This window comes from Bufo gargarizans, chromosome 1 (assembly GCF_014858855.1).
Source record: "Bufo gargarizans isolate SCDJY-AF-19 chromosome 1, ASM1485885v1, whole genome shotgun sequence".
In the NCBI taxonomy this organism is placed as follows: Eukaryota; Metazoa; Chordata; class Amphibia; order Anura; family Bufonidae; genus Bufo; species Bufo gargarizans.
Genome location: NC_058080.1, coordinates 56252191 through 56396369, shown reverse-complemented (window position 1 = coordinate 56396369; position 144179 = coordinate 56252191). Strand labels below are relative to the sequence as shown.

Genomic DNA, 144179 nt, shown 5'->3' with positions numbered 1-144179 from the left:
ATTATTTTCCCTTATAACATGGTTATAAGGGAAAATAATAGCATTCTTTAATCCAGAATGCTTAGTAGGAGGTTAATTGAGGGTTAAAAAAAAATAATAATAATGAACTCACCTCCTCCAATTGATTGCGTAGCTGCTGGTCTCCTGTTCTTTCTTCAGGACCTGTCAAAGGACCTGTGGTTGCATCACTGTGCTCATCACATGATACATCACCATGGTGATGGACCATATGATGAGCTCAGTGACGTCACTACAGGTCCTTTGACAGGTCCTGAAAGAAAGAACAGGAGACCAGCAGCTACGCAATCAATTGGAGGAGGTAAGTTTTGGTACCAAACATGCCAATTTTTCTCACGCGCGTGCAAAACGCTTTGCACTCGCGGGGAAAAATCGCACATGTTCCCACAACGCACACGCATCTTTTTCTGCAACGAACCCGCAACCCCCGTGTGAACCCCGCCTTAGGGCTGTAAGTTTTGATAGCAGTGACTAGTCAGGTGCTTGCTCCCCAGTCCTCAGTGCAGAAGATCACCCACCTGACAATTCACTGCTACCGGGTGCCAAAACTGACAACACTGATAGCAACAGAATGGGGGAGGCTATAAATAAAGGGAGAAAAAAACACAGTTGGAGTCACAGAAGATAAGGGTAGGTTCACACCTCCTTTTATCTGGCCAAAACCCAGCCATATGCCCTTATAGTCAATGGGGTCCAGCGGTAAACAGGAGTATCCAGCTAGGCCAGATCCAGTGAACTCCAGCAGGCTATTCTCTGCCGCAACAGCCGACAGAACAGTTAAAATGGAGGTGTGAACCAGGGTCGGACCGGCCATAGACCCTACAGGGAAACCTCCAGATGGGTAGATGCTCAGGGGGCTGCCTAAACCCTCCTCATGACAGTCAGCCATGGTAATTAATGATCTGATGCTCCCCACCTGACTCCTGAAGGTAACTATAGTGCCATCCTAAGAAAACTGGAGTAGAAGGACAGAACAGTTCAGGTGGTGCTGGCCACCACAGAGGGGCAATTTTTGGGGAGGTGTTTTGTGCTGCTGGGGCAATATTTTGTGATACACTGCGGTATTTAGCTCTGCTTGGGGTGGTAAAATGTATCTGTATAGCGCCACCTGCTGTATTTTTTTTTTTCTTATTTCTCTGTCCTGCTTACTGAGATGGCCGCACATGCTCAGTTTCATCCTTCAACTGTGTCCTGTGCTGTAATAGGGAGAGCATAGACACGCCTCCTGAGCTGTCATAGGGAGAGCATGGACACGCCCCCTTAGCTCCAGCAGAAAAGACACTCCCATTAAGCTTCCAGCTTGATATAAATCTAGCAGCCAATGGATATGGAGATCTCTGAATCCATGTGAGGTACAGGGCTGGTTCTAGCTCAGTTAGAAAGAGATTTTCATTTTTTACATTAATTATGGGATAACCCCTTTAAGTCCTAGCACCAGCAGAGTACCAAGACCAAACCAAAATTCTGGGAGGAGGGAGGTCACACAAGTGAAACTTGCAAACTCTTTTCTGGGATTTTCATATTGATGGCCTATACTTTTCCGACTCCTGGCACATCCATCGATAAGCTGTTTTAGGAAGCCGTGATGCCAACTGGAGCTTTGGTGAGTGCCGCTGCCTCCTTGCAGGTTACCAAGAACAGCGCCATCCATTGTATAGTGGCTGTGCTTGGTATTGCAGCCTATGCCTATTCACTTGCATGGGACTGAGCTGTTCCTAGGTCATGTGATTGATGAACATGACATCACAGGGCACAGGAAGAGGCCTAAGAGCTCAAGAGCACCATGGCCTCTTCATACAGCTAATTGACGAGTGTGCCGGGATGCAGACTGCCTTTGATCTGATATTGATGACCTATCCTGACGATAGGCTATCCTTATGAAAATCCTGGAAAATCAGATGCCCTACAGTTCCCTTTCACTGCAGATAAGACAAGAAAAAGAACAGCAGAGAAGGGTGAGAGAAGACAATAGTATGGGGATGAGGAGAACATGTAGACAATCAAAGAGCATAAGAGAAATTGTGATGTCCCGAACTATTCGCCGGCGAATAGTTCCCGGTGAACATAGCTTGTTCGCGATCGCCGCTGCGGGCGAACATATGCGATGTTCGGTCCGCCCCCTATACATCATCATTGAGCAAACTTTGACCCTGTACCTCACAGTCAGCAGACACATTCCAGCCAATCAGCAGCAGACCCTCCCCCCCAGACCCTCCCACCTCCAGGATAGCATCCATTTTAGATTCATTCGGAATCTGCATTCTCAGAGAGAGGAGGGACAGTGCTGCTGCTGCTGATTCAATAGGGAAAGCGTTAGCTAGGGCATTGTTCTGTGTCCACAGACTCATCTGCTGTAAGGACAGCGTCCTGACAGCACCCCAAAAAGCCCTTTTCAGGGCTGGTACATCAGTCTGCTTTTTTTTTTTTATATATATATATATATATATATATATATATTGCAGTTGCCTGGCTGCCCGTGTGTGAGAGGCTGCAGGCTCAGTCATAGACAGCACTGTGTGCACACCATTCATACAGGGTGTGACAGAAAATACCTTGCAGATAAAAAAAAAAATTCCATTTAATATTTTTCTGTGATATAATCACATTTGCAAGCCCGTGTGTGTCAGGCCCACACAGACTGTTTTGTGGCTAGTGGCTAGGCCTCCACTCATACCGTTACAGGGTGTCACTCACTCAAATACCTTGCAGATAAAAAAAATTCTATTGAAAAATTTTCTGTGATCTAATCACATTTGCAAGCCCGTGTGTGTAAGGCCAACACATACTGTATTGTGCCCACTGGCTAGTGGCTAGGCCTGCACTCATACCGTTACAGGGTGTCATTCACTGAAATAACTTGCAGGAAAAAAAAATTATATTTAACATTTTTCTGTGATATAATCACATTTGCAATCCCGTGTGTGTCAGGCCCCCACACAGACTGTATTGTGGCCACTGGCTAGTGGCTAGGCCTCCACTCATACCGTACAGGGTGTCACTCACTCAAATACCTTGCAAATAAAATTCTATTTAACATTTTTCAGTGATCTAATCACATTTGCAAGCCCGTGTGTGTCAGGCCCACACAGACTGTACTGTGCCTACTGCCTATCACTTATATAGGGTGGCACAGTACCTTCCAAGCATAGTACCACTTGTCTAAAAAAAAAATGACAGGCAAAGGCAGGCCACCCCGCAGGGGCCGTCGTGGTCGTGGTGCTGTGATTTCCACTGGCCCTGGAATAATGCCCAATGTTCAGAGGCCACGTACCCTGAACCCTAAAAATTCGGAGAAAATAGTTGACTGGCTTACACAGGACACCCAATCTTCAACAGCTTCAACTAAGAACCTTGACGCACCATCCTCCTCCAGCTCAGCTTTGGTCACCTGCTCTCAAGTTACCACTATCCCGCCCGCCGCCGCCACCACCACCACTAGCACCACAGCCACCACAGCCGCTTCACTTGATCCCTCAGAGGAGTTATTTACACATCAGTTGGATGAAATTAGTGATGCGCAACCATTATTGCCAGAGGATGTAGATAACAGGGATATGTCTCAGTCAGGCAGCATTACACATATGGACGTACAGTGTGATGATGATGATGATGATGATGTTGTACCCGCTGCTGCTTCCTTTGCTGAGGTGTCAGATACAAGTGAAGTGGTTGATGATGACGATGTGTCCGTGGATGCCACGTGGGTGCCAGCTCGAAGAGAAGAACAGGGGGAAAGTTCAGAAGGGGAGACAGAGAGAAGGAGGAGACGAGTTGGAAGCAGGGGAAGGTCGTCGCAAGGAGCTAGTAGCACAGTCAGACAGCATGTATCGGCACCCGGGGTCAGCCAGACAGCACGCCAATCAACGCATGCTGTTGCCACCACCAGAATGGCGTCGTTGCAAAGCTCAGCAGTGTGGCTTTTTTTTGTGTGTCTGCCTCTGACAACAGCGATGCCATTTGCAACCTGTGCCAAAAGAAACTGAGTCGTGGGAAATCCAACACCCACCTAGGTACAACTGCTTTGCGAAGGCACATGATCGGACATCACAAACGCCTATGGGATCAACACATGATGACGAGTAGAAGCAGCACACAAGCTCAAAGCCACCATCCTCCTCCTGGTCCAGCATCTTCAGCCACATCAACCACTGCTGTCCTCCTTGCCCCCTCTCAACCACCCGCCACTCCGCCTCTCACCTTCAGCAGTTCCATCTCATCTGCCCACAGTCAGGTGTCTGTCAAGGACATGTTTGAGTGTAAGAAGCCAATGTCACAGTCACCCCCTTGCCCGGCGTCTGACAGCTGGCTTGACGGAACTCTTAGCCCGCCAGCTTTTACCATACCAGCTGGTGGAGTCTGAGGCCTTCAAAATATTTGTCGCTATTGGGACACCACCGTTTTTTCAAAAAAGGCAATCCCAAACCTCTACTCAGTGATTGAAAAGGAAGTCATGGCATCTCTGGCATACAGTGTTGGGGCAAGGGTCCATCTGACCACTGATATCTGGTCTGCAAAGCACGGTCAGGGCAGGTATATCACCTACACTGCGCATTGGGTCAACCTGCTGACGGCTGCCAAGCATGGAATGCGTGGCTCTGCAGCGGAGTTGGTGACACCGCCACGACTTGCAGGCAGGCCTGCTGCCACCTCCTCTATTCCTCCTACTCCATCCTCTTCCATAACCTCCTCAGCTGAGTCCTCTTCTGCTGCGGCGTATGGCTGCACATCAACTGCACCCCCCCAGCTCCCCAGGGGCTATTCCACATCCCGGATGCGACAGTGTCACACTGTCTTGGGGTTGACTTGCCTGAAAGCAGAGAGCCACACCGGACCAGCACTCCTGTCCGCCCTGAACGCACAGGTGGATCAGTGGCTGACCCCGCACCAACTGGAGATCGGCAAAGTGGTGTGTGACAATGGAAGCAATTTGTTGGCGGCATTGAATTTGGGCAAGTTGTCACATGTGCCGTGCATGGCACATGTGTTGAATCTCATCGTACAACGCTTTGTATCTAAGTACCCAGGCTTACAGGACGTCCTCAAGCAGGCCAGGAAGGTTAGTCCAGGTGTTAGTCCCCTTGAAATAACTTTTCCATCACTACTGTGGCTAGAAAGAGTCCCTGTGGGTTTTAAAATTTTCCTGCTTATTGAAGTCAATGGTGGTTCGCCCGTTCGCGAACATTTGAAGAAATTTGCGTTCGCCATTCGCGAACGGAAAATTTTATGTTCGCGACATCTCTAAAGAGAAATAGTCGAGCCTGGCCAGATTAAGATTGACGAAAGGCCCCTGGAAAAAATTTGGTGGTGGACCCCGATCCAGCCCCTGGGAACCCTAACACATCCATATACAGGAGGTGGCTATGCATGTGTCCACTGTAATGTATGGAAGTTATGGAGCCAACAACTCACATAGACTCCCATGAAGATGCCAATAACCACATGACAACCAGCTCTCCTGATTTGGTTGTGATTTTCAGAATAGAAATGGAAGAACCAACCCGGGAGGGTGAGTGATGTAAGGCATGAGCCACCTATGCCCTCCATATAATCTTGCCTTGTCTCGTACATTATACACGGATTAGCCCACCTTCCTACAGCGGAGAATGAACCTTTCTGTCAGCCGGCATCGCACATTACTATTCTGACAGCAGATCATTCTGCGCAGTGTACAGATAATAGCATTCATAGTTCTCCGTCCTGCTGTGAGCCTGCTAAAAATGTGAACGCTACATAAATAGAGCGCCAACGCAAGAGGCTGTTGCGAAGCACTTTACTGCAAGGTCACATCCATTGTTGATGGTGTCACCGCTCTTCTGTGTAATTGGGGTCAGGCACAGAGTGTGCCGAACGGCATCAGTTTTGCAGATTACACATATTATATCCTCAGGTCAGTATATAACATGATAAATGTCAGTCAAATGAGACCCTGGGGCAGCACTGGAGGACCAGGATTAAATACATGGCTTCAGTCAGCAGCGGTGATAGCAGAGGGTCTCGGTATACAGGTTTGGGGGGGGGGGGGGGGGGTTTACATTTGCAACTTGGTTTTAATGTATCCTAAAATATTCTGCATATTACCTGGGGCTTGTTATGTTCTCATCTGCTGAGGTGCATCCACTAAGCTACTAAAGCAGACCTTGAAGCAGTACAGATAGGGGGCACTGGTGCATCAAAGCAGGAGGAGCGGTGTAGAAGAGCTAGAGAGACAAAGTAGAAGAGCTGAAGAACCAATGTAGCAGTGCGGTGTAGCAGTGCTGTAGGCTCAGTGCAGGAAAGTTGAACTGAGGACCAATGTTGCAGAGCTGAACTGAAAGCCACAATGTCAGAACACTGAAGAAGCAGAGTTGCTAAGGAAATTTTCAAAAGATTCCTGACAACTCAACTCTAGTTGTTAGGCAGTGTATCTCTAGAAACCAATCCCAAACATGACTTAGAAGTTCAAGTAAAAGCAGGACTGGGGCTGGACTTACAGAAGAAGAGATAATAAAAAACTGCCATGTGTCACCCCCATCACCAGGCTCAGGGCAAGCAAATATTGCAGGGTTCCTGATGCATTTGAGAAGGCACCATGTAATACCACATTTCTCCAGCAGATGTCTCTGGAGTCCAGCTGATGGACATGTGGCTTATTGCTAGGAGGTCTTCATTTACAGAAGTGGTTCTTAAAGGGATATTTTTATCAGAACTTTCTATCATATATTATCCGCCGGTATGTGACTATTTTATGTAATATTTTGTTAATAAAACACGGGTAGATGGTTTTCTGGATATCATTTTTTTTAAGCTACTCCATGTATTGTACTTTCTGTCCTCGCTCTTTAACGTTGAATTTGTTTGGACTTTTAGCACAGCAAACAGTCTCGCTTAAAGGGGTTTTCCAGGTTCCCGATATTGAGGACCTATCCTCAGGAAAGAATTTTTGAGTCAGACCATCAGTGACTCAATCATATCACACATTACACTAATGAATCCAATAGTTTTAGGCCTATCAGGAGTACAATAGACACACACAGTCATCCCAATTCTACACCTATTATCACAAGGATTACTCTCTTCAGATAACATCCTTCCCTCACAGCAGATGTAAACTGACAATGGGTTCCCAATTTATATAGGAGGTCTTATCATTTGACGGCTACAGAAGGACATTATTTTGTATTTAATTTTCAATGGCAGAAAACTGGTGTAGAAAATGATAAATGAGACGGACTTGCCATCTTGCCCCCTTTCCCCGCCCACGCTACGCCCCTTTTTTTTTTTTTTTAGAACCGGTGTACGTGGTGTAGCAGGGGAAGAAGTCGTCGATATTGGCGCAAAACAGCTTTGCAACAAAATCTGCGTGAAATATATGCCAAAAGTGGCGTATATTTGGTCATAAATGACCCCCATTGAGTTTTAGAAAATAGCCCTTTTTGATGGAAGTGTCCTTGTAAAAGATGAATTACATGTGTACAGTTATTTTTATTCCATTCCATAGAGACAGAGATAGAGAGGATAGATAGATAGAGAGTTTGAGAAACATCGACATTCAAATTCTTCTAGAAACATGGACTAAGGCAGAGAGCGAGTCCCTGGCGCCCACTGGATACAGGGAAATCTCTGTCCCTGCCCTGAAAAATAAAACCACCAAACGTGGCCGCTGTTCGGAAGGACTACTAGTGTGGTATAAAGTGGAGCTCCATGAGCAGATCAGACCAGTGAAACGGGGAAACAGTCATATCTGGATCAGAATAGACCGCTCCATCCTCACCTCCCAGTCTGGCATCTACCTCTGTGCGGCCTACATACCACCACCTGGGTCCCCCTACTACAACCCAGAATGCTATGAGATCCTGCAAAGGGAAGCCGCCAACTATCAAACCCTGGGCAAAGTCCTTATCATGGGAGACCTCAATGACAGAACAGGCAGGGAAAGAGACTACCTGACCACAGATGGAAACATCTATATATATGGAGCACAGAACAACAGTGACAGCTGAGTACATACAGACAGGAACAGTTACGACAGCACGGTAAATAAAAGTGGCAAAAAATTGTTGAATCTTCACCAAAGCCTAGGACTCCACATTCTCAACTACTCCATCACAGACATGGACCCCGCAAACATTGGGGCCTTCATAGTCAGCCCACAATCGCACTTGTCTGATCACAACCAAACATCCCTATATATTAAGTCCACGAACAAACCACCAGGACAAATACCTCAGCAGGCCGGGCTCTTCACACTACCTCCATCTTATAAGTGTTCCAAGACATCAGCTCAGAAATATAAAGAGGTGCTCAATAAATCAGAAAACCAAGAGATGCTCTACTACTTCAACAACAAGGTGTTTGAGATAAACCCAGAAGGAGTCAACCAAGCTGTAAGAGATCTTAATAATATATTTTACACAATGGCAGAAATGGCTGACCTGAAAAAGTATAGCTACCTGAAGCAAAAAGAAGATAACCCAGCACTTGGTTTGATGAGGAGTGCAGAGCTGTATGGAAGACCTTGAGATCGGCCTCAAATAAAAAGCATAGAGATCCCAACAACACCAACCTGCGGGAAGTCTACAACACAACGCAGAGGCAATACAAAACCCTCCTCAGAAGGAAAAAGCAGGAATCTACCTCAACCAAACTTACAGAGCTTCAAGATGCCCAGGGCCGTCTTTAATATTGATTGGACCCTGGGCAAAAATTTACTTGGGCCCCCTGGATCCCGCCTTCCCACACCTTAGCATGCAATCACGCCCTCCACCACAACACACACACAAAAAATCCACACATCTAGTAGAGTACAGTGAATGACTGTAAATACTTCCAGTTCTGAAGACTCCAGCGGCTCAGGATCAGTGCTTTGGGCTGGAAGTGGGCACCGCTCTGCAGGAAGGAGACCAGGGCTCGGCTCACCCTAGTGTTACAGTGCACCCCAGCACCCCACAGTATGCAGTATAGCACCCTATAGTATACAGAACCCCACAGTATGCAGTATAGCACCCCACACTATACAGTACCCCACAGTATATAGTAGAGCAGTATAGCAGCCCACAGTATACAGAACCTCACGGTATACAACACCTCACTGTATACAGCACCCCAAGCTATACACGATACAGCCCCCCACACTATAAAGTACAGCAGTATAGCACTCCCCCCCCCCCCCCACTATACAGGCCCCCGACACTATACAGGCCTCCCACACTATACAGCCCACCACACAGTATACAGGCCACCCCCCCCCCCCCACAGTATACAGCCCACCACACTATATACAGCCCATTACACAATATATAGCCCACCACACAATATACAGCCCACCACACAGTATACAGCCCACCACACAGTATACAGCACCCCACTATACAGTAGTTTACAGTATATTAACATAACAGCCCCTGTCACCTTTTTCTGATGTAATCTTTACACATAAAAGCTCCACAGTTAACTTCTGCAACACTCAGTAGGACCTGTGATGACCTCATAGCCATGTGACCAGTAATTGCTAGGTTACTGGTCACATGGTAATTATGTCATTAAGGTCCTAGAGCAAAACTCATTAAGGTCCTAGAATTAAGATCATTAACACAGTACGATCATGATTAGTGATGGGAAGTTTGGATCTTTCGGATGAATCGGTTCATTTGAATCAGCTCATTCAAATGAACCGATTCATGAATCGGATCTTCGGTTCACTTCCTGAGCCGGAAGAAGCAAGTGAACTGAAGATCAATGCGCATGCTCAGCTCATCGAATCTTCGGTTCACTTGCTGAGTCGGCTCTCAAGTGAACCGAAGGTCTGGAAGGACTGGCTCCTGGCAAACACAGCTCTGCTGCAGTGAAGCAGACTGTGATGTAGTGGCTATAGTTATTGCAGGGACTCAGATAATTGTCTGAGAGTTTTAGTTAAAAGAATCGTGTCACCGAGTCCCTACCAGACTTCCTGCTCTGCTACAGCATGTAGCAGAGCTGTGTGTGTACAGGGTGCATGTAGCAGTGTAGCATGATGCTACACTGCTGCATGCACCCTGTACACATGCAACACGCCAGACCTGCAGGGTATGACGAAGTGAGGTCACAGTTATGGGCAATCGAGGGTACTCACTATATTGGAAGAACCCTGGGCAGGCGCGTGGCAGTGAAGGAGAGGTGGACACAGTTCCTCTGGGGCACGCTCTGTAGATAGGGACCAGGCCTGATGGTAGTTGAGGTGCCCTGGATGTTACAGGTATTTTGTGTGCCTGGGGCAAGGTCCCTGTGGTATTCGTGACGCCAGTGCCTTTGGACGGTGGCATGCCAGTTGGTGGTTGGAATGATGAAGGTACACAAGTATATAGTGAACCAAAACGTAACTTTACTGAACAATCCAACTTTGTACAGCAGGTGTAGCACAGTCTTTATATTACAGTTCCACAAAGGGGCTTATTCACAATATGGCAGGCAATAGTCATGCAAGATACACTGAGGGTAAATTCCACAAGCACTCAGCAGCAGGTTGTACCTTTCCTCAGAATCAATGTACAGTGTCCTTTCTAGAACTCCTGCTCTGGCTTTATATCTCCCAAGGCCCGGATGCCTAAAGGGTGGCTTAAATCCTTGGTTACTTCCTTCCTCAGGTATTATACTGCTTGCTATGATTTCTCTACGGTCCTCTGCCCATCAGGGTCAACTTTGCTTACCCTGGGTCGCCTCCTCCTTTCAGGTGGATAACTGTAGGTTTCTCCCAGGAGGTTGGTTCCTGCAACTGGGGTGTCTCTACTGAGCTAATCCTAGCCTCAGGAGCTTCAGGTGGACGAGGTGACTCCTCTAGTCCCCTGGAATGAACTAACACTTCCCTGTCTGGGCCTTCCTATATGTAACTAGGGCTCTCCAGCTCCCTCTAACGTCTGGGAGGCTAAACTACACCCTGACAGGCCTGACACCCAGATAATACAGGGAAAAACATGCACATGACATTTAATGCAATGCAACACATTAACCTGTGCAGTGCCCACCTTTACCTGGTGGGACACTACATACCCCCACGCTATAACGTTGCCCGTCCTCGGCGCAACATGGAGGGTCCGCCCATCTGGAACGGCAACCTGAAAGATAGCATAGAGCATACATATGCAATATTCACCACATTTAACAACACAACAGTGGGCAATATGGATCACTGGAAGGAGTGGTGACAAGGGGCGTCGTTCTCTTCTCTCAGGATAATGTGAGGGAACAGGGGCGCTGACCTGGCACAGCGTATCAATAAACCAGGATAGTCCATATAAAATGTAGGTAAACATAAGTCCTTGGAGGCTCAAAGGATCACATGAGTCCATACCCAGGCTTGCAAAAGTTAAACAGGGGTTACCCGTGAGGAGCTACCTGGTCCCATAATGTAGTCCACAAACCTCACAGGACGATTCCCCCTGGTAGAACGGGTAGACCTCCTTACTGGCAGGGATTCTTCCTGCCTGGCTTCAGGAATGTCAGAGGAGCCCATTGCCTCTGGAGCTTCTTCAGGAGGCTGAGGGCTAACAGGAACAGGAGCAGGAACCAATAGATTCAACCAAGGCGTGAGGGCCCAGTGGAGCGGCTCTTTATCATGGATTAAGTTCTCCACAGCCTGCATAGGGTCCATAGGTGGAGCCGGCAACTCTTCTTCAGTAGGCTCCGGTTCCATCTCCTCCGCCGCTGGTTCTCCTTCTATACAGGGCTTGAGGCGGTTCCTGTGAACAACTTGGGGACTTCTTCCTTCCCTGGAGATCTGGTAAATGTGGGCCGCAGCATTAGGTATGGCAGTGATAAGGTAGGGAATCCTTTCCCATTTGCTGTCCAACTTGCTGGTCCGATGGTTGTTTTTCAACCATACCTTGTCTCCCAGAGCCAGGGGTCCCGCATGGGCAGTCTGGTCAAAGTCTTTCTGCTGCCTTTCTCGGACAATCTCCATCCGTTCCTGGACAATCTCCTTAGCATTAAGAAGACGCCTTTGGTGCTCCACTACCCAGTCAGTCTTGGGCAGTGGGTTGATCTCATCCGGCACTTGTACCCCTATGGAGTGGTCCGCAGGCAATCTCCCTTGTCGGCCGAACATCAAATAGAACGGGGTGTAACCGGTGGAACAGTGGATGGTGTTGTTGTAAGTGTACATAAGCTGCGGCAACAAAGTAGGCCAATCTCCCCTCGTCTCAGGGGGTACTGCTCTCAGCATTTCAATGAGAGTCTTATTCATTTTCTCACAGAGTCCGTTACCTTGCGGATGATAGGCGGTGGTCCGGACCTTCTGGCAGTTGTGTAGCAGGCACATCTCATGGAACAGCTGTGACTCAAATGCGGACCCTTGATCGGTGAGGATCCTTTCTGGGCAACCGTAGGGCAGCAGGAAATGCTTCCAGAACGCCTCCGCTGTGGTCTTTGCTGTCAGGTCTTTCACAGGCACTGCTACGACAAACTTAGTGAAGTGATCAATTATAGTCATGGCATATGTATACCCTCGGCTCTAACTTTACATGATCAATGGCAACAAGTTCTAAAGGAGCCTTACTTACGATGGGATGGAGAGGCGCCCTCTGGTCATGGCGTTCAGTTCGCCCCACAGCACAGGCAGTGCATTCTCGGCACCAATTCTCGATATCTTCTCTCATCCCGATCCAATAGAATCTTCTGCGAATGGTGGCCTCAGTCTTTTGCACACCGAAGTGTCCGGACTGGTTGTGGTACATATCCAGCACCAGGCTGGCATCCCGACGTGGCAGGAGAATTTGATACACTCTATCATAGGACACTGGATCCAGACTCCTTCTGAGCAACAGGCCCTTTTGAAGGAATAGTTGATGGCGATGTCTCCACAGTCTCACTAGCTCTGGGTCTGCACTCTTCCTGCGGATCCTCTCAGGGACTTTTCCACTAGTAAGGAAGTCGAGCAGTTCACCGAGGACTCTACTTTCGGACTGGAGCTTAATCCATCTGATGAGGAAGGATCAGCAGCAGGGGAATCTTCAGTACGTATATTATCCTGCTGGGTAAATTTGTTATAAAACGCTGGCATCTCCACTTCTTCCCAGGCATCTTTCGGTTCATCTGGGGCTTCTGTAGTGGGGAGTCGTGACAGAGCATCAGCGTTATCATTGGAGCGGCCTGCCCGGTACTTCACAGTGAAATCATAGTTGGCCAGGCGGGAGGCCCATCTTTGCTCCAGTGCCCCTAATTTGGCCGTATTCAGATGTGCCAGGGGATTATTATCTGTGAAGGCAACAAACGGTGTGGCAGCGAGATAGTCCTTAAACTTTTCGGTCACAGCCCAAACTAAGGCAAGAAACTCCGGCTTGAAAGAACTGTAATTCTGATCGTTCTTCTCAGCTCCCTTCAGGGATCTGCTGGCATAGGCAATCACCCTTTCTTTGTTATCTTGCACTTGAGCCAACACGGCCCCCAGGCCTCTTTTACTGGCATCTGTGTAGAGGTGGAATGGCTTCTGATAATCTGGGTAACCCAGAACAGGAGGTTCAGTCAACTTCTTCTTTAGGAGTTGGAAGGCAATCTCCCGCTCTTCATTCCATTCAACAGGAATAGGAGTCTTTGGGCTCTTTTTTGGATGCCCCCTCAAGAGTTCCTGGATGGGATCCGCAATTTGTGCGAAATGCGGGATGAATCGCCTATAGTACCCTGCAAAACTGAGAAAGCTTCTCACCTCTTTCACGGTCGTAGGAGTAGACCAGTTACGGACAGCAGCAAGTTTGTCAGGGTCAGGCTGTACTCCTTCGGCACTGACAATGTGCCCGAGATATCTGACGGCTGGTTTCAACAGGTGGCACTTGGATGGCTTGATTTTGAGGCCATATTTAGAAAGAACTTGAAACACCTCACCCAGGTGCTTTAGATGGTCCTCATACGTCTTGGAGTATATAATGACGTCATCCAGGTATAATAGCACCGTCTCGAAATTCCTATGGCCTAAACAACGTTCCATCAGCCTCTGGAACATTCCTGGAGCATTACACAGTCCAAATGGCATATAATTAAATTCAAACAGGCCCATAGGTGTAGTGAAAGCAGTCTTTTCTCGATCTTCTGGGGCCATGGGTACCTGCCAGTACCCACTGGTTAAGTCCAAGGTGGAGAAATAGGCTGATGACCCCAGGGCAGTCAAGGACTCCTCAATGCGTGGCAATGGATATGCATCTTTGTGGGTGATTTGATTAATTTTCCTGTAATCCACGCAGAACCCTATGCCGCCATCTTTTTTTCGAACAAGTACTAGGGGCGCAGCCCAGGGACTATGGCTGTCCCGGATTATATTAGAGTCTTTCATCTCTTGTATCATCTCTTTCACAGACTGATAGGTAGTAGGTGGTATGGGTCTGTGCCTCTCCTTAATAGGAGGGTGAGAGCCAGTGGGTATGGTATGTTTGATCACACTGACCTCTCCATAGTCTGTGGAGTGTTTGCTGAAAGCCTGGTGGTGCTCCTTCACCAGCTTCAGGACCCCCTCTATTTGCTCCTTTGGGGTGGATTCGTTCCCCACATGTAGTTCTTCCCACCAGGATACCGTAGGAGTGCTGCTGTTCTGCACGGTCTGGAACGCCTCCGCGGCAGGCAGACGGATCACATCCTGGAAAGACACCTGTAAAAGCTGAGCAACGGGGCAGTGTTTAAAAAGGGTAACGGGATGATCACCAAAGTTGATTAAACGAACAGGCACTTTACCTTGGGACATGGTCACCATGCTCTTGGCTGTCCGTACGAAAGGATGATCCTTAATAGGAATAGGTTCCACTAGGGCTTGATAATCCTGGCCCTGGATCCCTAATACAGCACGGCACCACAGGATGATCTGGGAATTTGGAGGCAAAACCACCGGCCGGTTATCCCGGATCCGGACAGTGCAAATTTCTCCTTTCTTGTTGGCGAACCTTTGTTGAGCGCACAGCACGCTAATAGTTTTCTGAATAACTCTTCTGGAAGCAGGTGAGGCGGATGATATGGTTTGGTTCAATGCTTCAAGCACTTCGGAGTAACAATTTTTAAGAACATTAGTCCCTAAGATTACGGGGTGTCCTCCTTTACCTCCGGCTTGAACCACAATCACGCCTTGCTGTGGCAGGGTGGCTTCTCCCACCTGAAGAGTAGGTTCCCAATACCCATGCACTTTCACTGGCTTACCGTTGCTAGCGATAATATCTAGCCAGGACTCTGGTGGCTGGGTGAGGAGACTTGGATCCCAGAACTTGTCAAAGGCAGGCTGTTGAATGGTGGTGACCTGTGACCCGGTGTCCAACAGGGCTTCAAAGGATATCCCGTTGATACATATATTAATTTTCGGACGGGATCCTACATACTTAGGCATCCAGTTTGGATCCTTTGGACCTTCTGTTCTACCTCCCGAGGGGCGGTCCTCTGCCTCAGGGGTTACTCGTTTAACTGCCAGCACATGGATTCGGTATGTCCATATTTCTTGCAATGATGGCAGACAGGCTGTTTTCTACTTCTGGGCCGGTACTTCAGTCGCCCATCAGGCTCTTTTGGATACACATCTCCATATGCAGGTGGGAGCCTGGGAGGAAAAGGATCCTTATCTTCTAGTAACAATGGTCTCTCCCACTCCTCTATCTTCTTGCACACCTTCTCTAGACTTAGAGTAAGATGGTTCACTTGCTCCATTAGTGCTGCCACTACATCTGTGACTGGAGCTTGGGTGGCTTGACCGACTCCTGCAGACCCCACATTAATAGTCTTTGGCTGACAAGCCTGGGGTTCAGGGAAGGTTGCTGGCCCTGGAGCAGGGTTCTGGCCTAGTATGCTGATGGCCAATTCTTTAAAATCCAAGAATGTACAGTGAGGGTGTTGAGCTGACCACATCCGTAGCTGGCCCTTTAAATGTTCAGTACTTATGCCTGCAATGAATTGCTCTCTAAGAGTCCGGTCCTGGTCCTCAGCTTCTTTAGGATCCACTTGGACTACCGCTCTCAGCGTCTCCTGTAACGACAGGGCAAACTCACGGAGCGACTCTCCAGGCTGCTGCTTTCTGCTGAAGAAACGCATTTTAACTTCTGACACTGTTCTGACTTCAAATGTGGTGCCCAAACGTTCAAAGATCTGTTCCAGGCTATTTTTCTCAGAACGGGGCCATGACATTACTTCCCTGCGGGCGGCCCCTTCTAACTGAGCTAAGAGGATCTCCATTTGCTGCTCAGCATTGATGGGATAAAGCCGGAACAGAGCCAGTATCTGTTCCCTAAAGTCTTTTAACTTGTGGGCTTCCCCTGAATAACATGGGAACCAGGGGGCCCCGAAATAGTACGGCATGGTTAGCGGCATCAGGCTTGGCGGTGCCGCGGCGGCAGGGGGCCCAGAGTCGGCTGCGGGTACTTCAGCAGGCACGACTGGGGCTGCCTGTGCGATTTCCTCGACCGCGGACATGGCGTTGCTAGGTGGGTATGGCCCTTTAAATGTAGCGGAGCGGCTATGGCCGTAACTTTAACTTTTTTTTTCAGACAAGTCTTTCACGACTAGCGGGGATCCCTCCGGTGCCTTGGCAGGGGTCGGGGAGCGTCTGGACAGGTAAGCGGAGAGGCCGGTAAAAGTTTTTAAAGTTGGTACTCACTCCGGTGGTGCTCGCTCCAAGTCTCGCGAGATGCGCAGCTCCGGGTGTCGGGACGTCCTGTGTACCGCGTCAGCAGGTGGGCGCGGCCTCTCGTAGCTCCGGGACTCAGGTAGGCGGGGTTCTTCTTCCTGGTTGGTTGGGCGATGGCTCCGCCTGATTCTTTTCGCGCCAAAGTCCTCTTTTTCGCGCCAAACAGCTCCACGAGGCGCACTTGTAATCCAATCAGGTTAAATGGGCAATATGGCTGTCTATTCACTGACAGCAAGCGGTGACTCAAATAAGCAGAAAACAGTCCATATAGCACAATCTTCACACCGCAATTATTACAGTTCACTTTGGCCCAGCAATTTTCAATAAAACAATTGGGGCATGTCACTTTAAGATAATTTTCAGCACACAGTTTTTGTATCCGCAATGGCGCAGGAATATTCGGATCCTGTTCGTGACGCCAATTTATGCAACACGCCAGACCTGCAGGGTATGACGAAGTGAGGTCACAGTTATGGGCAATCGAGGGTACTCACTATATTGGAAGAACCCTGGGCAGGCGCGTGGCAGTGAAGGAGAGGTAGACACAGTTCCTCTGGGGCACGCTCTGTAGATAGGGACCAGGCCTGATGGTAGTTGAGGTGCCCTGGATGTTACAGGTATTTTGTGTGCCTGGGGCAAGGTCCCTGTGGTATTCGTGACGCCAGTGCCTTTGGACGGTGGCACGCCGGTTGGTGGTTGGAATGATGAAGGTACACAAGTATATAGTGAACCAAAACGTAACTTTACTGAACAATCCAACTTTGTACAGCAGGTGTAGCACAGTCTTCAGATTACAGTTCCACAAAGGGGCTTATTCACAATATGGCAGGCAATAGTCATGCAAGATACGCAGAGGGTAAATTCCACAAGCACTCAGCAGCAGGTTGTACCTTTCCTCAGAATCAATGTACAGTGTCCTTTCTAGAACTCCTGCTCTGGCTTTATATCTCCCAAGGCCCGGATGCCTAAAGGGTGGCTTAAATCCTTGGTTACTTCCTTCCTCAGGTATTATACTGCTTGCTATGATTTCTCTACGGTCCTCTGCCCATCAGGGTCAACTTTGCTTACCCTGGGTCGCCTCCTCCTTTCAGGTAAATAACTGTAAGTTTCTCCCAGGAGGTTGGTTCCTGCAACTGGGGTGTCTCTACTGAGCTGATCCTAGCCTCAGGAGCTTCAGGTGGACGAGGTGACTCCTCTAGTCCCCTGGAATGAACTAACACTTCCCTGTCTGGGCCTTCCTATATGTAACTAGGGCTCTCCAGCTCCCTCTAACGTCTGGGAGGCTAAACTACACCCTGACAGGCCTGACACCCAGATAATACAGGGAAAAACATGCACATGACATTTAATGCAATGCAACACATTAACCTGTGCAGTGCCCACCTTTACCTGGTGGGACACTACACACACACAGCTCTGCTACATGCTAGATTAATGCCCCCCCCCTTCCCCCCGGACGGACTTACAGGGAGCCTGGCAGGGACTCGGTGACTCACGGTTCTTTTAACTCAAAGAATCAAATGAGTCTCTGACTCATTCGATTCTTTTAACTAATAGACTCAGACGATTCTCTGAGTCCCTGCGACTCCCCCTGTGCTGTGCCTCTGATTGGTTGGAGGGCGGGGAGGGGCGGGGCTAGCGTCCCCTGGAGGCTCCTATTACACTGCCTGCTGCTGCCTCTATGCTGATCTGACTGAGCCGTTTCATTCGGATCAGCTCAGTCAGAGGAACCGACTCTTCCGGATCAGTGAACTGAATCGGTTCAAAAGAACGATTCGTTCATGATCCGGACATCACTAATCATGATGCCTGTGTAGCCGACAGACTGACACCCGGGGCAGTAGCTAGCAGGGCTCAAGAGGCAGCTGCAGCTGCCCCTTTTGCCCCTTGGTAAAGACGGCCCTGAAGATGCCCTCCAAGATAACTCCTTCTGGGAACTATGGAACCACCTGGGCACAAATGAGAAGAAAAACAACCTCCATATTCAGAACAGCAACATCTGGCTCCAGTATTTCAGAGACCTCTACAGAGACATCCCAAAAGAAGAACGTAACCCAGACCAAGAACCAATGAGGTCAAAACTGAAGAGCATGGAACAGATACTTGAAGATTTACAAAAACCCACTAGACTCACCCATGTCCTATCCTTGTCCGCATCTTTTGTGGCCCCATTGAAGTGAATGGGCCCGCATCTGACCTGCAGAAGATGTGGATCGGATGCGGACCTACACCACTGTCATGTGCATGAGGCCTTACGTTGTGTTTTTTCTTTTTTTTTTTTTGGGGGGGGGGGGGGGGGATAAAGACACTGTGCAGCATTTTTGAAGCGTTTTTGTCCATATACTGTTTTAACAAATGTGTCATCATAAAATGACCTATGGGTTATTTCAGGTGTTTCAATTAACCCCTTCACTACCGAGCCACCTTTCGCCTTAAGCCCCAGGCCGATTTTTGCAAATCTGACATGTGTCACTTTATGTGGTAATAACGTTTAAACGCTTTTACTTATCCAGGCCATTCTGAGTTTGTTTTCTCGTCATATATTGTACTTCATGACAATATGAGGAAAAAAATAAAAAATTTGCCCAAAATTTTTTTAAATTATAAAATTTCACAATTTCTCTACTTTTATAATAGATAGTAATAACTCCGAAAATAGTTATTAATTTACATTCCCCATATGTCTACTTCATGTTCGGATCATTTTGTGAATGCCATTTTATTTTTGGGGGACATTGGAGGGCCTAGAAGTTTAGAAGCAAATCTTGAAATTTTTTCAGAAAATTTCCAAAACCTACTTTTTAAGGACCAGTTCAGGTCTGAAGTCATTTTGTTGACTCTTACATAATAGAAACCACCAAAAAATTACCCCATTTTAGGAACTACACCCCTCAAGGTATTCAAAACAGATTTTACAAACTTTGTTAACCCTTTAGGTGTTCCACAAGTATTAAAGGAAAATGGGAATGAAATTTCAGAATTTAACTTTTTTGGCAGATTTTCCATTTTAATCCATTTTTTTCCACTAACAAAGCAAGGGTTAACAGCCAAACAAAACTCAATATTTATTGCCCTGATTCTGTAAATTACAGAAACACCTCATAACTGGCCGTAAACTGCTGTACAGGCAGACGGCATTGCGCCATATGGTTTTTGGAAAGCAGATTTCACTGGGATAATTTTAAGCTGCCATGTCACTTTTGAAGACCCCCTGATGCATCCCTAGAGTAGAAACTCCCCAAAAATTACCCCATTTTGGAAACTACGGGATAGGATAGGGTGGCAGTTTTGTTGGTACTATTTTAGGGTACATATGATTTTTGATTGCTCTATATTACACTTTTTGTGAGGCAAGGTAACAAAAAATTGCTGTTTTGGCACCGTTTTTATTTTTTGTTATTTACAGTATATCTGTAAAGAATAAATCAAGCCAACTGGACTTACTGTAGATTTCTTGAAAACGTTTCACTCGTTCTTCCAACGAGCTTTCTCAATTCTGAGTGACTGTACAAAAAAATTCTGGGAATAAATATGTAACTGAATCCACATCTGGTAATTAGACCCAGCATTGGGTCAAAGGTGTTGATTCCATTATCCTAATTGGAGTCAGTAGGTGATAAAGACTTCCCAGAAAAAGGTGTCAAGACAGCATTGTATCTGGCAGACAATAGATGTCTAACCCCCCCCCCCCCCACCACCTCTATTCAAGCTTGGCTTCTCCATTTTTACGTAGATGGCCTCCTTCACACCTCGTTTGTACCAATCAGCCTCCTTATCCAAAACACGTACTTGACTGTCTTCAAAGGTGTGACCTGTTTCTTTTAGATGTAAGTACACGGCTGAATCTTGACCAGAGGTTTTGGCTCTTCTATGCTGAGCCATACGCTGATGTAGTTGTTGTTTTGTTTCGCCGATATACAGTTCTGAGCATTCCTCATTGCACTGGACTGCGTACACAATGTTGTCCATCTTGTGTTTAGGCGTTGGGTCTTTGGGGTGAACCAGTTGTTGCCTCAGTGTGTTGCTGGGTACAAACAAGGCGTGAAGGAGGCCATCTACGTTGTTAAATTGCTTCGTTTTTAGATGTCCCAAACCCCTGATGAAGCCAGATTAGCTGGTGAAACATGTTGGGGGGCAGTCTTAGGCTTTAGTTTGCTGACCTCTTATGTTTATGTGCCTTCAAGTGTTTGATTAATACACAGATACGTGCTATGCTATAAGCGATCAGTGTGTGCCATTGCGCACTATAATTAGAGTGGTGGTGTGGGCGAAGCAATTCAATAACATAGTGATCTGGCACTAATAATGAGCATCAGCTAGTTTTAACCCACAGTGTTTAGAGCTCACTTTAATAGTTAATAGATGTGCTGACTTCATTTTAAGCAAATCATTAAAAGTTACATTTTATTATCTGGGACAAGAAAGCATTTTTGAGAAAAAAAATATTTTTTTGTGTCTCCATATTCTGAAAGCCATAGTTTTTTTTAATTTTTTGGGCAACTGTCTTATGTAGGGGCTAATTTTTTGCAGGATGAGATAACAGTTTGATTGGTACTGTTTTAGAGTGCATATGACTTTTTGATTGCTTACTATTGCACTTTTTGTGATTTAAGGTGAAAAAATTATGATCACACTTACCGGTAATCGGATTTTCCTGACCCCACGACAGCACTTTAGAGAGATGACTCCGCCCCCAGGACAGGAAACCTGCAGCATAAAAAGGTGGAGCCACTCTCCCACCTTAGTGAGTTTCCAGAGAGCGAGAGGGACTCCCCCTTACGTTAGTTTAAATCTTATACATATATACACTTTTTTTTTTTTTTCTGCGACACCCGTGAACACACAGCCCCACACCAAAAGGGAGGGAATAAAGAGGTGCTGTCGTGGGATCAGGAAAATCTGATTACCAGTAAGTGTAATCATCGTTTTTCCCCTCCCCACGACAGCACCTTAGAGAGAGATTTCAGAGATCATCCTCAGGGTGGGTGACAGTGCCCAAGACCTTTGTGCCAAAGAGTAGGTCAGAAATAGAATCAAGCTGAAGCCTATAGTGCTTATAGAAAGTGGACGGAGAAGACCAGGTAGCTGCCCAACAAATCTGTTCTATGGATACGCTGGCCCTTTCCGCCCGGGAAGTAGACACCGCCCTCGTGGAGTGTGCCCTCACAGAAACAGGAGGAGAAACACCAGATACTGAATATGCCAGGGATCCAGCAGGCAATAGATGCCTTAGAGGCCGTATTACCTTTCCTAACCCCACCGAATAGTACAAATAAACCAGAAGATTTTCTCCAATCTTTAGTTACTTCCAGATACGGCAAAATACACCTCTTGACAACAGGGGAATGCAGCTCCTTCTCTCTGTCATCTTTCGGTTCTGAAAAGAAAGCTGGAAGAACTACCTCCTGAGCCCTATTTGACCTAGAAGGGACTTTCGGCATAAAACCGGGATCTGGTCTCAGCACTACCCTATCCTCTCGGACAGTCATAAAAGGGGCGTTAATGGAGAGGGCCTGAATCTCACCAACCCTCCTGGCTGACGTTATGGCTACTAACAAAACCAGCTTAAGGGTAAGCAATTTAACTGAGCAAGAATCTAGTGGCTCAAAAGGATGTTTTGTTAAGGCATTAAATACTAAGTTAAGATCCCAGGGAGGAAATCTGGTGCCCTTCACCGGCATCACCCTGTCAACTGCCTTAAAAAACCTAACCACCCATGGGTCCATGGCTAAACTCCTTCTCCCTAAGACTGACAATGCTGACACCTGCACCTTCAGTGTACTCTTTGCTAACCTGAGGGACAACCCTCTCTGGAGGAATTCTGACACCTGTACAACTGAGAATTCTAACGGCCAAGAAACTCTATCTACGCCTATAAAGGATAGAAACTTTCTCCAGACTCGCGCATAGATAACGTTCGGTACCTGTTTCCCATCTCTGGAGGAAGGCATCCACTCCAGACGGGTACTCCCTTGGACTGAGGGAAAATAACTTTTCGACCTTCCTGTTTTCCCTTGTGGCGAACATGTCTACTGATGGAAGACCCCATAAATCCACTATCCGGGAAAAAACCTCTGGATTCAGAGACCATTCCCCCTGACATAACCTGTGGCGACTCAAGAAATCTGCTTGAGAATTCTCGACTCCTCTTATGTGAATGGCTGAGAGATGTAGAACTCTCCCTTCTATTTCTTTGAAAATCCATTCCGTCTCCCTCCGTAAGGTTCTGACCTGGTTCCTCCCTGATGATTGAGGTATGAGATGACCGCCCGATTGTCGGACATTACTCTCACGTGCCTGTTCTGGATCATTGGTAAAGCTGCTCTCAAAGCTAGTAAGACCGCCTGTAGCTCTTTCCGATTTGAAGAAAAATGTCTCTGACCCCGGGACCATTCTCCCTGAAAAATCTGATCCTCCACATGAGACCCCCATCCCCAGGGGCTGGGGTCTGTAGTTACTACTACTGGTTCTGGAAAGGACCAGGGAACTCCCCGAGTCAAATTCTTTGCTTCCTTCCACCAGTTCAGGGATGAAAGCGCTAGATCTGATAATTTTATAATCGACTCCAGGGACGTCACTGCCCGTTTCGTGGCGGCCAGGATCTCTCCTTGTAGTTGCCGAGAGTGCCTTTGAGCCCACTGGACTGCTGGCATACAGGATGTCAGAACTCCCAAAAGGGACATAGCTTTCCTTATGGACAGGGCCTCTCCTGACTGAACACTTCTGAACTACCTCCTGAACCCCGGCAACTTTCTCCACTGTGAGGAAAGTTCTCTCCTGTCTGGAATCCAATACCAGACCCAAGAAAACCTGACTTGTTGATGGCTGCATCCTGGACTTCTGGAAGTTCAATAACCATCCTAGGGACTGCAGTACATCCATCACCCGATTCAGCGCCCTGACACACGTCTCCCGAGACTGGGCCACCACCAGAAAATCCAGGTAAGGCATGAACGTGATGTTCTCCTTTCTGATGAAGGAAGCCATCTACGCCACTACCTTGGTAAAGATCCGAGGCGCCATAGAGAGGCCGAAGGGTAGTGCCTGGAACTGAAGGTAAAGAACTCCGGAATCGGTTTTTACAGCCACCCTGAGGAATCTCTGGTGGTCTGGATGTATCGGGATATGATGGTAGGCATCCTTTAAATCCAGAACCGCCATATGGCATCCTGGAGATAAAAGATAGATCGCTGACCTGATAGTCTCCATTTTTTATTTTCTGGCCCTCAGAAATTTGTTCAGGTGCTTTAGATTTATAATCGTCCGGTATGACCCATCTGGTTTCTTCACTAGGAAAAGAGTAGAATAAAAACCTCTCCCTAGCTCTAACTCTGGGACAGGAATCAACACCTTTTTGTTTGTTATTTTTTTTATTTCTTGCATTATTGCGAGAGAAGATCTCGAGATCACAAATCTTTCTGCGGGATATTTCAAGAATTCCAATTTTAGCCCTTTTTCTTGCAGAAGTCCGACCAGCCATTTTTCTGCAATCTTCTCCCAAGCAGGAAGGAAGAACTTTAATCTTCCTCCTACTGGGATCATGGCGTCATTACTTTCCCTGTTTTTCTGCACGGGCGGAGGCTGATCTGAACAAAAAAAACTTATTCCCAGATCTAAGCCTTGCTCCCTGCTCTCTATCTCCCGTCTGCTGTTTACTCTAGAATCTGGACGGGTTCCGAAAGGGCCGTTTATACTGCTTAAACTGGGTGAAGGACTCCTGAGGAAATTATTTCTTTCTATCTGCAGCCTTTTCAAGCAAAGAGTCTAGTTCTTACCCGAAAAGAAATTGGCCGTCACAGAGAATGCCACATAGTCTCAGTTTCGAAGGCATATCTCCTCCTTTCCAATTTTTAAGCCACAAGGCCCGGCATGCAGAATTAGAAAGGGATGCGGCTCTGGCTTCCAGTCTCACCGCATTCACCGAGGCATCCGCAATAAAGTCTGCGACCTTTTGGAAAGTGGGTATGGATGCTAACAACTGCTCCCTAGGACACCTGTCCCCGATCTGCCCCTCCAGTCTATCCAGCCATAGAGACATTGACCTCGCGGCTACTGTGGCGGCTATACTAGGCCTGAATGCAGCCGCAGAAGACTCCCAAGTATTTTTAAGTGAAGAATCTATTCTCTTATCTAAAGGGTCTCTTAAAAACCCCATATCCTCAAAAGGTAAGGAGGATCTCTTAGAAATTTTTGAAATAGCTACATCTTGTCTTGGGGCTTTATCCCAGGATGTAGATGCTTCTTCCTCAAAGGGGTACTTTCGTTTAAAGGTCTTTGAAATAAATGGCTTCTTATCTGGCTTTTTCCATTCTTTGTCTATTACCGCTAAAAATAGATTTATGAACTGGGAAACATCTACGCTTCCTTTCCCTAAGACCCTCAAATATGGAATCCTCCACTGATCTATCCTCCCTGGTGTCCTCTAACTCCAGGGTAGATCGAATAAGTTTTAGTAATTTGTCCGTATCTTCCGCTGGAAATAGGAACTTCCTTTCTCTCGCTTCATCCTCTGAAGAGGAGGAATCATCAGAGTCCCCATCCACAGAATGAGAATCACTGTCCTCTGACTCCACATCCGACTCCTGCCTCACCGCTCTTCTCCTCTTTCTACCGGCTTTCAGGGACACTTTAACTTCGGACATAAGAGACTTCAAATCCCTCAGAATACCCGGAGTCTCTTCCGCCAGTTTTCTCAATGCACTGCTGACAGAGCTTCTTAGCATATGAAGATGTCAGCAGACATTTGCAGATAGGACATTCCTTATTCTTTTTCTTGGCCACCACTTTTTTAGGCACAGTCTAAGAAAAGGAAACATACCCATATCTAAGGAAACAGCCTTAAAACTTTAAGGACCAAACGTTAGAACTCACAATACCGGCGGCAGGATCTCAATGTCTGCGCCTTCAGACCTCCTTTCCTCTTCCATAATAGTAGGTATTGCAAATAGTTACCATGTACCACCAGAGTGCCCCTCTCACCCGAGAGATCCACTGTATCCTGCAGACCGACCACGCCACGGACACCACTTGGGACAGAACTTCTGCTGTCTATCACCTTCACTCCGACACCCTGAATGCAGCCACAGAAGACTCACACGTCCGGATCGCTGCCATACCTGATTGCGGTCCCCAATGCATGGGCAACATCCGTGCAGCGGGCCGGACCCATTTAACTTGAATGGGTCCGTGGTCTGACCGCACTGCAAAAAAAATGACATGTCATTTATTTGTGGTGCAGAACAACGGAAAGAAACACCACAGAAGCATTCCGTAGTGCTTGCGGTGTTCCATATCTCCGGATTTGCGGACCCATTCAAGTGAATGGGTCCGCATCTGTGATGCGTGGTGCACACGGCCATGTGCATGAGGCCTTATTGTGAGGTAAAACCGGGTGAATGTCAAAATCAAATCATTACTTCTGCTCTGAGTAGGCTTCACTACTGGTTTTGGCTCGCAATAAGGTCTCATTCAGACGGACGTAGTGTTTTGCTGTGCAGATTCGGTGCGGGTGCTATGCATTCACTTCACCCACTTGGAAAACTCCCTCGTGTGAAAGGGGCCTTAATCTGTAAGTGCTAGCCCGAAGACTCCTTAGTCTCCTCCCTGATGGCAACAAGCTGAAGAAGCAATAAAATGGGGGAACCTATGTAACCAACCAAGTTGTGTTACTACACGCCTCTACCCCGCTACTATCTGTTAAGAGCCTTTACATTCTCATCAGATATGATTTTGCTCATGTCTTCACAAATGTGCATGTAAAACAATGTTAAATACAATTGTTTTGTCAATTTCCAGGTTTACCAGCAGGTGGCAACAATGCATTGGTAAGGAACTAGTTACAGTTTGGTTTATCTAGGCTGGAATGGATTATTCCAGCTTAGCCCCTCCTCTGTGGAGGTGTGGACTGTTCCCACATCCTGCAGTATGGGAGGAGAAGCAAGTAGAGTCAGTGTAGCCCACCCCCTGCTAGGGGTAGGGTGTGTGTGTGTAGGAGATCCCCCTGTATAGGAAAGAAAGCCAGGATCTTGTCTCGGCTGAGACATTGATCATATTCCCAGTCTGAAACCTGCAACTCAGCTGGATGAGAAGAAAGCATTCCCTGAGAAACCGTCTGAGAGTAAGTCCAGAGACCTAGGAGAAGTCATATCCTCCTCAGCTAGTCTGTCCCCATACAGCAGAAGTACAGAAAGGTGCAGAAGATTAATTCCTGCCACAGTTATAGAGCTACCAAGCAGGCGTCCTATCCTGCAAGCTCCGCACGTATCAAGCAGAAGCATTTATTCCTGCTAATGATTGCTAAAGGCTGCTGGGACCAGAGACCAAATCTGTATACTGCTTGGATACAAGTTGGCGTCACGAACAAACTACAAACTATTATCTACCCATATCCTGACCCACTGCATAAGTGGTGTCAGCGTACCCCGTTCCGGCTCATTGCACCTATACTAGTAATCATGTTCCTCGCAGTCCCCCAGTATTAATAAAGCCAACAATAATGACCCAGTAGCAATAATTCCCCCTAAAAAGTGTGCTTGTACAAAAATACCCCCTTACAATGTGTGCTAGTACAAAAAATACCCCTTAATATGTGCCAGTACAAAACATGCTCCCTTATAACATGTGCCAGTACAAAAAATTACCCCCCTTTTAGTGCCCCCAGTAGAACGAATGTCCCCATAGTGGACCCCTAATAAAGTCTTCTAGCACAAAAATTCCCCTTTTTAGAGCCCCCAATGTCCCTATAGTGCTTCCCCCAGTTACAAAATAATAACCCTCTCCCATTGCGGCCCAACAGCATGCTGTCGAATAAAATAAACTCAAATACTTACCTCCATTCTGCTGTCAGAAATGTGGTGCAGGACACAGACCTCTTCTAGTCTGTGCCCTGAGCTCTAGGCAGCTCGGTGATGATTACACACCTCTAATAGCCTAAATCCTATTAGAGAGAATGGCAGGGCAGGGAGACATCGCTCTGTCGCAGCATTCAACTGTATCACTGTCCTGAGAACAGCGATACAGTTGAATATGCAGAGATGAACACTTCCACAATGAAAGTGTAACACTTTCCACACTTCTTTACCCTGCTACTATCTCTAATGGGCTAACCTGAATGTCATCTGTGTATTTCTATCCAGGTCTTTTATATGGTGCAATAATATTTCTATGCAACTGTTTTATTAAATGTAATTTACCTGGTTCACCAGCAGGTGGCTGCAAATATGGCAGAGCTGTAATTAGGTAGAATTGAGCTTTCCATTCTAACCCCCCTCTGCGCAGAAGTGGGCTAGCCCTATTTCCAGCAGGAAGGGTGGGGCAGAAGTTCTAGTCAGTCTAGTTTACCCCCAGCTAGGGGGAAGGGCGTGCAGGGGCATGTCTCTGCTAGACGTGCCCAAGCCAGCCAGAGCACCTTAAGTTCTGCAGGCCATGGAGGCCAAAGCTTGAATCCTCAGGAACCAGGAGGAAAGTTCCTTGGCATAACCTAGAGTCAGACTACAAAGTCCAGTGCAACATACAGAAGAAGCTGTTATATAGCCAGCCTGTCAGTACAGCAGAGTACCGAGCAAAGCCAAAGCCTGGGGTTCAGCCGTACCCAGGTAGGAGCACCGTGACACACAAAGATAAATACAATGAAGGGTTGGGGAGATTGCTAGTAGCCCTCTATCCCCCAGCAGTTCCACACTTTTATTAAGTGCCCCGCATTACTGAACTCCACAGCGCCCCACTGACCTATAACAGTGCAGAAAAATGGCTGAGTTGTTATAGAAACCTGGTGTAAAAGAGTGTGTGTGTGTGTGTGTGTGTATATATATATATATATATATACAAACCGGATTCCAAAAAAGTTGGGACACTATACAAATCGTGAATAAAAACGGAATGCAATGATGTGGAGGTGCCAACTTCTAATATTTTATTCAGAATAGAACATAAATCACGGAACAAAAGTTTAAACTGAGAAAATGTACCATTTTAAGGGAGAAATATGTTGAATCAGAATTTCATGGTGTCAACAAATCCCCAAAAAGTTGGGACAAGTCCATTTTCTCCACTGTGTGGCATCTCCCCTTCTTCTTACAACACTCAACAGACGTCTGGGGACCGAGGAGACCAGTTTCTCAAGTTTAGAAATAGGAATGCTCTCCCATTCTTGTCTAATACAGGCCTCTAACTGTTCAATCGTCTTGGGCCTTCTTTGTTGCACCTTCCTCTTTACGATGCGCCAAATGTTCTCTATAGGTGAAAGATCTGGACTGCAGACTGGCCATTTCAGTACCCGGATCCTTCTCCTACACAGCCATGATGTTGTGATTGATGCAGAATGTGGTCTGGCATTATCTTGTTGAAAAATGCAGGGTCTTCCCTGAAAGAGATGACGTCTGGATGGAAGCATATGTTGTTCTAGAACCTGAATATATTTTTCTGCATTGATGGTGCCTTTCCAGACATGCAAGCTGCCCATACCACACGCACTCATGCAACCCCATACCATCAGAGATGCAGGCTTCTGAACTGAGCGTTGATAACAACTTGGGTTGTCCTTGTCCTCTTTGGTCCGGGTGACATGGCGTCCCAGATTTCCAAAAAGAACTTCGAATCGTGACTCGTCTGACCACAGAACAGTCTTCCATTTTGCCACAATCCATTTTAAATGATCCCTGGCCCAGTGAAAACGCCTGAGCTTGTGGATCTTGCTTAGAAATGGCTTCTTCTTTGCACTGTAGAGTTTCAGCTGGCAACGGCGGATGGCACGGATGTGTTCACTGACAATGGTTTCTGGAAGTATTCCTGAGCCCATTCTGTGATTTCCTTCACAGTAGCATTCCTGTTTGTGGTGCAGTGTCGTTTAAGGGCCCGGAGATCACGGGCATCCAGTATGGTTTTACAGCCTTGACCCTTACGCACAGAGATTGTTCCAGATTCTCTGAATCTTCGGATGATGTTATGCACAGTTGATGATGATAGATGCAAAGTCTTTGCAATTTTTCGCTGGGTAACACCTTTCTGATATTGCGCCACTATCTTTCTGCGCAACATTGTGGGAATTGGTGATCCTCTACCCATCTTGGCTTCTGAGAGACACTGCCACTCTGAGAAGCTCTTTTTATACCCAATCATGTTGCTAATTGACCTAATTAGTGTTAATTGGTGATCCAGCTCTTCGTTATGCTCAAATGTACTTTTTCCAGCCTCTTATTGCTACTTGTCCCAACTTTTTGGGGATTTGTTGACACCGTGAAATTTTGAATCAACGTATTTTTCCTTTAAAATGATACATTTACTCGGATTAAACGTTTGATCTGTCATCTACGTTCTATTACAAATAAAATATTGCCATTTGCCATCTCCACATCATTGCATTCAGTTTTTATTCACAATTTGTTTAGTGTCCCAACTTTTTGGGAATCCGGTTTGTATATATATTGTGAGGTGAAGACTGAAGGACATGCAACTTTTTATTGACAAATACAAATTTTGGGAATCTCAAGAACCGTACATCCTAGAAAACAGAGACCTTTATGAAAACCTTCTCAGACACCTGACGTACCTATGTGCCAAATTTAGTGTTCTTTATTTTGCTGTCTGTTTTTGCTTTGATTCCTTGGGATTTTGAGCCGTTATATTCTCAATTCACACCTTATAGTTAATTTATTGTTTGTAAGTGATGTGTATATGCTCACCCCTTATTTATTGTTGGGGGGGGGGGGGTGTATTGGGACTGGAGTGTGCTCAACAGGGCACTCCTTTAGTGTGTTTTACATCATTTTTAATGTCCTGCTCTTGTTTGTATATGGTGATCATGCAATAAAGCTTATATTTATGCTTCTCTTGTATGTTTTCAATATTCAAAGGTTTATTCACCAATACAAAACACAATGCAACGTTTCGACCTTTACAAAGACCACACAGGTTGAAACATCACATGGTGTTTGTATTGGTGAATAAACCTTTGAATATTGAAGACAAGAGAGTGCTGCGGTTTCTTCACAAGTGTATCTACGTTTGGGGGAGCTCTGGACTGACTCCCAACACGGCTGGCACCACCACATTAAGGAATGGTATTTACCCTTTTTCCGTCGTGCTGCTACACTTTGTTTTTTTCTATTCTCTTGTATGTTTGGTGTGGCTCTGATGCATCACATCTATTTATTGATTCAGGTGGTGTCCAACTGTTCCGTACATAGATCCATTCTGCTCATAGCTACAAGTGCATCAAGAAAGGACATGTTTCTCCTTAGCAAATTGTCCAGAATGACGCCGATGAATACCACGTTGGGTGCCCGCTCGCTGGGGGCCAAACTGAACGGGTCCACAGCACTCACATTGAAAAACTGCGGCAGAAACCCTGCGTCAATGAGTGCTGTACTTTAATGGCGGTTTTAAATTGGCCATTTATTCATGATACAGGCACTCTGCCCCCATTAACTTAAGGCCAACCTCAGTCAAACCCAAGCACTGCCTCTTTGCTTAGACCAGGGGTGCACAACCTGCAGCCCCCTGAGCCATGGTTTTCAGCCCCCGCCCTGCTGGGCAGAAACACAGCTGATCCTGCAATCAGCTGTGTTTCTGCACAGAGCGCCGCACAGCAGATGGATTACAGGTTTTGCTCCTGCACTGTAGCAGGAGCAGAAAGGGTCCCCGGTTATTAGTGAGAGCAGGGAAGCCGAGGAGAAGACAGAAGCGCTTTATTAGCACTTCTGCCTTCTCCTCTATGAGCGCTCTGCAGTGTGGACCCAGCGATCACGTGATCGCTGGGTGTCTCGGGAACAGAGGAGCGCTGCCTCTAAGGAAAGCGTACAAAGCCGTCCCGAGAGCCGCATTAGGCTCATCCGACCACTGCCTTGTCCATCTGGTCCCCTCCTACAGACGTCGCCTAGAGTCATCGAAACCGATCCGTAGAACTTCCAGAGTGTGGTTCGAGGAGGCCAAGCTACAACTACAGGCCTGTTTTGACTGCACAGACTGGGGAGCCCTAGAAGAGAATGACCTGGACACCTGGGCGGATGTTGTCTCCTCGTACATCGGTTTCTGCGAAGACTCCTGTGTCCCCTCAAGATCTTACACGATTTACCCAAATGACAAACCGTGGTTCACAAACAAGCTCAAACAACTACGCAGGCACAAGGAGACCGTGCATAAATCCGGTAATCAATTAGAATACAGACTGGCCAAAAACTGCCTTAATCGGGAACTGCGTGCGGCGAAACGGGCATACGCGGAACGCATCCACTATTTCTTGCGCTCAAACGACCGGAGTGCGGTCTGGAAGGGCCTTAGGTCCGCGACCAACTACAAACCCCCCCCCGGCGCTCACCACCCCTCGTCAGGCGCTGGCAGAGGAGCTGGGCAGGTTCTACTGCAGATTCGAGACCTCGACCGAGGGTGATGTAACTCGTACAATGCCCCCCAGAGTGGGCACCCCAGTCCCAGCTACCACATTATCTGGCCCGCTTGCTGACTTCGCTGATCCTCCTACAGTGAATGTGACCTCGGTTCGCACCCTGCTGTCCAAGCTAAATGCGAGTAAAGCCCCTGGTCCCGATGGTGTCACTCCTGCATGCCTGAAATATTGCTCAGTCCAACTGGCCCCGGCCCTCACCCAAATCTTTGAGATCCCTTAAGGAGGGACATGTCCCCGCCTGCTTTAAGATCTCAAAGATCTCAACCCCCCCCCCCCCCCCCAGCATCCTGCAGAGGAACCTTACAGCACTTGATGTCCATCCAACACTACGACATTGGATCATGGACTTTCTCACTAACAGGTCCCAGGTCGTCAGATTAGGCAATCTGACCTCCAAACCGAGGGTCACCAACACTGGCGCCCCTCAGGGATGTGTACTATCGCCGTTCCTGTTCTCTCTGTACACGAATGAGTGCAGATCGGAGGAGGCCTCAGTTAAAGTCATCAAGTTCGCTGATGACACCACACTTGTGGGCCTGATTAGCGACAGCGATGAGCAGGCCTACCGTAAGGAAATTGACAGGATCAGCAACTGGTGCGGCGCGCACAACCTGGTCCTAAACGCCACAAAGACGGTCGAGCTGGTCGTTGACTTCGGGAAGGGAAGGGTAGTCCCCCCCCCCCCCCCCGACCCATATAGACGGATCTGAAGTCGCAAGGGTACCCAGTGCCCGCCTCCTAGGCACGACAATCTCTGAAGACCTATCCTGGCGTCCCAACATCTCGTCCATCATAAAGAAGGCTCACCAGCGGCTCTATTTCCTTCGACAACTGAGGAAGTTCGGCATTTTTATTTTTTGTCACAAGTTAGTGGAATATGAGACTTTGTAAGAAGAAAAAAAAATATCATAATTTTCCGCTAACTTGTGACAAAAAATAAAAAATTCTAGGAACTCGCCATGCCCCTCACAGTATACCTTGGGGTGTCTTCTTTCGAAAATGGGGTCACTTGTGGGGTAGTTATACTGCCCTGGCATTTTAGGAGCCCTAATGCGTGAGAAGTAGTTTGAAATCAAAATGTGTAAAAAATGCCCTGTGAAATCCTAAAGGTGCTCTTTGGAATGTGGGCCCCTTTGCCCACCTAGGCTGCCAAAAAGTGTCACACAATTGGTATCGCCGTACTCAGGAGAAGTTGGGCAATGTGTTTTGGGGTGTCTTTTTACATATACCCATGCTGGGTGAGAGAAATATCTCGGCAAAAGACAACTTTTCCAAATTTCTTATACAAAGTTGGCATTTGACCAAGATATTTATCAGCATGAGTATATGTAAAATGACACCTCAAAACACATTGCCCTACTTCTCCTGAGTACAGCGATACCACATGTGTGACACTTTTTTGCAGCCTAGATGCGCAAAGGGGCCCACATTCCTTTTGGGAGGGCATTTTTAGACATTTGGATCCCAGACTTCTTCTCACGCTTTAGGGCCCCTAAAATGCCAGGGCAGTATAAATACCCCACATGTGACCCCATTTTGGAAAGAAGACACCCCAAGGTATTTAATGAGGGGCATGGCGAGTTCATATAAAAAATAAAAAAATGTTGGCACAAGTTAGCGGAAATTGATTTTTTTTTTTAGTTTTTTCTCACAAAGTCTCCCTTTCCGCTAACTTGGGACAAAAATTTCAATCTTTCATGGACTGAATATGCCCCTCAGCGAATACCTTGGGGTGTCTTCTTTCCAAAATGGGGTCATTTGTGGGGTGTTTGTACTGCCCTGGCATTTGAGGGTCTCCGCAATCATTACAGTATGGCCAGCATTAGGAGTTTCTGCTATTCTCCTTATATTGAGCATACGGGTAATGAGATTTTCTTTTTCCGTTCAGCCTCTGGGCTGAAAAAAAAAATGAACGGCACAGATTTCTTCATTCGCATCGATCAATGTGGATGAAAAAATCTCTGCCCAAAAAAAAAAAAAGGAGGGGAAAGGCGTCTGCCAGGACATAGGAGCTCCGCCCAACATCCATACCCACTTAGCTCGTATGCCCTGGCAAACCCGATTTCTCCATTCACATCAATCGATGTGGATGAATAAATTATTGCGGGGATTTTTTTAATTTTTTTTTTATATACAAAGTGTTTGCCAAAGCATATGAACACCGCCGCCTCCTCAGCTCATATGCCTCGGCAAACGTATCTTTTACTGCAGAGGAGAAATCTCGTCTTGCAGCGCCGCATACACCGACTTGTGTGTAATCTGACAGCAGCGCAATGCTTCTGTCAGAATGCACATCATTGCTGCAGCTGGTCGATCGGTTGGTCCACCTGGAAGGTAAAAAAAACTAAACAAAAAAGAAAAAACCAGGCCGCAACGCAATAAATTTATTAACTTTATAATAACATTTGAACGGAACATATAAACTTTATTTAACTTTTTGAACAAAACGTTAACTTTTTTGCTTACTGGTGATTTTTATATTTTTTTAACCTTTATAGGACAAACCTCTCCTGCCCCATGGGACAATGTGCAAAGCGCAAAGCGCCCAAAGATGTGGCGAAGTACATTATGCACTTTGTCCCAGGTGAAAGGAGAGGTTTGCAGCAGCTGTGTGTGAATGGGCCCTAATAGCCCTGTGTGCCTGTCCTGTGAGATGTGATCCCTATGCTAAGTGTACCTGTGTGTGGTACTTCCGGAAACACTCCCCTAAGCATAGGGCAGGGTGGTCAGGGCAGTCAGGACAGAAATAGCGGGTGTCACGCCTTATTCCACTCCTGCTACAGACACAACGGGCCAGATTTATCATTAGCTCAGGTCAGAATAATGGAGTGAAAAAGTCCCAAAAAAGTCCCAAACGCTAAAACTGCGCACAAATTTGCGACTTTTTTCTGCTCTGCACTATGCTCGCCAGTTTTCTGAAAGTGGGCGTGTTTTCTTATATAAATTAATCTCTAGACAGATTTACTATTGGGACTATTTAAAAAGTCGCAAAAAAGTCGCAATTTCACTCCAGTGAGGACCATGCTTATCTTATGAGACTTTTTAATAGAACATGCGACTTTTTCATAAAAACGTGCGACTTTTTCGTAAAGATGTGCGACTTTTGTAAAGCTGCTTACTGACGGATAAACTGCTACCGTCAAACCACATTTATTACAGTATTAAAGGGCCAATCATAAATCTGACTTGGCTAAAACTGACTTTAGCCATATGTGAAAGTGGAGTGAGCTGTCAGAGTAATGATAAATCTGGCCCAACATCTTTTTCGGGGTGACTGTTGGGTTGAGGTACCAGGAACGACATTGGGGAAATGTCGCTCGTGTAGACGGCTAACTACACTGGTGGATGGGGCCATGGAACCTCCTGGATACAGGAGGTTCTCGATGATCTCTTCCTGAAATTTGAGGAAGGATAGTGTTCTCCCAGCCTTACTGTAGAGAACAAAATTATACAGAGCCAATTGAATTAAATATACAGACACCTTCTTTTACTAGCGTCTGGTGCGTCAGGAAACTAAATAAGGAGCCAACATTATAGTCGTGGACACAGAGGGGCTTTTCAATGACACTGGTTGCTCGTTCAATTTGTATTGTCGTGTCTGCGTGAATGGAGGAGAGCATGTAAACGTCACGCTTGTCTCTCCATTTCACCGCAAGCAGTTCTTCATTACACAAGGCAGGCCTCTCCCCCCTTGCAAGACGGGTGGTAACGAGCCGTTGGGGGAAATGCCTGAAGAGGGGCACACTTGTGTAGAAATTGTCCACATAAAGATGGTACCCCTTGCCAAATAAGGGTGACACCAAGTCCCAGACTGTCTTCCCACTGCTCCCCAGGTAGTCAGGGCAACCAACCGGCTCCAGGGTCTGATATTTACCCTCATAGATGCGAAATTTGTGGGTATAGCCTGTGGCCCTTTCACAGAGCTTATACAATTTGACCCCATACCTGGCGCGCTTGCTTGGGATGTATTGTTTGAAGCCAAGGCACCCGGTAAAATGTATAAGGGACTCGTCTACGCAGATGTTTTGCTCAGGGGTATACAAATCTGCAAATTTGTTGTTGAAGTGGTCTATGAGGGGCCGAATTTTGTGGAGCCGGTCAAAAGCTGGGTGGCCTCTGGGACGGCAGGTAGTGTTTTTGCTAAAGTGCAGGATGAAGATATATGTATATTTTCACATTTCTTATTAAATTTAGTTATCTCTTGATCTAACAGGGTACTCTTGCTGGACTGATTGTTTTACACACTAATACCCTGATTCGGTTTAACTTTGGTATCTTTATTGCTGGACGTTTATAAAGTGCAGGATGGCCTCAAATCGTGCCCTGGACATGGCAGCAGAGAACATGGGCATGTGATGAATTGGGTCCGTGGACCAATATGACCGCAATTCATGCTTTTTGGTTAGACCCATGTTGAGGAGAAGGCCCAGAAAATTTTTTAATTCGGAAACTTGGACGGGTTTCCACTGGAAAGGCTGGGCATAAAAGCTTCCCGGGTTGGCGGCTATAAATTGAGTGGCATACCGATTTGTTTCTGCCACGACTATGTCCAAGAGCTCCGCAGTCAAGAACAGCTCAAAAAGTCCCAGTGCCGAACCGATCTAAGCTGTCTCAACCCGAACTCCAGACTGGGCAGTGAAAGGGGGAACTAATGGTGCGGCTGAAGTTGGGGACTGCCAATCAGGGTTTGCCAGCACCTCAGGGACTCTACGGGCCTGTCTGTGCGGTGGCTGCGATGGGGTAACTATTGCACGTGCCACCTTCAACTGCCCTTCTGGTGCTCGCCACTTCACCATGTTGTACGGCAGTGCTGGTACTAGGTCCAGGATGGGCTGCACTGCTTGTGTATGCCTCACCACGTAATACGACAGCGCCAGCCCCACTCTGCTGCTCTTGAAGCGGATCCTGCGCAACCTGTGGTGTAGCAACACGGGGCTGGGTATGCCTGGTGGTATCAGGGACCTCAACCTCCTCATCCGAACTTTGGGTCAGAGAGCCACTGCTTTCTACAGGTTCGTATTCTGACCCGCTGGATTCATCAGATGAGGGTTCCCATTCCTCATCCGACTGGGTCAGAAGCCTGTAGGCCTCTTCAGAAGAATACCCCCCGTTTGACATTTGGACAACTAAATTTAGGGGGTATTTCCTGAGACTACCCAAGAAAAAAAGCAAGCCTGTCTTACAAATGGGAGGCTAGCGAAGTACCGGAGGCCGCTGCGATTGATAAAAATATCAAAACTGATTTTTTTTTATCGCTGCAGCGCTTGTAAAGTGATTGTGCAGTGATTAAAAAAAATTTGTCACTGCGGCGGGGCGGGCGTGGGCGAACGCACGTGTGGGCGACCGATCAGATCTGACTGATCAGTTTTGATCACTTACAGATACTATAAAAGTACAAATGCTGATTAGCGATACGCGAATCAGTGACTGCGGTGCGGTGGGCACTAAACAAATCGCTAAACTACCTAACCAAGGGGCCTAAACTATCCTAAAACCTATCAGTCAATACCAGTGAAAAAAAAAAAAAATGTGACAGTTTACACTGATCACTTTTTTCCCCCTTTCACTAGGTGATTGACAGGGGCGATCAAGGGGTTGATTGGGGTGATCCGGGGGCTAAGTGTGCTGTTTGGTGTACTCACTGATGTCTGCTCCTCTGCTGGGACCAACGGACCAGCAGAGGAGCAGAGAAGCCATTTAACACCTTATATTTATAAATATAAGGTGTTATATGGCTTGTGATTCGTTTTTTTTTAAATCATCAGCCTGCCAGCGATGATCATTGGCTGGCAGGCTGATGATGTAACACTCCTTTAACTTTTGCGGGCCGGCGATACGCATGCGCGGGCCGGCTGTGAGCGTCATCTCGCGAGATGACGCATAGATGCGTGACACTGCCTCAGACAGCCGCCTCCGGACCGCGATCCTGCGTTAGGCGGTTAAAGAATAAGGAGCTATAGTTTGAAGAAGAAGAAAAATAAAAATAGAATTTTTTTTAAAAAGGTTTTGTACAGTTTCCCCCAAATAAAAGTTGTTGCAAATTTTTTGGGGTAGTCCAACAAATAAGATAGTTACAACCATTTGAACCACCAGGTGCGCTAAATCAAAAAGATCTGGTCATTAAGGCCTGGTCATTCAAGCGTTAACCAATAGGCGCCTTCCCCACTAGCAAGGTAATGTGCTTACTGGTTACTGCAGGGCGCCTATAACTGGATTGGCATGAGATGATAATAACCAGTGAGCTCCGTCCTCTGCAGTGAAGGAAAACGCTGATTTATAAACAGGAGGCAGGATGGAAGGAAAATGTCGCGACTTTTCTGGCAAAAAATGATTTTTTAACAAGTTCCTGCAGCATGGCCTCTGAAAGAAAGTTTATACCTGCTCCACTCCGCTCTGGTCCTCTGCGCTGCCCCCATCTTCCGGTTCCTGCTCTGTTTACACCTGACAGTGCATGGCCATGGTCACTTGCATGGCTCCAGTCAGGGGCGTAGCTAAAAGCTCATGGGCCCTGGTGCAAGAGTTCAGCTTGGGCCCACCGTCCCTCAGTGCTTGTTGGCAAGGGAGCACGTATTCTTCCTGCTGCCTGAGGCAAACATTGAAAGGGCACCCCCTCATGCCAAATTCTTAACCTAACCCCCAGGGCCGGTTCTAGGCGAAATGGGGCGGAAAACAATAAGGCCCCCCCAATGACACTTGCATTTGTTTACAATACGGGATGTTTAAGTCAGCAAGTAATGCCCCCAGTTGGCTGGCAGGCTGATGATGTAACACTCCTTTAACTTTTGCCGGCCCGCGATGCACATGCGCGGGCCGGCTGTGCGCGTCATCTCGCGAGATGACGCACAGATGCGTGACACTGCCTAATGTTCCCATAATGTACCAGTCTAAAATACCCCTATATAGTGCCCCCAGTAAATGCTGCATAGTGCTCCTCTCCCCCCTTCCTCCTAGTGCCCCCCATAATGTGCCAGTATTAAATGCCTCTATATAGTGCCCCAGTAGATGCCCTCAGTGTCCTCCATAAATAATTTTGCAAGCATAAAATACCCTCTTAGTGCCCTCCGTAGATGACCCCATAGTATTCCTCTCCCCCATAGTACCCACCATGTGTCCCAGTATAAAATGCCACTGTACAGAGCCCTCCATATAACATACCACTTCTTTGTAGCCCCAGTAGATGCCCCAAAAGTGCCCACCAATAATGTGCCAGCAAGTGCCCCCATAGTGCCACCTAATAATGTGCCAGTAGTAAGTGCCTTCATAGATGCCCCCCAATAATGTGCCAGAAAAAAAAGTGCCCCCATAGTGCAACCTAATAATGTGCCAGTAAAAAGTGCCCCCAATGATGCCCCCCGGGCCTCAATGTCAAATTTCTCCCCCTCCATGTCACGTCATGACCCCCTTCGCGTCACATTATTCCACCCCCCCCCCCCCCTTCATCATGGCAGCACACTTTCCATCCTCCACCCCCCCCCCCAAATGCACATTTCTCCAGTCCAACTGACTCCAAACAGAACCAGGGCGGGCTAGTACACCACAGGCACGGGTGAGATTGTGCCTGGGATGGATCCGATCCAGTTTAATCAACCAACCTACCAGACTGGGATGGATCACAATCCAGTTTAAAATCAACTGGTTACTGGTAGGTTGGTTGATTAAACTGGATCGGATCCATCCATCCCAGGCACCATCTCACTCGTCCCAGTATACTAGCCTGCCCTGGTTCTGTTTGGACAGTTGGACTGGAGAAAGTGACCAGCATGCACTTTCTATAATGCCAGTGTTTTTGGATGTGACCCAAGGGTCTTCGGGCCCCCTCATGCTCCTGGGCCCAGTAGCGACTGCTACCTCTGCACCCCCTATAGCTACGACCCTGGCTCCAGTCAATGACTGGCTTCAGCAGTGACACGCTGCTTGTGGCCACATCACCGCCTAAGCCAGTCATTGGCTGGAGTGGTGTATGACCATGTCCATGCACTGCCAGGTGTAAACAGCGGGGGCAGTTTGAAGGACCGGAGCGGCAGGGAGCAGGTAAGTATAACTCTTCGGTTTCAGGGGCCATGCTGTAGCACAATATTTGGGACAATTACTGGGAACAAGTGTTCATAGGAGCTCTGATATCTTATCTGGCCGGTATAATTGTACAGCTAATCAGTTGATAAACAAGGAATTGCTAATTTGTCGGACGATTTGCATATTTTATCAGGATGAAAGATGTCCGATTATCTGCAGCACGAGTGTGGCAGCGATCACTCCTTCCCAGTCACTTTGCACTGGCTTGTGTAATAGGCAGATGAGCGCCGATCAAAATTTTTTTAAATTTGCGGCCCCTCGAAACAGAGCGATGTGACAATGCAGCCCCCAGACCAAAAAAGGTTGTGCACCCCTGGCTTACACAACATTGAGAGACAAACCTTAATAAGTTAAATTAATGTTCTATTTATTAGCCCATACAAAACATATAAAGAGACAAACAGTGATACAACTAAAAATATACAAAGTGCTATGGCAGCAGATCAGATCTTCTCCATCTTTAAAATCAAGTCATCACAGATTTTCGTCAATTCGTCGTTTTCTTTTGTCTGAAAAAAAAAATAAAAAAAAATGAATGAAATAGACTTCGGATAAAGGGTTAATAGACCGATTGTTTGGATCTCCATTACTCAGTCTTCTATAGAACAGCCTCTGGGAGTGACAATACCCGCAGTCACATGGCATTAAAAAGAATGGAAGCCTTGGAAACTTTCTGGAGTGCCCACCTCCCCTGATCCGGTTGTGCCACCATTTTAGGGACAGCCACTACCGGCGGGAGATTTAACAAGCTAAATGCCTCAGAACTATGGCTTCATTTCCACCAAATTAACACACAAAATGGAAATATACTGCACAATATACATTTTTTGCTGGATGATTCTCCTGCATTATTCCACGCAGCTTAAAAATAGAAAACAAATAAAAATACGGGAACCCTGCCAGATGCCACTGGAGTCCAAAAAGGGCAGGGAGCCTTATGAGTTTTTATAAAGGAAAACCGTATTAATTAATTTTTTCTTATTACTCGTAAAAAATTAAAAAAGCAATAGAATACTCGATTACTAAAATAATCGTTTACTGCAGCCCTAGGTGGAGCCCCACTTCCAACTGGAAGAAGGGTTAAGGGATAAGGATATGCCATAAATGTACAGAGTGAGAAAACACTTTTGGGAAGGGCAACTGTGGTGCTTGTGGGTGCACAAAAAGGACGCCGCCATGTCTCACCACAAAACCCCCTTTAATTAGAACCAATCACAGCAGATCGGGGAAGCCTCCCCACTACCCTCTCCTGCAAGTCCCAGCATGTCATGGCAGACTGCAGCATTTATTTCATCTGGCAACTTGTAGTTTACCTGCTGAAGAGCAGAAGGTTGTGCACTACCACAAATTCCTGCAAAGCTGCATTGTCCAAATATGACCAGTAGAGGGCGCCATGACCAGCAGTAACCAGTGTTAAGTTTTAGATTAAAGCCTAAAAATGTGTCTCCACATCTGCTTTTGGTCTAGATCACTAGAGATTTTTGTAATATGAGACATGCTATAACTTACAACCCCAGAAACGACTGACCTTTTGTTCTAGGTTGCGTTCTAGTGACTGTGTCTTCATCTGCTCTTTACGTAACGTGGCCTGTAGCGCGGTCACTTCGGATTTGGCTTTGTTTCGTACTTGAGCAATCTCTTCGTTAGCCCTTTGATAATCAGGAACAAGGGTGAAAAACAGACTCCGATCATGGATGCAAGATCACAATCCTATCCCACTACAGCAAAATCTATAAATATATTATATAGACAATGTGAAAGTGAAGAAAGCTGGCCATATTTTAGGCTGATGGAACATACCAGTTCAGCTTCTCCTCCGCATGGGCCTTAAGGGCCTGATAACGCTGCTCCTCTCTCTTTATCCTTACAAGATAATCTTCAACGCATTTCTTCAAAGCCTCTTCATTCTAAAATGGAAAAAACAGGGCTCTCACAAGCGGTCCAAAACGGATCAGTTTTGCCCTAATGCATTCTGACTGGAGAAGGATCCGCTCAACACGCATTAGTTTGCCTCCATTCCGTCTCCATTCTGCTTTGGAGGCGGACACCAAAACACTGCCTGTAGCGTTTTGCTGTCCGTCTGACGAAACTGAGCCAAACTGATCCGTCCTGGGACACAATGCAAGTCAGTGGGGACGGATCCGTTTTCTATGACAATCTGGCACAATAGAAAACGGATCCGTCTTGGCTATGTTAAAGAAAACAAACGGATCTGTTATGAACGGATGCAGACGGTTGCATTAGGCTACTTTCACACTTGCGGCAGAGGAATCCGGCAGGCAGATCCGTCGCCGGAACTACCTGCCGGATGCAGCAAAACGCATGCCACCTGATTGCATTTTAAGACTGATCAGGATGCTGAACAGTCTTAAAAATGCATTGCAAGAATGGATCCGTCTGTCCATTTGTCATACGGACCCGTATTATTTTTCTTCACATTTTAAACAGGCTGCGCATACTGGAAGGACGGATCTGGCATTCCGGTATTTTAAATGCCGGATCCAGCACCAATACATTCCTATGGAAAAAATAAAAATAATGCTGGATCCGGCGTTCAGGCAAGTCTTCAGGTTTTTTTTTTGGCCGGAGATAAAACCGTAGCATGCTGCAGTTATCTTTTGCCTGATCAGTCAAAAAGACTGAACTGAAGACATCCTGATGCATCCTGAACGGATTTCTCTCCATTCAGAATGCATGGGGATATGCCTGATCAGTTATTTTCCGGTATAGAGCCCCTAGGACGGAACTCAGTGCCGGAAAAGAATAACGCCAGTGTGAAAGTACCCTTATCTGAACGGATCCGCACCAAACACGGGTGTGAAAGTAGCCTTACTTGCTGCAATCATTTTACATTGGAAGCCCATTGTCTCTTGGGGGGTGAGTGAAGAGAAAGTAACCAGCAGTTCATGTTAACGATCACCTAGCCACAACTACAGCTCCTCCTTACCTTGCGATATCCATCCAGGATATCCTTCTGCTTTTCAAACCTTTTGAAGAGATCGGAGAAGGATTGCTCCATAGAGTTAAAGTCCATCTGCACCTGCTGCTTCTCATGGATCACTTTCTGCAGCTCTAATTTGCCCTGTTCCTTCTGTCTTTGTGAATCCTCTTTAGAAGAGACGAGACATTACTTCAACTGGTTAAAGCTTCTCTAAAGCTACAGGATGTAAAAGACCTAAAAGGGGTAACTAGTAAAGGAGAAAACCGTGTACTGAACATATGGCGTAGGGAGTACTGCAATAATACAAGGCTGGCAGTGTTATCTCCTCCAGGCGCCATGCTCTTCAGCTCCAGGGACCACAGGATCCCATCAGATGGCACAGGGAAACATGCACCTGGACTCCACTAAAGAGGTGGCCCAGGGTTTTCATTCAACTGATGGACCATCTACAAGACCATTTATGGTGGGGGTCTGGACTCTGGGGTTACTCCAGTTCTAAAGAAATGGTCTATCCCAAAACAATATTGTTCCATTACAGAAGAGCTTATACTGCTGCACAAAGAGGGGAGAATTCATCATATACTTACCCAAAATTTGTGTGATGGTGCTCTCAAACTCTGCAATAATTTTCCTGAAATTTGAGAACGCAAAACGGTTAAGGAGGCAGCGATTACTGCTTATACACATACAAGATTAAAACCGCACATGGAGCCAGCCCTGCAGTGTGAGGTTGCTTGCTCCTAGACCGACCTGGCCACAGTTACACTTCCGGGTAAGGAGCGCCTGCTCTGAAGCATGGCCTTCTGCCCTAGCTCTGCTAATTGGAGCAGCAGCGCAGGCAGGAAATGGTCAGGGCCGGTATAGACGTCCAGTCCATCTAGCGGCAGGTGGGCGCTTCTTTACCAACAGGGAAACGGGGACAGCCCTCCACAAGTAAAGAAGTCGATGTGCTCATCTCCAGGCATGACTAATTGAGGTTGCCTTGATCTGAGAGCAGAGCTGTTACAAAGCGGGTCTCTCTGAAGATACTGCCCTGCATTACACAGTAAACCCATTGATATGAATGGGCACTGTAATTTATTTTATGCACTTATATATTCCGCGTTACAGACACTGTCCACAATGGGGCTCACTATCTGCGGTCTCCATCAGTATGTGGAGCGTGGGAGGAAAATCTGAGAACCCGGAAGAAACCCAGGCAAAAACAGGGAGAACATACAAACTCCATGCAGATTTTTGTGAAAGTCCTGTTTTACTACTTCCGCCTCTCCTTTTATTTCGCACTCTTCACATTTATTAGAATTTGCCAGAAGAGTAACATAAAACCTACTTGAGCTAGCATAGATTTCACTTAAAGGGGTTTTTCCCATCTCAGACAATGGGGGCATATCGCTAGGATAGGGCCCCATTGTCTGATAAGTGCAGGTCCCACCACTGAGACCCACACCTATATCGAGAACGGGGTCCCGCAAGTGAAGGAGGGCACACTGTGCATGCGCAGTCGCCCTCCATTCATTTCTTGCGGGCTGCCAAAAATAGCCGAGAGCTTGGCCCTATAGAAATGAGTAGGAACCTGAGCCGCGCATGCGCGGTACGCTACCATTCACTTCTATGGGAGCAGCGCTTGGTGGTGGGCAGACCCCAGGGGTCATCCAACAACAGCTCTCCCCGCTCCGTTCTTTTTATAGGTGTGAGTCCCAGCAGTAGGACCCGCACCTATCAGACAATGGGGGCATATCCTAGTGATATGCCCCCATTGTCTGAGATGGGAATACCTCTTTAATTAATGCCCCCATAATTATTGAAAACTGCACTCCTCCTAAATTGTAGCTCATCTGATGACGGCAAACAGCTTAATAAATGGTCCTTACTGCCAGGTGCACGTGACAGCAGATGAGCCGATATGGTCCAGAGGGGACTGGAAGCAGCAGGGACGGGACCCTCAGTGGAGGGGACTAGGTAATTGGGCTTCTATAACTTTATACACATTCCAAGCTTTATAGTTTGCCACAAGTGTCTGATCCAGTGTGTGCCCCGGCAGCAGGACCCTCGCTGTTCACAAGAACAATGGCCTTTGTTTGAATGGTGACAGACAGGCACACTATTTTAACATCAAAACAAATGACCCCTCAGGAGGTTGCGACGCTGTATTTATTATTACTGACGAGTTAATTGGTCCGTTGGACCCAAGCGTAACTATTGCAGCCTCTCTGATTAGTAGACATAAAACAACATCTTTATTTAATCTCTTTGTAACACACTTATCACTCCGGAACTCATAAAATTAAAATTCTTCAGGGAGGTCAGGATTCGGGATCAAACTTGTTATAATATACGTCTCTGTATCAGACTTATCAAGGGATAAGACACCCTTTGTGTCATAAACGAGCACCGAATCTTGTACTGTCCGATTGTAATTTCCCACTCGTGGGTCCCTGCCTGACCATCCCTGAACTAAAACCATTAAAGCGTTTCTACCACCAGATTTGGTCCTATTTAGCTGACTGACACTAGCGCAGGAATTGGTACGAGATACTGAGAAGTTTTACGTCAATCAACAGGAGCGGGGCGGGCTGGAGGGACACGATGGGCGGCTGAAATGGTTAGTGAACGGAGCCCTCTAGGTGCTAATGACGCCCACATAGGACCTAGAGGGTCATTAGCATTCCTATAAAAGTACGTTTTTAAGGTGAGCGGCAGCAGACAGATGAGTAAGAACAGTTATGGACTGCTGACACTAGCACATCGCTAGTGTCAGTCAGCTAAATAGGACCAAATCTGGTGGTAGAAACCCTTTAATCCTGCATCCCTACATGTTTCGCCGTGTACTCTGCGTCTTCAGGGGATGACATGCAGGTCTGCCTCTACTTTCCAAGCTATGGTACTGCTGGAGACAAAGCGCTTGTACAGGGAGATCTGAAAGTCCCTTAGAGATGCGTGCGTCCTGCCATTATCAGTATATCTGAAAATCCACAGCACACCCCACCTGTTGCAGAAAGCCATCCATTGCAACGAGTGAAACCCACAGGGTGGATTTCGTTCAGAGCAAAAATAAAAACCCCTGTGTGAGCTTTCCCTTTAGGTTCGGTGGCCCCCTTTATTCACTCGGAAGCTTCTATAGGCTGAATCAGATGTACATTCTCAGACAATTCCTGTTAGTCCTCCTTATCCCAAACTTACCCCATTTCGATATATTCCAAGTAAAGCTTCTCATGTTTATTTTTCCACTCCAAAACCTCCAGCTCTTTTTCTCGTACCTAAATTAGTGGGAAGAAAATTATACATTCGGTAAATACGTAGAGCGAGCATTGTAACCAACATTGCATGCCAGGAGACGCTCCCGTGTACGGGACCAGAACCTCCCGGCTATACAGAAAGGCATTCCCCGCACATGGTTCCTGGCCAGGTTTACATATACAGACACAGTCCATAGTAATCTATACGTGAACTGATAAGGCTATGTTCACACAGATTTGTTACCATTACTGCAATTAAAAATCTTAACGGGGTCGTGTCTGCAGCACAATAATTAGAGAGGTTGCGTCACTTCGGCAAAAAGCACTCATGTAGAGAAAGCCAATACAAGGCACTTACTAATGTAATGCGATTGTCCATATTGCCTCCTTGGCTGGCTAGAGTCATTTTTTCCCCAACACATTATACACTGCTTGTATCCAGGGGTTATTTTTTTTTGATCAGATAATTTTGATTTTACAGGTAAGTGTATTATACAAATACAAAACCATAACACCCCCCCCCCTCCCTCCATCCCTCCCCCCCTTCCCAAAGCACAGTCACTTAGAAGAAGTCAGGTATGGTCCATAGCGTTTGCGATGTCTTCTGAAGGTATCACCGTCCAATCTTCTGAGGCAGGGCATACAACTTCATGAAGTTCCATAGTCCTCACATAACGTTTCGGCACAAGCATTCAGACAATCACCATCTAACATCTCACCATTCACACGCATCAACATCCTTCATGTCCGGCACTCCAGTCAAAGTTTACAGCCACATCTAAGACAGCTCATAATGAGAGATCCACAAGGACCAAATTGCTTCAAATTTCTTCTTCGAATCCCTTTTCAGGTAAACATATTCCTCCAATTTAACAAGTGCGTGCACCCTACTCACTACTTCTTGGCTAGTGGGGGCCAACTCATCTATCCAATGAAATGCTATGCACTTCCTTGCCTGGTATAGTACTCTCATAATAGCCATTTTCTTTTTCAACATGGTCCTAGGCACTACAAGGCCTAGTAGACAAATTAGCGGGTTTGTATCCAGGGGTTATGACCACCGCTACAGCGCAGATACAAAGTGGCCGGGACATGAGCTGCTGCGCATGTGTGCTCCCAGCCACCAGAAAGGGCGGCACTTTCTCCTATAATGTGCATTACGGCCACCCTGCTGGATTGCAGGGTGGTCATAACCCCTGGAAACGAGCAGTGTATAAGGTGATGGAAAAAGGAATCAAGCCAGTAAAGGAGGCACAATCATTTATCACTTACCCACAGTATAGGTGATAAATGTATGATCACTGAGGGGATCGCTGCGACCCCTACCAATCAGAATTGGGATATCAAAGTTCCTTGTGTGACCAGAGTTCCATTCACTTCTATGGGACAGACAAAAACTGCCTTCTACACAGCCTGGCAATCTTGGTCCCCTAGACAGAGGGTTGCTGAGGACTAGAAACAAAGCTGTCTTATTCAAAAAACCATGCCACACTTGTCCACAGGTTGTGTGTGGTACTGCAGCTCCACTCAATACACAGTCACTTGAAGGTACAAGAGCTGCAATACCAGACACGACCTGAGGACAGTGGTGGCGCCATTTAAATAAAAAAATCCAGCGTTTCCGCCCTATCCTAGGCAACCCTTTTTGCAGTTTTCCAGAAGGTTCTCTACCCTTACAAGTGTCTTAATAAACCAGCATGACCCAGGTGTCAACTTAAAGGAATAGATTTAAATGCAATTTTTAATTTTACACAAACAAAACGCAAGACCCCCTCCGTCAGTTTACAAAATCTAAACGGTTGTATAGATACATATAGTTTCTGCAAAGGAAAAGCCATGGTAATCCAAAAATTCTGTGCAGTTTTTGAACCCTTTGCTATAAAACATAAGAGGAAAATGCAAAATAAAAAAAATAAACACATTAAAGAAAAATGGTATAAAATATATTTCACAAATCTGATCTGGCTGCCTCTTCCAGAATATACAGGAGAGACCTCAGCTGCAAGTCACCCGTGGTCGCTTACCTCCAGCCGGACTCGCTCTATAGCTGCGTCCATGTCCTTTTGGCTGTATTTAAGCACTTCGACGATTGCCCCCACATCAGACGGCAGCAGGAAGGGGTCAGGAGTCGGCACAATGCTTGCGGGGTCTGGAATTAAGGGAGCGCTGTCCTGTGGAAGAAGAGGATTGTATTTAGCCGGCTGTGCTTGTAACTGGATACCACGGTAGGTGCTGCACCTAAACAACTCAACTCTGCTATGGTAACCGGAGAGGAAGAGGCAGCGCTACAGACGGAGGCTGGCTCACCGGCTGCCTCCCTTGTGGTCAGGTAGCACGCTGCACACTGATGCAGGTGGATGGGATTTTATTATTATCACATCCACACCCTGTTAGGTCCCTTTCACACGAGCGTGATTCCCGCGCGGGTGCAATGCGTGACGTGAACGCATTGCGCCCGCACTGAATCCTGACCCGTTCATTTCAATGGGACTGTGCACATGAGCATTGTTTTTCACGCATCAGTTCTGCGTTGCGTGAAAATCGCAGCATGTTCTATATTCTGCGTTTTTCACGCAGCCCTGGCCCCATAGAAGTAAATGGGGCTGCGTGAATAATGCATTGCATCCGCAAGCAAGTGCGGATGCAATGCGTTTTTCACTGATGGTTGCTAAGAGATGATGTTTGTAAACATTCAGTTTTTTATCACGCGCGTGAAAAACGCATTAAAACGCATTGCACCCGCGCGGAAAAACAACTGAACAACTAAACGCAATCGCAGACAAAACTGACTGAACTTGCTTTCAAAATAGTGCGAGTTTCACTGAACGCACCCTGAACGCATCCAGCCCCAATCCGCAACGCCCGTGTGAAACCAGCCTTAAGGGGGTAGGACACTTACGACATTTTACCCTTACGGTATGCTTTGTCACCCTTCTTCCTAACCCTTGCTTTGCTGCTGGTTTGTGGTCGCATCGTCTGCTGGACTCGTCCTGCGCAGACAGTCATCCACCTCTGCTTGCTCCTGTCCCATCAAGTGTTATTACTTGTATTGCGCAGGAGGAAGAAATGTTCTTCACATGCCCAACCTTCTCTTGCTCCGCTTCTTGATATACACAGTCTGGTCTTAGTTCTCACTGCGTTGCCTGTCTATCGTTCGCCGTATCCGCTGCCTAAAACCCAACGGACTGGAAGCAGAGCATTATTAGATTGGGCATGCGCAGAACACTTCCTCCTGCATCTGCGCAGTACAAGTAATAACACTTTATGGAGCAGGGGCAAGCAGAAGTGGATGACAAGTCCAAAGCGTCTGCACAGTAAAATGAAAGCCGGGAGCGTTCAGTGTTGAATGGATGAGTAGGTGAAGCGAGTCAGAGTCTCTCCCTCGTGGGGGGGGGGGGGGGGGGGGGGGGAACGTTTCTGCGTCTTATGGGGTGAATACTAATAGTGAAAGCTCTGTACTCATTGCTTCCTGGTCCTTGGCTGTGCACAGCGCGAGGGCACTCTGCGACCTTACGCTTTGCGAGTCAGGTCACAGCACAGCCGACGGCAGGAGGAAGATTGTGCTGAAAGGGGAGAACGGCGGCGTCCAGAGCAGGATGCCGCCGCTCAACATTGGGGGTCTGACCAGAGGTCTAATGAAATTATATATATTTTTTCAATGTGAGAACATTTAAAAAGGGATATTCCCCATTTAAGACATTTATGGCGTACCCAAAGGAAATGCCATATAAACGTTTGATAGGTGAAAGTCCCAGAGTTGGAACCATCACCTGTCGGTAAAAAGAGGGGTCTCCCGGTGACGCAGCTGCCTCAGGCACAGAGAACAAATGGAAAAAATGGTTGCAGCCCTTTCCATTCATTCACTTTTGTAGGAATCAGAGAAACTTCTCCATTCATTCTTTGCCTGTATGTGGCATCTACCTGACTAGCTAGCAATGGGAAAGGGTGTTTCCTGATTTGCAGATGAGGATCCAGTCGCTGGAACAATCCGAATTACAGGGAACCCTATGAACCTCTGTCAAGAGGCTAACACATACAGGCAGAGACTGAATGGACAGGTTTCCATGTCTCCCACAGAAGTGAGTGCTGCAGCCTCCCCTATTCACGTGCCACTCGGATATCCACAGAGATGTGGATCCCACCTCTGCACCTAGCGATCTATGACGTATACTCTGGATATGCTATAAATGTCTAAGATGAATATACCTCTTGGGGGGGGGGGGGGGGGGGGAAAGAAGGGGTTGTCACATAATTAACCACCTCCGGACCGCCTAACGCAGATGTGCGGTCCGGAGGTGGCGGCCCTGCGCAGAGTCACACATATACGCGTCATCTCACGAGGGCCGGGATTTCCTGTGAACGCGCGCACACAGGCGCGCGCGCTCACAGGAACGGAAGGTAAGCGAGTGGATCTCCAGCCTGCCAGCAGCGATCACCCGCTGGCAGGCTGGAGATCTGATTTTTTTAACCCCTAACAGGTATATTAGACGCTGTTTTGATAACAGCGTCTAATATACCTGCTACCTGGTCCTCTGGTGGTCTCTTTTGTTAGGATCGACCACCAGAGGACTCAGGTAGCTCAGTACAGTCGCACCAAACACCACACTACACTACACCCCCCCCCCCCCCGTCACTTATTAACCCCTTATAAACCCCTGATCACCCATGATCACCCCATATAAACTCCCTGATCACCCCCCTGTCATTGATCACCCCCCTGTCATTGATCACCCCCCTGTCATTGATCACCCCCCTGTCATTGATCACCCCCCTGTCATTGATCACCCCCCTGTCATTGATCACCCCCCTGTCATTGATCACCCCCCTGTCATTGATCACCCCCCTGTCATTGATCACCCCCCTGTCATTGATCACCCCCCTGTCATTGATCACCCCCCTGTCATTGATCACCCCCCTGTCATTGATCACCCCCCTGTCATTGATCACCCCCCTGTCATTGATCACCCCCCTGTCATTGATCACCCCCCTGTCATTGATCACCCCCCTGTCATTGATCACCCCCCTGTCATTGATCACCCCCCTGTCATTCATCACCCCCCTGTCAGGCTCCGTTCAGACGTCCGTATGATTTTTACGGATCCACGGATCGGATCCGCAAAACGCATACGGACGTCTGAATGGAGCCTTACAGGGGGGTGATCAATGACAAGTGGGTGATCACGCATATAGACTTCCTGATCACTTCCCTGTCATTGATCACCCCTCTGTCATTGATCACCCCCCTGTAAGGCTCCATTCAGACGTCCGCATGATTTTTACGGATCCACTGATACATGGATCGGATCCGCAAAACACATGCGGACGTCTGAATGGAGCCTTACAGGGGGTGATCAATGACAGGGGGTTGATCACCCCATATAGACTCCCTGATCACCCCCCTGTCATTGATCACCCCGCTGTAAGGCTCCATTCAGACGTCCGCATGTGTTTTGCGGATCCGATCCATGTATCCGTGGATCCGTAAAAAATCATACGGACGTCTGAATGGAGCCTTACAGGGGGGTGATCAGGGAGTCTATATGGGTGATCACCCCTCTGTCATTGATCACCCCCCCCCCCTGTAAGGCTCCATTCAGACGTCCGCATGTGTTTTGCGGATCCGATCCATGTATCCATGGATCCGTAAAAATCATACGGACGTCTGAATGGAGCCTTACCAGGGGGGTGATCAGTGACAGGGGGGTGATCAGGGAGTCTATATGGGTGATCACCCCCCTGTCATTGATCACCCCCCTGTCATGGCTCCATTCAGACATTTTTTTGGCCCAAGTTAGCGGAAATTTTTTGTTTGTTTTTGTTTTTTCTTACAAAGTCTCATATTCCACTAACTTGTGTCAAAAAATAAAATCTCACATGAACTCACCATACCCCTCACGGAATCCAAATGCGTAAACATTTTTAGACATTTATATTCCAGACTTCTTCTCATGCTTTAGGGCCCCTAAAAAGCCAGGGCAGTATAAATACCCCACATGTGACCCCATTTCGGAAAGAAGACACCCCAAGGTATTCGCTGAGGGGCATATTGAGTCCATGAAAGATTGAAATTTTTGTCCTAAGTTAGCGGAAAGTGAGACTTTGTGAGAAAAAAAACTAAAAAAATCCATTTCCGCTAACTTATGCAAAAAAAATAATTATTTCTATGAACTCGCCAGGCCCCTCATTGAATACCTTGGGGTGTCTTCTTTCCAAAGTGGGGTCACATGTGGGGTATTTATACTGCCCTGGCTTTTTAGGGGCCCGAAAGTGTGAGAAGAAGTCTGGGATCCAAATGTCTAAAAATGCCCTCCTAAAAGGAATTTGGGCCCCTTTGCGCATCTAGGCTGCAAAAAAGTGTGACACATCTGGTATCGCCGTACTCAGGAGAAGTTGGGCAATGTGTTTTGGGGTGTCATTTTACATATACCCATGCTGGGTGAGAAAAATATCTTGGTCAAATGCCAACTTTGTATAAAAAAATAAAAATGGGAAAAGTTGTCTTTTGCCAAGATATTTCTCTCACCCAGCATGGGTATATGTAAAATGACTCCCCAAAACACATTCCCCAACTTCTCCTGAGTACGGCGATACCAGATGTGTGACACTTTTTTGCTGCCAAGGTGGGCAAAGGGGCACATATTCCAAAGTGCACCTTTCGGATTTCACCGGTCATTTTTTACACATTTTGATTGCAAACTACTTCTTACACATTTGGGCCCCTAAATTGCCAGGGCAGTATAACTACGCCACAAGTGACCCCATTTTGGAAAGAAGACACCCCAAAGGTATTCCGTGAGGGGCATGGCGAGTTCCTAGAATTTTTTATTTTTTGTCGCAAGTTAGTGGAATATGAGACTTTGTAAGAAAAAAAAAAAAAAAGAAAAAATCATCATCATTTTCCGCTAACTTGTGACAAAAAATAAAAAGTTCTATGAACTCACTATGCCCATCAGCGAATACCTTAGGGTGTCTACTTTCCGAAATGGGGTCATTTGTGGAGTTTTTCTACTGTCTGGGCATTGTAGATCCTCAGGAATCATGACAGGTGCTCAGAAAGTCAGAGCTGTTTCAAAAAGCGGAAATTCACATTTTTGTACCATAGTGTGTAAACGCTATAACTTTTACCCAAACCATTTTTTTTTTGCCCAAACATTTTTTTTTTATCAAAGACATGTAGAACAATAAATTTGGTGAAAAATTTATATATGGATGTCGTTTTTTTTGCAAAATTTTACAGCTGAAAGTGAAAAATGTCATTTTTTTGCAAAAAAATCGTTACATTTTGATTAATAACAAAAAAATTAAAAATGTCAGCAGCAATAAAATACCACCAAATGAAAGCTCTATTAGTGAGAAGAAAAGGAGGTAAAATTCATTTGGGTGGTAAGTTGCATGACCGAGCGATAAACGGTGAAAGGAGTGTAGTGCCGAAGTGTAAAAAGTGCTCTGGTCATGAAGGGGGTTTCAGCTAGCGGGGCTGAAGTGGTTAAAAATCTCAAGACAACACATGCAACGTAACAACAACAACAGTCGCCCGTTTCTCCAGCGCTCATCAACGTTGGTTTACAAACCGCAGCGTTCACATGACCACTGCAGCCAATCACTATTCTCAGATGTAAAGCGCTGAGGGCCGTGGTTGGCAACAGGAGCAGAAGTACAAGAACAATGGTGCTGGAGAAATGGATGTGTATAGTTGGTTGTAAAACAATGTATAAAATGTAAAGTGGTTCTGCAGTTTGTCCATTCAAGTGAACAGAGCTTAGCCGCTCCCAGGCCAGTAATACAAGTCGTGATGTCACTGGGCCAGCGGTAAACAGTGAGAAGGCTGCGGCGCTACTGCCGCTGCGTTCTCAAACAGCAGATCGGCGGGGGTCCCGGGTGTCGGACCCCTGCCGGTCAGATGCCGATCTATCCAGAGGATAGATCATTTAAACCAGGCATGTCCAAAGTGCGGCCCTCCAGTTGTTGCAAAACTACAACTCCCAGCATGCCCTAATAGCTGTAAGCTATCCAGGCATGCTGGGAGTTGTAGTTTAGCAACAGCTGGAGGGCCGCACTTTGGACATGCCCGAATTAAACTGATCTGCAGAATCCCTTTAACTCTCCTCAGACAGTCATAAGGACATCAAAGGCTGGTCCAACATCTCTCCCCCCCCCCCCCTTTAAAAAGTAGCAGCTTTCAAGGGCATCAGAGCGGTCACATATTCTTTGGATAATAAAATGTTTTCCAATATACTATTCCAGTAATTGCAAGATCTCTGCTTGCCGTCATTCATTAGGAACCTTGTTTACCTCCAATAAATCCTATGAACACTTAGGTGTCAACTTTCCAGAACTTGCATGTCCATCTCATAGGGTGGATTTTTAATTTTTTTTTAACTCCCTGTAGAGATTGATGTTCCTACTGAATGACAGCAAGCAGAGATGGTAAAAAAAAAAATTATTCATTTTTACAGCAAGCGTCTTACAATCTTACATAACTTCAGGGCACAATGAATATGCTAGTTGCTGAAAATGAAATACCCCTTTAAAGTCAGTAAGAAACTGGTTTACCGGGGTTGTTACGACGGGAGCCACACACTGATGGATGTCTGTCACACACCCGCAGGCAACATAAGAGTGAAGTGTCAGCACATTACTTACAGACACGGTAAAAGTCCCCAGGAGATCCAGTCCTTTAGGTTTTTCCTCATTTTCAAGGCATCGAATCGCAGTAAACGATGGTTGAGGTAAAGATCCAAAGAGATCCGACCTAAAAGAATTAAATAATGTAAATTTACAGTGTGACATTACAGGCAGCGATCGCCATCTGGTACACCCCCTACCTGCTCCGCAGTGGTACGTCACACACTGGGCCCGTGCTCGCTGGAGCAGACTTCTTGGGTGACTCTCTCAGCAGAGGATCAAATTTCAGGTAAAGGGACTGCTTTCGGAGAGCAGATTCTTTGAACTAAAAAAAAAAACAAAAAAAAAAACAAAGAAAAAAAAAAACAAGAAAAGCGGAAGTTCCAGATGTCATGGTAGCCAAACAATAGACAGGACGTAATTAATTCAGGTGACAAAGGAACCGAAACGTGACAAGATCCAGTAAAGACTACTTACTGAAGAGGAGCCGAAGTTCTCCAAGTAGTCGACTTCTGTCGGTTGGCCAAACACTACAAGACAAAGACGACAGACCAGTTACCCTAAGACGTCAAATAAGCAGCAGGAACGTTCAAGTAAAATGACCAACCGAGTCTCCTTACACTCCGTAGCAGGCTTGAAGTCAAACTCCTCTGCCGGTCTGAAGTCCGTCTGTAGAGTGGTGTTGAAATCAAAATCCAGTAATTCAAAATCACTGGGCAGCCTGTTGCATACTGGGATTTCAAACTTTTCTAGGGATTTATATGCAGTCAGTGAAGTAGTCATTTCCTCAGTCTTCACAATATTGTCATCCTGAGGAGAGAACACGTGACAACATTAGGACCCAGACACCAAGTGAAGGAGAACGCGACCAGCAGACAAGACTACCATGGCAATTACATTGGGTTACCCGCTTAAGGCCCCTTTCAGACTAGCGATTTCCACACTAGGGACTTGCAGCACGAGTATGCGGCAACGTCAGTCCTGACTTCCCAGCCCTGCCGGGGTTGCATAGCATTATATTAATTTATAATGCTATGAAACCCTTACAGGTCTGGAATGTACTGGGTAACAGTGACAGCTTTATGTCAGTGTTATCTAATACATTTCAGACCTTCAAAAGGGGTTACGTAGCATCATAAATTAATATAATGCTATGCAACCCCGGCAGGGCTGGGAAGTCAGGACGGGAGTTGCCGCATACTCATGCCGCGAGTCCAATGTGTGGAACTCGCTAGTCTGAAAGGGGTATTCCAATTATTCCCAGGATGGGGGGGAGGGGGGGGGGGGACTGGGACCCCCACGGTCACTACCTGTACCTCGTGGAGCCCTGCCAAAACAAACAGAGTGGGTGGTCAGGCATGCTCCATTTCTACGGGAGTTCTGGAGATAAAGGAGGAGTACTCGCCCATCTTCAGAACTCCCATAAAAATGAATAGAGCAGCTGCTCCATTCATTTTGAGGGCTGGAAGGGGCCCATATTCATGTGACTGATGGGGGTCATAACAAAAAGGACCCCCACTATTCTAATAGTTATACCCCATTATGTGGATAGAGACCTTAAAATAACCAGAATACCCCTTTAAAAGGAGTTTGTCAAGGTTCCTTTGGGGTACCCAATATGGAGTAGATTACTGGGAATCCAAAAAATAAAAACACCTGCCCACCCCAAGATCAGCCATCATCTCTGAAGGAAGGTACAGACAACCCCCGAAAAGCACTACAAGACTACCATTGAAATCAAAGGGCAGGCCATTTAGTGCAGGTCCATTGCCTTCCTATGCTCAGGCCATTTCAGGTCCTAAAAAGTGTTTTCCAACCACACGATTTCAAAATATACAAAAAGGTACTCTGAAATGCCATGGAGTAACTCCTAGCACACAGACGCTGGCTCACTGGAACGGCAGTGGCATCAACACCACCACTATTTGCTGCCAGGAACTGGAAGCTGCGGTCACGTCACTGGTGCACAGACCAATGGGAGTCCGGGGTGGCATTGCACCGGAACAAGAAGGACTTTACGTAAAACAATTAGAAGAATCATTAACAATAGAAGCCATTGTGGCCAGAGAAGAACGCCATATCCAGAGGGCTGCATTTTGAGAAATGCCACAAACCAAAAAAGTTTTACACTTCACTGCAGACTTTTGCCATGTTTTTTTGAGCAGTTAAAATGCTTCGAAAACTCAGCAAAACACAGAATTTCTCCAGATCAGACATCTGCTGCTGCTGGCAAATCTACAGGTCAGGCAATCAATATCAGATCTGAAACCCCACTGATCAGCTCTTACTTTGCGGCACTCTGTCACCTGTGTAAGTGAATGGATTACGTTACTGCAGTGCTGCTCCAGTTTACTTCAATAGGAGGGAGCAGCACTGGTGTGTAGAGCTGGCGCCAACTTCCAGCGGCAAGGTAACCACCGATCAGCAGGGACTGCCGAGTGTCAGACCCCTGCCAATCAGATAATCGATGGCCTATATACTGAGGAAGGCCATAAATATCAAAATTCCCAACTGGACAAACTAAACAGATGACCGTGAAAAAAAAAAAAATCAGAAAGGAAGACTTCTCACCTTGATTTCCTGGGAGAAGTCTTCTGGACTGGAAGCCTTGGGATCCGATTCAGCTGTGCTGGGCGGCTTTACTGTTCTAGAATACAGAAGTGAGGGGCCGTCAGTCACCCCAAGACATGGTAGGATTTCTCATTACACCGACCTTCCCGTAAATCCAGGAGACAAGAATTTAGGCCTCAGAGAATCAGATCTCTGCCCAGTCACCATGTCAAGTGAAAAGGTCTCTTCTTGCATCATCTGGTTTAATGCAAATATTATTTAATTCCCTTCAATATGACAGTCATCTGCATCAACCCTATTAAACCAGACATACCTGGTAGTACTGAATAAAACAATACCTTTCTTTTGTCTGTATAGTAAATAGCTGTAGAAATTAGGGATCGACCGATATTGATTTTTTAGGGCCGATACCGATAATTTGTGAACTTTCAGGCCGATAGCCGATAATTTATACCGATATTCTGGGAATTTTCATTTTTGTAAAAAAAAAAAAATTCCCACAAATCTGCTGAAAATTAATGTTTATTGTTAATGTGTATTTTTTTTTTGTAAATCTTTCTTTTTAATTTATATTTAATATTTTGGTGTTTATTATTTTTTTGTAACTTTTTTTTTTAACTAACTTTTTGCCCCCTTAGGGACTAGAACCCTTGTCCTATTCACCCTGATAGAGATCTATCAGGGTGAATAGGAGCTCACACTGTCCCTGCTGCTGTGTGCTCTGTGCACACAGCAGCATGGAGCTTACCATGGCAGCCAGGGCTTCAATAGCGTCCTGGCTGCCATGGTAACCGATCGGAACCCCAGCATTACACTGCTGGGGCTCCGATCGGAGGAGCAGGGGAGAGGGGATCCTGTGGGGGGGCGCACTGCGCCACCAATGTCTGATACTGGGGGGGAGGGGGGGCGCACTGCCCCACCAATGTCTGATACTGGGGGGCTTGGGGGGGCGCACTGCGCCACCAATGAAGCTTAATCTCTAATTTATTAATATACAGGAGGCGGGAGCTGGCTGCAGGATCACATAGCCGGCTCCCGACCTCTATGAGCAGTAGCTGCGATCCGCGGCACCTGAGGAGTTAACTACCGCAGATCGCAGCTACAGCTCATAGAGGCCGGGAACCGGCTATGTGATTCTGCAGCTCCCGCCTCCTGTATATGAATGAATGAATGATAGATTAATCTTCATTGGTGGAGCAGTGGCCATAGCTCCTCCCCTCCTCCTGTCCCCTGTACTTTCATTGGCTGCAGCGGCAGGAGCAGCACAGGGGGAGGAGACACTGCTCCTTCTCCCCTGTGCTGCTGCTGAGGGAACACGGAGAGCGCTGTCAGCAGCGCGATCTGTGTTCCCCATACACTATCGGAATATCGGCAAAATAAATGCCGATACCGATAGTGTTCAAAATCCTGAATATCGGCCGATAATATCGGTAAATCCGATAATCGGTCGATCCCTAGTAGAAATGTTTTTATTCATATGCAAATTGGAAATTGGAGCACCAGGAGGGGGGCTGAATTCTTGGCGCACCACCTGTCACACCCCCTGTGCTCTGCACACTCCCCCTCTCCTTGATTGATAGGACACAGCTTTGCCCTAGCATCTACATATCATACTCCATGTACTATAGCTTTACACTGAGATCTGCACGTTATGCGTTTTTAAAACTGATGATATTTTTGTGGCTTTGCTTTTAGAAAGACATGCGCTTTTAAGCAGGAAAGTACGCAGCCTGCTCTGATGTCACTTCCTATGTAGATCTCCCTATACATAAAAGTGTGTGGGGGGGTGGGACGACACTGGAATTAGACTTACCGGTAAATCTGTTTCCTTGAATCTACCACGACGTCTTAGGCTACTTTACGGATTACAATAATACAACAGCATGCATCCGTCATGAACAGACCCGTTTGTATTATCCAACACGGCCAAGTCGGACCAGTCATGAACTTCATTGAAAGTCAATGTAGGATGGATCAGTTTTCTACTGTGCCAGAGAAAACAGATCCGTCCCCATTGACTTACATTGTGTGTCAGGACAGATCAGTCTTGCGCCGCACCACATGGCAGAGTTTGTGTCCACCTCCGGAGTGGAGACTGATCGGAGGCAAACTGACCCTTTTCCATTCAGAATGCTTTAGGGCAAAACTGATCCGTTTTGGACCGCTGAGCCCTGAATGGATCTCACAAACGCGAAGCCAAAACGCCAGTGTGAAAGAAGCCTTACAAATAAGATTGACCCCTTTATCTCTGTTCCTGCCCTACAGAGGTAGAGATTAAAAGCCACCACCCACTCTCTCCCTCTAGTGTTTACCAATTACCCAAGTGGGTGCTTTCACATTTTTAACCCTAAAACAAAAAAAGTATATAAACCCAAAAGAAGAATTTTTATTTATTTTTTCTTCGTATTACTTCATACTTATTATCGGTATAGTTAAAGGGGGATCTGCAGTTTGTTTTAACCGACACCCGGACCCCCGCCGATCAGCTGTTTGAGAAGGCAGCAGCGCCGCAGCCTTCTCACTGTTTACCGCTGGCCCAGTGACGTCACGACTAGTATCACTGGCCTGGGCGGGGCTAAGCTCTGTTCACTTGAATGGAGCTTAGCCCCGCCCAAGCCAGCTGATACTAGTCGTGACGTCACTGGGCCCGCGGTAAACAGTGAGAAGGCTGCAGCGCTGCTAGGGCGCCGCTGCCGTCTCAAACAGCTGATCAGCGAGGGTCCCGTTTGTCAGACCCCTGCCGGTCAGATGCTGCTGATCTATCAAGAAGACATTTTTCCATAGGACATGTAGAGACATTAAAGCGTAGCAGCGGGATATGGTAGTTTTAATCCAGCAACCTCTGGATGCTTTGGAAAGCTTCTTCCCTTTGTGACCCGTGAACTAAAATCAACAGATTGGAAGCCCCTAAGATCTTTAGTAAAATGACAGGTACTGGATGATAGAGTCCCTTACGTCTATCCAAGAGATGGAATTGTCCTTCTGTAGGGTTTTGCGGGTCACTAAAATGACAGCAAGACAATTTCTTGGTCCCGACAGAAGTCAGACTACCTTTGGAAGGAACCCTGGGTCTAATTTTAGCACTATCCTGTCAGGAAATATTGAAAAATAAGGTTCTCGGCATGAGAGGGCCTGTATTACCCCCAGACGATGTTATGGCTATTAAGAAGGAAGCTTTAAAAGGAGAGATGTTTAATGGAAATGTCCAGTATAGGAGCCAAAGGTGATCTTGTCAACCCCTTTAGGACAAAATTTATTCCCCCTGAGGAACTTTAGGAGTTAATGGTCCAAGTCTAGATGCTGCTCATGAAACATTTCCCCCCCTTCCCATCTATGATCTGCTAGGTTAGTATCATAGAATGCCCCCAGTGCCGAAATGTGGACTTTTAGGGTACTTGGCCCAAGTTTAAGGTGTAGTCCTTTCTGAAGAGAATCCAAAATTTTCTGAATACAAGGGGAGGACATATTTGGAAAATCATCTCCCAGACATCTACAAGTACCTTTTCCAGATTTTTGGGTAAATAGTAGAGGTAACCTTTTTCTTGCTGGGGTTTTTAAAAGTATGCCCAAGGCTCTTCTTGGTACGGTTTCGCTATATCAGTTCGGGGGCGAGGTACTGCAAGGCTTCCAAGCCTACCGCCTGATGGGGAGCGGTCAGAGACATTTTCCTTAGAATGGAGAACCAGCTTCTTTTTGGCCAGTAGGGGGTTATCAATATCACAGTTACTTGGTCTGTTAGAATTTCCTGTAGGACTTGGGGAATTCGAGTCCAGGGAGGAAAAGCATATGTCCATTTTAATTGAAAAAAAAAAAAAAAAAAAAAAAAAAAAAAAAAAAAGCGTCTAGTGCCCAATGACTCTCTGGGAACTAAGGAACAAAAGCATTCGACTTTTGCATTTTTATTTGAGGCAAATGGTCCTTTTTCCAAAATGTTCTGATTTAAATCCACCTCTAGATTTTCTGATTCTCTCTTAAGATAATTATCAGGCTACATAGAGCGGCGCTCATCCCTCCGTTCACCCGCTGTGTCCTCTGGCATCTTCACTTAATTGGTTAGACTAGGCGGAGTCTTCCCCGTTTCACCCTGGGCGTCTCCTTCTCCTAGGCTGTAGCGCTGTCCAATCGCAGCGCAGAGCTCACAGCCTGGGAGTTTCTCTTTTCTGGGGACCTTATATCCCCTTGATGTTTTAAATAGGCTACCGCCGTAGTATTGTCTGAAAGATTTTTATATATATATATATGTTTGTTCTGCGTAAAAGGTTTTGAGCTACTGTTCGAGCCTCCCAGCTCTCTGTCGTTTGAGGATTTATTTTTATTTTTATTTCTTCTGACCATTTTCTCTGCCAGGTTGAGGGGGCCATTTTTTGCTCCTCAATCTGTACCACTTGCATCTTTCTTCCACCAATTTAAATCTGACTTTACTTTGTAATGAATCATTATCTTCCTGTCTAGGGATGGTTGTTTTTTGTTCCAATAGCCTAGAATCCAGGTCTGCATAATTCTGGTGTGAGCCTGACCCCAAGCTACTGTCGTTATGCATGATGTCACGAGTCCCAGAATGCTCATGGCCCCTCTGATAGAGCACCGGTTTTGTGTTTGGAACTCTTATTCTTTCCCGGATAGTCTCTATTTTTTCCTGTGGGAGAGATGAAGTTTGGGACATTGAATCCAATGTTACTCCTAGAAACTTGCTGTTGGATGATGGGATCAAGGAGGACTTTTTCATGTTTACCAACCAACCAAGGTCTGCAGTTTTTTTGTAAAAATATAAAATGTGTCTGACTTATTGCTTCTAATTCTGAGTTTCCTATTATAAGGAAATAGTCCACGCATGGGGAAAATCAGTAGTCCCAGTTACGCGTTCACCACGTAGGAAATGTATATTTTACTTTTATATTTTAATATTTTGTACTTTTCGGACATGGCAATAGGCGATATAAAAATATATAAGCAATAAATAAACATATGTAAAAATTGGGAAAGGGGATTAGAACCTGGGATCTTTTCAGCCCTTGACCCATTCACTCTAATAGTCCTCTATCAGGGTGTATAGGACTTCACTCTCCCTGCTGCCCTGTGCATAGTACACACAGCAGCGGGGAGCTTACCATGGCCGCCAGGGTTTCAGTACCGTCCTGGCTGCCATGGAAACCGATCGGAGCCCCAGGATTACACAGCTGGGGCTCCGATCAGAAGCTGCCACTGCCACCAATGAAGAGGGGACCCTGTGGCCACTGCCACCAATGACTAATACTGTGGGGGGGGGGGGGGGGGGGGGTTACACAGCCACCAACGATAATTAATGTTTAATACAGGGGGCTGGTGTGTCTGCACAGAATCACATAGCCGACACCCTGCCTCTGACAGGGAGCTTCGATTAGCGACAGCAGTTGGTGCCGCACCTGAGGGGGTTAACTGCCACTGATCGCAGCTTCCGTTCAAACAGGCTGGGCACCGCCTCCTGTATTTGTATTAGACGTTCAACATTGGTGGTGCAGTGCGCCTGCCCCCCTCCCATCTCTCCTTGTTGGCAGCAAGGCACAGGTGGGAGGGAGAGAGCGACTCCTTCTCCCCTGTGCGGCTGAGGGAACATGAGCGCGCCAACAGCAGCGCGCTTGTGTTCTGTGATAGCGCGCCGGACGCATTATCGGGAAGGTTAGATGCCGATAAATAAAAATAGAAACAAAGACAGAATATAAGCCGATAACATCGGTAACTGATAATCAGCCGATCCCTACTTCTCGTCTTAGAGGACATATCTCTACAACCAGCTTTGTAAAGATCCTTGGTGCTGAGGAAGGAAGGGAAGCAAATTGGAAATTATGCATTGAGCCCTCGTCCTCTTAGTGCAAATCTGAGATATTTTAGTAAATTGAGAGACAGGAACAGGCTAGTAAGCGTCTTTTAGATCAACGGATATCATACAAGCTCCTTCTTTGACAAGGGGGACGATAGACTAAAACGATTCCATTTTGAACTTCCTGTCAATTATCGCTCTGTTTAGATCTTTTAAATTTATGATGGTACAGGAAGATCAGTCTGGTTTTAGTACCAGAACCACCTTGAATAGGAGCCTGTCCCCTCTAATTCAGGTACATTTTTACTACCCCTGATTATAAAAAAAAAATAAAAATAATAAATATAAATATATATATATATATATATATATATATATATATATATATATATATATATATATATATATATATATATATATATATATATACATATACACACACACATATATATACACACACACACACTACAGACCAAAAGTCTCATTTAAAGAGTTTTCTTTATTTTTATGACTATGAAAATTGTAGATTCACACTGAAGGCATCAAAACTATGAATTAACACATGTGGAATTATATACATAACAAAAAAGTGTGAAACAACTGAAAATATGTCATACTCTAGGTTCTTCAAAGTAGCCACCTTTTGCTTTGATATTAACCTACAAAAGGCCACCTGTCAACTAGACAGATACAATTACCACTTGTATGACATCTAAGGTAAACCAAAACGAACAAGTAGAAAAAGGTATAAATTTATTAATAAAATACAAAGGATGGAGCTACTGCAGAATTACAAGAATACGGAGAAGCACAGGGTCACAGACACCACAACACACCTAGGTGTCTATGGGTAATAACACACGGACAGGTACAGTAAATAAATGCTGGTATGTGTTCAAAACTGACCTAGATGGCCAATTGTGATATCTCCACACAATTACTATAATTGAATCATGCAGATGACCATACTAGGTACAGAGAAAAGAACAGTAAATCTACACATAGTACTGGAACCATGAAAACAGACCATGGGAGCAATAATACTCAAGTAAGAGTGACAATAAAGACAATATATACCATGGATATGTAACGAGACTCACTATGGATACGTGTAGGGGTCCCTAGCAACAATGTGGAAAGGGAAATACCGGCTAGAACGTACCTGAAGACATGGTAGTGAGTGGGCGTATGGACCCTGGGCGCACAACCTCGACGCGCGTTTCGCCCTACGGCTTCGTCAGGAGGTACTGAATGATGTATAGACAGGGTATATATAAGGAGAAGTGGGTGGGTGGGTGGAAGGAAATTACCTCTATGTGGTACACCTGCGGTCCACATGCCCGGGTGCGGAGAGCTCCATGATGCAAGACGCCATCTCTCGGCGCGTCCACGTCATCGCGCAAGCGCGAAAATATGACTTAACGGAGCGCGTCCAGATGGCGCCGTGCAGCGCATGCGCAGTCCGCGGCCCTGTGGAACGCAGGTGACCCGCAACCAATGGTGCGTGGGTAAGAGAACAGGAAGTGTCACAGTCATATGAATGACTGTGACGGGGTGCCAGAGAGGACACTAGACGCATCCATACCGAGTCCCACACAAATCGAACTAAGCCTGAAATCGACAAACAACATCATATGCAAGTGATAAATAGATCAACACAGTATAGTGTATCAGATCCGCCGTATATGAGTGGGGGCGGGGCAGAGCACTTCCATAAACAAATGGTTGCTCTAGCCCGCCCACACAGACCACAGCCGAAATGAAGAACGTGTACATACGGACCATACAATTATGGCCAAAATACCATCTACCCTAAAGTGTCATGTGTAGGGGATCCATATAAATGGAGCCACAATATCATAATGGTGTAAAAGAAATTTATACGTAAAATAGTGTCTAAAAGCATAATACATTATATAGAAATACAAAAATATATATGTAAAAAATATATAAATAGTAACAATAAATAAATGAATTAATAAAAAAAGAGTCCATACATGTTTCATGATTGTAATCAGATGTTGAATATATATTCAGAATCTATGATCTAAACAACATTATTAGATAAACCTACTTATAAGTAGATGGCCATGATTAGTATAATTAAAGTTGGATGGCCATCAAAGTGTAAATAGATCCATACATTACTGGATAAAGAATCAATACATATTTCATGATTACAATCCATGAAATATGTATTGATTCTTTATCCAGTAATGTATGGATCTATTTACACTTTGATGGCCATCCAACTTTAATTATACTAATCATGGCCATCTACTTATAAGTAGGTTTATCTAATAATGTTGTTTAGATCATAGATTCTGAATATATATTCAACATCTGATTACAATCATGAAACATGTATGGACTCTTTTTTATTAATTCATTTATTTATTGTTACTATTATTTATATATTTTTTACATATATATTTTTGTATTTCTATATAATGTATTATGCTTTTAGACACTATTTTACGTATAAATTTCTTTTACACCATTATGATATTGTGGCTCCATTTATATGGATCCCCTACACATGACACTTTAGGGTAGATGGTATTTTGGCCATAATTGTATGGTCCGTATGTACACGTTCTTCATTTCGGCTGTGGTCTGTGTGGGCGGGCTAGAGCAACCATTTGTTTATGGAAGTGCTCTGCCCCGCCCCCACTCATATACGGCGGATCTGATACACTATACTGTGTTGATCTATTTATCACTTGCATATGATGTTATTTGTCGATTTCAGGCTTAGTTCGATTTGTGTGGGACTCGGTATGGATGCGTCTAGTGTCCTCTCTGGCACCCCGTCACAGTCATTCATATGACTGTGACACTTCCTGTTCTCTTACCCACGCACCATTGGTTGCGGGTCACCTGCGTTCCACAGGGCCGCGGACTGCGCATGCGCTGCACGGCGCCATCTGGACGCGCTCCGTTAAGTCATATTTTCGCGCTTGCGCGATGACGTGGACGCGCCGAGAGATGGCGTCTTGCATCATGGAGCTCTCCGCACCCGGGCATGTGGACCGCAGGTGTACCACATAGAGGTAATTTCCTTCCACCCACCCACTTCTCCTTATATATACCCTGTCTATACATCATTCAGTACCTCCTGACGAAGCCGTAGGGCGAAACGCGCGTCGAGGTTGTGCGCCCAGGGTCCATACGCCCACTCACTACCATGTCTTCAGGTACGTTCTAGCCGGTATTTCCCTTTCCACATTGTTGCTAGGGACCCCTACACGTATCCATAGTGAGTCTCGTTAGATATCCATGGTATATATTGTCTTTATTGTCACTCTTACTTAAGTATTATTGCTCCCATGGTCTGTTTTCATGGTTCCAGTACTATGTGTAGATTTACTGTGCTTTTCTCTGTACCTAGTATGGTCATCTGCATGATTCAATTATAGTAATTGTGTGGAGATATCACAATTGGCCATCTAGGTCAGTTTTGAACACATACCAGCATTTATTTACTGTACCTGTCCGTGTGTTATTACCCATAGACACCTAGGTGTGTTGTGGTGTCTGTGACCCTGTGCTTCTCCGTATTCTTGTAATTCTGCAGTAGCTCCATCCTTTGTATTTTATTAATAAATTTATACCTTTTTATACCATTTTCCACTTGTTCGTTTTGGTTTACCTTTTGCTTTGATTACTGCTTTGCACACTCTTGGCATTCTCTTGATGAGCTTCAAGGAGGTAGTCACCTGAAATGGTTTTCACTTCACAGGTGTGCCCTGTCAGGTTTAATAAGTGGGATTTCTTGCCTTATAAAATGGGGTTGGGACCATCAGTTGCGTTGTAGAGAAGTCAGGTGGATACACAGCCGATAGTCCTACTGAATAGACTGTTAGAATTTGTATTATGGCAAGAAAAAAGCAGCTAAGTAAAGAAAAACAAGTGGCCATCATTACTTTAAGAAATGAAGGTCAGTCAGTCCGAAAAATTGGGAAAAAAGTGTCCAAGTGCAGTCACAAAAACCATCAAGCGCTACAAAGAAACTGGCTCACATGCGGACCGCCCCAGGAAAGGAAGACCAAGAGTCACCTCTGCTGCGGAGGATAAGTTCATCCGAGTCACCAGCCTCAGAAATCGCAGGTAAACAGCAGCTCAGATTAGAGACCAGGTCAATGCCACACAGAGATCTAGCAGCAGACATCTCTAGAACTGTTAAGAGGAGACTGTGTGAATCAGGCCTTCATGGTAGAATATCTGCTAGGAAACCACTGCTAAGGACAGGCAACAAGCAGAAGAGACTTGTTTGGGCTAAAGAACACAAGGAATGGACATTAGACCAGTGGAAATCTGTGCTTTGGTCTGATGAGTCCAAATTTTAGATCTTTGGTTCCAACCACCGTGTCTTTGTGCGACGCAGACAAGGTGAACGGATGGACTCTACATGCCTGGTTCCCACCGTGAAGCATGGAGGAGGAGGTGTGATGGTGTGGGGGTGCTTTTCTGGTGACACTGTTGGGGATTTATTCAAAATTGAAGGCATACTGAACCAGCATGGCTACCACAGCATCTTGCAGCGGCATGCTATTCCATCCGGTTTGCGTTTAGTTGGACCATCATTTATTTTTCAACAGGACAATGACCCAAAACACACCTCCAGGCTGTGTAAGGGCCATTTGACCATGAAGGAGAGTGATGGGGTGCTGCGCCAGATGACCTGGCCTCCACAGTCACCGGACCTGAACCCAATCAAGATGGTTTGAGGTGAGCTGGACCGCAAAGTGAAGGCAAAAGGACCAACAAGTGCTAAGCATCTCTGGGAACTCCTTCAAGACTGTTGGAAGACCATTTCAGGTGACTACCTCTTGAAGCTCATCAAGAGAATGCCAAGAGTGTGCAAAGCAGTAATCAAAGCAAAAGGTGGCTGCTTTGAAGAACCTAGAATATGACATATTTTCAGTTGTTTCACACTTTTGTTATGTATATAATTCCACATGTGTTAATTCATAGTTTTGATGCCTTCAGTGTGAATCTATGAAAATGAAGAAAACTCTTTGAATGAGAAGGTGTGTCCAAACTTTTGGTCTGTACTAATATATATAATTTTTTTTTTTGTATTAGAGAGAGTCTAAACACCTTGACATATTTTTGATAAAGCAGTGGGGCTGTGGGAAGTGGACTGAAATCTTCATGGAGGAGTTGAGGAAAGTTCTATTTTGCAACAATCATGATGTCTGAAGTCCAGGGATTTGAGGTTACAGATTTCCACTGGGTCAGAGAATCCCTCCTACTTTGGAGTCATTGCTTTTAGTTTTGTTCATTTTGTAAATTGAGGAAACCCCTACCTTTGCCCCCTTTTTGATAACTCCAGCGTCCCGTTTTCCCCTATAGGGTCTGGACTGCGAACTAAAATGTTTGCCTTTATTCTTTTCCAGAAAACCACTTTATCGGCCACTTTTTCAAAAATTGTATCTAGTACAGGGCCGAAGACATTCTCCCCTGAAAAGGCGATAGAGCACAATTTTGCGCTCGTCTGGCTGAGTTTGAAAGAGCCGCGTCTTTAGCCGTTAATCTGGCTGATTCTGCAGAAGTGTCAGCCAGAAAAGCAGTGGCGGACCTAAGAAATGGAATAGAGGGTAAAATTTCTTCCCTGGGAGCCTTATTCATTATGAGATTCTCTAACTCATTGAGCCAGAAATACATAGCCCTAGCCACAGAAGTTGCCGCTATGTTTGTCTTTATCCCAAACGTGGAGGCTTTCCAACATTTCCTCAAAAGGGCATCTGCCTTTCGTTCCATGGGATCGCGTAATTGTGACAAATCCTATATCTATCCATCTCTCATTACAGGTCTTATACAGTCTATTAAAAGCATCCCCCCTGTCCACCTTATAAATACCAAAAAATAAAGTTTTATAACCTGCCTGTCTCGTCACCAATCTGCCCAAGGGGCGGTGTTTCATCTCAAATTGCGCCCAGCCAGCCGCTCCCAACTGCTGTTCTGAAGCCCCGCCCAGCTCATCAATATTCACTTAGCTGGGCGGCAGCTACAACTCTCCCCAGTCAAGATCCTGCGCATGGGCAATTGAATCCTCCTAGTCTAATCTTCTGCGCTTGCGCCCGGCTGTGGTTACATCACGCCTGTGCAGGATCTTGACTGGGGAGAGTTGTAGCCGCCGCCCAGCAAAGTGAATATTGATGAGCTGGGCGGGGCTTCAGAACAGCAGTTGGGAGCGGCTGGCTGGGCACAATTTGAGATTAAACGCCGCCCCTTGGGCAGATTGGTGACGAGACAGGCAGGTTATAAAACTTTATTTTTTGGTATTTATAAGGTGGACAGGGGGGGATACTTAGATGCTTCTAATAGACTGTATAAGACCTGTGATGTCATATATATAACTAAATATGCTGATTTGGCCCGTCAGTGTCCCTTTAAATGGCAGGGAAGTTCTCTTAACAATTAACTTTTGCCACTTTTATATACATTTTTGGGGTCTCATTAAAGATCTTAGTTTTGGACGGAACAAAGGGTAGTCCATTTCTGAACTCTTTGGAGACCCCCAACGTTTTTTGGATAATCCCCATGGTTAGCCCTTAGTAATTCCTCCATTTCCTCAGAGCATGAAAATAGTATTTTTACCCTCTGACAATTAACCTTCATCAATATCATGTCTGGAGGTGGACACCTCATTGTCCGTGTCCTCTGCATCAGAGGAGGATGGAACTAAACTTGATTTTTCAACGGGAGGAACTGGCGTAAGGGAGGCCAAAGAGGATTTAATTCTAAATCATAGATTTTACTTTCAGAATAGATGGTCGCTTTCCCAGGTTTGCTTCCTCACCAGAGAGAAGGGAGACCATGCAGCAAGGGGTGAGAGCAGGACCCTGCTTCAGGGACAAGAATCACCCCAACTTCCACTGCCCAGCTTTAGCAACAGCAGAGGAGAAGATTGGTAAGCCAATCCTATCACTAAAAAGACACAAAATCTAAGAAGTAAAAGTAAACTCTACACCTCCTCTCTGTGCGACGCCCCCCTAGGGACAGAAAACACTGAAGGGAGAGAGCGGGTGGTGGCTTAAAAACTCTGTTCCTGCCCCTACAGAGGTCAATCTTCTCTGGATTGAACAAAAATGCATCAATAACCTAGTTGTTAACCTGTGAACCCACCCCAAGCCCACCGTGTGCTGTTCCTCCTGGAGATATATGAACTAACTAGGTGTTAACATACCTCTTGATGACAGCAACATGGAATGGTAACCTCTAGTAGAAATTACATCCATTTCCAAATATATAACAGAGGAACAGTACTATGCACACGGGGATCAAAGGGACATTCATTAAGACCAGTGTTTTAGACAGCCCTGTGCTGGCGGTGGATCAGAAGTTATGAAGTACCAGTCTCTCCATAACTTCGGCACATCCAACACCAGTTTTTAATGCAAGACAGCTTCCAAGCCGCCTTGCATTGAGACCTTTTTTCGACCAGCCGATCTATCCATTTTGGGAGGGAAGGGGGGTGGACACCCCCTCCTATCCAATAGTTAATCCTGTGGCTAGGGGATAACTGTCTCTAACAGGAATATCGCAACTATCCAGCAAGTCTGCATTTCAAAAGGTCTTACCTCTCAACGTTTTCAGATGGAACCAGTTTATCATCTTTGGCCTTGTCACTGGATTCCTCCACAGGTTTACCAGCATCAGCTTTTGGTGGACTGTCCTCTTTCTTCACATCTGGTACATCACCAGCAGGTTTCACCACTGTGGGCGACCCAGCTATCTTTGACCCTCCACTTCCAAAAGGATTAAAGTTGGGATCGCAAAACTTATCCCAGTTGAAGTTATATGAAGCTTTAGGTACGACGATTTCCTCCTCAGGTTCTGAGAGCTTGGGAAGATCTTGTTTTTTAGGTTTCTCTGGTGCGGCTTCCTTGGGAGCAGCTGGTTTCTTCAAAGGTTTGACACCTAGACGCTTCCCCAGATTTTTAGGTGGTGGCTTTCGGACAGCGGCATCTCCGCCCCCAAAGTCAAATTCCAGTTTCAGGGGCGCGTCTTTACAGTTGTCGACATTTTCAGAAACTGGATTTTTTGGAGAGTTTGGCAGCTTTGAACCTCCAGTATTAAATGGATCAATGGCATCGATTTGGTCAGGGTCAAATTTGTAAGAGGCTTTAGGCAGTGGAGGAGAATTTGGGACTTCAGGTGGTGACGTCTCAGCATCCACATTAGTAGAGTTCTGTACTATGTCTGCACCCAAGGTGTCCACATTAACTGACTCTGCTTCTGGAGGATTTATTGTGGCTGTATCTTCACCTGCAGCCATATTTGATGCCTCTTCTGGGACGGGTTTGGACTCCGCCAGAGGAACAGTGTCATCTAGAGAAGCTTTACTGGACGTGTCTTCACTTCCCGGGCCTAGCTGTACAGTGACTGGGGACTCTGGATTTGATGGGCTAGACCTTAATAAAGCCACAGCTCGATCAGAATGAGGTGCATGAACAGATGTCTCCAACAGGCTTTTCAACTCCAAGTCAGCTGGAGGCTCAGGGACATCACCCGCTGGAGGCTCACAGACAGTGACAAAAGCTGGAGGCTCAGGGACATCACCCGCTAGAGGCTCACAGGCAGTGACAAAAGCTGGAGGCTCAGGGACGTCACCCGCTAGAGGCTCACAGGCAGTGACAAAAGCTGGAGGCTCAGGGACGTCACCCGCTAGAGGCTCACAGACAGTGACAAAAGCTGGAGGCTCAGGGACGTCACCCGCTGGAGGCTCACAGGCAGTGACAAAAGCTGGAGGCTCAGTGACGTCACCCGCTGGAAGCTCACAGGCAGTGACAAAAGCTGGAGGCTCAGGGACCTCACCCATCGGAGGCTCGCTGGCAAAGACATCAAAATATTGAGGCTCATTGATGTCAGATGTAGGAGGCTCAGATCTCACAGGCGAATTCATCATTTTATTAGTGCTTCTGAATGGATTGATTTCATCCAGTTTGTCAAAATCAATCGCGTACGCTCCCATGCTCTTCAATGGAATTTCATCTTCCAGAAGGGTTGTGGGATTACTTGTAATATTTGGGTCCTCTGAAGTCAGTCTGGAGAGAGAAGAGAACAAAAAAATAAAAATATTAATCCCATTTGCACAATTTTTCTACTGGTAGAGGCATCTCCCAGCATACAAAGTGAATCTTACGGTATGATGAGGGCAGGGAGATTGCGAGAACCATTCCAGGACGGTTTGAGATTCCCTAGTCTGCCATTTTGACATCTCAGATGACAGATACAGTGACTCATGAAACAAACCCAAGTCACCATAGCAAAACCCATACACAGCAAGGAAAATGTGGGACTCATTTGTGCCAACAGCAGGGCCAGATCAAGTCACCACTGAGGTTACTGTAGACAGAACAAACCTTTGATTAAAGGGGTAATCCGGTTATATTAGGTTATCTCACCCCCCCAATCAACATAGGGGGTAGGGGATAACTATTAGATTGTGAGGGTCCTATCACGAGAACAGGGGCTCTGTGCCATGTGGAGCCCCAGAAATGAATGGAGCGGTTGGTCGGGCATGCGTTCAGCCACTTTTCATTTCTATAGGAGTTCCAATGATTGCCAGATGCAGTGCTCCATTCTTTCCGGAACTCATATAGGCATAAGCAATTAATTTCTGGGGCTCTGAGTGGTGCGGGGAGCCTGTTTTTGTGAAGGTCCAAGCAGCCCCTTACAATCTAATAATTAACCCTTTTGCTGTGGATAGGGATAAATAAAAAAAAAGAGGTTCTGCAGCCAGTACGTGTTGATGACCTACCCTCATGATATCGGGGGGGAGGGGTGTCTCAACATCTAGCACCCCCACTGATGAGCTGTTTGAAGGGCGCTGCTTCCTCAAGATTACACTGGACGTCTTGGTAGTGAGGAGTAATCTTGAAAAGGAAGAAGTGCTCGTAGGAGCCCTGCCATCACTTCAAATAGCAGATCGGTGGGGGATGCCAGAAGTCAGACCCTCACCGGTCAGATATTAATGACCTATTCTAGGATAGGTCATTAATATGTATTGGCTGCACAGCCCCTTTAGTATAACCAAAACACTCCTTTTCATGTTAGACATTTAAAGAAAGACCATGCGCCGCGCCGCACCCCCCTGCAAGTTGAGGACCGCGCTCCGGAAATGCGGAGAGTGTGCTCTCCGCATCTCTTCTGGCCCCATAGACAATGAATGGGTCTGCACCCGTGTGAGTGTGCCCGCCTGTCCTAGGTGCAAGGATGATCAGCAGCTAAATATCTGGTCCTCATATGGCAGTTGGTAGATCCAGATAGAAATTAACATCTATGGTTTATAAACTAGACCCATCAACAGGACAGACTGGTCATAGACCCTACTGGGAATTTTCCTGGTGGGCTGATGCTGGGTGGGCTGCTTGAGCCTCTCTCACTGCCACTGACCAGGTACGTACTACTGGGGGCATTATTAGATGAAGTTCAAGAAGCAAGCTGAAGCAAGTGATGGCATGGTGTTGTGTCCCATATCTCCTAAGCCCCCTGCTCCATATCAGACAGTTGGAGGGGAATGAAACAACGTGGCAGCTATTGATGTCCACCACAGAAGGACAGCTTCAGAGGAGGTCTTCTGTGCTGCACATTTGTTTGTGGGATGGTATTCCGAGCTGTACTATGGAATTACTGACAATGTAGGTTTGGGACCCGAACCTATAAGACAATGGGGGCATATTCTAGCGATATGCCCCCATTGTCCATGAGGAGACAACCCCTTCAAGTTCCTAGCCCGCTCCTGGACAGATCCCTGTAAGAAACATGCATCCCAGGCAGCACTTCACCACGTGTCCCCATGATGCCTGCAATGCTGCAGTGCTCTGTGCCTCTGTGGGGGGGGGGGGGGGGGGGGGGGGCATAGTCAATACAGTAGCAGTAGTGTGACATTAGAGACTTACAAGCTGGAGTTGAGATTCAGCTTCTGCAACGCCTGCGCACAGTCCTCCAGTGTTAACATGCTCTGTGGTCGGTTCGCCCCGCTGGGAGTTACAAGCCTTTGAGTCTGAGGATCCCTCATCGGAGTCTGAAACGTCACCTAAAAATCACAATGACACATTGACTACGAGAAACACATGTGGCTATAAATATATGACTTCCTGTGGATGCGGAGCGAGCTAGAAACTAAAGTGAGAACTACAATTACAGCCCGGGGGCGGAGAAGATACCTTCACGCTTTTCACAGCACTCTTCGGAGGCAGATTGTCTTTCTGTGAAGGACGCAGTATAGAAGGTCTGCCGGTGTCCGGAGGAGTGAACAGGAAGTCACACGTCTCGCCTGTTAGGTTGCTCCCAAAATTCTCATCAAATATCTGTACACTCATCCTAAAGAGGAAATAAAAAAAAAGACCTAGTGAGAACTGGAGACAGGAAAAACATCTGCATCTCCCTCCTTGTCATGTGGTGGGGGTCCGACTCCCAACACCCCCGCGGTTTGAAGAGGTTACGGCACTGCGGTGACCTCTTTTATCAGACACGTGGCCTAAGCCAAGGATCTCAAACTAGTGGCCAGCTATTGTAAAAAAATGACAACTTCTATCATGCCTGTACAGTCTACAGGGCATGCTGGGAGTTGTAGTTTTGCAGGTCCATGATCTCTGGCCTAGGCATAGTAACAAGTAAATTGGTCTGTGGTTAGGTCATGAAAACGTGAAAAAGTTGCTTCCAATCTATGCAGGTGGTAGTAACAACCAGTGAGAAGCAAAGAAAGCTGCAGAACTTCAGTGAGCTCTATTCTTGAAATATCAGCTATGCTCAGAACCTCACGGCTTCCCCTGGGTGCGGCCAGCAGGTGGCGCTATACATAACCCATTACATTTACTAACGTAGACAGCCCAGGCAAAACAGATTTCCTCCAGCAGCTCTGTGACCCTGATGTACAAGCGGACATTTCCTCCAGCCAAACAACGGAAGGCGAGACCGCACCCGCCAACGTCATGCTGACACCTCCGCACAACACATGCATCCACCGTCACATGGCATGTGTTAAAACTGGGGGTTCCCTAAAGGCGTGAGGGCCCTCTCACCAAACCAGCTGACATACACCTATTCAGCAATTTAGAAATTCAAGCTGATGAACTGCACAGAGAAGCATCCACATAAGGCGCTGTTCACATGGGTGCTGAAGCAGAGCTAAACCGATGGCTCCAGCCAACAATAGCGTCGGACATACTCTGACTATAACCGGGTCCTATGGGTTTCCGTCATGGTGTTTATCATTTTACTGGAAAAGTGGCGCTGCGCTTTTCTCCCCCCCCCCCCCCTGCCATTTTTTGACAATCTGCGACAGAGGCTCTGGCGCAGATGTGAACAGAGCCTAAAAGATACGTAGACATGCACTACAAGAGCAAGAAGGGCGACACCTGCAACTCTGGCAAAATCAACAGGCAAGTCTGCAATCCACTAGACGTCCTAAGGGCCCATGCACGTGACTGTTTTTACGGTCTGCAAAACACATTTACCGGCAGTGTGCGTTCAGCATTTTTCGAACAGAACAGTCCTACCCTTGTCTGTAATAGGACACTTTTTTGCGGAATGGACATACAGACACGGAACGCAGTGATTACATTTTTTTTTGCAGCCCCATTGAAGTGAATGGTTCAGCACATGAGCTGTAAAAAATAAAAATTTTGTTTGTGTGCATGAGCCCTAAAAGGGATTTAAAAAAAAAAAAAAAAAAAAAAAAAAAAAAAAAAACCTCTCCTGCTGCTCCTTTAACTGGCCTCCTGCTCGGACAGGGTCATGTGGACCAATGACAGGCCTCGTGTCTCACAGTTGGAGGCCAGTTATTGGCTGCAGAGAGGCACATGACAACGTCCAGCCGAAAATTTACAGAATGAGGAACGCGAGAGCAGCGCAAGGAAGCGGAACTGAGGGGAGCAGGCGAATTATCTCCCACCCCCACACTATGGTAAGAGTCTGGACAACCCCTTTATGACCCACTTCACACAGCGCTGCCTGCAGAATTTGTCAGTCATTCTTTACCAGAAAGCGACTAACAGCTGCACGAAGGTTGCCTCCATAGTTTTCAATGGTAGGCAGCACTGCACTTCTGGTCGCAGTTATAGCTGCAACTGCCCTAATAAAAGGACAAGTCCATTTAGACACCGGTGGGGGGGGGCGTCCACTCACCGCATTTAAACTGAAATACACGACAAACTGGAAGGGTGAATACAAGGTGGATTTTGCCTTTGCCAAATTTGAATGGGAACTAAACCTAGCAGAATACCTCTGCAGCCATGCTGTGGGGTTTATAATAACCGATTAGAATAACAAAAACACCCACACACAACCATTGATGACCATATAAACAGTTTGGATTTAACCAATAAGGCCTTGTTCACACATTGGGGGAGGAAAAAAAAAAAAAAAAAAGCTCCTGTACCCATTCATTATAATGTGTGTATTCACAAAATAGTGGTTTTTCTACGGACGGTGGGTGTGTGGTGACTCCGCCGAAGCACGCCCTATCTTTGGCCACAATTACAGACATTAACATGAACCTTATGGATCTGTCATGGATGCCATCCATGTTTGGTCCGTGGTTTTCACGGACCATCGGTAGGAGATGCTCAAGAAGCTCATTTTCAGCCACGCAGTGTGCAAGGAATACAGATCACACACGGAGGGCAAAAAACGGACACAAGGACCAAATATGGATCCTTCAGGGATGAGCCACTGACCATCTTGTCACATATGTCTTCACGTGAAGACAAGTAGCGGAGTTGTGGAACCTAGGCTTACACGAAGAGAAAAAAAATAAAATGTAACAATACTAAATAAGTTATAATTGACCCTCATAAAGACGATAGTTTCATATAATCACAAGTCCACAGAAGAACTAGCGACACGATATACTCTGATATAACAATATTGTAAACCAGTGCATAGGTATATCTAGGGCACATTATATTATATACGTATACAGTGGCGAATGTTTCATGCGGTTACTCACGGTTCCCGTGATGTTTGCGCGGTGCCACCAAATGAAATAACTGACTTGGGAAGATAACGCCCATCAGGTTATAGAGTCACCAGACCGAATATAGTCGGAAGAGGTCTTGTCTCTGGGTATCCCTTTTTCTGGGCTGCTGCTTGGTGGATTAATTCACGGTTTCTCAAAACACACACACACACACACCACACCCCTACACCTCACCTTTAGGGCTCATTCACACGGCTGTAGGTGGGCCGTTCCGTGCATTGGGGACCGCAATTTGCAGTCCCCAATGCACGGGCAACCTCCGTACGGCCGCCGTGATAAATACACACCCATTCAACTTGAATGGGTCTGCATTCGTCCGTTCCGCAAAAGGATAGGACATGTCCTATCTTTTCGCAGAACGGAACCCCACAGAAGCACTCTGTAGGGTTCCGTTACGTGCTTCCGCTCCGCAACTCCGGCTTTGCAGACCCATTCAAGTGAATGGGTCCGCAATCCACGATGCGGAATGCACACGGAACGGTGTCCGTTTATTGTAATACGGAAACAGAACCCATACATTTGTGTGCATGAGCCCTTACACAAGCACATAGAAGTGTGGGCTGGGGAACACAAGCGTTGTAGTGTTCACACCCCCCCCAATGTGATTAGTCCTGCACCAGGAATGTGGCGCCTCCAGCAGTAAGGACAGGTTCTCCAGGGTTTTCCAGTCAGACAGATCTGCAGAGGGCCCTTGGCTCTGCAGTTGTACAGGCCGCAGATCCAGTCCCATTAGAAAACAGACGGGTAGATATTAGTCTAAGGCCTCATGCACACGACCGTTGTGTGCATCCGTGGCCGTTGTGCCGTTTTCCGTTTTTTTTCGCGGACCCATTGACTTTCAATGGGTCCGTGGAAAAATCGGAAAATGCACCGTTTTGCAGCCGAGGCCGTGATCCGTGTATCCTGTCCGTCAAAAAAATATGACCTGTCCTATTTTTTTGACTGACAACGGTTCACAGACCCATTCAAGTCAATGGGTCCGTGAAAGAACACGGATGCACACAAGATTGGCATCCGTGTCCGTGATCCGTGGCCGTAGGTTGCTTTCATACAGACGGATCCGAAGATCCGTCTGCATAAAAGCTTTTTCTGATCTAAGTTTTCACTTCGTGAAAACTCGTTTCCGACAGTATAGTCTAACACAGAAGCGTTCCCATGGTGATGGGGACGCTTCTAGTTAGAATACACTGCAAGCTTTGTACAAGACTGCCCCCTGCTGCCTGGCAGCACCCGATCTCTTACAGGGGGATATGATAGCACAATTAACCTCTTCAGGTGCGGCACCTAAAGGGGTTAATTGTACTATCATATTCTCCTGTACGAGATCAGGGCGGCCAGGCAGCAGGGGGCAGACCCCCCCCTCCCCAGTTTGAATATCGTTGGTGGCACAGTGTGTGCCCATCGCCCCCCCCCCCTTCCTCCCTCTATAGTTAAAAATCGTTGGTGGCACAGTGTGTGCCCATCGCCCCCCCCTTCCTCCCTCTATAGTTAAAAATCGTTGGTGGCACAGTGTGTGCCCATGGCCCCCCTCTTCCTCCCTCTATAGTTAAAAATCGTTGGTGGCCACCATCGCCCCCCTCCATCTCCCCCCCCCCCCATCATTGGTGGCAGCGGAGTTCCGATCGGAGTCCCAGTTTAATCGCTGGGGCTCCGATCGGTAACCATGGCAACCAGGAAGCTACTGCAGCCCTGGTTGCCATGGTTACTTAGCAATAGTACAATAGTAGAAGATTCATACTTACCTGCCTGCTGCTGCGATGTCTGTGACCGGCCGGGAGCTCCTCCTACTGGTAAGTGACAGTTCATTTAGCAATGCGCCGCACAGACCTTTCACTTACCAGTAGGAGGAGCTCCCGGCCGGTCACAGACATCGCAGCAGCAGGCAGGTAAGTATGAATCTTCTACAATTGTACTATTGCTAAGTAACCATGGCAACCAGGGCTTCAGTAGCTTCCTGGTTGCCATGGTTACCGATCGGAGCCCCCAGCGATAAACTGGGACTCCGATCGGAACTCCGCTGCCACCAATGATGGGGGGGGGGGGGGGGGGGGAAGATGGAGGGGGGCGATGGTGGGCGCACACTGTGCCACCAACGATTTTTAACTATAGAGGGAGGAAGGGGGGGCGATGGGCACACACTGTGCCACCAACGATATTCAAACTGGGGAGGGGGGGGGGGGTCTGCCCCCTGCTGCCTGGCAGCCCTGATCTCTTACAGGAGAATATGATAGTACAATTAACCCCTTTAGGTGCCGCACCTGAAGAGGTTAATTGTGCTATCATATCCCCCTGTAAGAGATCGGGTGGTGCCAGGCAGCAGGGGGCAGTCTTGTACCAAGTTTGCAGTGTATTCTAACCTGAAGCGTCCCCATCACCATGGGAACGCCTCTGTGTTAGAATATACTGTCGGAAATGAGTTTCACGAAGTAGCTCATATCCGACAGTATATTCTAACGTAGAGGCGTTCCCATGGTGAAGGGGGCGCTTCAAGTTATGTTCGGGTGTCCGCCTGGCCGTGCGGAGGCGTGCGGATCCGTGCGGATCCGTCCAGACTTATAATGTAAGTCAATGGGGACGGATCCGTTTGAAGATGACACACTGTGGCTCAATTTTCAAACGGATCCGTCCCCATTGACTTGCATTGTAATTCAGGACGGATCCGTTTGGCTCCGCACGGCCAGGCGGACGCCAAAACGACTTTTTTTTCATGTCCGTGGATCCTCCAAAAATCAAGGAAGACCCACGGACGAAAAAACGGTCACGGATCCCGGACCCCATGAAAAAAAAAAAAACTGTCGTGTGCATGAGGCCTAATACTTTGTTATCTCACTTGCAATTTGCATCATTCAAAATGAAACCCTCCACCGTGAAGTGCAGAGTCTGCGGACCGTATTTTTGGTCCGCGCCCGATCCGCATTTTTTGCAAATCGGTTCCGCATCCCCACAAGAAAAAAAATGCAGTGCTCAAGACAAAAAAATAAAAATACCTAGTAGCCATTGGCTCCTGAGATGAAAAATTTAGGAGCCAAATCGAAACAAAAATTTTTGGTATCGTGACAACGCTATGCCGATCAGATCGGCGTAGGGTTGTTTTGATACCAAAATTTTGATTCGCTTTAGTCACCATAAAAAAGTATTGCGATACTCAATACCATGCGGAAAAAAAAAAAAAAAAAAAAACCTGCGTGCATTTGGCATTTTATGAATAGTTTGGACTTTTCGGACTCAGCGCTATGTAATATGTTTATTTATTGTTTATATATTTTATATGTAAAATTGGGAAGGGGGGGGAGATTTAAACTTAATATTTTAGGGTCCTTTCACACTTGCGTTTTTCTTTTCCGGCATAGAGTTCCATCACAGGGGCTCTATACCGGAAAAGAACTGATCAGGCATATCCCCATGCATTCTGAATGGAGAGTAATCCGTTCAGGATGCATCAGTTCAGTCATTTTGACTGATCAGGCAAAAGATAAAACCGCAGCATGCTACGGTTTTATCTCCGGCGAAAAAACAACTGAAGACTTGTTGGAATGCCAGATCCAGCATGCGCAGACTGGTAAAAATGTGTTAAAAAAAAAAAAAACCACACACGACGGATACGTCTGTCCGCATAACAAGCGGAGAGACGGATTCGTTTTTGCGAGACGGATCCGCATCCAGATGAGTCTCACAAATGCTTTCAGTCACATCCAGATCGGCGGATTCGGCAGGCAGTTCCAACGACGGAACTGTTTGCCGGATCACACTGCCGCACGTGTGAAAGTAGCCTTAGGCCTCTTTCAGACTGGCATCACGTTTTGGCTCAGGATGCATCCCGAGTGCATTAAGGCAAACCCGCGCGGGTAGGTAGGCAATTGCAGTCAGTTTTGACTGCGATTGCGTTCCGTTTTTATCGTGCGTGGTACCCAGACCCGAATTTCTTCACTGAAGTTCAGCTTTGGGTTCGGTGTTTTACATCTTAGTTCAGCTCTGAACCCGGACAACCTCTTTTCAGGTTTTCATATGAAAATAAAAATTGACGAATATTCTAAAAAAAATAAAATATATAGTAATATAGCTAATATTTGCAAAATACAAATAACAATAAAGAATATAGCGCTATATTCTCTATATTCGTTAATTCTATCAAGCCAATAGGAAAGTTGCCTACGGACAGCTCCAAGTTATTCTCGCATTGCAAATCTATTACTTTGCAATAAATAAAATACTGAGTCATTATTCTATTTATTGCAAAAAATAGGCAAAGTAATATTCTCGCATTGCGAATCCAACTTAGAGCTGTCCGTAGGCAACTTTCCTATTGGTTTGATAGAATTAACGAATATAGAGAACATAGCGCTATAGTCGTTATCTTCGTTAATTCTAACAAGCCAATAGGAAAGTTGCCTTATACAGTTAAACTTGCAATACGCGAATAATTAAATTGCATATTATTCGCGATAAATGGAATAATGACAAATATTTCATTTCCTATAGAAGTGAATGGGGCTGCGTGAAAATCGCAAGCAAGTGCGGATGCAGTGCGATTTTCACGCACGGTTGCTAGGAGACGATCGGGACCCGATCATTATTATTTTCCCTTATAACATGGTTATAAGGGAAAATAGCATTCTGAATACAGAATGCATAGTACAATAGCGCTGGAAGGGTTAAAATAAATTTAACTTCCCTTAATCCACTTGTTCACGCAGCCGGCATCTCTTCTGTCTTCATCTGTGAGGAAAAGGACCCATGGTGACGTCACTATGGCTCATCACATGGTCCGTCACACGATCCATCACCCTGGCAAAAAAGATCATGTGATGGACCATGTGATGAGCGCAGAGATGTCATCAAAGGTCCTATTCCTCAAAGACGACAGAAGAGATGCCGGCTGCGCGAACAAGTGGATTAAGGGGAGTTAAATTATTTATTTATGTTAACCCCTCCAGCGCTATTGTACTATGCATTCTGTATTAAGAATGCTATTATTTTCTCTTATAACATGGTTATAAGGGAAAATAATGGCAATCTACACAGCATCCAACCCAAACGTCTGTGAAGAAGTCCAGGTTTGGGTACCAAACATGCCAATTTTTCTCACGTGCGTGCAAAACGCATTACGCAACACCCGTGTGAAACCAACCTTAGGGGACAGAACCCTTGTCCTAGTCACCTTAAAGGGAGTCTTTCACCTAATCTGAGCGTTTTAGACCGCTCAGATCAGGTTATAGACTCTTTAACCCTCATTACGATCATACCCGTCTCTTATGTGTCCCTCGCCCAGATAATGAAAATAATACTTTTTAAACTTATGCAAATTACCTTCTGAAGGTGCCCAGGGGCGGCGTTACTGGGCGATGTGCCCAGAAAAACACACCTCCAGCCGGCGGACGTCACGAGCGGCACCAGAGGACGGCGGGCTGGGAACTGGCCCGCACCTGCGCACTGCTCTGCCCATTATGGGCAGAGGAACATCCTTTCATATTGCGCATGCGCCGGCCGGCTGTCTTTAGTTGGCCGGCGCATGCGCAATATGAAAAGCTGTTCATCTGCCCATAATGGGCAGAGCAGTGCGCAGGTGCGGGCCAGTTCCCAGCCCGCCGTCCTCTGGTGCCGCTCGTGACGTCCGCCGGCTGGAGGTGTGTTTTTCTGGGCACATCGCCCAGTAACGCCGCCCCTGGGCACCTTCAGAAGGTAATTTGCATAAGTTTAAAAAGTATTATTTTCATTATCTGGGCGAGGGACACATAAGAGACGGATATGATCGTAATGAGGGTTAAAGAGTCTATAACCTGATCTGAGCGGTCTAAAACGCTCAGATTAGGTGAAAGACTCCCTTTAATAGATCTCTATCAGGGTGAATAGAACTTCACACTCTCCCTGCTGCCCTGGGCTTTGTGCACACAGCAGAAAGGGAGCCGACTATGGCAGCCAGGGCTCCAGTAGCGTCCTGGCTGCCATGGTAAACGATCGGAGCCCCAGGATTACACTGCTGGGGCTTCAATCGGAACTGCCACTGAGGAGGAGGGGACCCTGTGGCCCCTGCCACCAATGATTAATACTGGGTTTGGGGGGTGGGGGTGAAAATACCTCATTAATTTGCAGAAAATCCACACCGTAGGTACATTGTATTCTCTGAGAATTTGAAATTCTCAATGCACATGATGCAGATTTTTTCCGCGCGGATTTTGACCTGCGGTGCGGCAGAATATCAATTTATTTTATTTTTCCTGACCGGATTTTCTTCATTCACTTAGTGAAATCCGCATGTGGAAAATCCACACCAATTAATGCGGATTGACCGCACAGATTTCCTGCTAACACCTGCGGATTTCAGTGCGGATTCTCGCCACATGAATCCTGAACGTGTGCATGTACCCTTAAGGGTCCATTCACACATCCATAAGCGTTTAGCAGATCCACAAAACACAGACAATGTGCATTCCGAAATTTGCGGAAACGGAAGCACAGATCCGCAGATGAGGACAGCAAATTACGGCCCTTTTTTAAATGAATGGATCTGCACCTATTCCGCAAAATTGCAGAACAGATGCGGACCTATTTTGCAGACATGTGAATGGACCCTTAGACCGGCAATGGATGCGCCAAAGTTAGAGGCAAACACCTCTTCATAACTTCAGCAGATCCACCACCAGCGCAAGGTGTTAGCAAATGATCCGCTGTGTACATACATTACTTATCCTGTACTGATCCTGAGTTACATCCTGTATTATACTCCAGAGCTGCACTCACTATTCTGCTGGTGGAGTCACTGTGTACATACATTACTTATCCTGTACGGATCCTGAGTTACCTCCTGTATTATACTCCAGAGCTGCACTCACTATTCTGCTGGTGCAGTCACTGTGTACATACATTACTTATCCTGTACTGATCCCGAGTTACTGTATTATACTCCAGAGCTGCACTCCAGCTCCTAGCATAAGGATCGCTGCACAGTGGAGGGGTAATTATGAGATCTACACTATATACCGATCATACAATACCGGATACATACACAGCTTATAACACGAGACACTGGTTTAGGTTACTGCACTGTGCCCCTCAGCACCAGTGATGTCACCACCCTCCTCCCTTACCACCGGCCGCTCACAGCACCACGCCGTCCACGTTACCTGCTATTCCCGGTTGCGCTATTTATCCCCACGTCTCGCTCTCTGCCGCCGTACACTGCACTGCCGCTGCTTCTTTTTGAATTCCGACAGTTCGAGAAATCCGCCCAATCAGAAGCCAGGAAAGCTGTCAACGTCATGACGCAAATACAAACCCGCCAATCAAAAGCCGGGAAAGAACGGGAACGCGCATCGGGATGACGTGACGCCGCTGCTGATTCGGAAACGCGCCCAGACTTGTACGCATGCGCTTTGCTCATGTCTAGGGCTTGTTGCTATGTGTCAATGACGTCATTCACTGCGGACGCTTCCGGATCTAGAGGCGTTATATGCAGGCAGTGATCACACAGTGCGGTACTGCATGTAATAGGATGGCCTGTAAATGAGATTCCACAAAAAATTGCACATGTGCAGGTTTTTTTTGTGCTGAAATCGCAGCGCAGTCAATATGCCTCGTTGTGGTGTGGACCCATTCATTTCAATGGCTCTGCAATCCTCATATGACATGTCCTATCTTTTGCTTCGCAACTACACGGCCCCATGGGAGCCGGAAATGCGGAATGCTGCGGAACAAAAGCACGGAACGGAACCCTACGGAACCACTACGGAGTGCTTCCGTGGGGTTTCGTCCCGTACTTCCGTTCCGCAAAAAAGATAGAAAATGTCCTATCTTTTTGCGGAACGGCCGGATCGCAGACCCATTAAAGTGACGGGGTCCGCGATCCGCTGCGGCTGCCCCACGGTGGGTGTTCATGCATTGCGGCCCATATTTTGCGGGCCGCAGCACAGCCACGGGGCGCACTCGTTCGTCTGCAGGAGGCCTTAAAGTCTCAGAAACCCCCTTTATTTTACACAGAGGGCACGTCAGTCCAAATGAAAGATCAGGTGAGGGTCGCTTAGCTGGCTCCGTTTTCTTTGACTATCTATTGGATACCATACACTAACGCAGGCATTCTCAAACTGCGGTCCTTCAGCTGTTGTAAAACTACAACTCCCACAATGCCCTGCTGTAGGCTGATACCTGTAGGCTGTTCGGGCATGCTGGGAGTTGTAGTTTTGCAACAGCTGGAGGGCCGCAGTTTGAGGATGCCTGCACTAACGGGATCTGTGCCAGAAACTAACTTTTCCTTAACCCTTTATCGACATGTGACGTAATAGTACGTCATATGTTGGATCTTTAAAGATGGTGCCCATTTTGGAGCCGTAGCAACTGGGTGACTACTGTTTCCCACAGCAGACACTCAAGGCTAATGTCCGCGCTCGGCGGTAATGTTAATCGCACACCCATACCCCATTCAGATGCCGTGGTCAAATGTGACCACGGCATCTGGGAGTGCAAAAACCGGGTGTGTAGTGGCTCCCCCTGGCAAGGGTAGGGGGAGCCAGATGGTGTGTGCGGCAGCCTGAGTCCCCTAAATGATCCAAGGCTACCGCACATAGGTTCCTATTGAGATCCTGCCTGTGGCAGGGCTCCATAGGAATATACTGTAAGCTTCACAGACCCCCGTGCTAATGCATTAGGGTCTATGAGAGAAGCGATGTTATGATTGCTTATTCAAGTTCCTTAGAGGGACTATTAACAAGTCTAAAAAAAAAAAAAGTGTTTAAAAATCTAAAAACATAAAAAAAATATAAAAATTTAAATGATCCCCTGTCCCCAAAATAAAAATAAACAATACAAAAAATAAACATCATGGGCATTGCTGCATGCGAAAATATCTGCACTATAAAAATATTTATCCCATACGGCAAACTGAGAAACTGGGGAAAAAAAATGTCAAAATGGCCGATTTGCCATTTTTGGCCGCTTTACCTCCCACCAAAAAAAATGAATTAAAAAAGTCAGGCACACCCCAAAATGGTATTAATGAAAAGTACAGATTGTCCTGCAAAAAATGAGCACTCACACAGCTCTGCACAGATAACTACAAAAAAGTTATGGGGTCAGAATATGGCGATGAAAAGAAAAAACTTTTTTTTTTCAAGGTTTAAATTTTTTTATTCTAGATAAATACCTTTACTTGCGGGGTACCTGATGCTGCCACCCTGCCTGTTTTTAAAAAGTATGGCTCCACGCTGTGTTCCCCCGTAGTTCTCCCACTCAGTATGATAATCCTGAGCATCGGCACAGGGAGGGGGAGACACCAGGGTTTCTCAGTGGGCGTCTCCTCCTCCCTGGCTGTGCCGCGATCTAATCACAGCGGAGAGCGTCACAGCCAGGGAGGAGGAGACGCCCATTGAGAAACCCTGGTGTCTCCTCCTCCCTGTGCCGATGCTCAGGATTGTCATACTGAGTGGGAGAACTACGGGGGGAACACAGCGTGGAGCCATATTTTAAAAAAAAAACAGGCAGGGTGGCAGCTTCAGGTACCCCGCAAGTAAAGGTATTTATCTAGAATAAAAAAAAACATGAAAGGTCCTCTTTAAAACATCCAAGAAAATCTATACAGATGTGGTATCACCGTAATCGTACTGACCTGGAGACAAGCGCTCAGCCCCATAGAGTTGGGTGGAGGGGCAGCACGCATGCTTGACAGCCACTCCATTCAAACGAGGAGCATGGGCCCCTGTTCTTCTGATCGACGGGGGCCACAGTGATTGGACCCACATCGGTCTGTGGATAGGCGATTCATTGTCCTAAAGGGAAAAACCTTTTCAAAGGGGTTCTCCAGGATTCTTAGGCCTCTTGAACACGGTCATTGTGCTCCCGTCACCGTATTGCAGGCCGCATACGGCGGTTCCGCAATACACGGGGCACCGGCTGTGTGCATTTTGCATCACGGATGTGGACCCATTCCCTTGAAATGGAAGCACGGAACGGTGCGAAATGGAAGCACGGAACGGAACCACTACGGAGTGCTTCCATGGTGGTCCGATCCGCAAAAAAATAGAACTTGTTCTATCTTTTTTTGCAGAACGGACAGATCACGTTCTGGCCGCCTCACGGACGTTGCCCGTGCATTGGAGACAGCAAATTGCGGTCCCTAATCCACGGAACGCCTCAGGATAGGCCATCAATATCATATCGGTGGGGGTCCGACGCCCCTCACCCTCCATCAACCAGTTACAGTAGCTCCTGTAGCCAGTTCTAGGAGCCAGCAAAAGCACTCTGAAGGGTCGTATTCACACTACAGACTGGGCCGAACAGGTTCTGGGCACAAGAGCGGGCATCAAAGTGGCCAGACAGACAAATTTTAGTGATTTGAATTTGCGTCTGGCATCTTGTGCCCAAAACCTGTAGGGGCCAGGCTGAACTCAAATGAACATGATGCGGGGCCTCTGTATGTTGGGGGCGTGCGACCAGTGGGTTAAAGGGACTCTGTCACCACTTTCTAACCCCCCCTTTTAAAACTATTGTTCTCTCCATGCCGCCCTTGTGATTACAAAGGTGTTGTTATAACATAAATTCGCCGTCTTGTTTTGATAAAAATACCTTTTATGTAACCTGTCAATCTCTTTGGATAAGGTGCCCAGGGCGTTTCTGAGGGTCTGAAGCTGCCGCCCGCCGCCGCCGCCGTTGGTGCCCAGCTCCTCCCCTGATCCTTTCAGCGCCGCCTGAATGTAAAGAAATCCGGCTCTCCCTCAGTGCCCCCTCCTCCTTTTCAAAGATCGCGCGCGTGCGCACAGGCCTGTGCCTGATGCGCCGGTGCGGACATTTAGAATCAGCCTCATTGAGCGAAGTGCGCGCGCAGAAACGCCCTGGGCACCTTATCCAAAGAGATTGACAGGTTACATAAAAGGTATTTTTATCAAAACGAGACGGCGAATTTATGTTATAACAACACCTTTGTAATCACAAGGGCGCCATGGAGAGAACAATAGTTTTAAAAGGGGGGGTTAGAAAGTGGTGACAGAGTCCCTTTAAATCACACTATTTTATGCCCATTATCTTGATGCCCAAATGTGTGCCAGCCTTTTATATTTTCAGGACTTATTTGTTGCTGTGAAAAGTTCTCATAATTCATTGGGGGGGGGACAACTCCAGCTTCCTCAAGTTTTTTTTTTATATTTATGATCTATTAATGAAGTCTGGTCGGAGTCCTGTGCATGAGCCCCCATGTACGCTGACATTGCGCCCTCTGGTGGCTTAGTATGATAGATCTGTTACACAGAGGCTGCACTCGGTCCGAAAGTGCGTAAAGACTACATCTCCCAGCATTCCCGGCTGCCCAGTTGGCCGGAAGTGTGCACCGTTCTTCGGTTTTCCCCCTCCCCCGCTGCCATGGAGAGCCCGGCGGTCACGTTTACGTTAGCTTACGTGGTGTTCGCCGTGTGTTTCGTGTTCACTCCTAATGAGTTCCACTCGGCCGGGATCACCGTGCAGAACCTGCTGTCCGGCTGGCTGGGGAGCGAGGACGTGGCCTTCATCCACTACCATGTCCGGAGGAGCACGGCCACCCTGCTGGTGCACTCCCTGCTGCCACTGGGTGAGTGCGCCCCTACTCTGCTGTCACTGCACTACCGGTACCTACTGTCACTACACTACCTGTACCCCCTGCCCGCCTGTCACTACACTACCCATATCTACTGTCACCCCCTGCCCGCCTGTCACTACACTACCCATATCTACTGTCACCCCCTGCCCGACTGTCACTACACTACCCGTACCGCCTGTCACCCCCTGCACAGCTGTTACTACACTACCGGTACCTACTGTCACCCCCTGCACAGCTGTTACTACACTACCCGTACCTACTGTCACCCCCTGCACAGCTGTCACTACACTACCGGTACCTACTGTCACCCCCTGCACAGCTGTTACTACACTACCCGTACCTACTGTCACCCCCTGCACAGCTGTTACTACACTACCCGTACCTACTGTCACCCCCTGCACAGCTGTCACTACACTACCGGTACCTACTGTCACTACACTACCTGTACCCCCTGTCACCCCCTGCCCGCCTGTCACTACACTACCCATATCTACTGTCACCCCCTGCCCGCCTGTCACTACACTACCCATATCTACTGTCACCCCCTGCACAGCTGTTACTACACTACCCGTACCTACTGTCACCCCCTGCCCGACTGTCACTACACTACCTGTACCCCCTGCACAGCTGTCACTACACTACCTGTACCCCCTGTTACCCCCTGCACAGCTGTTACTACACTACCTGTACCACCTGTCACCCCCTGCACAGCTGTCACTACACTACCCGTCACCCCCTGCCCGCCTGTCACTACACTACCCGTACCCCCCTGTCACTACACTACCCGTACCTACTGTCACCCCCTGCACAGCTGTCACTACACAACCTGTACCCCCTGCCCGACTGTCACTACACTACCTGTACCCCCCTGTCACCCCCTGCCCGCCTGTCACTACACTACCCGTACCTACTGTCATCCCCTGCACAGCTGTTACTACACTACCCGTACCCCCCTGTCACCCCCTGCCCGCCTGTCACTACACTACCTGTACCTACTGTTACCCCCTGCCCGCCTGTCACCACACTACCTGTACCACCTGTCACCACACTACCTGTACCTACTGTTACCGCCTGTCACCACACTACCTGTACCCGTCTGTCACCCCCTGCCCGACTGTCACTGCACTACCTCTACCCCCTGTCACCCCCTGCCCGGCTGTCATTACACTATCTGTACCCCCTGTCACCCCCTGCCCGACTGTCACTGCACTACCTGTACCCCCCTGTCACCCCCTGCCCGCCTGTCATCACACTACCCGTACCACCTGCCCGCCTGTCACCACACTACCCGTACCACCTGCCCGCCTGTCACCACACTACCTGTACCCCCCTGCCTGCCTGTCACTACACTACCTGTACCTCCTGTCACTACACTACCTGTACCCCCTGTCACCCCCTTCACAGCTGTCACTACACTACCTTTACCCCCTTCCCGCCTGTCACCACACTACCTGTACCCCCTCTCTGGCTGTCATTGTCTGCTCCCCTGTCATCGCTTGCCCGGCGGTCACTACCTGCTCCTTTGTCCTTCATGAGGATGAAGCCAAACCCTGCAGAGATTTCAGCTGTGATTGCAGTTATCTATTTATCCCCCCCCCCACCACCATTACACACTGAGAGGGTCCAGGAAGCTGAGATATGGGGAGCTTTTGGCAGACCCCTGGAACTGGTGACTGTTTTCTGTATGGCAGCACGGTTTGTGACCCCGATTTATCTTCTGTATTCCAGGTTACTACATAGGAATGTGCTTCGCTGCTCCGGAGAAACAGCTGTATTACGTCTACGCTGCCAGTGATGGCTGGAGGTTCTGTGCCCTGGTTGCAGTCATCCTTCCCACCGTTACCAGCCTCCTTGCCCTATACTGGTCTCAGAAGAGGTGGAGCAATCACCCCCTGGCGAGGACGCTGTCTCATCACGCTCTGCCTCAGTCAGACTGGAGGGTGGTGGCTTCCTCCATCAACACCGAGTTTCGGAGAATTGATAAGTTTGCAACTGGGGTGCCTGGGGCCCGGGTTATCGTCACTGACACATGGGTGATGAAGGTGACCACCTACAAGCTGTACGTGGCACAGCAGCAGGACATTCATCTGACGGTGACAGAGTCCAGACAACACGAACCCTCTCCAGACTCCAACACACCCTTGCAGTTTATCACCATACGGGTGGCAAGCATTAACCCCAGCGTTAAGCCTTTCGATATCAGGTAGTGTCATCGTTTTATAGCGCGCCTGATGGCAGTGTGAACAGAGCCTTAGGCCATTCTCAAGGACCTCTCCACTAACATAGCGGTTCAGCATGGGTGAATTAAATATCAATGCCCTGCCTTCAGGATAGCTCGTCACTATCAGATCGGTGGGGGTCCTACTCCCCAGCACCCCTGACGATCAGTTGGAAGGGGCCTTGGGGATTGGTAACACAGCACTGCGCGTTGTATAGTGGCTGTGCTTGGTATTACAGCTCGGTCACCTTCACATGAATGGGACTGAGCTGCACAAATGTCATGTGATTGAAGGGCCTGACAGGGTTCCAGGAGTCGGACCCCCCACAGATCAGATCTTGATGACCTATCCTGAGGAGAGGTCAATAATATATCATTCCTGGAACACCCCTTTAACTATAAATGGTAAAAGATGAGGATGTATGGGGGGCAGCGGGCAGTGTGCATTGGAGGCCTGATCTGACCAGGGGCCTGGTGTGTCCTTTAGTATTCTACTGTCATTGATACTAACCACTGATCTATTTGCAGATTGAACTCAACAGAATATGGAGAGCTGAGGGAGAAACTCCACGCCCCCATCCGAAATGCAGCCAACGTGGTCATACATCAGACCCTAAGCGACATGTTCTTGGATACGTTCCGCTCTCTGGTGGAAGTCAATAATGTCTACCAGCTGCCGAGCAATCAGGTGAGGGCTGCCGGTCATTCCCACAGCGGACATGTGAGGCGCCTTCTATTCCATATGTCTCTATACGTCTTGTGTTGTAACTGGTGGAGCATCTGCCCAAATAATCGATTTAAAAGTCATTTTATGCCATTAATTATGGCATAAAATGTAGTGGGAAGCGGTAAAAAATTCCACAGTTTTACGGGTTTTGTTCCCGTGGCATTTCGTTTGCGGAAAAGCGGTCCCATGCCCTTCATTTTCTGGGTCAGTATGATTACGACGATACCCCATATGTATAGGTTTTTTATGTCTAAATAGTGTAAAAAAAATATTAAACTTAAAAAAATAATTTTTTTTTTTTTTTTTTTTACATCACCATATTCTGACCCCCCCCCATAACTTTTTTTTTTCAACTTATGTCTACTGAGCTGTTTAGGGGTTCATTTTTTGCGGGACAATCCGTAGTTTTTATTGATACCATTTTGGAATGTGTGTGTGACTTTTTATCACATTTTATAAAAAAAAATTCGGTAAGAGAAGCAATGATAAAATGGCAAATCGGCCATTTTGACCCTTTTTTTCCATTACGCCATTCGACATATTGGAAAATCTTTTTTATATTTTAATTGTATGGGCGTTTTCGGTTGTGATGATACCCATGATGTTTATATTGTTATTTAGGTATTTAATTATACAGAAAGGGGGGTGATTTAAACTTTTATATTTTATTTTTTATATATCTTTTAACATATTTTATTTTTTGTGATAATCTAGAAGCTCATATATGAGCTTATAAATTATGTTTTTTAATTTTTCATTATATACTATATGGGATTTTTAAAATGGGGTTTGGATTGGAAATTGCTAATTTCTTATCCTGGCCTGCCATCTCGTCAGCGAGGCTCATAGGCCTCTTTCACACAGGCGTTGCGGGAAAATGTGCGGGTGCGTTGCGGGAACACGCGTGATTTTTCCGCGCGAGTGCAAAACATTGTAATGCGTTTTGCACTCGTGTGAGAAAAATAGCGCATGTTTGGTACCCGAACTTCTTCACAGAAGTTCGGGTTTGGCATCGGTGTTCTGTAGATTGTATTATTTTCCCTTATAACATGGTTATAATGGAAAATAATAGCATTCTGAATACAGAATGCATAGTACAATAGGGCTGGAGGGGTTAAAAAAATAAAATAATTAAACTCACCTTAATCCACTTGATCGCGCAGCCGGCATTTCCTTCTGTCTTCATCTTAGCTGTGTGCAGTAACAGGACCTGTGGTGACGTCACTCCGGTCATCACATGGTCCATCACCATGGTAAAAGATCATGTGATGGACCATGTGATGACCGGAGTGATGTCACCACAGGTCCTGTTACTGCACACAGAGCTAAGATGAAGACAGAAGGAGATGCCGGCTGCGCGATCAAGTGGATTAAGGTGAGTTTAATTATTTTATTTTTTTAACCCCTCCAGCGCTATTGTACTATGCATTCTGTATTCAGAATGCTATTATTTTCCCTTATAACCATGTTATAAGGGAAAACAATAATGATCGGGTCTCCATCCCGATCGTCTCCTAGCAACCGTGCGTGAAAATCGCACCGCATTCGCACTTGCTTGCGATTTTCACGCAACCCCATTCATTTCTATGGGGCCTGCGTTACGTGAAAAATGCAGAATATAGAGCATGCTGCGATTTTCACGCAATGCACAAGTGATGCGTGAAAATCACCGCTCATGTGAACAGCCCCATAGAAATGAATGGGTCCGGATTCAGTGCGGGTGCAATGCGTTCAACTCACGCATCGCATCCGCGCGGAATACTCGCCCGTGTGAAAGGGGCCATAGTGTTCAGTGCAACTGCCGATGCCTCCATTGGCCACACGGGGCAGCGTTCCAGGTTTTCGCGCATATAGATGCAATGATCTTACTTGATCACGGCATCTAAAGCCTTTAATTACCGCGATCGGCATTATTGCCAGTCACGGTAATTAGCCGCAGATCTCTGCTGTTTGAAACAGCAGAGGCTTGCCAGCCAGAAGGATCTCCGTACAGCATTAAACCGAAGTTTTGAGCGAAGCGACTTCAGATCTAGGATCCAAAACTCGCTTCGCGCATCACTAATTAGGAAGCGTAGTCTGCACCAAAATCCATTTGTATTCCACTTTTCTTTTATATTCTATGGGAATTCTCGCTGTGATCTATATGCCGTGGATTTACAATCTGTGTTGCGTCCCCATGCAAGCAGCATTCTTCTACCCGCGATGTGGTGCGTAGCAAGATGGATCTGTCCTGACACACTATGTAAGTCAATGGGGACGGATCCGTTTTGTCTGACACAATAGAAAACGGATCTGTCCCCCGCTGACTTACAATGGAGTTCATGACGGATCCGTCTTGGCAATGTTAAAGATAATACATCCGGATCCGTTCATGACGGATCCAGCAAAAGACGCTGGTGTGAAAGTAGCCTAAGCTGCAAGCTTCCCTGGTGGCGGCAGGACTCGCCCAGTGCAGTATATAGAGTACGCATATTTTACAAGGATTACCTCTCATTACAGGAACTGGAGCCCTGTATCGGCTGCATGCAGACCAACGCCAACATCAAGCTGGTGAAGTATTGCCAGGAGCCCAACGAAGGAGAGTGTCAGCAATGCTACTGCCGGCCCATGTGGTGTCTAACCTGCATGGGCAAGTGGTTCGCAAGCCGTCAGGACCAGCAGCATCCAGAGACCTGGTTGTCCAGCCAAGTGCCTTGCCCCACCTGCCGAGCCCGATTCTGCATAGTGGACGTGTGCATTATACGGTGACCGCACTTTAGGATGTTTGTACGATTTTCTACCCTGAGATTTTTCTATGATAACAGGGGGAGACCTGACCGGCCACATAGGTTGCCTTCTATCAGTCTGGTTTGCGGTTATATTGAAGGAGCCTAATGCAGCGATTCAGTAGGAACATTTGCGCCGTGGTCGCCGTACACTTGGATTGGGTGTGATGTCCGGGATTACAAGAAGGTTATACTGCGGTCCTCGTCTTTTTTGAGGCTGTTTATTTTCTTCCGTTTTTGACACGACTATTGTGTCTTACAAAATTTGCTCTTTGTATGAAAAGTGCCACCGACGATTGAATCAAGTTTTTTGGGGTATGGGGCAGAGATTGCAGCGCCGCCTATATGGACAGTGGCCACACCGCCTTGAAGTTAATGCCTCCGTTCCAGAAAACGGAGCCACTGTTGGCCACCGCATCTGACCAGGGCTTCAGCCGCCATAACCTGATGTGTGGTCAGTTTACAGGTAATATGGCTCCCCCTGCAGGTGTTTTCACTAATTACAATGATCACTGCGCCTCACAAGATCCATCCTCACCGTGTGTTAGGTTTTGTGCAGATATCCCGCAGTGTGGGTGAGATTTTATTTTTTTTTTTTAATGTTGCCCACTTCGCTGCTGCTGTAAACATCGTGGATTTTCCGCACGCAGTTCCGCTGCAGAAAACGGTACGTAGGGTGTACCCTTAAACCACAGTACGTCAGTTTATGTCCGTGTATTGCAAAAAGGGTTACATTTCCACAAAATTCTGCATATAAATCATGCAGAATTCTTCCGATGCAGATTACTTCCAGGGTGGACATACTGTAAGGCCCCTTTCACACGGGTGAGAATTCCGTGCGGGTGCAATGCGTGAGGTGAACGCATTGCACCCGCACTGAATCCGGATCCATTCACTTCAATGGGGCTGTTCAGATGAGCGGTGATTTTCACGCGACGCATGAAAATCGCAGCATGTTCTATATTCTGCGTTTTTCACGCAACGCAGGCCCCATAGAAATTAATGGGTCTGCTTGAAAATCGCAAGCAAGTGCGGATGCGGTAAGATTTTTCACGCGTGGTTGCTAGGAGATTATAGGGATGAAAGAAACCCCGGACCCCATTCACTGTATTATTTTTCCCTTATAACATGGTTATAAGGGAAAATAATAGCATTCCTAATACAGAATGCTTAGTAAAATGTGGATTAAGGGGTTAAAAAAATAAAATAAATTGACTACCCTCATCCAATCGATCGGTCAGCCGGCATCATCTTCTTTTTCTTCTTTCAGGACCTGCAAAAAGGACCTTTGATCTTCTATCTTCATTCAGCAGGTGATGTCACCATCCTTTTGCAGGTCCTGAAAGAAGACGATGCCCGCTGCGCGATCAAGAGGATGAGGTGAGTTCATTTTTATTATTTTTTAACCCCTCAATCCACATTTTACTAAGCATTCTGTATTAAGAATGCTATTATTTTTCTTTATAGCCAAGTTATAAGGGAAAATCATAAAATCTACAGAACACCGAACCCAAACCCGAACTTCAGTGAAGAAGTCCTGGTTCGGGTCTGGGTACCACATTCAGTTTTTTTTTTTCACGTGCGTGCAAAACGCATTGCACTCGCGCGGAAAAAACTGAACATCGGAAGGCAATCACAGTCAAAACTGACTGACATTGTGTGCGCACTCGCGCTGTTTTCCTGCAAATCCAGAACGCCCGTGTGAAAGAGGCCTAAATGGGTTTTACAGGATTTCCTATCCTGACGGTAAGTCATCACTTTCGGGTCGATGGGATCCGATACCCCGCACCCCTCACCGATCAGCTGTTTTGAGGTAGTTATGGTGCCAGAACTTCACCGTGCCGTCCCTTGTGTAGTGGAGGGCGCTGATAACTGGGGCATTGAAATGAAGCGACGCAGCGCTGCAGTTACCAGCGCCGTCCACTGCACAATGGACAGAGCCGTGCAGTCTCCTGCAAGGTGACCACTGATCAGCAGGGGTGCGGGGTGTCCGACTCCCACCCATCTGATGTTGATGGCCTATCCTGAGGACAAGCCATTAATATCAAAATCTTGCCATACCCCTTTAAGGTCATGTTGACACTGTGGATTATCTACGTAGATTTTGCGTGGGGAAATCTGCCCTATAATTCATACAAGACAGGTTTTTCCCACACCTTGATTGATCCCCGTTGTGGAAAATTCTTCATGTCCATTCCAGTTGCAGTGCATTGGAGGCCTAAAGACCCCGCATCAAAGTCTGCACCAAATCTCACTTCAAATGGAGAACTGCATAAACAAAACGCATGGACTTGTGATGTGGATTCTGCCCCTAAATTTTTCAAAATGCTAATACAACCATGCGAGCATACCCTTAGATTGATATTCCGTTAGTGGGTTTCCATGGCAACGCAGCTTCACTTGGGAACTGCTGCAAAACTCTGCCATTATGGCAATGCACAGCACAACTAACATTATTCCCTAAGGCCTCTTTCACACGGGCGTTGTGGGAAAAGGTGCCGGTGCATTGCGGGAACATGCGCGATTTTTCCGCGCGAGTGCAAAACATTGTAATGCGTTTTGCACGCGCGTGAGAAAAATCGTGCATGTTTGGTACCTAAACCCGAACTTCTTTACAGAAGTTCGGGTCTGGGATCGGTGTTCTGTAGATTGTATTATTTTTCCTTATAACCATGTTATAAGGGAAAATAATAGCATTCTGAATACCGAATGCAAAGTACAATAGCGCTGGAGGGGTTAAAAAAAATAATTAAACTCACCTTAATCCACTTGCTCGCGCAGCCGGCATCTCTCCTGTCTTCTTTTTTGCTGTGTGCAGGAAAAGGACCTGTGGTGACGTCACTCCGGTCATCACATGGTCCGTCACATGGTCTTTTACCATGGTGATGGATCATGTGATGACCGGAGTGACGTCACCACAGGTCCTTTTCCTGCACACAGCAAAGAAGAAGACAGAAGGAGATGCCGGCTGCGCGAGCAAGTGGATTAAGGTGAGTAAATTTTTTTTTTTTTAACCCCTCCAGCGCTATTGTACTATGCATTCTGTATTCACAATGCTATTATTTCCCCTTATAACCATGTTATAAGGGAAAATAATAATGATCGGGTCTCCATCCCGATCGTCACCTAGCAACCGTGCGTGAAAATCGCACCGCATTCGCACTTGCTTGCGGATGCTTGCGATTTTCACGCAACCCCATTCATTTCTATGGGGCCAGTGTTACGGGAAAAACGCACAAAGAGGAGCATGCTGCGATTTTCACGCAACGCACAAGTGTGGCGTGAAAATCACCGCTAGTGTGCACAGCCCCATAGAAAAGAATGGGTCAGGATTCAGTGCGGGTGCAATGCGTTCACCTCACGCATCGCATTCGCGCGGAATACTCGCCCGTGTGAAAGTATTTAAAAGGAAAAAAAAATATGTGACGAGTGTATGACTATAGTATTACAGAGAACAGTCCTATGGGGACCAGTGTATGACTATAGTATTACAGAGAGCAGTCCTATGGGGACTGTTCATACAAGCGTATTCCACTGAGGCCGCCCGGCTGCAGCGGACAGAACATATTCCCTTCTACGTTTCCCTTTTCTGTTGGTTACTGATTGATCTATCTAAATGGGGTCTCACAAAAGGTGACAGAAATTCTGAGTACGGGGTGTGATGAAGGCCCGGGGACCACCTGATTGCAGGTTTTATTACAGTATATACAGTTTAATAATAAAGTGATTTATTTGTTATTATTGTGCATTATTTATTGCGATGTTTCACGTGTCTCTGATGTCACTTCACAAATATATCCAAACTTGGTGCAGTATTGCATCTCAACACATGACTTGCTATATGCCACCTTGGAGTCCTGGCCTTAAGGGGGTTGGCTCATCTCGCACTTTCCACCAATGTCCTCTGAGAGCCACATTTATCTCTAGAACGGGGCCCCCAAAGTGAACAAGGGTGCACCACCCTCTATTCACTTCTATGGAACTTAGCCGATTCCAGAACTCCTATAGAAGTGAATGGGGAGATGGCCGCACTTGTGCGATGCCCTCTCCATTCCCTTTAATGGCTGCTGGCGCTTGCTCGGCTGTTTTTTGGAACTGCCACAGAAGTGAATGAAGAGCGGTGGCATATCCTAGCGACCAACCCCTTTAAGTGTGTAAATAGTGTTAAAGGGGTTCCCTATGACTTTTAGGCTACTTGCACAAGAACGTTAGGGCTCCGTGCTGCGGTCCGCAATGCACCGGCACAGACCGTGGGGCAGCCGCATGCGGATCACGGACCCATTCAATTGAATGGGGTCCGCACCGCAAAAAAGTAGTGCATGCACTACTTTTTTGCAGTGCGGAGGCACGGCCAGAAACACCACCGCGGGGTTCTGATCCGTGCCTCTGTTCCAGATCTCCGTGATTACGATCCGTGATGCGGAATGCACACAGCCGGTGCCTATGTATTGCGGACCCACTGTATGCGGGCCGCAATTGGGCCACGGGGGGCACACTGTCATGGCCTAGCCTGGGGGTGGACGTCTGACACCACTGCCAAACAGCTTAGGCTACTTTCACACTTGCAATTGGTGCGGATCCGTCATTGATCTGCACAGACGGATCCGTTCAGATAATACAACCCCATGCATCCGTTCAGAACGGATCCGGTTGTATTATCTGTAACATAGCCAAGTCCTGACACACAATGTAAGTCAATGGGGGACGGATCCGTTTTCACTGACACAATCTGGCACAATAGAAAACGGATCCGTCTCCCATTGACTTTCGATGGTGTCTAAGACGGATCCGTCTTGGCTATGTTAAAGATAATACAACCGGATCCGTTCTGAACGGATGCGTTTGTGCAGATTCATGACCGTTTCGTTAGACGGACACCAAAACATATAGAATACACATGGAAAGTGTCCAGATTCTGCGGATCCATACGGACACTGTTGTGTGCACGAAGCCTAAGGCTCCATTCACACGTCCGCAATTATCCTTACGGTCCGTTTTTTTTGCGGATCCGTGTTTCCGTAAAAACCTTAAGTTTTTTACAAAATGGGGCCGCGGACCGCAATTTGCGGCCAAAAATATGCTTCATTTTTTTGCGGAACAGCATCATGGAAGTGCTGATGCGGACAGCAATTACTCCCCCATTGAAATGAATGAATCTGCACCCGTTCCGCAAAATTGCGGAACAGATGCTGAAGGATAATTGCGGACGTGTGAATGAAGCCTTAGCCGGGTATTTTGAAGTGGGTGACGTTAGGTGGCTGCTCCACATGTGACGCCGCTTATCTTCAAAAACAACAGGCTTAGGCCTCATTCACGCCACCGTATTTTCGGTCCTCATCCGATCAGCATTTTTTTTTGCAGATCACACACACGGACGCATTCATTTCTGTGGGGCGCACGGCTGTCATCCGTGTGCTGTCCACATCCGTGCTGCAAATTATAAGACGTCCTATTCTTGTCTGTTTTGCGGACAATAAGGCATTTTGACATGGGACGTGCAAAAAGTGTGGGATACACACGGACCGCATCCTTATTTTGCAGATCCCCAATTTGCGGACTGCAAAAAGTATACGGTTGTGTGAATGTAGTCTTCACACATGCGTTTCTTGTTTTCTGCCGGAATTCCATGGATGTGGCCTAGCCGGACACTGCCATTCACCGCTGAACTAGAACGGCAGGTTGCCAGCAGGAGTCCATACAAAGACATAGCTTGCGGTATACATTTTTATAACATGGGCACCTATGGGTGACTGTATGGCATCAGTCATCTCATCCTTGTATACACAGGGAGCTTTCTTCGGCCATACCCCATTATAGTCAATGGGGCAGCCGGTGAACGGCAGTACATGCCAGAACCGGAGAACTCTGCCGGGAACAGCCTTTTGGATCTGATGAGCGCAAGTGCGAAACTAGCCGTCAGTGGTATCAGGTGGTGTGATATGAGGTTGAATTCCATCCCACTGATGTGTACGACATTAGACAGTCGCTGGGGGATATGTGTGAGATCCCGGCCACAGCAGAGATGTTTTCGGAGCAGTATTGCCCAGGGCCACCACCAGCTGCTCCTCCATTGTTATGCTAATAGAGGACTTCCTATTCTCCTTGTTGGGGGGAATACAAAGCTATAGTGTCCAGTCTGTGGGGGTTATAATGGACTACAGTAACCAGCATGGCCCATTACACCCATAAACCCAGAGTCTCATCTGAAAGAATGCGTCTCACGCCTCCCTGTTCACGCGTGTGCTCAGGCGCGTTAGAGTCCATCTATCTTTCCGCAAATTTCATTCTCCTCCTTCAGAAGGAACAAAAGATTGGGCATGTTGAAATCCAACCCCGCTTCCCCCACAATTCGATGGTCATCTGATCCTGCCGAAATCACAGACTACTGAGCATCACGTCCTGTTGGCTCTCATCAGAGAGGAAAATATGGGACGCAGACAGTATACAGCCCGCATTCAGCGGAAGGGCAATGTGCAAGCTCCCACCAAGCCTTTCACGTGATTTACAATGTTCGTGTCATATGACATCCTAATTTTCTTGGCAAGAGGGATCTGCCTTAAGGCCTCCTTCACACTGGTGTGTGCAGCCTGTTGCCGTATTGCGGACCCTCAGTACACGGGTGGCGCTCCGTGGGCATTCCGCATCACTTGAATGGGTCCACAAATCCGGAGATGCGGAACGGAACCCTACGGAAGCACTACCGTGGGGTTTCGTCCCGTACTTCTGTTCCGCAAAAATATAGAACATGTCCTATCTTTTTGCGGAACGGCTGGATCGCGGACCCAGCTGCGGCTGCCCCACGGACTGTGCTCTTGTATTGCGGGCCGCAATACAGCAACGGGCCGCACACGCCAGTGTGAAAGAGGCCTAAGGCTTACGGTACACGACCGTATGTCTTTTTCAGTGTTTTGCGGTCCGTTTTTCACAGAACCGTTGTTCCGTTTTTTGTTTCTGTTCCATTTTTACATTCCGTTTTTCCGTATGCCATATACAGTAATTACATAGAAAAAATTGGGCTGGGCATAAAATTTTCAATTAATGGTTCCGCAAACACGTAACGGATACGGATGCGTTTTTTTTTGCGGACCCGTTGACTTCGAGGTGTAAATCTGCCTATGGCTCACCCTGCAGGTGAGATCTCACTCAGCCTCTCATCATTTACATGTCTGGGGCATCTTTTGTAGATCCTGTTATCATCTTGGATATTTGCCAGGGTGACGACCACTTGGGGTATTGTAGTTTGCATTTGTTTTGTCAACTTGGTGTACTAATGGATTCCTCCATGAACTATACCCAGCGGGGGGTAGGTAGACAAAATGCAAAGCTGGAACATCACAGAGCTACCCTGTCCAGTTTGCACTAGATCAAAAAACTGATTGGCGGGGGGGGGGTTCCAGGACCATGGTTGTTGATCTTTTAGGGGTTGTACAGATTGTATGGAAATAATGTAGGATGGCGACTAAATGCAGAACTGAGCTGAAGAAAAAACGGATCCTGAAAAATGGGCCCACAAAATCCTCCATGCAAACAACAGAACTCTGTGCATTAGGGAAATGCAAATCGCGGATCCATAAAATACGGAGGGGTCCGTCTGCTTCCTGCCTTTTTTTCAGCCCCATTGAAATCAATGGGGCCGCATCTAATCCGCGAAACAAGATTGCAGATGCGGACCAAAAATATGATCGTTTGAATGGGGCTTTATGGAGCATCTGTGTTGGTCCCATGTTCATTTGTGCCCGCATTGCTGAGAAAAATAAAGCTTTAATATATGCAAATGAGCCTGTAAGAGCAACGGGGGCGTTGCCGTTACTCCTTGAGGCTATGATCTCTCTACAACAGCCGCGCCTTCTGCACTTTTATTGACTTTAGGCTACATGCACACGACCGTTGTGTGTTTTGCTGTCCGCAAACCGCAGATCCGCAAAACACGGATGGCGTCCGTGTGCGTTCTGCAATTTGCATAACGGGACGGACAGCCTTTAATAGAACTGCCTATTCTTGTCCGCAAAGCGTGGACAAGAATAGGACAGGTTATATTTTTTTTTGTGGACCACAGAACGGAGCAACGGATGCGGACAGCTGTCCCCATCTTTTGAGGCCCCATTGAAGTGAATGGGTCCGAATCCGAGCCGCCAAAACTGCGGCTCGGATGCGGACAAAAACAACGGCCGTGTGCATGAGACCTTATCCGTTTTGTGGCCTGCAAAATACAGATACAGACCATGTGGGGTCCCACTCTATCATAGAAATGCCTTTTCTTGTCCACGATACGGACAACAGTGGGACACGTTCTAACTTTTTGCGGAGTCGCAGAACGGAAATACGGGTGCGGACAGCATACTGTGCACTGTCCACATCTTTTGGGCCCCATAGAAATGTGAATTGGATGCAGCCAAAAAATACGGTCATGTGCATGAGCCATAAGGGAGCAGGGTTGAAGGTTCCTCCAACCACTAGTGACGTGTCAAAAATGTCTTGTTTTTCGGAAAAAGTCCTTCAGGTCCTACAAAACAAAAAAAAGCTTGAAATACACACTGATATCTGGCCGTCACAGTGCACTTGGATTTCCTGTGTTAGAGGCTGGGGGAGGTGTAGGCCATGCAGCTGCCATTAGATTTACATACAGGACACTGACACAGGTTAATATGGTCGCTGGACCCCTGTGTCCTCCCAGCACTCTGCCACTACCTGGTGCCATTACTATGTGTCCTGTATCTGTCCTTCCACAGAAACACAGACCACGTCCAGTGTCGTCAAGCCATTGTGCCTTATCAATGACTTATCACAAGAACATGATGCAATATGGCCACCATTACTGCTCTCAAGGGGCTGCCATCCAGCTTTTCCAGAAAATCTGCCTCATAACACATTGGTACACATATAACTAGGTACATTTGCTAGTCAGAAACCTGGCAAACCTCAGGCTGTAATGGTGGACATATAAGTTGTCATGTAGTTGTACCCAGCTTTCCTAGAAACAAAAGGAGGCAGCCCGAAGACTTATGCAGGGTTAAAAAGACCCTTAAAATGACTGTTCCCGCGAGCACAAGGTGGCCATTATGTGAATTTTACCTCACACAATTTAGGCACAGCCACCACGCACAATGTCAGAGCAGAGCAGCCATCTTACGAGTTTTACCACACACGATGCAAGTGCAAGGCAGCCATTTTGTGATTTTTACCTCACACAAGTCAAGCACAGCCATTTTAAGTTTAACCACACACAATTCAAGCGCAAGGCAGCCATTTTGTGATTTTTACCTCACACAAGTCAAGCACAGCCATTTTAAGTTTAACCACACACAATTCAAGCGCAAGGCAGCCATTTTGTGAATTTTACCACACACAATTCAAGCACAAGGCAGCCATTTTATTTTGTGAGTTTTACCACAATCGAAGCACAAGGCAGCCATTTTGCAAGTTTTACCACACACACACAATGCAAATGCAACCCAGCCATTTTGTAAGCTTTACTATAATTCATTGCGTTATGAGAAATAATGGGAAACATACAATCTATGTGAAAAAAATAAAATAATCAAAAGGAGCCATTATGAATGAATAGTAGGCAGCAATGTCACTTTTTCCAGGAGAACTGATAGGCAGCGGGATCATACATGACGGTTTTGTTCACAAAATGGCTGCAGTCAAAGGAATATCAGTGGTTATAAGGTAATAATGCCTATGGGTACAGCTCCTGTAAATTTCCCGTCAGGGAAGACATTGATTAGCGAGAAAGTCTATTATCATCCAGTGATAAGTGGCGCCACAGATGGCTGAAAACATATCCACAGTTTTTAATCTGTATTTACATAAGACATATACCAGCCACTATCTGTCTGTATACTCGGGTTCAGTTTGGGAAATGGTTTCTTCGGCTCAATAACTTCGGCTCATCGGAGCCAATACATTCTAAGGGTCCATTTACACGTCCGCAATTTGCGGAACGGAATTGTAGACCCATTCATTTCTATGGGGCCGCACGATGTGCGGCCCAGCTCCGGAAATGCGGGCCCGCACTTCCGGGTCCGCATTTCCGTTCTTGAAAAAAATAGAACATGTCCTAGTCTTGTCCGCAAGAATAGGCATATTCTATTAGTGCCGGCAATGTGCGGTCCGCAAAATGAGGAACGCACATTGCCGCTGTCCGTGTTTTGCGGATCCGCAAAACACAGTACGGAAGTGTGAATGGAGCCTAATACTGTACAGAGCTCCTGCTCCGTACAGTATTGGAACAAAGTTTTATGCGAATCGACTTCGGATGTATCATCTGAAGTCGATTTGCTCATCCTTACTCCACTGAATGTATGTCTGCGTGACTTCCGCTTTTTGTTGCGTATCCATTGTAGCAATGCCCACAAAACGGACAATAGGACATTTTCTATCTTTTTTTTGCGGGGCTACGGAACGGCTCCGCATCCTGTCTGCAAAAAATGCAGATCGGATGTGGAGCAAAAATACGGTCGTGTGAATGGGGCCTTATAAAAAATAATTTATATAATTTATCCAACTTTTATTTTTCACAGCTTCTTTGGTAAATGAAGGGTGGAATCTGATTGGCTGCTATGGGCAACTAAACCAGTTTTCCTTAACACCAGTTTGATAAATCCCCCCATTGTGCGTCCACATGCTGCTCCTGAATCCTCACCTACCACACAGACCCCCATCAACTACCATAATTATAAAACGCCAATTTTTTTTTATATGTACGTGAGACAGGGTATATGTAGGAAATGAGTTCGGACCCCTTTATTATCCATTGTTTATCATTTCCCTCTAAGCCTCCCTTTATTTTAAGCGCCAAAACACACTTCCAGTATTTGGCGGGGAATCTCTCTAATAACTATACGACCATAAAACACAACTAGCCAATCAGGTGAAAGAACGGCGACTTCCGATCCCGCCCACCGGTTGAATTGACAGCGGGAACAAACCAATAGCTTTGCGCCCCTTCGACGTCTCTTGCGGAACAATGCGTAGCGCTTGGAACGTTCCAAAACAATTCGTCTCTACGGGGGGGAATGGTTGACAGCATAAAAATCAAACTATTTAATGACAGGCTTATATTAACATTTTACGGAATCATTTAGTCAATCCTAATATTTCTCAAGTAGCTGTATATTAGTAAGAATGATAGTGGCTGGAAATGTTATCAAAGGGGATAATGTATTGATTTCTAACCCCCCCCCTACTTGAAAGCGGTGGTATATTCCGACATCGTGAGGTAGTTAAAGGTGGCGATTCTGGCGCGCTTCGTTCAGTAGGTGGAGACGCGTTCTGTGAGTTGTACCTGGAGACAGTAGTGATGAGCAGATACGGGGGCAGCCGCACTGACCAGCACCGGTAAGTTGTGCTTTGTGGAGGGGAAGGCCTGCTTCACTAGGACTGCGCACTGGTTGCCTAGGCCTCACCTGTCTGCGGTGTGTGGGATCTTTTCAGAGCTACATTTCGTGCAGTTTTAATTACTTACATTAACTCTCATCAGCTTTAATCACACCCAGCAGTATGGCGTGTAGGCAGCCGTCTCTGGGCACCCCGCCGTGTGGCGTCATTCCTTTCTATGGGCGACGTACCTAGACTAACAGATTATTGGTAACACGTGCTATGTTTAATGGGGTCCTCCAGACTCCTAATGTTGATGACTTGGACTTGTAGTCGGACGATCAGCGGCGCCCGGCAGCCTCCGGCGGTTCCGTGCTGCTCGGTGTAGTGGTCGTGCTGGGTAACTGCAGCTGGTTAAAGTGAATGGGAGCGGAGCTGCAGTACCTGGTATTGGCACAACGCTTTGTATGGCGCTGTTTCTGTCTCATTCAAGTCCTAGCGCTGCAAGGATTCTCCCTACACAGATAGGGTTTGCTCTAAGGTTATTGGAGGCACTTGGGCTGCTTGGAGTAGTCCCATTATAGCTTATGTGGGCAGAGGATAAGATAAGTGGTTGGCAGGTGACTGGCCACTTGGGGGGCCTCTTCTGTTTGGAGTAGTAGACATGTATGAATGTCCTTTGTTGGGATCTAAAGTCTGTTTTTTTGTTTTTTTTTTTAGTAAAAAAAAAACACTTTAAAATCTGGACTTTGCTTCTTTTCTGAGGAAGGAATCTGAGTTTGGATCCAAGTTTTAAAATCGCTTTTAGTTTAAAGGTCTCCTGTAGTTTGTTTAAACTGATCAGCAAGGGTCTGACACCCGGTACCCCCGCCGATCAGCTGTTTGAGAAGGCAGTGGCGCGCGGCCTTCTTGCTTTTTACCACTGGCTGTGATGTCATGACTAGTATCAATGGTGTGGGCGGGGCTAAGCTGTTCACTTGAATGGAGCTTAGCCCCGCCCAGGCCAGTGATACTAGTCGTGACTCTACTGGTCCTGTGGTAAACAGTGAGTAGGCCCCGGCGTCGCTGCCTTCTCAAACAGCTGATCGGTGGGTTACCGGGTGTCGGCACCCCGCTGATCAGATGCTGATAGATCAGTTTAAACAAACTACAGAATCCCTTTAAAAATCAAATGAGTCTCGTAAGATGCATGCATGGGTTTTAAAAAGCATTTCTATAATTGGTGCAAAAAACTTGGCCGGCCTTTCACTTAAATTTTGGGTTAACTTCCTGTTTCTTCACTTGCAGGTCTCAACCACCGACCCGCTGGTCACAGGGACGCAAGCGTCGCTCAGATGGGAATTTTAGACGACATAATGATGAGGAAGAGACCGTCTTTGATGAAGAGAAGCCTTCCAAAAGCTGCGACCAACGTCCTGACAGGTGAGGGCGGCTCGGATGGTAATTACAGGAGGCGCAGGATTTGCCACAGTCGTATTTTGCCTGGTTGAGGCTACTTTCACGCTAGCGATTTTTGCTGTATCCGTCATGGTTCAGCAAAAACGCTTTTGTTACTGATAATACAACCGTCTGCATCCGTTATGAGCGGATCCAGTTGTATTATCTGTAACATCCATTGAAGGTCAATGGGGGACGTATCTGTTTTCTGTGTCAGAGAAAACTGATCCGTCCCCATTGCCTTGCATTGGGGGTCATGACTGATACATTTTGCTCTGCATCCCAGGATGGAAGGCAAACTACGACATGTTGCTGTTTGCTCTCCGGTCTGCGAACAGAATGCATTTTGGAGCCTTCTGTTAAGTTTTGTCCCCATTGACAATGAATGGGGACAAAACTGAAGTGTTTTTTTCCCCCGGTATTGAGCTCCTATAACGGATCTCAATACCAGAAAACTAAAGCACTAGTGTAAAAGTAGCCTTAGCAGAGACTGACAAATTCTGTTCAGTGTTTTCTGCTTCAGTGTTTTTGGATCTTTGACAGATGTTTCTATGGTATTCTGAAATATAACTCAAAGCATTTCCTAATTTTTATTTTTTCTATTCTTGCTGAATCCATTAAGTTTTTGTAGAAACAATATTTCCAGTGTTGACTTTCCGTTCAAGACTTCTGCAGATCTCCCTGGCATGCGTGACCTCAGCTTCTGGGCCGACTCCTGGCTGTTGGAAACCCATTCTTCCCTAATCAGAGCTTGGAGTTTATAAAAACATTTTTTTGTCAATCTGCTTTTTGAGAATTGATCACATCAGGGCCAATGGCAGAAGTCTTGAAAAAGAAGGGTTAAAGGGGTTATCAAAGTTCTAGAATACCTCTGAGGGGCCTGGGCATATGGGAGGGATTCTAGAACATGGGTAACCACTTTAACACTGGAAATACTGAGTCTTTGCATAAACTTGTTGGCTTTGAAGTAAAACTTCAAAAATGCTTATAATTATACCTCACCATGCCATAGCAACACCTGACAAAGAAAAAAAATCTATCTTTGGTAGTTGGTAATGCCCTGAACTATCACATTTAGCCCACCAGCAAGTGAAATGCTAGTCCTAAGCTGAAGTGCGGTGGTTTTGTATCTTACTACTGGTGGACAGCTGCCTGTATAATTGGATAAGTACTCACCAGACTTACAAGTGTCACTCAGTTTTGTGATTGATCTGCTAGGCTCACTTCTCGGCGTTCCTTTCCTACCAGCTTCACCACGCCAGAGAGCCACAAGCCAGTGTCCCGGTGTAAGGACTGGGGGGCGGTAATGGAAGAGGAAGAACAGTTATTGGAAACAGTAGAGAAAGACTTAGAAAGGTAAGTCAAGTTTCCAATAGAAATGGATTTACTTCATTTTGTTGTTGGAATTTCTCATAGATCTAAGATCCTTTAGTTTCTACAAGAACAAGGGAGTACAAGCCTCAGCAGACTCTAAACTAATTAGGACCACGTGATTTAGGGTACGACCATGCAGTGCTTATGGCCGGCCGTGCTGCTGCAGCGGCTCTAAACTGAAAGCACTATTTAGTTGGTTTGTATGGCTGCTAATAGTACAGATTAACCAGTGCCCCAGACAAAAAATGACCAGGAGCCATTGGCTCCTAAACTAAAAAATTTAGGAGCCAAATTAAATTTTTTAGTCGCCAAATTTAAAATGCATATAATAAAAAAAAAAGGACTTTGAGAAGATGAGACGCAGGTCACAGTAGTGATCCAGCACTACATATAGGAGAAAACCACATAGCTCTCACATCCAGGGACATCTTCTGGGGGACAAGGTGACTAAAAATGGCAAATTGCGTGGTTTAGAGTTTTTTTTTTCTGTTACGGCCTTCACCGAGCGAAAATATTTTTTTATATTTTAATAGCTCACACTTTTTTTTTTTTTTAAACTTTTTATTTAATAACCATTTCTTCCCTTAGGGACTAGAACCTGAATCTTTTCATCCCTTGTGCTATTCACCCTGATAGAGCTCTATCAGGGTGAATAGGATCTCACACATGTCCCTGCTGCCCTGTGCTCTGTGCACACAGCAGCAGGGAGCTGAACATGGCAGCCAGGGATTCAGTAGCGTCCTGGCTGCCATGGTAACGATCTGAGCCCCAGCAGTGTAATCTGCCACTGCCACCAATGGAGGGGATGGGACCCTGTGCCCACCATATGGGGGGACGGGGGACTTATGGCCAGTTATAAGGGGGGGGGGGGTGAGGCTTTGGGAGGGAGCACTGCATCAGCAATTAATGTAATTAAAGAGGACCTTTCGTGGGTCCAAAGAATATGAACTTAGTAGCAGGCTGCATAGAGCGGCGCCCAGGGATCTAAGTGCACTTACTATTATTCCTGGGCGCAGCTCCATTCGCCCGCTGTGGCCCCGGGTATTTTCAACATTCAGAGCAAGGAGGAGGAGACGCCAGTGTCTTGTCTCCATGACAGCAGCGCTGACCAATCACAGCGCAGCGCTCAAAGCCAGGGAGTTTTTCTTTGCAGCCTACTACTAAGTTCATATTCTTTGGACCCATGAAAGGTCCTCTTTAACTCCTTTATACAATTGTCTGCAGCGGTATCACAGACCCAGCACCCGGCCTCAATAACAGGGCATGCGATGTGGCACCTGAGGGGTTAATTGCCGCGTCATGCCCTGTTATTGAGGCCGGGTCTGTGATACCGCTGCCTATACTTATGTTTTACATTCATTGGTGGCGACAGCTCCTCCCCCTCCTCCCTGCTATCTCCCCATTGGTGGTAGTGGTGGCCGTGTCACAGTGGAGAGGGAGGGACTCCTTCCTTCTCCACTGACTGTGCTACTAATGAGAACTTTGGCTGCGCGGGATCGCGGCGGTACAGTCGCAAATGGCGACAAGACTAAAGTCTTGTCGCCATCTGCAAATTTTAAGGCGCATTGGCGACCGTTTTGGTCGCCATCTGGAGCCCTGTTAACAGACTGTGCAATCTCATTACTTTAATTAGGCTCTAATGTGGCTATGTTGCTATTGCCACATGACCATCCTGTGTGGTTGTCCCTCCAAGTTGAACTGCTTCATGGCCATTAACGATGCAGATCCCCCTGAATCGGGTGATCCTGATTAGTTTAAAGGGGTTATCCATCACTAAATCCGATCTGTGGTGATCATGCATACCAGTCCCTGCTGCTGGGTCTCCAGATCTTGTTGATGGGGGTTGGGTTGAAGGCATGATGGCTACAGATCGATCACCCCTACAGTACGTCACTAATGTATTGTGTACTGACAGCTGTCACATAAGGAAGCATTAAAACACATGGAGATGCTGTAGCCAGTTAAGCCGTGGCAGAAATAACAATTGTGTGAACTTTCCTTATGGGTTTGGCCATTTGGGGCATATTTACTGCAGTGGAGTGTTTGAGGTACTTAGTCGTGTTTCTTTTTTTTTTTTTTAACCAGGTACCGGAGAAAACTGCTTATTAATGACTTTAATCCAAGAGAGCGTCGATCATCATCTGGAAGGTATGTGTCTTGTGTATCCTACCTAGGGTAACTGTTATCATAAAGGAGTAGTCTCATCTTAGACATTGATGTATCCCAAGGATATGCCACCTATACCAGGTTGGAGTGGACACCAGCTTTGTAACACTCTTTTATCTTCAGAACAGGACTAGTACACTGCACAAACACATCCATATCCTGCATTTACGGTTATGGGAGTTCAGTGCTTGGTAATTTCTGGCAGTTCCATAGCAGTGAATGGAGATCACTCGGTGCATGCACAATAATATGCTTTTCTTTGTGATCACTGTACTGGACATCAATGTCTGAGATGAGCCTACACCTCTTAAGCTGCAGTCACATCTGTGACCATGCCTTCTGTGCTCCTGAGACTGACTCTGGACACGGTGCTGTTCCTGTTATCTGTATTGAAAAATGCTGCAGTCGGTGGGGGAAATGTATTAAATGAAATGCCCCAGAAGTCATTTCAAAAGACAAACTGGGTACTGTATAAACTTCCAGGTGTCATACAGCAGGTTTATCAGCATCATGGGCTATTGAGATAAGTGGGGTAATTTATCAAACAGGTGTGAAGTAGAACTGGCTTGGTTGCCCATAGCAACCAAATTCCAATCCAGTTGTACTTTACACAAGTTTGGTAAATGACCCCAAAGGATCTTACTAGGTATGAGTGAACCTGTACTTCACAGGTTTGGGCAGTGGAGAAATCCCGTTATGGATTTTGTTATAACTGATTTCAGTGACTAAATGCAAAACTGAAGCCTTCAAAGGGCATTTAGTTTTGATCTGCCATAATTGGGGATGAGCAAACCTGTGGAAGTTCAGGCAGACCCCACTAAAGTCAATGGGGACCCGAACTTCGCATTGCCATTTTCAGTTATAACAGGAAAATAATCTGGCAGAATGCTAAATAAAATAGCCTTTGAGGGGTTAAAAAAAACCTCACCTCATCCACTTGATCGTGCAGCTGGTAACCTCTTCAGGACCGCATGGTGACATCACCGCAGGTCCTGCTTTATGACGATAGAAGGACCTGCGATGAAGTCACCGCGTGGTCCTGAAGAAAGAGGATACCGGCTGTGCGATCAAGTGGGTGAGTTTTTTTTTAACCCATCATTGGCCATTTTATTTAGCATTCTCTCTTAAAAAATGCTTTATTCCGTTATAACTGAAAAGATCACCTGAACTTTGGGCTCGCTCAACCTTAGTCATAATACAAGTCTATGGTGAAGCATAACAGATCTTTCTGGTTTCCATTATGCAGGATGAAAACTAAGTTGCTGCATAGCAGAAACAAGATGGATCTTATGCTTGGTCATAGACTTGTAATATAACAGATCAAAACGGGAGGTCTCAAAGGCTTCCGTTTTGCATCAAAATCCATAACTGGATTCTTCCACTGCCTAAACCTGTGAAGTTTGCGTTCGCTCATCACTAGTTTTCTATAATTTCTTGGTTACACGCCAGTTCTCACTAAACTTTTTTTTTTTTTTTTTTAAAAGCTCTGATTCAAAGGATTCATCAACCCATGGAGAAATTGAAACTGACCCCGCTGTCCTCGCCAGGCGACAGAAGCAAATTAACTATGGGAAGAACACAATTGCATATGATAAATACATAAAAGCTGTGCCAAGGTAATTTTATCTGGAGTTGAACTGATTTGTCCTGTCCCAGAGAGGGTTAATGTCACTTGTGCATGAACTGCACCAGGATCTTGTATTAAACCATTTTTCAGACAATGATCTGTAGTTGTGGGATAGTAACTTTGGAGAATCTTTTTATATATTTAAAATCTAAATTAAGGTTTGTGTTAAAGTGGACCTTTCACCTGGAAAAACATTGTGAACTAAGTATCATGACATATACAGCGGCGCCCAGGGATCTCACTGCACTTACTATTATCCCTGGGTGCTGCTCCGTTCTCCCGTTATGTCCTCCGGTATCTTCGCTCACTTGGTCATAGTAGGCAGAGTCTGCCCTTGTTCTGCTGGGCGTCTCCTCCTCCTAGGCTGTAGTGCTGGCCAATCGCAGTGCAGAGCTCACAGCCTGGGAGGTTTTTCTCTCCCAGGCTGTGAGCTCTGCACTGCGATTGGCCAGCACTACAGCATGGGGGAAGGAGATGCCCAGCAGAACCAGGTGCTGTCTCCGCCTACTATAACCAAGTGAGCGACAATACCGGAGGGCACAGCGGCCGAACGGAGCGGCACCCAGGGATAATAGGTGCAGTGCACATGTTGGCTCAAACACCAATCACTGGCTGCAGGAACACATGAAGAAAGAGGCTAAGTTGGCAGAGAAGTATAAAATGTTAACTTTGGTTCAAAATAGCATTGTGTAAAGTGTGGTGTGCATATCTTTATTTTTCCCACCAGACATACAAGACAGCCAAAAGTTCATCCACGGACACCTAATAAATTTAAGAAATACAGCCGAAGGTCTTGGGATCAGCAGATAAAAATTTGGCGCATTTCCCTTCATGACTGGGATCCCCCAAAAGAGGAAATGGATGACCTGCAGCCATTGTGAGTAGAATTAATGCTTGTCCTCTGTTTGAGAAAATAGTGGCAACACTAAACCATTGAGATGACCCTTTTTATTCTCCGGACCCAAGAGGTCTGCCTTCAAAGTGGTGGCGTACCATAGTAATGAGACTTCAGTTTCTAATTGCAAGCAGTTTTTCTTTGACCTTGCTACCGGATCTGGTAATGCTATGACGAGCCTGTACTACTGGCACACACCTACTTGTGACAGCCAACTTCTGGAAGCTGCATGTTTGCATACTGCTTTAACCTCTTTAGGACACAGGGTGTACAGGTACACCCTGATGTCCCGGTGCCTGCTCGGGGGGGGAAATATTAAAATGGAAAATCTGCCTAAAGTGAAATTTTGAAATTGTATTTCTATTTTACATTAATTCTTGTCGAACACCTTAAAGGTTAACGACGCTTGTAAAATCAGTTTTGAATACCTTGAGTGGGGTAATTTTTGGGTGGTTTTTATTATGTTAACCCCACAGTGATTTCAGACCTGAACTGGTCCTTAAGAAGTTGGTTTTTGAAAGTTTCTGAGAAATTTAAGATTTACTTCTAAGCCTTGTAACGTCCCCCAAAAATAAAATGTAATTCCCAAACATGTAGACACATGGGGAATATAAAGTAATAACTATTTGAGGTATTATAGAAGTAGAGAATTGAACACTTATGCTAAATTTTGAATTTTTTTATAAAATTTTTTATTTTACTCCATTTTACCAATGTCATGAAGTACAATATGTGACAAAAAAAAACTCAGTTAAGTCAGTGTTTTAAAGTTATCACCACTTAAAGTGACACTGGTCAGATTTGCAAAATATGGCCAAGTCTTTAAGGTGAAATAGGGCTGAGTCCTAAAAGGGTTGTCTGCTTTTTACTATTCTGATTCAATATCATATCGGTGGGGGTCTGACTCCCAGTACCCCCCCCCCCCCCCCCCTTAGCAGGTTGAAGAGAAGTCAGTCTCTGCTGTTCACCTGCTCGCCGCAACAATTGCAGTGGTGAGCGGGTGTAATTACAAGTACATCATCCCCATTCACTTCTATGGGAGGGCTGTCTGGTCAAGTGAATGCTACAGAACCAATTTGCTGTGGCAAGCAGAGAAGGCAGCACTTGTTTGAGCGCTGCCTTCTCAAACAGCTGATCGACGAGGGCCAGACCTCCACTGATCTGTTATTGATGACCTATCCTGAGGGTAGGTTTTCAATAGTAAAAAAAAGTGGACAACTGAGCTGCTTCAGATTTGTTCCTAAAAATGCAACCAGAGTAACAGTTTTTTCTTTTTCTTGCAGTTCTGAAGAGCTTATCTGTTCAATTTCTGATTCGGAGGAGAACCTTGTAAGTGAACTAGCTTCTGAACCTAGAAAGTAGTTGGGCATTTTGAACAACATGTGTGCGCTGTAAGCTGACGGGCTGTGATTATTTAACATCTGCAGTTAGAGATGAGCGAGTTTCATATTTAGAAATTCACGCTTCGTTTGGCAAAATGTGAATTGCATTATGGATTCCGTTACCTCGGACCATAACGCAATTCTATGATGGAATGCCTTTAGAGGCATTCCGTTATGCATTTGGTCATAGAATTGCATTCTGGTCCGTGGTAATGGAATCCATAATGCAATTCACATTTTACAACCAAAGCGAATGAACGTCAAAATATGAAACTCTCATCTCTATCAAGTTGTTTGGCAGATCTTTCAGTTTTCTGTGAAATCTGAAATTCAGTGTAGCACTAATCATGTGTGCAGTTACCCTTAGTGTACTATGGTCTAGAGCTGCACATACAATGGCTTGTGTATTAATGTTCTGGAACTTCTCCATTATAACCTGGTTATTCCTTGCTTAGTTTTCAGGCACGCCAACCAAAGTCCAGAAAATGGAGACAGAGGGAGGGTTTGACTTGGAAGCCTGCCTAAACGACGGAGCTGACAGCGAGTGTGCGCAGTTAAGTGTCAGCTGATGGAGAGGTGCTCTCCTTAAAGCCTTTGTGCACATTTAATCATATCTCACGGGCTTCCTGGGCTGGAGCTCATATCCGCTGCTTGTTTTGCAGCTTCATTTAGGACTTTATGCCTGATCAAAATTCCTGTTAGATATTGGTGCTGGCAGCTATATATATATATTTTGGATGGAGCACTTGATACTGGAACAGCTGCACTGTCAGTGCTTTGTTGACAGCTTGGAATGGATGCCACTTGTGACTGTTGCTGGGAATAAGTTATACCTTTCTATTAAACTTGCTCTGGTTATACGCGTTAACCTTGGATAATTCTGCTGACTATTGTACAGATTTTGGATGTTCTCGCTTGCTTTTAATGCATAACCTTTCAGTTTGGTGTTTTTTTTGTTTTCAAAAAGTGGCCAATTGGGAAGAACATAAGGGCTTGATACAAGCTCCACTCCTTAGATAAAGGCCGGTTACATTCAGTTCATCTTAGGAGTCGGCTCTAGTGACTTGGGACAATGTAGAACATGAAGAAATGCAAGTTCTTACAGATGCAAATGTAAAGGGATCTGGAAAACCTGTTGTGATAATAGGGTACAAACATGCTTTTGTATTCACCAGTGGATTGCCTAGATTTGTGTCAACAGAACAAACCTGGTGTAACACCTACCAAATGGGGACACTGGACAAACTGAAATGTGGCCTGGATATTCCCACTTAGGAAATTGATGACACATCATTAATCTATGCCAGCAATGTCAGGTGCAGGCCCTTGAAGTGAATGGAGCAGAGCAGCTGAACTTGCATGGCTACCCTCCATTCACTGCTGTGGCAGTTCAGAACATAGTGGTCCTTTTGCTTGTTTGTTTCTAGCAATCCTATAGTTTGGCCACGTGGTTAAAAGTCCCATAGCAGGGAATGGAGAGCAAGCTGCACATGCAGCGTCCTTCACCTTGGGGCCTGTTCTGGTGATGGGCAAGAGTCCCACCTCTGGGATCTGTTACTAGTGGATATTGATGCCATTTCCTGTGTCCCAGATAGCGATGCCCATCACACAACCCATTGATCGATGTGGCACTGTTCTGAAATAAAGCAGCTTTTTTTTTTTTTGTGTACAACCCACTTGATAAGGCTACTTTCACACTTGTGGCAGTATGAATCAACAACTGAACTGCCCGCCGGATCTGCTGATTTGAATGTGACAAAGCATTTGTGAGGTGGATCCGTCTCACAAATGCATTGCAAGAACAGATCTGTCTCTCCGCTTGTCATGCGGACAGATGGATCCGTCTTGTATTTTTTTTTCCACACTTTTACTGGTCTGCGCAGGCCAGAAGAATGGATCCGGCATTCAGACAAGTCTTCAGTTGTTTTTTTTTTTTTTGCTGAAGATAAAAAACCCTAGCATGCTGTGGTTTTATCTTTTGCCTGATCACTCAAAACTACTGAACTGAAGGCATCCTGAGCGGATAAGGGCTCTTTCACACTTGCGTTCTTTTCTTCCGGCATAGAGTTCCGTCGTCGGGGCTCTATGCCGGAAGAATCCTGATCAGTTTTATCCTAATGCATTCTGAATGGAGAGCAATCCGTTCAAGATGTCTTCAGTTCCCGACCGGAAAGTTTTTTTGGCCGGAGAAAATACCGCAGCATGCTGCGCTTTTTGCTCCGGCCAAAAATCCTGAAGACTTGCCGCAAGGCCGGATCCGGAATTAATGCCCATTGAAAGGCATTGATCCGGATCCGGCCTTAAGCTAAATGTCGTTTCGGCGCATTGGCGGATCCAACGTTTAGCTTTTTCTGAATGGTTACCATGGCTGTCGGGACGCTAAAGTCCTGGCGACCATGGTAAAGTGTATTGGGGAGCAGCATACTTACCGTCCGTGCGGCTCCCGGGGCGCTCCAGAGTGACGTCAGGGCACCCCAAGTGCATGGATCACGTGATCGCATGGCACGTCATCCATGCGCATGGGGCGCTCTGATGTCATTCTGGAGCGCCCCGGGAGCCGCACGGACTGAGTATACCGCTCCCCACTACTACTATGGCAACCAGGACTTTAATAGCATCCTGGCTGCCATAGTAACACTGAACGCATTTTGAAGACGGATCCGTCTTCAAATGCTTTCAGTTCACTTGCGTTTTTCCAGATCTGGCGTGTAATTCCGGCAAGTGGAGTACACGCCGGATCCGGACAACGCAAGTGTGAAAGAGGCCTTACTCAATTTAGAATGCATGGGGATATGCCTGATCAGCTCTTTTCTGGTATAGAGCCCCTGTGACAGAACTCTATGCTGGAAAAGAAAAACGCTAGTGTGAAAGTACCCTAAATTCTCTCCATAACTAGGGAGAATATTTTCTTTCAGAAATGGCACCGGTCTATGGGTTGTATCTGATATTGAAGTTCGGATCAACTGAAGTGTTGGGACTGAGCTGTAATACTGCACACAGCTTGTACAGAGGGGTGGCTTTTTTTTTTTTTTTTACATTTCCATGTTTTTCTAATTGTGAACAACCCCCTTTACTGACCGAATGTGCTTCAGCCCATTTGCTTTGGTGTTGTGAGGTGAGCTCTGGAGAATAAAGGGAGTTTGGACTGCAGTGTGGATACCTCTGCTGGTGGGAGGCATGCAGTGCAGGCAAACTACTTAAAAAGTTTAAAAAATAAATAAAAATTTGATAACATGCCATGGGCTGAAAATACTAATTACCTTGTCAGACCCTCCGGGTGTTGGGCTGGAAGTTTCAAAGTGAGTAGTGTTTTTAAAGCCTATGTTAAAGATGTAAAGTTTTTAGGAGTGATCAGATGGCACCATAAGTAATCTGCACTGGAAGGTTAGTTCACACTATTTTTTTTTTCTCTTGCTGAGGCACCTGTATATACGCCTCTGGATCCTCTAATCATTTCAACAGGCCACACTTGGCATGTTGCACATCTGTCCAGCGATGAGCATTGTATACCGTTTCTACAGCAGAAGTCTATTGCAAACCAACTGCATAGGCGTTTGCTTCCTGTTGTAGCATTTATTTAAAAAAAATATTAACAGTATAGCAAAACATGGTGTCGCCCTGACTTTTCATGTAATACAGAAAAGCTCTGGCCCACTGACCTAAAGAGGTCCTGCTTAAAGGGAACCTGTCATCAACTATATGCTGACCTCACTGAGGTCTAGTGACAAATGCTGATGTCAGAGGTGTCACTTATGAGCTACGTCAGCGGTTGCTAAGAACCAGCATCATAATCATTGCAGCCCAGGCCTTGAGAAGAGTCCTGGTTATTCCTAATCTCCTGCTCTCACCTATCTGCTGATGGCAGTTCTCTCCTAGGGGGAACTAGGTAGAAGCCTGTCCAGTGGGTGGTAGCAGGAATTCATAAATGACCAGGACTATTCTCAGGTGGCTGTGACACTTTTCCAGGCCCAGTCTGCAATGATTGTTGGTTCTCGGCATCCACTTAACTTATAAATGACAGACTGCTGACATCTTGCCTGTTTCTACTTTATTCTGCCATTAGTATGGGCAGCATAAAATTGATGACTGGTTCCCTTTTTAAATGAGAATCTGTTCTCTGCTTTACTATGCACGTGCTGGAGCGCAGACCGACATCTTACAAGATCTTACGACTCTTTGGTTACCAGGTGTTTGAGTAGAACAACATACCCATGTAGTGGGAGACCGACTCCTATTGAAGTAATTGCAGCTTTAAAATTACTTGGACTATGAATATAAGTCACTGTGTAGAATAAATCTCCGGTGTCTTGGCTAGACTCCCAAATATTCTCTAAATTTCCTACCTAGTCTGTATTGGATGCTGCAGTCTCCATTAGGACTTAAAGGGATTTTGTTACTTTGCCAAATAGCATTGATCATGTAGCGAAAGTTAATACAAGGCCTCTATTATCCTAATGTATTGTGATTGTCCATATTGCCTCCTATGCTTGCTGGATTTATTTTCCCTTACATTATACACTGCTTGTTTCCCCCCCTGTAATCCAGCAGAGGTGGTCATGCTTACACACTATAGGTAAAAGCACCAGCCTATGCGCGCGCGCTCCCAGTCCTAGCCGACGCATTTTCCTGTAGTGTGCAATTTCAGGGTGGACACCAGCAGTCTGTGGTGGACAAATGAATCCAGCCAGCAAAGGAGGCAATATGGAGAATAACTAAGTGCCCTGTAGTAACTTCCTCTACATGATAAATGCCATTTGCTGACGAGACACGACCTCTAAGTATCAGGTGTCTGCAGCAGAGCTTGTAGCCTTTTCCGTATTAAAGGGATCCTGTCTTGTCCTTTATTCTGGCTTCTGAGAGCTGCATAGTGACTGCGCTGGTGTCACTAAGTAAAGGCCCCTTTACGCTGCTCAATTGAGCAGGTGATTTTGTCGGGAAAGCCTGCCTTCCTGATAATTGCCTGCTTGTCAGTGGAGGAGACTGCTGCCATTACATGCAGCAGTCTCCTCCACAGTATGGGAAGGAGTGACCGCTAATGCCATCGCTCATCCCCATACAGAATCATTGTTTGCTGGCAGCAGAGTGATTAGACTGCATGATCTGCTGCCGGCAAACAATTTAGGTGACCGCATGAAAGTTTGTTACTTGAGACGCTCGTTCATTGGGTAATCGGCGCCTTTACCATACGAATGCTTGTTGGTGATTATCTGCGGTGTAAAGGGGCCTTTAATGGGAAGTATGTTAAACTACAGCAAGGAGCTCAGTGATGTCCATGTTCCCTCTGCCCTCCTGATTGACAAGTTTCTAACTGCACAGTAATGCAGGAGGGAAGTGGTTGGAGGGCAGGAGAGCTGGCATATCAGTGGACCTCTTGGTTAGGCACACAGGTTTTGGGTACTTGTATGTTGTACTGACAGCCCTCAGAGGCCGGCATCCTGACAGGTTCCAGGTCACGTCCCTCCTGCCCGACATTGCAGCAGATGTCCAGGAGCTGCAGGCCATTTGACTACTCTTAAAGGAGGCCGACAACTGGAATGACTTCCTTACCCTGTTGGGGTCCATTCACATGTCCGTAGTGCATTGCGGATCCACAATACACCCGGACAGCACCCCCATAGAAATGGTTGTCTGCAATTGTGGACAAGAATAGGACATGTTCTATTTTCCCGCGGCGCGCTCTGGAAATGCGGATGCGGACAGCACGCCTTCCCCATAGCCAATAAATGTGCAGACCCAATTGTGGATGTGTGAATGGAGCCTTACTAGGATTGAACCAGCCTTGGCTTTAAAGAAAATACAAATGGTTTCTTTAAATGCAGATGTAGGATATAATCACCTCAGTGATGGCTAACCTCCAGCTGTGGGGAAACTACAACTCCCAGCATGCTCCATTTAGTTGTAGTTTTACCACAATCACAGCCTTAGATGCTACTGGGTATGCTATGCCCCCACACCCACCATGTAGAGCGATCTGCCTCTGGTCGCTCTGCTCTCGTGACGGCTGATAGGAGTTGCTGTCCATACAGTGATAATGCGCTTCCTCACTTAACACCTGATGGCAAAGATCAGTTGTGGTTCTCAAACTTTCTTTTCGTTTTATGATTCTTCACGATCTGAAGGTGGCGCCATAGGTATGTAATGTATTGCACCATCCGATGTTACTCCTTCCAGGGGGATTCTGTCATGGCTGTGAATCTGTGCTGAGATATTACATAACATTATTAGTCTGCAGCTTGGCCCTCAATATCTTCGTAGTAGAGTCCTTCTGCTGCATTTATATGAAGTACTATAGCTTAGAAACTGGGTGGACAACAGCAACTTGATGGGACCTAGAGGTGAAGGGACTGGGATTTGCTGCAGTGTCATCTAGTTTGTATAAATGGCCCGCTATATAGTGAGAAGTGCACACAACGGAGCATAGCCCCTATGTATGGACTGCCTGGATCCAGTCACATTGCGTGTCCTCCAGTGGAAGACTTGAAGACAGTCTGAGAATAAAGCTGTCGAATGACTTGCCTTTCCGTTAATAAATTGTCTCTGTGAAGTTGGACTCCGACCAGTAGAAGACTTTACAGCCATCGGATACGAGACTAGAACTACACTAGAGGGCCTGTGTGTGACCGGACATGGAAACCTCGCCTCCATAGTCCGCAGCATTGTACATACGCTTTTGCTGTGATGCCGATACAAACTTGAATTTTAAAATATTGTGTATAAATCTTGTAAATTCTTGTGTACATGCAGTTGTATGCCTTAATGTTAATAACATCTGTAAAATGTGTTTTTTTTTCTAAATAAAACAATTGCTGTCCTTTTTTGGTCTTGCAATATCTTGTATGTTTCAATGAAATGGTGGAGGGAGGCTCTGGAAATGGTACTGGGTATTCAGGGTATATATATGGACCCTTCCCTCCTGGCAGTCACCTGTCTGACCGCTGCATTTAGGTCGCTATTACCATCGCTCGTCCCCATGCAGTGCCATATTACGTCACTACGAGTGAGTGTTTTGTAGGATGACACCACAGGGCGACCTGTCTGTCGTAGTAACTACTTGTGTTCCCCATGAAACGCAGCATAACACCGTCCCAGCAGAGTGGGTGAGATTTGACAAACCTCATGAATACGTTCGGGGCGATGCATCATCTCCCTTGCACCTGGAAAGTGGCAAAGTCACAAACTTTTGGTTTTGTGACTTTAAAAAATGGTTGCAATCTCTTTACACCACTTTTCTTAGAGGGAATGTGGCAAGCAGCCATGACTAATTTATCTTCATTTATGCCTGTTTTCTGGTGCAAATGAAGCCAGAAATGTACAGCCGTTCTGAGCGGTTTGTTTTTTCTGCCGGTCTTGATAAATCTCCCCCTCTGTATATTTTCCATTCAGAAATTAACCTGCCCTGCAGATTTTGAAATCCTCAGCATGTTGATTTGTATGGATTTTACTACCTTTTTGCACTGCAAAGGATGAGATCTGTGCAAAGCAGCAAGTAAGGGGTGCCTTTAACACAAAAAACGTTTTTGTTTTCCGGTATGGAGTTCCATCCCAGGGGCTCAATACCGGAAAAGAACTGATCAGTTTTATCCTAATGCATTCTGAATGGAGAGCAATCCGTTCAGGATGTCTTCAGTTCAGTCGTTTTGACTGATCAGGCAAAAGATAAAACCGTAGCATGCTAGAGTTTTCTCTGACCAAAAATCCTGAACACTTGCCGGCGTTAACTTACATTAAAGTGTATTAATGCTGGATCTGGCCCCAAGTGTTCTGCAAAATAGATCCGGTTTTGCGGTCTGCATGCACAGACCTTTAAAAATGAGAAGGGGGGGAAAAAAAATACTGGATCTGTTTTTCTGGATGACAACTGCAAAGACTGATCCGGTATTGCAATGAATTTGTGAGACATATGCATTAGATTGCCGATTCCGGCAGGCAGTTCAGACGATGGAACTGCTTGCCAGAATCCCCTGCTGCAAGTGTGAAAGTAGCCTAGCGCCTGGATCTTGGTGCAGAGAAATTTACACAGAAATCGTAGGTGTTTTTACAGGAGGGTGCTATTACAAATTGTAGTCTAATGCTGACCCCTGCTGGTAATGAAGGGAAACCGCACTTTTTCCACTTGCACACAGCTTGCTACTGTATATACCCTGCACAAGAACAATCACAAAACCATATAATAAAACACAGCAGCAAGCAGGATTTTACCTAGGACTTGCTCCACGCCTTATACACAAATATTAAAACCCACGTGGGTTTACATCAACCATATGGCAGTGTTATCTGGACACTATATAAACCATAAGGATGGGGGCATCAACCAACCTAAAGCCAGCTCCGAAAATGTAGTTTTACAGTTGTGGCCAAAAGTTCTAGGACTGACAGTTTGGTTTTCAGTTTGCTGCTCCAGTGTTTATCAGAAGTTTCTGTGGTATAGTGAAATACAATGAAAACGTGTAAGTTTTTTAACTTTTGACAAATCTGTTAAGTTTATGTAAAGGCTGTATTTTCAGTGACCCTTTTTAAGACTGCTGCCGTTTGCTCTGGCATGCTGGACATGGGCTTTTGAGACAAATCCTGACATGACAACCCATTCTTGCCTAATCGGTGCTTGGAGTTTATCACCATTTCTATGTTTTTCTTTGTCCACTATCTTTTTGAGGATTGAGATATGGGGAGTTTTCTGGCCATGGACCCAAAATGTCAATGTTTTGTTAGTTTTCACTTCGCCTTGTGACCTGGTGCTCATCATGCTGGAAAAAGCATTTTCCACCACATTGCCCCTGGACGGTTGGGAAGAGTTGCTGTTGTAGGATATTCTGATACCATGTTTTTATTAAGTTCTTAGGCAAAATTAATAGTGAGCACACTTCCTTGGATGAGAAGCAACCCCGCACATGAATGATCTCTGGATGCTTTAGGCCCTTTTACCCACGATCGAGTTTTCCATGTGGGTGCAATGTGTGATGTGAACGCATAGCACCCTCATTGAATCCTGATCCATTCATTTCAATGTGTGTACACAAGTGTTTTTCACGCATCAGTTCTGCGTTGCGTGAAAAACGCAGCATGTTCTATATTGTTTTTTCATGCAGCCCTGGCTCCATAGAAGTGAATGGGGCTTCAGTGAAAAACAAAAGGCATCCAGATGCAATGAGTTTATCACTGATGTTTGTAAACCTTGCGGGTTTTTTTAGCATGTGCGTGAAAAATGCATTGCACCCGCACGGAAAAAACTGAATGCAATTGCAGTCAAAACTGACTGAACGTGCTTGCAAAATTGTGCGAGTTTCACTGAACGCATCCGGAGCCAATCCGTCACTCTTGTGTGAAAGAGGCCTTACTGTTGGTTTGACACAAGGCTCATGGAAGTGCTCATCGTCTCCGAGGGCTTCATGAGAGAGAATCACTTTACCCCAGTCCTCTGCAGCCTGACTTCCAGCAGAATGTTACTGTCCTTAAAGGGGTTGTTATATATATATATATATATATATATATATATACACACACACCTAAAGAATTATTAGGAACACCTGTTCTATTTCTCATTAATGCGATTATCTAGTCAACCAATCACATGGCAGTTGCTTCAATGCATGTAGGGTTGTGGTCCTGGTCAAGACAATCTCCTGAACTCCAAACTGAATGTCAGAATGGGAAAGAAAGGTGATTTAAGCAATTTTGAGCGTGGCATGGTTGTTGGTGCCAGACGGGCCGGTCTGAGTATTTCACAATCTGCTCAGTTACTGGGATTTTCACGCACAACCATTTCTAGGGTTTACAAAGAATGGTGTGAAAAGGGAAAAACATCCAGTATGGGGCCGTCCTGTGGGTGAAAATGCCTTGTTGATGCTCGAGGTCAGAGGAGAATGGGCCGACTGATTCAAGCTGAGAGAAGAGCAACGTTGACTGAAATAACCACTCGTTACAACTGAGGTATGCAGCAAAGCATTTGTGAAGCCACAACACGCACAACCTTGAGGCGGATGGGCTACAACAGCAGAAGACCCCACCGGGTACCACTCATCTCCACTACAAATAGGAAAAAGAGGCTACAATTTGCACGAGCTCACCAAAATTGGACTGTTGAAGACTGGAAAAATGTTGCCTGGTCTGATGAGTCTCTATTTCTGTTGAGACATTCAAATGGTAGAGTCCGAATTTGGCGTAAACAGAATGAGAACATGTATCCATCATGCCTTGTTACCACTGTGCAGGCTGGTGGTGGTGGTGTAATGGTGTGGGGATGTTTTCTGGGCACACTTTAGGCCCCTTAGTGCCAATTGGCCATCGTTTAATTGCCACGGGCTACCTGAGCATTGTTTCTGACCATGTCCATCCCTTCATGACCACCATGTACCCATCCTCTGATGGCTACTTCCAGCAGGATAATGCACCATGTCACAAAGCTCGAATCATTTCAAAATGGTTTCTTGAACATGACAATGAGTTCACTGTACTAAAATGGCCCCACAGTCACCAGATCTCAACCCAATAGAGCATCTTTGGGATGTGGTGGAACGGGAGCTTCATGCCCTGGATGCGCATCCCTCAAATCTCCATCAACTGCAAGATGCTATCCTATCAATATGGGCCAACATTTCTAAAGAATGCTATCAGCACCTTGTTGTATCAATGCCACGTAGAATTAAGGCAGTTCTGAAGGCAAAAGGGGGTCCAACACCGTATTAGTATGGCGTTCCTAATAATTCTTTAGGTGAGTATATATATTTTTTATTTATTTTTTTTATTCTTTCTAACTAGGCAAATATAACAGCTTTCCAATTCACTCACTTTATCTCCAGTGGCTGGTTTCTCAGATTTCACTGAGGGTCACATGACCTGTGATGTCAGCTTCTCTCCCTGCTCTGATAATGTTCTTGCACAAGCCTGAGAGATCTGTACACCAGATGTCACTGTGCTGGCCACGCCCCCTGCACTGCCGGCTGCTGCTTATTGCTCTCCCCCAGGATTCTTAACCCCTTCAGTTGCACAGACTCAGGGCTGAAGTGTTAACTATGTAGCTGCAGGCAGCGAGGAGACAAATGCTGGGCACAGGAACTGACAGAGGAGTTCTGCAGAGCATTGCAGGTAGGTGGAACATCCTGTGTGTATTAGCAGTGTCATTATACAGCTGGGACTTGTAGTTCTACACATACAACATGCTGCAGAGTCTCCCAGCACTCAGGGCAGCTCTTGTATTCACTCCCTTAGCAGTGTCATTGTACAGCTGGAACTTGTAGTTGTACACATACAACATGCTGCAGAGTCTCCCAGCACTCAGGTCAGCTCTTGTATTCACTCCCTTAGCGGTGTCATTGTACAGCTGGGACTTGTAGTTCTACACATACAACATGCTGCTGAGTCTACCAGCAGGCAGACATGTCACTCAGGGCAGCTCTTGTATTCACTCCCTTAGCTGTGTCATTGTACAGCTGGGACTTGTAGTTCTACACATACAACATGCTGCAGAGTCTCCCAGCAGGCAGACATGTCACTCAGGGCAGCTCTTGTATCCACTCCCTTAGCAGTGTCATTGTACAGCTGGGACTTGTAGTTCTACACATACAACATGCTGCACAGTCTCCCAGCAGGCAGACATGTCACTCAGGGCAGTACTTGTATCCACTCCCTTAGCAGTGTCATTATACAGCTGGGACTTGTAGTTCTACACATACAACATGCTGCTGAGTCTCCCAGCAGGCAGACATGTCACTCAGGGCAGCTCTTGTATTCACTCCCTTAGCAGTGTCATTGTACAGCTGGGACTTGTAGTCCTACACATACAGCATGCTGCTGAGTCTCCCAGCAGGCAGACATGTCACTCAGGGCAGCTCTTGTATCCACTCCCTTACCAGTGTCATTATACAGCTGGGACTTGTAGTTCTACACATACAACATGCTGCACAGTCTCCCAGCAGGCAGACATGTCACTCAGGGCAGCTCTTGTATTTACTCCCTTAGCAGAGCAGGGGGAGGGGCAGAGATTGTTTTTATTGCATGTAAACAAAGGGCCAGAAAAGAACCAGGGAAATTAGGACATTTTTTTGCCTAAAACTTGCTTAGCTCAGTTATATATCGCTGTCCATCAGATTTAGGCCTCATGCACACGACAGTATTTTTTAACGGTCCGCAAAACAGGATTCCGTTGTTCCGTGATCCGTGTCCGTTTTTTCTTCCGTGTGTCTTCCTTGATTTTTGGAGGATCACCAGACCAGAAAAGTGATAAAAAAAAATATAAGTCAAGTTTGCCTTGTAAATGATAGGAAAAAAAAACGGATCACGGACGCGGATGACAATCTTGACTTGAATGGGTCCGCGAACCGTTGTCCGTCAAAAAAATAGGACAGGTCTTATTTTTATTTTTTTGACGGACAGGAATCACGGACGCGGATGACAAACGGTGCATTCTCCGAGTTTTCAACGGACCCATTGAAGTTAACGGACACGGATGCACACAACGGTCGTGTGCATGAGGCCTTACAGTGCTATATTTTTTTTTCCATAACTCGGACAACCCCTTTAAGCTTTTCCTTGGAGAGAAGTAGCAATAATTTCGGGTATAACCCCTTTCAAATCTCCCAGTCTGCTCATCTAATTCAGTTATCAACTGCCTTCTCCTTGCTGAAACTTTCTCCTGAAATGATGTTAGCAGGACTGAAAGTACATTTTTATGCCAAGTAATGACTTTGAAATTAATAGCACTTCATCAGATAATTCCCCATAACAACCTAGAGGTAATGGACATTGCCAAACCAAAATTTGTGTCAGTCTCGAAACTTTTGGGCCATTAGTATGCGTTGGGTTTTTGCCATTGTTTTTTAATATGGTGGCGATGTGACTACCAACCACTTCACGGATCTGTTCCGTTTCCTTTATGCAGGAGAGGACTCCCCTGCATAACGGAAACGGGACAGATCCGTTACGCAGCCCATAGACCTTTATTATGGCGGAATGAATAACGGAATGCCTCTAAAGGCATTCCGTCATAGAATTGCGTTATGGTCCGTGGTAAGGGAATCCATAACGCAGTTCAGCTTATACCAGCGAACGAATTCCATAACTGGAAATTCGCTCATCTCTATTAGCCGGTCTGGTCTGATCCCACTGAAGACCTACTGTATTATAAACTGCAAAAAAAATAAAAATAAAGTTACTGTTTGCTATGATACAAGGCATCAGGACGCAGAGGGCCTATGCTAACCCTTGCCCACTGCCGAAAGTGCCTACAATAGACTTGTGAGCCTCATGGAGCAATGGAAGGAGGAGGCGGTGGTGGCCTGGTCTCATGACTCTCATTTTACCTAGTGTAGAGGTGGCCCCAGGATGTGGGAAGAAGACGAGGAGCAATGTTCTGCTGGGAAACCTTGGGTCCTGGCATCATGTAGATCTAATATGTGCCACCTTCATAAACATTGTACAGACAAGTACCTTTTCTTCGTGGCAGCGGTGGCCACATAATGCATCCTGCCACCCTGCAAAAATTGTTCTGTCCATCAGGAAGCAGATTTATTTTAGGCCCCTTGCAAATAGCGGGTCCGTAAAACACGGTTACCGGCGTGTGCACTCTGCATTGTGGTGCAGACCCCTTGACTTTAATAGGTCGACCACCTGCAGCGAAAGATAGGACATGTTCTATCTGTTGCAGAGTGAAGACACAGACCCGAAGGCCCACATGTGTTTCCATGGGCTTCCAGGTCCGTGAATCCGGGCAGTAATAGATAGAACATGTCCTATCTTTCACCGTGATGACCTATTGATGAGGAGTGCTCACGGTCGGTACCCTGTTTTGTGGACCCGCTGTTTGCGGTCCGCACCATGAACCCGGCGGTCGGGTAAAGGATGCTGCGGGGAACTTCCGTTCATCCTTGTATTGATATGAACAGCCTGTGTAGTTTTAGCACAGGGAATGGCTACTTAGGGCTCATGCACACGACCCTCCGAGACGTACAGTCCGTGAGTGGGCCATATGTCCCGGAGCGGCATACTTGGTGTGCACAGGATCATAGGTTACTATGATATCGGGCCGCCTGCTGGACTACTGTCCGGCACTCATATGAGTTCAGGACAATAGTCCCGCGGGCGGCCCGATGTGCACAGTATCATAGTAACCTCCCGTGGGCATGATGTATGCCGCTCCGGGACATATGGCCCGCTCACGGACTGTACGTCTCGGAAGGCCTACGGTCGTGTGCATGAGCCCTTAGGCAGTTTCCTAAAACTTTCTATGAGGCCTCTCTAAGTTGTAGCTGTAATATCCCCTCTATTGTCTACCTGCCAACTGTGCCGATCCCACAAATGACCTGCAGGGGGCAGTAAAAGCTCTTTCCATGAGCAGTGCCTTGCTGCATGTTCTTGGAGCAGAACATTCCAGGCTTTATGACCTTCATGACAACCTTTATATGAGCAGACTAGCTTTGACTCCTGTATATACCAGAATCTGCAAATATTTTGTCCTGAGCCGGTAGTTTACACCTCGAGCACTAAATTTGAGAATATATCTTGTCATGTTCTGGACGTGTTTAATATGTCAGGTTATTCCATGTTCTTCTGTGTCACCGGCCTGTAATCCTATCTGTACCCCTCCTCTTTCCTTCCTGACTTTGTACATAATTCTCCTACGGCACAGGTTGCCCATTAATCATGTTTCTCCTTACTCTTAAGATCTTTACTTGCAGTCAGTGAATGGAATGATTCTTGTTTATATCCACAGGCCGAGGTCCTCTACTAGGCCGCAGCTTTTTTCGATGCAGTGTGTCTACAGGTCTGGAGCCATGCTCCGAATTATCATCACTTCTGCTTGGCTCAGGCTTAAGACAAGTGGTCGGACACGAATGATATCCTTGGGGTAGGACAAGACGCAGCTGCCACCGGCGACCGAAACCTGTGTGACCATGCAAACCACAGCTACCCATGAATCATCAACTGCTTGCTTTTTGCTAATGGCTGTGCAGTTTTATAAGTTTTGTAGGTTTACCTGCATCCATTAACAATAAGCAAGCAGCGAATAGAAAACTGTCGCTGTGTTTTTGGCCACATCACGGCCGGGTCTTGGGCGGCCAACCATGTCTGGTCCGACTATCAATGGGTTTCTAGGACCCCAGAAGAAAACTTAGTATGGGACCTTCTGCACCACCAACTTTGCCAACGCGCGTGCGTCAGTCACTTCTGAGCAATGTAGAATTTTTATTAAATGGGTGAAATTTTTATTTAAGAAATAAATAAAAATGTAATAAAAAAAGTCATCTTCGTCCTCATCCACTTTATCTAATTTCTACGTCAGCAAAGTGGAACAGGTGATTAATAAATATGACGCTCATTCTGAAAACCATATTTCTCAATTTATTTACACAGGCAACTGGCAAAAACCCACTGATTAATCTCCTGCCTTGTATTACAAAGCTGTCTGCCTGCAGCCACCACTAGGGGGAGCCCAGTGCATAAGAATTAATACCGTTAGGACCCTTTTACACGAGCGAGTATTCCGCGCGGGTGCAATGCGTGGTGCAAGCGCACTGCCCCCGCATGGAATCCGGACCCATTCATTTCAATGGGTCTGTGTACATGAGCGTTGGTTTTCACGCATCACTTGAGCGTTGCGTGAAAATCGCAGCATGTTCTATATTCTGCGATTCTCACACAACGTTGGTCCCATAGAAGTGAATGGGGCTGCGTGAAAATCGCATCCGCAATCAAGTGCGGATACGATGTGTTTTTCACGGATGGTTGCTAAGAGATGTTGTTTGTAAACCTTCCGTTTTTTAGCAGTCGTGAAAAACGCTTTAAATCGCATTGCATCCGCGTGATAAAAACTGAATGGACTTGCTTGCGAAATCGCGCAGTTATCACTGAACGCATCCGCAACGCATCTGGACCTAAATCGGACACGCTCGTCTGCAAGCGGTCTTAGAGTTGAAATGGAAGCTGTAATAATCTGTTTGGGCTGAGCTCCCCCTAGTGGTGGCTGCATGAAAATGCAACGTTTTCACATCAGAAATTGGAGTTCAGCGCAGGGCCTTCTTTCCTCGGTCCTAGTAGCAGTCGTCTGGTCTATGGGTATGCCACTCCTAAAATCTACATAGAGGTAAGACCTCCCTCATCAAAATAGTGGACTCATCGATTCGCTAAAAGCACAGTATTGTGCCATTTTGGCTAATAAGAGAGTAGACATGTCCCTGAGATATGGGCAGCATTTTTCAGTACAGATCCACGTTGAGAACGAAATAATACCTTTAAAGGGGTTGTCTCACTTCAGTAAGTGGCATTTATCATGTAGATAAAGTTACTACAAGGCACTTACTAATGTATTGATATTATCCATATTGCTTCCTTTGCTGACTGGATTCCTTTTTCCATCATATTATACACTGCTCGTTTCCATGGTTACAGACCACCCTGCAATCCATCAGTGGTGGCCGTGCATGCACTCTATAGGAAAAAGTGCCGGCCTCTCTGGTGGTCGGGACAGTGGGTGCGCACATAGGCTGGTGGTTTTTTCTATATTGTGCAAGCACGACCACTGCTGATTGAAACCATGGAAACGAGCAGTGTATAATATAATGGAAAAATGAATCCAGCCAGCAAAGGAAGCAATATGGACAATCACAATACATTAGTAAGTGGCTTGTATTAACTTTATCTACATGATAAATGCCACTTACTGATGTGAGACAACCCCTTTAAGGGAAAAAAAAACAAAAGCAAGCTACACGATACATTGTAGCAAACTCAGAACAGGAGAGCAATTTGTGCTGCTGATGTATTGGCTCACAGAGGCTTTTCTATGCTGGATGCAATTGTAGCAAACCCTCATTTATGAAAGTATTAGGTCTGAAGAGTCAATGAAACAGAAACGTACCGGATTTAGAGAATGACTGCCAACTGTGTTTAGAAGTCACATTTAGAAGTCACACATCCACAATTTCGCTCCGCATTTTGCGGAACAGAATTGCGGACCCATTCATTTCTATTGCACTTGCACACCGCAAAATGCGGAACGCACATTGCCGCTGGATCATCAAAACACACACGGATGTGTGAATGGACCCTTAGGGAATAACGTGATATCACCGGAACACCCCTTTAAGTCTGTTATTACAAAACGGAAATTATATGGCACAGCAGGCTGTCCTCAAACCTAGGAGACTTTCACAACTACCTGACCACTTCTTCAGTCACAGCTGTAAAATAAACCTGCAAGGGTCTGAAATCACATGGAAAAATGTTAAATGGCCTCATTAAACCAGAATATGCACAAAAAAAAAAAAAAAAAAACTATCCTTATCATAAACCGTAATGGGGGCAGCGGCATGCTGTAGGGAACCTTCTCTGGAGAAGATCCAGGAGGGAAATGTAGCAGATATTGTAGTAAAATACTGAGAAATCCTGGAAGAAAACCTGCTGCAGTCCGCAAGAGAGCTGAAATTTAGCATTTTTATTTTCCAGCAAAAAACTAACGCAAAATTTTAACAGGGAGTTTAATCCTATGTGATTACAAATTAAGGGCTCATTCACGCGGCCGTTGTTCAGCCGTGCCCGTATTGTGGTCCGCAATATACGGGCACCGGCCATGTGCACCCCGCATCAGGTCGGTGCGCGGAGGCACAGAGAGAAACTCCACGGAAGCACGAAGCACTCTATTGCTTCCGTGGGGTCCCATGCCTCGGCACCGGCCATCCGGATTGAGGACCCCATTCAAGTGAACGGGTCCACATCCGTGATGCAGGGTGCACGCGTACACACAACATGTTCAAATTTTTTGCTGTGCGGAAAGATCACGGACCCATTCAAATTGAATGCGTCTGAATCCGTCGCGGCAGCCGCACGGATCCTGCTTTTGCATTGGAGATCGTAAATTGCTGCCCTCAATGCACAGAACGGCACAAAAAAGCTCCGATACCCTAATTTAGAGACATTTTGGGCCCATCTGTTTTTTAGAAAGTCATGTTACAACCCATAGAGCTGCCATTACAGCACGCACAGGACGTATAACCCAGCTTTCCCAGGCTCCTGAACCTCCTATCGCTGCAGTAAGAACCGATAAGGGGGTAGTGTAACTAAGCAGCTTTGCCACCCAGAGCCCTGTAGAAGCTGGGTGACTACCGGAAGGAGCTGTAATGGAAACCATATTGAAATATATAGCTACACTACAACTCCCAGCAGTCCATGGAAGTGTGTGTCTGCCAGTGCATGCTGGGAGTTGTAGTATCACAACAACCGGAGGGCCGCAGGTTACAGATCCGCGGTTATACAGTTGATGCTTTGCAGCTGACTGACTCCTAGGTAATGTTACAGGGTGGACCGAAAGTAGTTCATTTGGTTCGGATGACTGGACTGAAGTTTGTGCTGTGGTTATCAGGAATGTGAAATGGGAGGACAGGGTAGGGCAGTTACTGGGCACTTTATAGTTAACCCCTTCATTACCACAGACGAGTGCTAAAGCTAAATTTTCTTCTTCTGACCCCCCCCCCCACCTTAATTAGGGTTCTTAGACATCACTTAATAAATACCATTATTTTTTGTTTAATCAGTAAATATCTTGTGACATTTATTCTAAAGACTGCAGAGATCTTAAATTACAAGTATCGTGCAAATTAAAGGGACTTATGATAGGTCAATAATATTAGATCACTGGGGGTCCGACACCTGGCACCCCCACCATCAGCTGCTAGCAACAGCCACGGCCAACGAAACCATCGCGATGGACTAGCCGGAACACTGTAGTGGCTGCGTCGGGCTACTACAGCTCAGCTTCCATTCAATAGACTGGTGGCGGAGCTGTAATAACCTGGCCTAGTTACAGCTGTTCCGGCAATTGTAGAGCAACCCCAAAAACATCACTTTGGTTGGGTGTTTTGGGGGTTTGTTGGATGTGGTCAGGTTGAAGAGGTTCTCCAGTTGAGCGTCAAACTTAACTTTGATCGATGCTCCCGTCTAGTTCCAGTCCGATGTTTCTTTGTCCAGTTGCTTCTGGGCAGGTCATCTAGCCATGCGGCCATTCCAGAATTCAGTGGCGCACCAATCGAAGGCGTGGACATAAAACCCATGTGATGCCGTTTATCCCTACTAGTCCTTTGAGGGTTGATGATGCTTATTCGCCGAATTAGAGCGTCATCTCTTGGAGCCGTTTTCCATTTTCTTCTACGGCCTTCCGGAAAAGTGTTGTATCCGACATTTTATGCAGCTTCGCAATTCTTGAAATACTTTGCAACTGAAATTCCAACTTTTTTTTATTTTTTTCTTACAATTTCCAGGATCAGCATTTAAATATTTTCCTTCTAACAACTTTGGAATGCTTTCGAGGAATGATATCCATCTTTATACCAGAGATTAAAAAGCATGGAAAATACAATGACAGTCAGGGTTGGACTTGCCCACCAGAGTACTAGAAGATCCTCCGGTAGGCCGAGTCCATGAAGCCATAATGGGCCTCAAACATCCAAGAGAAAAACTACATTTTGATCTGTCCACTAGGGTCTATATTTTAGGTTTCAATCAGTTAGAATTTATCAATGATATAGGAGTTGGACCCCAAGTTTAAATCCCTCTGGTGGGCCCACAGTCCAACGCTCTCAGTGAGGGACAAGTTTAGGCTGTGTTCACATCTGCGTGAGAAGCTTTAGTAGAGGACTTTATCAGAGATTCCACCAAAAATATGACACGCTGCCATAAATTTGTCCAGTAGAGTGCCGGGTTTTCAAGCGGAAAACCAATGGGTCCTATTATAGTCAATGGGGTCTATTGGGCGACATTTTCTTACTGTCATATGATGTCTCCTATAACAGAGCAGAACAATAGAATCTGAAGGGCTGGTGTGAACCATTTACATGAGACAACTAGGCAGGCAATTATCGGGAACAAACCCCGATAATTGCCTGCTAGTGAGAGCTGCATCTACTTGCAGCAATCACCTCCACTGTGTGGGGATGAGCGATCCCTGCTGTAATGATTGATTGTTTATGGGCAGCAGACCCCTGTTTACACAGGACGATCTGCTGCACAGAAACGATGATTATGGTGTCATCCTTCATTGGATGATCAGCGTCACATTTACACGGGTCGATTATCTTCAACCTTTACTCAGACTGAAATTGTAAAGAGAGTAACAGCGTAATCTTAGCTCAGACAAATCTGGACATGCAAAAGATAGCTACTGACAAGTCCAGACATGTAACAGCCAATGTCAGGAGCCATACAAGAGCGTTCACTTGCATTTCCCAAATATTTTGCACAGTGCTTGTATTTGCCACCAGGTCCTGAGCAAATTTACGGGCAGACAGCGGTTATAAAGAGCGTCCTTCTTTCTATCTGGGGGTCCCAGCATGTCAATGCATTTATACAATACTTTGATTTCAAATGTGAACTGTGCAATTCTTCTTCTCACCTGCGGAGGTGCTGCAGGGATTTTTAACGTGTGGGCCCTTCTAGCAAAAAGGGCTTGTGGTTTTATACTGTTAGGGCATAGCCTAGGGATTTTACATGCACAGTCAATAATGTACCAGGACAGGACATTATAGTTAGAAAAAAAATGTCTAAAATTAAAGAAAATGTTAAAAAACAATGAAATCAAATAATCATATGAAAATTGGCCAACAGCGCCAAAATTGCAGAGAGGCTGTGCGATGTCGACCTCCCATTGTGTGAGACATAGCTGTAGTTCACTGGCCGACAGTTTAAAGCTGCAATATGTTCTTTCTTGGTGGATTTCCCCTGGGGCAAACAGTATTAAGGATGTTCTCACCAGAAACGCGTTAGCAGGATAGTTTTAATTTTTTTTGTATGTTCTGAGATGAAATAAAGACTTTTTATATTTTTTGGGATTAGGGCTGAACATATGTTTTTCTATCGCTTTCCTCTGCAGTTTCCACTCCAGTGGAAATGTAGTGATATACATGGAGCTCCGCTTAGAGAGGAGCAGAGGACCCCCCCCCCCAATGAAGTCCATAAGCATATGAACTAGGGCTGAAACGATTACTCGATTGAATCGAGTAATTCGACACAAAAAAATCTGCATCGTGGATTCGTTTGTGTCATGTGACCACGGAGCAGGAGTGAAGCGCTTGCTATTACTTACCGCTCCGTGGTCACCCGCCGGCCAGTACCCCGCTGCACTTTCAGCCCTGACACATCATCAGGACATAGTGCACGTATGCGTGCACTATGACCCGACGCTGTGTGACGTCAGGACGCGCCGAGAAGAAGACGGAGGAGCTGTGGAGCGGCGCCCCTACAGGAAAGGTAAGTACTGGCGCTGGGGGCAAGCTGATGGCACTTAGGGGGGCAAGCTGATGGCACTTAGGGGGGCAGCTGAAGGCACTGGGTGAGGGAGAGCTGAAGGCACTCGGGGAACGGAGATGATGGCACTGGAGGATAGTGGAGCTGATGGCACTGGGGGGAACTGACGCACTTGGGCTGATCACACAGGGGGGAACGAAGGGTGTTGGGGGCTGATGGAAGGGGGTCTGATGAGTTTTTATAAAGGAAAACAGTCTATTAATTAATTTTTTCTTATTAGAGTACTCGATTCATCGTAAAAATAATCGCTAGAATACTCGATTGCTAAAATAATCGTTTACTGCAGCCCTGATATGAACTGGGGTTGTCTATATTGTCTTCTCTATGACACCTTACATCTCCATTGCATCATGTTAGTGCAGACGGGCAAGTTGCTTTTACTCCGTCACCTCATGATGCACAAACACGCTTGACCAACGTGGGAAAAAAATCTGCCGGGTTCAGATAGACTGGTCTTATCACTTTTCTGCAGAGCAGATGTCCCTTATCACCTGTAGACTCAAGTGACACGCAGAGCACAGGACTTGCAAAATACGGCCATAGCTGATACCACACGGGGGTTGATGGGCCCCAGTGGTAACTTGGAGAAGATGTTACCTCAGCCAGGGAGCTGAGTTAAAGGGGTTGGCAGAGATTCTGTTAGTAGCACTAAAATGACAGAGAAATGGACACCGTCTTTGAAAAGATCAAGGATCTTGGAGACCATAGAAGACAGGATGGGGGATGGGGCTTACTGGTTTATATACATCTCTTCCATACTAGTTTGCCATATTGAATGGAGCTAAACTGCAAATGGGCACATGTGGCTTACAACGCTATTTGTCCAGACACCCATCGAGAAAGGACATGTTCTTTATTGGTACGGTCGTGGCTTTAAACCACTGGCTGCATGAATGGAAGTCTGGATTCCCACTGAAAACAAAGGGAGGTGGACACCATGGAGCTACTGCCGGAATTGGCCACCAAAACACACACAACCATCCACTGTCACAACGCACATGTCCGTCTTAGTCAGGGGTGCACCACCAATGAGGCCAGGTGAGGCAATCGCCTCAGGCAGAACCAGGTAGGGGCAAGAGGGGGGCAGCAGAAGGGCCATGGCCAATGAGCGCTTTCATTGTGGCAAAGGGGTTAGGGTAAGAACTTGGCATTGAGGGGGGGAGGCTAGGTGCACCCCTGATCTTAGTACCAGACTCTCCTGCTGTTAGCTGACAGACAAGAAACTGAACCATCTCACTGTCAATTATGCAGACTCCATGCAGATGTTGCCCATCATTGGATTCAAACCCAAGATCACAGTGCTGCAAGTCAACCATCCCGCTCTTAACGGGGTTATCCCATGATTAATGTAAAAAATGAAAATCAGACATCATACCGTACCTGGAAATTTCTTTCTAACAAAGCTAGAACCAGCCCTGTACCTCACATGGATCCAGAGATCTCCCCATTCATTGCTCTGCTAGATTTATTTCAGGCTGGCAGTTCAGGGGGAGGGGGGGGGGTCCTTTCTCAGGGAACATACTCTTTCTGCTGCAGATCTTACCCCATCCCAGCTAAGGAGGGTGTCCTTTCTGCTGCAGATATCTCCATATAACAGCTCAGTGGGTGTGTTCTTTATGATGCAGCTTACTTCCTATCACAGCTCAGGGGACATATACTTTTTGTTGCCGATCTCTCCCTATCACCACAGGTCAGGGGGAGTGTCCTTTCTGCTGCAGTTCTCTCTTGTAACTGCCTCAGCTTCTAACAGAATTTCTGGCTCATGGCATTTGAAGGATAGAATTGAACATGTGAGAGCACCTCAGGGAAGTGGACAGAGGAATAAAGCAAGTAGTACTAAACAGATAGATTTTACTGAATAACTCAGTGGCGAAAATGTAGAATATTTTTTGTGGGACAACCCCTTTATACCTTAAAGGGGTTCTCTAGAAAAAAAAAATACTTTGAACCTGACTCAGACTGCTTGTTGACATTATATGTCTGATTGTCCACGTTTTTCTCTGTAAGGACGTTCCTGACCGTCCTTGCAGAGATGGCAGCTGACTGGCTTATCCTGCAGGAGCAGGGAGACCGTTGTCACTGATAGCAGGGCTCCCCATAGAGAAAGCAGAGACTATTTTTTACAACCGTTTCAGTTTCTCGCTGTATACACAGTGTTCAATGATTTCTGTGTATACAGATCAGGAAGCCACACTGCTCCGACCCTAGCAATCATGTGATTTCTGGTGTTGGGTATCTGGACAAGCTGCTGGGTCTTAGCAGACCCAGATCAGCTCTGTAGTGAAACTGTACAGCCAAGTACAACCTATTTGCGGGCTGTATTCTCTTGTAAGGCTGCTTTCACACAATAACTGTGTGATCAATGATTTCCATTAGTGATTGTAAGCTGACATCAGTAGTGAGGTCTACACTGAGATACTGTAAAATGGAAATATTTGCTCCTGTTCTGTGTTTTTGACCTGCTTCTGTCTTTAGCTCACAATCACTGATGGAACTCACTGATCAAACTCTGATTGTGTGAAAGTTGCCTAACTGGGGCCAACATAAAATATATATATAATGTAATGTAAAAAAAAACTCCCCAAAGGTCTTCTATGGGGGGCACAAAGTGTAACATAAAAAATAATGACAAAATAATAATAATAAAGTGTGGCATGTGGAGGTGGGGTGATTTTTTATCTTCTAGCCCACCTCTGTCCACAGTAAACTTACCATATTTTAAATACAAGTGAATGCTTTCATTAACCACTAGTATGCAGGAGGCGCGGGGAGTGGTGAGTGTAGCGCCAGCTGTACTCACCATTCCCTGGTTTATTCCAGGCCTGTGCTGCACTGTCCTGACTGCATACAGTGCGATCTCAGGTCACCGGACCGGAGAAGGCCAGGGAGCAGTGAGTGCAGAGGACCGCCCATAGAGGTAGGTCTGTTTACTTATTTTTGGTCTGATATCAGGTCTGATCTGAGTTTTGATGAAGATTAGGGGGTCTAATTTGGGAGTATGATGAGAATTTTTTTTTCCCTGATTTTCCTCCTCTAAAACCTAGGTGCATCTTATAATCCGGTGCATCTCATAAAGCGAAAAATATTGTATATGTTCCCTTTATCAAAACGGACCATAACAGAGAGGGGACTAAATTTACAAATGTCCTTTTTTGCACTTTTATGCTATTAAAAAAGATGGAAAATGTAAACAACAGACTATTTTTCCTCTTTCTAACATTTTCTGAGTTATAAAAAAAATACTAATAAAAATAACATAAGAATAAAACCCTGTGTATTAGCGAAAAAAGACAGAAAAATATATTTAAATAACCATAGAAAAAAAGAAAGTTGTAACTTTTGAAGCTGCATGTACTAAAAAGATGAAGAAGTGACTGGTCAGGAAAGGGGTTAATAGCCCGGTCACAATTGGGTACAAAAATGTACAGCCAATCCCTAGCCACAGCAAGTGACTGGCTGAGCGGTTGCTTCCAGTGTTTTACTAGGCACCAGGAAGCAGATAGCAGCTTGGAGAGGTGAGTATGCTTTAAAAAAAAAAAAAAATTTGTATCCCATTGTGAGCTGGTTTAAATGTCATTTTTAATGCCCTAGACAATGCACCTGGGTCAGTGCTGTAGAGTGCTTCTGGCTATGGGTACTACCCCTATAGAGTACTTCTGGCTATGGGTACTACTCCTATGAAGTGCTTCTGGCTATGGGTTCTACCCCTATGTAGTGCTTCTAGATATGGGCTACCCATAAACCCTATGGGTGCTTCTGGCTATGGGTACTACCCCAATGTCAACTCAGAATGAGGGCTTGGAGAGGTGAGTATGCTTTTTTTGTTTAAAAAAATTGTATCCCATTGTGAGCTGGTTAAATAGTCATTTTAATACCCTGGACAATGCATCTGAGTCAGTGCTATAGAGTGCTTCTGGCTATGGGTACTATCCCTATGGAGTGCTTCTGGCTATGGGTACTACTCCTGTGGAGTGCTTCTGGCTATGGGTACTACTCCTGTGGAGTGCTTCTGGCTATGGGTACTACCCCTATGGAGTGCTTCTGGCTATGGGTACTACAACTATGTAGTGTTACTGGCTATGGGTACTACCCGTATGGAGTGCTTCTGGCTATGGGTACTACCCCTATGGAGTGCTTCTGGCTATGGGTATTACCCCTATGGAGTGCTCCTAGCTATGGGTACTACCCCTCTGTAGTGCTCTTGGCTATGGGTACTACCCCTCTGGAGTTCTTCTGGCTATGGGTACTACCCCTATGGAGTGCTTCTGGCTATGAGTACTACCCCTATGAAGTGCTTCTGGCTATGGGTATTACCCCTATGGAGTGCTCCTGGCTATGGGTACTACCCCTCTGTAGTGCTCCTGGCTATGGGTACTACCCCTCTGTAGTGCTCCTGGCTATGGGTACTACCCCTATGGAGTGCTTCTGGCTATGGGTACTACCCCTATGGAGTGCTTCTGGCTATGCGTACTACCCCTATGATGTGCTTCTGGCTATGGGTATTACCCCTATGGAGTGCTTCTGGCTATGCGTACTACCCCTATGATGTGCTTCTGGCTATGGGTATTACCCCTATGGAGTGCTCCTGGCTATGGGTACTACCCCTCTGTAGTGCTCCTGGCTATGGGTACTACCCCTCTGGAGTTCTTCTGGCTATGGGTACTACCCCTATGGAGTGCTTCTGGCTATGGGTACTACTCCAATGTCTGCCTGGTCAGTCCACCCCTGCATGTTTAGGTTCATTTCTAAGCTAGAGGACACGCGGTTGAATGACTTCCAGCAGTCGTTGGATGACTGACACCACGTGTGTGGGTCTACGGGCCCCTCTGGTATCTGAGTGAAGCTGTGACCTCAAACAATCTCATAAAAAGCTCTGCACATCAATGCTAAAGGGAAGTGTCAGGAAAGAGTGAATTAAAGGATTACCTTATAGCAAGCCCCCGTATGATTAAAGGCATAGTTAGCCTACTGAGGATAGACTCGAAGATGAGCATAGCATGTCCCAACAGACACGCAGGTATTATAGGCAGACAATGAGAAGAGAGCGGGGCCTCGTATACTTCTCCGTGCCATGCTGTAAACCTACCCATAAACCTTTTTACAAACGGCTTCTCAGAATTGTTCCGGGGGTTCCCAAGCAATATGATCCAAGGAGAACGCAGCTGTCACCCTGTCCAATGAGGATATAAGCTTTTCAAAGGTCAAGTAAAATACCGTAGAAATAAAACAATTTATTATATTTATAGGAGGGATGAATTACTAAAATTATTCATTTTTAGAGCTTGATTTAGTGAAGCGGGTAACTGACCGGGATTATAGAAGGTACATTCTATAGAGGCAGCAGCTCTGGGGCTCAGGAAAAGAGGGGCACAGCATAGTCTTCTTTTTTATGAGCTATGTTGTGAAAGTCCCCAGGTTAATGTGATTTTTCAGGACCAATATCTGTATGATCTCTAAATAGGAGAGGTCATCAGTATCAGATTGGTGGTGGTCTGACATCCGACTCTCTGAACCCCCACCAGCTTGCTGTTAGCAGAAGCCACGGTTCCAGAAGTGTGAACTGTACTGAGCTGGAATACCACAGCTCCATACTTGGCCATACTTGAGTACTGTAGCTACTGATGCTCCAATGCAAATAAATAGGATCTGCAGTACCAAAGAATGGCCACTACCAAGTATATGGCGCTGTGGTGTTCCAGCTTTGTACACTTTGAGAACCGTGGCGGCCACTAACATCTAATTGTCGGGGGTGCCAGGTGTCAGACCCACACCGATCTGATATTGATCTAGGTGATCCCCCCCTTTAAGTATAGTCTCTATTGTTATTTTATCACAATTCCTACTGGTGAGCAAATTTTTTTAAACTCTGAAAACTCCTTAACCCCTTCAGAACTCTAGACCCCCATTTTATATGGCAGGTACTTTTGTGAGCGAACTTAGGTACCAGGACTTTTGTGATGATTTTTTTTTTTTTTTTACAGTATTAGGAGGGAGAGTGGGGAAAAAGGAAATTAAGGCTCGAATTTTAACATCTTGAAGTATTTACATACACAAAGTACCCTACCCATTTATATAGGACATGCCCTCCCAAACTACGGCAGACACGCAGTGTATGACTACCTTCATCACACCGCAAAGTAAATACCCCCTAAACTAATACAGAGCCTAGATCAGACCCAATCAAAAATTACAGACCCCAGACCACCTTAAATAAATACAGACCCCCCCACTATAGACTACCTGGACAATAGCCCCTGTACTAATACTGACCCCAGACCAGACCACCTTAAATAAATACAGACCCCCAAACTAGACCTCCAAAATAAGTAAAGACCCCAGACAATTGACCCTAAACTAATACAGAACCCAAACCAGACCTCCTATGTACAGGTCCTTCTAAAAAAATTAGCATATTGTGATAAAGTTCATTATTTTCTGTAATGTACTGATAAACATTAGACTTTCATATATTTTAGATTCATTACACACCAACTGAAGTAGTTCAAGCCTTTTATTGTTTTAATATTGATGATTTTGGCATACAGCTCATGAAAACCCAAAATTCCTATCTCAAAAAATTTGCATATTTCATCCGACCAATAAAAGAAAAGTGTTTTTAATACAAAAAAAGTCAACCTTCAAATAATTATGTTCAGTTCTGCACTCAATACTTGGTCGGGAATCCTTTTGCAGAAATGACTGCTTCAATGCGGCGTGGCATGGAGGCAATCAGCCTGTGGCACTGCTGAGGTGTTATGGAGGCCCAGGATGCTTCGATAGCGGCCTTAAGCTCATCCAGAGTGTTGGGTCTTGCGTCTCTCAACTTTCTCTTCCCAACATCCCACAGATTCTCTATGGGGTTCAGGTCAGGAGAGTTGGCAGGCCAATTGAGCACAGTAATACCATGGTCAGTAAACCATTTCCCAGTGGTTTTGGCGCTGTGAGCAGGTGCCAGGTCGTGCTGAAAAATAATCTTCATCTCCATAAAGCTTTTCAGCAGATGGAAGCATGAAGTGCTCCAAAATCTCCTGATAGCTAGCTGCATTGACCCTGCCCTTGATAAAACACAGTGGACCAACACCAGCAGCTGACATGGCACCCCAGACCATCACTGACTGTGGGTACGTGACACTGGACTTCAGGCACCTTGATTTCCGAATGACATGCAAAATTTGCTTTCATCCGAAAAAAGTACTTTGGACCACTGAGCAACAGTCCAGTGCTGCTTCTCTGTAGCCCAGGTCAGGCGCTTCTGCCGCTGTTTCTGGGGAATGCAGCACCTGTAGCCCATTTCCTGCACACGCCTGTACACGGTGGCTCTGGATGTTTCTACTCCAGACTCAGTCCACTGCTTCCGCAGGTCCCCCAAGGTCTGGAATCGGTCCTTCTCCACAATCTTCCTCAGGGTCCGGTCACCTCTTCTCGTTGTGCAGCGTTTTCTGCCACACTTTTTCCTTCCCACAGACTTCCCACTGAGGTGCCTTGATACAGCACTCTGGGAACAGCCTATTCGGTCAGAAATTTCTTTCTGTGTCTTACCCTCTTGCTTGAGGGTGTCAATGATGGCCTTCTGGACAGCAGTCAGGTCGGCAGTCTTACCCATGATTGCGGTTTTGAGTAATGAACCAGGCTGGGAGTTTTTAAAAGCCTCAGGAATCTTTTGCAGGTGTTTAGAGTTAATTAGTTGATTCAGATGATTAGGTTAATAGCTCGTTTAGAGAACCTTTTCATGATATGCTAATTTTTTGAGATAGGAATTTGGGGTTTTCATGAGCTGTATGCCAAAATCATCAATATTAAAACAATAAAAGGCTTGAACTACTTCAGTTGTGTGTAATGAATCTAAAATATATGAAAGTCTAATGTTTATCAGTACATTACAGAAAATAATGAACTTTATCACAATATGCTAATTTTTTTAGAAGGACCTGTAAGTACAGATCCCAGACCTTACCCCCAAAACTAGTATAAACCCCAGGCCAGACCCCTTAAAGAAAGACTAGACCTATATAAATACAGTCTCCAGATATAAGCCCCAAACTAATACAGGACTCCAGAATGGACCTCCTTAATAAATACAGACCACAGACAATGACCTCTAAACAAACACTGACCCCATAACCACCTAAAATAAATACAGACCTCAAACTAGACGTCCTATGTTAGTACAGACCCT

General features: G+C 46.2%; 3 protein-coding genes across 5 annotated transcripts; 2 read left to right on the top strand and 1 right to left on the bottom strand.

Annotated features, from left to right (window-relative positions):
- Window positions 1-40431: 40431 nt before the first annotated feature.
- TACC3 (transforming acidic coiled-coil containing protein 3) lies at window positions 40432-84442 on the bottom strand. Of its 2 annotated transcripts, none has more exons than XM_044279276.1 (16): window positions 84373-84442; window positions 74436-74592; window positions 74169-74305; window positions 70845-72311; window positions 57459-57534; window positions 55508-55697; window positions 55365-55417; window positions 55088-55212; window positions 54906-55014; window positions 48287-48433; window positions 46207-46283; window positions 43614-43657; window positions 43033-43193; window positions 41886-41992; window positions 41614-41734; window positions 40432-40594 (listed from the first exon to the last, which is right to left on the bottom strand). In XM_044279276.1, exons 2-16 carry the CDS (start codon window positions 74589-74591, stop codon window positions 40529-40531), a joined length of 3036 nt encoding a protein of 1011 aa, XP_044135211.1. In that variant the 5' UTR covers window position 74592; window positions 84373-84442; the 3' UTR covers window positions 40432-40528. The 2 variants fall into 2 exon arrangements, with proteins under 2 accessions (XP_044135211.1, XP_044135128.1); XM_044279193.1 differs by lacking the exon at window positions 84373-84442 and adding an exon at window positions 75093-75141.
- A 4111-nt stretch (window positions 84443-88553) lies between these two features.
- On the top strand, window positions 88554-95440 carry TMEM129 (transmembrane protein 129, E3 ubiquitin ligase). Its single transcript, XM_044279068.1, has 4 exons — window positions 88554-88796; window positions 90534-91008; window positions 91552-91711; window positions 94250-95440. Exons 1-4 carry the CDS (start codon window positions 88592-88594, stop codon window positions 94496-94498), a joined length of 1089 nt encoding a protein of 362 aa, XP_044135003.1. The 5' UTR covers window positions 88554-88591; the 3' UTR covers window positions 94499-95440.
- Window positions 95441-105732: 10292 nt separating this feature from the next.
- Window positions 105733-116732, top strand: LOC122927198 (stem-loop binding protein). 2 transcript variants are annotated; one of them, XM_044278944.1, is made up of 8 exons: window positions 105733-105858; window positions 107125-107259; window positions 108523-108630; window positions 110734-110796; window positions 112299-112430; window positions 113169-113318; window positions 114620-114665; window positions 115174-116732. In XM_044278944.1, exons 1-8 carry the CDS (start codon window positions 105821-105823, stop codon window positions 115285-115287), a joined length of 786 nt encoding a protein of 261 aa, XP_044134879.1. In that variant the 5' UTR covers window positions 105733-105820; the 3' UTR covers window positions 115288-116732. The 2 variants fall into 2 exon arrangements, with proteins under 2 accessions (XP_044134879.1, XP_044134799.1); XM_044278864.1 differs by having other exon boundaries at window positions 108493-108630.
- Window positions 116733-144179: the final 27447 nt, after the last annotated feature.

Bases quoted from the DNA above. Each gene is read 5' to 3' on its own strand.
- TACC3 (XM_044279276.1), bottom strand. From the start codon at position 74,591: ATGAGTGTACAGATATTTGATGAGAATTTTGGGAGCAACCTAACAGGC. The intron at 74,306-74,435 runs GTATCTTCTCCG...TGTGATTTTTAG, and splicing joins GTGCTGTGAAAAGCGTGAAG to GTGACGTTTCAGACTCCGAT. The intron at 48,434-54,905 runs GTAAGTAATGTG...CTTCTTCCACAG, and splicing joins TGGGGACTTTTACCGTGTCT to GACAGCGCTCCCTTAATTCC.
- TMEM129 (XM_044279068.1), top strand. From the start codon at position 88,592: ATGGAGAGCCCGGCGGTCACGTTTACGTTAGCTTACGTGGTGTTCGCC. The intron at 88,797-90,533 runs GTGAGTGCGCCC...TCTGTATTCCAG, and splicing joins GCACTCCCTGCTGCCACTGG to GTTACTACATAGGAATGTGC. The intron at 91,009-91,551 runs GTAGTGTCATCG...ATCTATTTGCAG, and splicing joins GTTAAGCCTTTCGATATCAG to ATTGAACTCAACAGAATATG.
- LOC122927198 (XM_044278864.1), top strand. From the start codon at position 105,821: ATGAGCAGATACGGGGGCAGCCGCACTGACCAGCACCG. The intron at 107,260-108,492 runs GTGAGGGCGGCT...TTGATCTGCTAG, and splicing joins TGCGACCAACGTCCTGACAG to GCTCACTTCTCGGCGTTCCT. The intron at 108,631-110,733 runs GTAAGTCAAGTT...TTTTTTAACCAG, and splicing joins GTAGAGAAAGACTTAGAAAG to GTACCGGAGAAAACTGCTTA.